The sequence below is a fragment of the Vidua chalybeata genome, chromosome 6 (genome assembly GCF_026979565.1).
Source record: "Vidua chalybeata isolate OUT-0048 chromosome 6, bVidCha1 merged haplotype, whole genome shotgun sequence".
In the NCBI taxonomy this organism is placed as follows: Eukaryota; Metazoa; Chordata; class Aves; order Passeriformes; family Viduidae; genus Vidua; species Vidua chalybeata.
The window spans coordinates 3,772,986-3,915,546 of NC_071535.1; the positions used below are offsets into that span (position 1 = coordinate 3,772,986).

General features: G+C 45.7%; 1 protein-coding gene and 1 long non-coding RNA gene across 4 annotated transcripts; one reads left to right on the forward strand and one right to left on the reverse strand.

Moving 5' to 3' along the window:
* Positions 1–21,240: 21,240 nt before the first annotated feature.
* On the reverse strand, positions 21,241–26,206 carry LOC128789830 (uncharacterized). The gene is made up of 4 exons (XR_008431537.1): positions 26,065–26,206; positions 23,041–23,136; positions 21,952–22,069; positions 21,241–21,435 (listed from the first exon to the last, which is right to left on the reverse strand). It is a non-coding gene; the product is annotated as an uncharacterized LOC128789830 (long non-coding RNA).
* Positions 26,207–26,401: 195 nt separating this feature from the next.
* PELI2 (pellino E3 ubiquitin protein ligase family member 2) lies at positions 26,402–92,215 on the forward strand. 3 transcript variants are annotated; one of them, XM_053945973.1, is made up of 7 exons: positions 26,402–26,668; positions 51,098–51,227; positions 66,492–66,590; positions 82,836–82,937; positions 87,801–87,998; positions 88,298–88,486; positions 91,589–92,215. In XM_053945973.1, the coding sequence occupies exons 1-7, from the start codon at positions 26,592–26,594 to the stop codon at positions 92,168–92,170; spliced, it is 1,377 nt and encodes a 458-aa protein (XP_053801948.1). In that variant the 5' UTR covers positions 26,402–26,591; the 3' UTR covers positions 92,171–92,215. The 3 variants fall into 3 exon arrangements, with proteins under 3 accessions (XP_053801948.1, XP_053801949.1, XP_053801950.1); XM_053945974.1 differs by having other exon boundaries at positions 66,492–66,563; XM_053945975.1 differs by lacking the exon at positions 66,492–66,590 and having other exon boundaries at positions 26,467–26,668.
* Positions 92,216–142,561: the final 50,346 nt, after the last annotated feature.

The following is a 142,561-nucleotide window of genomic DNA, read 5'->3' on the forward strand; positions in this document are numbered from 1 at the left end:
CCCTGAAATTGCAGCAGCTCCCACGCTGCTCCCCTGACTCCAACTGCAGCCACTGGCAGCCCTGTAATTGTCACTGTAATTGCAGGGGACTTGGAAATCCTGAGCCCTGCCAGAAACATAACTTAATCTTTCCTGAGCTGCTGCTTTTGAGGGCTGAGCGTGGGGATTTGCTCTTCTCATGGTGGCAGGGGATCAATCCTGATCCCAGAGCTGGCAGGGAGGGTCTGGGTGCTGCTGCTCCCTCCCAGTGCATAACAAGGAGCCCAGGTAAGCTCGTTACAGGGGCTTATTCAGCAGATGGACGAGCTGTTGCCAGGTAGATCTTATTGCTCATTAATATGCCATTGGCCTCATTTGCGTGCCCTGCTCACCTCTGGCTGTATCCTCGTCTGGTGCAGGGATTGTGTTTCCAGCCCAGCCTGTCCCTGGCATCCTGCTCCCATTGTCACCTTCCCAGATGGCAACGACTGCTGAGGGACCTGGATATGGCCAAACCCAGTCCTGGGGCTTGAGAGATGTCCCGAATGTGGCACTGGGTCACAGTCCCAAGGCTGTGGAGAAATGATGCCCCATTCCTGGAAGTGTTGCAGGCCAGGTTGGACAGGGCTTGGAGCACCCTGGAATAGTGGAAGGTGTCCCTGCCATGGCAGGGGTTTGGAACGAGATGAGCTTTAAGGTCCCTTCCAACCCAAACCATTCTATGAACCTCTGATTTGACTGCAAGAGATACCAAAGGCTTCTGTATCTTCTCCAGCTGTGTCTCCCAGTGTTACAAGAACCCCTGGGGAAGATGTTTGTGAGCATGTTGACATGGGGACAGGTGGGTGACACAAAACAATTTGGAGCTAGGAACCTGCTGCGTTCACCTGTAGCATCTCTCAAAACTCCCCCAAAAAAATCAAAGCCTGGCAAAATCCCTCCTCCTGTGTCATTCTTTCTTAAATGTTTGCCATCAGTACATTTGGTTCTCCATTTTCCCTGGTACTGAAGTGAGAGATTTCATAATGATTCACAATGTTCTGCTGAGCAGCTTCGAGCAGCAACTGGGGAGTCTGTTAAACAGGCATCCAGCCCGGAATATTTTGTACACTATCTAAATGCAGAGCTGTAATTAAAAGGCATGCTTGAAATAAATGACAGAGGGCTTTGGGTTTGTGGTTTTTTCCCTCCTTTTTTTTTTTTTTTTCCCTTCCCCAAGGGAGATAGGAAGGCGGGTGGAAGTTGCACTGAAGTACCAAAAGGCACAACAAGCACAATTGAACAAATAATATCCAGCAACACAGGTCTTTGGAATTGCTTTCAAATGCTGCATGTTCGGTTATCACCCAGGGAACTTTCTGTCTGATTAAAAATAATTATTGCTGGCATTAAATCTGTTCAGAATTACTCAGCGCAATTCATCTCCTACCGCACGCCGCTACCATATGCCTGGTCTGTTGAGTGAAAAATGTCTCTTTTATTCAGATAAATAATGCTTTGTAAATATTTAGAGATGAATGTTCTGGATCAGTGAGCGGCTATTTTTTTTCCTGATGACAAATATGTGCAAATGAGCTTGCTTTTGGCGGCGGCTCCATTTGAGGCAGGCACTATATGGGGCCAGATTAATCCCTAAGTGAGCGTGCAGGGGATGTGCCAGGATGATTTACCATGAGGACAGCAAAAGGGTCACACAAGCATGGAAGAGTTTGGGTTAAAGGCCATCTCCTTCCAAAATTACTGCAGTCAGCAGAGATACCTTCCACTAGACCAGGTTGCTCCAAGCCCTGTCCAGCCTGGCCTGGAACACTTCCAGGGATCCTGGGGCAGCCACAGCTTCTCTGGGCACCCTGTGCCAGGGCCTCACACCCTCACAGCCAGGAATTCCCAATTCCCAATCTCCCATCCATCCCTGCCCTCTGGCAGTGGGAGCCATTCCCTGTGTCCTGTCCCTCCATCCCTTGTCCCCAGTCCCTCTCCAGCTCTCCTGGAGCCCCTTCAGGCCCTGCAAGGGGCTCTGAGCTCTCCCTGGAGGTTTCTCTTCCCCAGGTGAGCACCCCCAGCTCTCCCAGCCTGGCTCCGGAGCAGAGGAGCTCCAGCCCTCGGAGCATCTCCGTGACCTCCTCTGGACAGGCTCCAACAGGTCCAGGTCCTTCTGCTGGGGGTCCCAGAGCTGGATGCAGCACTGCAGGTGGGGTCTCATGAGAATGAAACAGAGGGGAAGGATCCCTTCCCTCACCTGCTGCCTGAGCTGCTTTGGATGCAGCCCAGGACACGTTTGGCTTTCTGGGCTGCCAGTGCACATTGCCAGGTGATGTCCAGCCTTTCATCCACCCCAAATCTTTCATCATCCCAAATCTTTCTTGGCAGAGCTGTTTTCAATCCCTTCAACCCCCAGTTTGTAACACTAAGGGCTGCCCCAATCCCAGTGCAGAACCTTGTTCTTGGTCACTTCTGCTGCTGAGCAAGTGGGGAGAAAACTTTAAAAGATTCTGAAATCTATTAAAATATCTGCAATGCCTTCCAGCCAAACATAGTTGCAGGTACCTGGATGTTGGGTAAATGCCATGGATTTCCCTCGTTCCTGCTGCTGAAGTCCCAGGAGGATCCACGGGACATGGGCAAAGGTACAAGAGCTGGATCCCACATTGTGTCTGGGTCTGACCCTGCTCCCCAGTATGGCTGGAAAGAAGGTTTGTTTAAGAAATGGGACACATGAAGCTCTAGGCATGCCCACACTCCTGCCTGATGCTGACAGAGGCTCGTGGGACTGGATGGGATCGTGGGTTATAGCTCCTGGAGCCGTGTGATGGCAGCGGAGCTGACGCTTTGCATCTTTCCCCTCTACTTACACTTCAAAAGTGCTGCAGGGAAAATGCTCATCTCAGTGCCAAAAAACATATTTGCTGAGCACATATAACCTCCAGGACAGCTGCTCTGGCTGGGTCCTGGTGATTCATGGAAAGGGAACAGGGCTGCTGGAGGGTGCAGGGAATATTTAAAGCAATTCAGTTTTCACATGCTTTGTCCAGAGGTGTTAAACGAGATGAGATCTCTCCCACAGGTGAGATAACAGGCTCTGCGAGAGGTGAGAGCTAGCCAGACACATCCCTCCACTCCCAAAATGCCTCCCAGGGAGTGGAGGTGTTGGAGGGCACATCCAAAAGATGAATTTCTTTCCCTCAGGATATGCACAGGAAGGGGGATGCAAATCCCAGGCCTCCAGGTCTGCCGCCTCTTCACCTCCATCACCTCTTTCTCCCAGGAAAATTCCAATCCTGGCTCGTGCAGCTGGCCTCAGTGAACACCCTCTGGATGTATTTGCTCTGTATTCCATTAAAACATGGAGGCAAACAACGGGCATTAATGAATTCCTTCGTTTATGATGACAATACATTTTTGAGTCCTTCTATTGATTTGCCGAGCAAGCTGATAAAAAGAGCAAACCTTGCAGTATTTACCGCCCCAAGCCTAAGTGTGGTGTCTGAATCAACAGAGCCTGTTTGCTTTTCAAAATTCAAATGAGGACAAAAATAATCTCCTTTTCAGGAGGCCAGCAGGCCCCTGCAGAAGGGGTTTTTGCCAAACTCACTCAAAGAGATGTCGCAGCTTGAGGCCAGCCTGAAGGGCCTGGTTGGTGTAATTGGGATTTCCCTGGGCTCTGGGGTTTGTACTGATGCACACAGGGGCAGACGCTGGGTCAGGCTGTGAAAACTGGAAACCAGAGCAAAAAAGCTTTTGACAGTCAGCTGAGTCATCAGCTCCACGTGGTTCATTAGGCATAGTTCCTAATCAAAGTCATTCTTTACCTTGGAAAGCAGGAGACTGGGCTGCTCCAGCCTTCGCTGAGTGCAGGGCTGGGTTTGATGCGTTTTCTAGGGAGGACAGTGGGAAACAGAGGCACATGGTTCCTTTGAGTGCATGGAGACAGGAAAAAAACCCATGAAATGAAGAAACTGGAGTGACTGGGAGGGTCAGTGTCGCTTCTGATGCTCTGTGCTTTTTCCACACTGTCCCATGTTCAGTGGGAGCTGCAGGATGGAGAGGGATGAGCAATGTGAGCCCAGCTGACCATAGGCTGGATCAAAACCACCCTGCTCAGATTAACTACAAAAGAAAAACAACACAAAAAACCAAACAGGATTCAAGAATTTCCTTTCTCTCTCTGGAATATTTGAGACCACAGGCCATGCTTCTGCCTCCTTGCTCACCCTGAGAGCAGATGGAGCAAACCCATCCTCTGCTTTCCACTCCAAAAATGCAGCAGCATGCTCAAGCCTTGACCAAAGAGGCCATTACAAAGGCAAGTCAAAGCCTTGATTTAAACCAGCTTGTTCAAATATTTTCATGCTCCTTGTGGTTGGATTCCAGACTTTTACTCTCTGATTACTTTAGCCTGGAAAAAAAAGGGAGAAAAGAAAGGCCCGATTCAGCGATGAGGGGATGGCACTGCTGAGCACAGGGTGCTACAGTTTTCCCAGGAATTCTTTTGGGTCTCAGAATGCCCTGCAGTAAATAAAAACAACCAAAGATTGCTAAACATTGAGGTAGATAGTTTTGCCCATCTTAACAAGTTATAGGATGCTTTCTGGGAGAGTGAAGTTCGGGAGATGCTCCATGGACACTATTAGCAGTTGAGGTTATTAATGAATATCCTGGGCTTTTGGCACCATCGAATTGTTTTTGTTCAGGATCCTGAGGGGACTTTGGGTTTCCTGGACACCCCATGGAGAAGAGCCGTGAGGACTCTTCCATGTTTTTTGTTCCTTTGAAGTGGCAGCTGTGGGAGGCTCTGGGGAGGCTCTGGGGCTGTGCTGGCTCCATCATTGACTCCTGTTTCACTCACAAATTATTTATGGTCATTACTGGCTTCTCATTCTTGGTGTCATGGAGATGCTCCACAAGCAAAAACCTTCCAGTGAGCTCATCTTGATGTCCAGATTCCTTTTATTTTTTTTTTCCCTGCAGCCAGGAATGTGCTTGCAGGATCCCCTTCAGAAGCCACGAGTTTTGACATCCAGGGGGGACACTGGAAGGTTTCCCCCATACCCTACATGTGACAGGCACTTTTGTCCTTGTTCCCTTTGTTGGAGAGTTTAGGCCTGGAAATCCCCTCATGGCCACAATCATCTCTCCAAGGCCACAGAGTAGGCACGGGATCACTGGGGTTTTTTTGCAGAAGACAATTTTTAGGAGGAAGGAAGCGGCTGATGGTGGCGTGTGCTCTTCCCAAACAAAGATAAAGAAGGGTGTTCCAAATAACTGTTCTTGCTGGCAAGGGATATTTTTAACCAGCAACACAACACAAAAATAACACAGACGTCTGCAAAAAAAAAAAAAAAAAAAAAGGAACGGCTGCTTTGCTGGGAGAGGAGTTTGCTCTGTTTCATGGGGAAGGCGAGAAACATTTATTTTGCAGCCCTCTCCCAGCTCCCCATCAGCCATGCCATTCCCAGGAGGTGTTACCCATGGTGTTTGCATGGACATGGGGGATGATTTCAAATGGCTGCTATAAAATAATCAAGGTTGAAAGGTCAGGCTTGGGTATAAACAGCCCCCAGGAGCCTGTTTTTACACCCTGGCCATGCCCTGAACCAAGAATTGGTTGACTTTATGGGCTCCTTTCTCCAGAGACACTTTGGACATCTGGGTGTTGTGGTTAACCCTGTCAAAAGGCAGAAAATACAGCTCTGACTCAGGGCCAAACCAAGAAATGACCTTTTTCCAACCCTGCTGCCTGCAGCTTTCCTTCCCCACTGTGCTACAGAGCCAGGGCTCCCCTGGACCGTGCTGGGAGCAGGGCTGAGCCTGCCCATGGCAGGGAGAGAGCTCTGGCACAGCCCTTGGGGTGTCTGGGCTTTTCTAGCTCTGATCAGAGCCCTCATGGCTTTGGGGCAATTTTTGTACATGCTTGACAGCTGGTTTTTTTCCCTTAGTAAAGAGCAGGAAATGGGCCTGGGTTAAGGAGGATGTGCAGCGTGTGGGGGAAGTTTTGGAAAGAGGCTCAGACCCCAGGGCTACGTGAGGCATGCAGAGACTGTCAACATGCTTGTTGATATTCAGGTGGAAAAGTGGGAATATCCCCTTGCAGGTACATGCCTGTGGAGGTTTTGTTTTGGCTTTTTTTTTTTTTTTTTTTTTTTAGTTAAGGTTGGGATTAAATGTGTGAGACGGTATTTTTTGTTGGACTTAGATGTTTATTAGTTTTTATCTGTATTATAGTTTCACAAATTGTGAATTCTACAATATTTTATTTTAACAAATTAAAAATGGAGCTGTTTTTTTTTTCTCTATAAGGTTTTTAAAGGATAAACTGTCTAATTAAGAAATGATACTTATTTTTATTTTTAACTTAATAACTAACTACTTGTGGTCTGTAATGTGGACTTTTTAATTTAATTACACAATATTACTTAAACTCATGAAGAAGAAGATGAAGAAGAAGGACTAGTCTCTGCTCTAAAACTTTAATCTTGTTTTATATATATTACTATATTCTAAGACTTTAAACTTTTAGTTTTTTACCATGTGATATTATACACTTCTATTTAAACTACATACTCATAATTTTAGTTCTATCGTTCAATTTTGGAAGCCTTCTTTATGGCTTCAGGTTAAATGTAGTGTTTTCTTGGGGGTTAGTGTCTGTCAGCACAGAAAGTGTAGAATTCTCGGGAATCAGGGCTCTAACACACACCCACACACACAGAGGGGAAATGAAGGTTCTCTGGTGCTTGTCACAGCATCCTTTGGGGAGAGCAGTCAGGAAAAGGAGCCGCTGTGGAGGAAAATCCCGGCCCGTGCTCATGGAGCAGCCCCAAGGCTCCGGCGTCTCCAGCCCCTCCCTCCGTGGTGCCCGGTGTGAGTCGGGTCCTTCCCTCTGCCTTCCCCCCCGGGATGAGCAATGGAGCTGGGATAACCTTTAACGTGTCCTGGGGACTCTCCCAGCTCCTTCTTTTAGGTGTTTTATTAGCAGGGACCAGGATGGAGCAAAAGTGCGGGGGTGTGAAACGTGGAGGTGTCTGCTGGGGGCTCTGAGGAGACCCCCCAAAAAATGCACCCAGTTCCTACAGCAGCATCCACATTCCGTGGGGAGGGAGCCCCATAACTCAGCTTTCCTCTAACTCCAGCAACCCCCAGTAAATCTTATTTGTGTTTTAAGGCTTGAAAGCTCCAGTGGCTCTGGGAGCCTTTGCTGCAGTGTTGCAGCACCTGGAGGGAGCCTCTGCCCAGATGATCCTTGTGGTGCTGGGGCTGTGCCTGGAATGGGGTGGCTGGCTGCAGCCTGGCCCTGGAGCAACCCAAAGGCAGCAGGAATTCAGAGTGAGGACAAAAAGGCACCTTTCTGGCCCAAAACTGGCCCCTCCCTTTTCTCAGTGCTTCGCAGGACAGGTTGATGGCACAGAACCATAGAATCCTTTAGGCTGGAAAAGACCCTGAAGGTCATCCAGCCAATTGTTCACCCAGCCCTGCCAACCCCACCGCTCATCCATGACCCCAGGTGCCACGTTTCTGGCTCCATTTGTTTGTACAATGGCTTGAAGTGGTGAATCCTGGCCCGTGAGTGAGACATTTTTACCTTCTGGAGTGCAAATAATGACCTCAAGCATGATGGGCTGAGTCTGGTGGGTGCTGAAATTTCCATAAATCCTTTACTGTGGGAGAGGCACTCATACCAAGCTCTCTCCCTTTCAGGATCACAAATAAATTGCATGGTGTGATTTTTAGGGTTGTCCTGTGCCAGGAGCTGTATGTGATGATCCTTGTGGGTCCCTTCCAGCTGAGGATATTTGGGGATTCTGTGATAAAGAATCTCTTCCCCATAACCAGTGTGCCAGAATTGCACTCGGGTTGGTGAATCAGAGGCAAGCAATTTATGTCAAGAGTTCCCCTCTCTTGCAAATTATAATGTACTATATTATCATTATAGGATTATGATTATGTCTAATAAGCAGGAATTTAGGGTGCTGGCAGCTCTTTAAATTTCACTGTAGGGATTTCTTTGCCTGTCCCAAGGCAACGGCAGGCGGCAAAGTCACGCGGACGGAGAGGGCTCTGTGGTGGCCCAAAATGAGGTGGAATTTGGAGGTCAGGATGAAAGGGACCATTGTGGGGGCTTGCCTGCTGCCCAACACGTGAAGGGCCTGGTGTTCAGCAGGGCTCATCATGTGTCAGCTCTGAGCACAACTGCTGACCTTTGATTTTGGGGCCAAGGGGTTTGTTTGATCCCGGGGGTGATGCTCAGACCATCAAGCAGCCCAGGGATGCTTCAGGGTTTGAAGTCATGGGGTTTGGCAGAAAATTGTGATCATTCAAGGCAGCACAAGGCCTTGGTCAGGGAGGTTTAGGTTGGAAATTAGGAAAAGATTCTTCATCTAGAGCGTGGTTGAGAACTGGAACTGGAACTCCCAGGGCTCCCCAGGGCAGAGGTTGTGGCATGAAGCCCGTCAGAGATCTAGAAATGTTTGGACAGTTCTCTCAGACACATGGTGTGACTTTTAGGATTATCCTGTGCAGGGCCAGGAGTTGGACTTGGTGATCCTTGTGGGTCCTTTCCAAATCAGGATGTTCCAATGATGCTATGACTCTGAATGTTAGAGAAACCTTTTGGGCACCTGGGCTATTTCAATTCCTCCACTACCTGCAGAACAGTCCTGCATGGGGTATTTAATTGTATTATTAATTTCTCATAGGTACTGAGCAGTTTCAAAAGATGAAATCTCAAAACACCAATGTCAAATTAAAAAAAAAAAAAAAAAAAAAAAAAAAAAAAAGGTGAATGCTTTCTGTGATTTGCTCATCTTTCCAGTGTCAGTCTTTAAGATTTTGGGGGACTTGGTGTAGACTTTGATAACTGCAGTTGGTAAGACTGGATTTAAAGGGCTTTTATTGATATATTAAATTTCTGGCATTTAGTTATGTGTCATTTGTATGAAAATTGAAGCCACCTTCTCCCTCAGATCTCCTGCTAATAGTGTTGTTTTAATTTAGGCTTGTTAATGGGCCGTGTAATTTAAGGACAAACCCCTGTTTGAAGCACTCCCAATCACTTCAAGTCCCTCATCAGCACTGAGGACTTTCCTGCCTTTGCAGAAGGAGGCAGGTGGGAAACACAGGGGCCTCCAGAGGCAAACTGCAGGTGGATTTCTCCACCTCCAGGAAAGGGTTATGAACATGTACGTGTGAGTGCCCAGGATATTTGGGATCTGTTCTTGCCCCATCCCTGGAAGTGTCCAAGGCCAGGCTGGGCAGGATTGGAGCAACCTGGGATAGTGGAAGGTGTCCCTGCCCATGGCAGGGGGGTGGAATGAAATAAGCTTTAAATTCCCTTCCAAACCAAACCATTCTGTGATTCTGTGAAAACATGGAATGTCTTTGGGAAAGTCTGTCTCCTTGTTGGAACAAACCCCACAGCGCAGGGATAAACTGTTGGGAGAAGGGATCCAGGTAGTCATGCCCAGCTCAGCAGCTGATGCTCCAGCTAGGAATTCTTCTCCAATATTTCATCCCCTGGGCTTTTCCTTCCACTGCCTCCCTCATGGTCTGCTGGGCTCCTTCAGCACTAGGAGGAGGAGGAGATGGAGGAAGGCTGTCACACAGCACTTGCTCTTCTGAGGATTTTACAGCACTCGTGTCTGCTCCTGAGCTTCTCACCACATCCTTCTCCTCTGCAGAAGGGTCTCATGTTCCATGCTGCTGTCTGGTCCCATTTCCCCACCACAGCTCCTGCCTCACTCTTGGAAGGGAGGCTCTGCATCTCCTGTGGCTTTAATTCATCCACCTCTCACCATGCGAGACACAAGAGCACCATTAAGCACATGAACATATCTCTGATAATTTATGGTCCAGCTTGGGAACTCCCTGGCTTCTGGATGCTGCTAAGTGGTTCTGCAAGTGAAATAAATATCATCCCTTCAGGATTCGAGGTGATAGCTTTATTTTAGCTTTATATTCTCAAGGGGAAAACGTAGGATCTACACTTTAATTCTTGGCTGGTACCTGTTCCTCCTGAAAAATGTTGCTGAACTGAGTCAGAAGGAGAAGGAATGCATCTAGGTGCAGACTCAGTTGCCACCACCTGGGATTTATGCCATGGAAAACACCGTTCCATCAGGACGTTGCTGCCGTGGGCACCTCATCAGCATGATGGGAAGTTGCATTTATCCTTTTGTGTGGATGCAGAACGGGCACCTCCACGATAAATCCAGTGCCAATGCCTCACTGGAGAATTTCGTGCCTGTGGTGGTAGGAGGAATCTCATTAACAGGAACTTCAGAGGGATCCAGCCCTGCCAGCCACAAGACAAATGCAGCAGCGCTATCATCATCTATCAAACGGAGAATGACCTTTGCTATCCATTAGGATGAAATGAAAAGCTTTGGGCTTTAACTTGGTTAAAATGCACATGGCTGTCTTTTCAGATCCTGGAGCCGGCACATTGCTGAGATTAATCAAATTGTGCATTTTGCAAGTGCTTAAGCAGTATTGTTATGTAACTCCATCTCTGCGTGGCTTCAAGACAGAAAGCAGAATAATTACACCGAGCCCGAATCATCCTGCTGTGGTCAGCAGCAGAGGAGGCAGGGGGGGTTTGGAGCCAAGTGCCAACCCCATGTTCTTAAATCTTGAATTCAGCTTTCTTCTGGTCAGAACTAAATATGTGGGTCTCTAAGGCTGCGTGTGCGCCCAGCAGGGCTCAGCTGAAGGACATGGGTGCATCTCATTGTGGTCTGTCCTAAATCCCCCCACAGAAAGGGGTGTAGGAGTGGGTTTTTCTGGTATTTCACTTTGAAAAATGCTGATGTGCCAAGGAAATGTAGCCATGCTGAAAAGAGGGAGAAGAGAGCATTGCTCTGCTGGTATTGGCCATCAGAGAGAGGGCCCACAGAGGGAAGCAGGGCCTGGGGGGGGTCTGTGACTCTGGGGTGGCTGGGCAATGGGATGGATGGCAGTGAAGAACGTGCTTGGAAAACCCTCTTTCCACCACCTATTTAAGCAAGACAGCTCTGACCATGGGTCCCTCCTCTTTGATCACACCTTGTCTCTGAGACAAGCACAAATCCAGCCCTTCCCTAAGAGAAGGGATTACCCAGATCATCATGCCTCAGAGTCCCAATGGAGATAATCCAGTGCTGTCCCTCAAGGGATGGTGTTGGGACTGGTAGGAGCTGGATGATCTTTAAAGCTCCCTCCCAGCCCAGACCAGTCCATGACTGTAAATCCTCACAGTCCTCCTGAGCTCCTTGGCCTCCATCATGCGCATCCTGCACCCAACAGCTCCTTGTGTGTGTCTTCCCCTCCCTCTCTCCTCCCAGGCTCTTCCCTGCTTTTCTCCTGGTCACAATGGAGCCCACCTCCATCCTGGTGCTGTGTGGGCTGATAATTTGGGACCATCTGTGGCATGGGCAACTCTTGGTGCTCCCATACCAAAGATGAATCTATTTTTCTGCATAACCTCTCTAGTATTTCTGTTTTCTTGGCAATTCTTGGCATGAGGTGCAGACAATTCTGCCAAGCCATGCAGGCAAGGCAGTCAGATGGTGACTGACACCTTCTTGTCTTCACCTGAGAGCTGCACCCAACTCTGCATCTCTGGATTTTCAACCATTGCTGCTCCATGGGCAGTCGGATCCTGCTGTACAGCCATTCCAGCTGACTTGAGCAAAAGCAGGAAACACTTGGAGCAAACAAAACAAACCCCAAAAGCCTGTGCAGCTGTGTGAATTAGGTTGGATGGAATCAGCCTGAGGTCTCAGCTTACACTCCTTGGTTAGAAAAACTGCTGTGTTTATAGGTTGTAACTCCACCTGCATTTATTTCAGTGTCAGTCTAAGCAGATGCTTTACTTAAGCCTATAAATATCAATTTTTTCCCCCCTGCTTAAAGTATCTGCTTATTTACAAACAGAAATTAAATCCACTTTAGAGGATATGATGTAACAGGGTCTTATACTGAAATAACGACAAACTTTGGGCTCCAGCTGGAGTAGCTCAGCTGGCAGATAAGACCATAATACTACTGCACATAGACAAGCCTGGAAGCAAACATTTTTCTTGTAGCTTCAGTGCAAAAGGCAAGAAAAAGTGATGATGAGGAGAGCTTGTAAATCAACAGAGCACCATTGGCTGATCTGACAGGAGTTGAACAAAGAGGAGCTGATACCTCAGTGGAAATCAATCCCTTAATGGACACTTCCCCTTGTCAGTTCCTGGAGTTGATGCAGGTCTCTGGGAGGATCTAAAATGATTAGCTGTAAATACATCCTTGTTTGAGCAGGGTCTGTGGGAAGTGTCTCTTTAGCTCAAGTTGTGTGAACTTTCAGTCTGATGGTGACATCAGATAAATCACCTCTAAAGCGGGCTCGATCTGTTATACCAAATCTGGAGGAATTTCCTCATGGGAAGGGTTGTTAAGCATTGGAATGGAGTGCCTGGGAAGGTGGTGGAGTCGCCATCCCTGGAGATGTCCAAGGAACTACTGGATGTGGCATTCAGTACTCTGGTCTGGGTGACAAGGTGGTGACAGTCACAGGTTGGACTCGATGATTCCAGAGGTCTTTTCCAACCTAAATGATTCTGTGATCTAGGATGTGCTATTTATGTCTGTGCGCTGGTAATAAACAAGTTTGCATCACTCAGTTACGAATCCATATGTAAAAGCCATTTCCAGTGTGGTCCTGGAGGAGCTGCGTGGCACCGGATCCACGTCCTGCTCGGAGCCTGCTCTCCCCTGGGAATGCCTCTGCTCGGAGAAGCTGAGCTAGGAGCCTTGAATGGGAACCAGCAACTAAATATTAACTCAGAAAAAACAAAGACCCTGTTTAGATGTAAATGGAATTGGGGGTGGGGGGGGGAGAGGGGGAAGCAGGGGGGAGAATAAGGAAGGAAACAGAAATACATAAAATAGGAGTCTACAAGCAGAATTATTTCTTTGCAGTTTTCCAGATTTCCCTCAGCGAGTTATCAGCAACACTCCACGTATTTGTGCAGCCCGATAGCTGCGAGGCACAAGTACATTCTCCAGGAATGGGGCGTGGAACTGGATGATCTTTAAGGTCTCTTCCAACCCAAACCATTCCATAATTCTGTGATTGCAGACCTGAGCATGGACATCAGCACTGGGCTGCTCCTGAGTTACAGTGATGCCTTGTGAAGGCTGCCCTAGAGCAGAGACTGGACAGAGTTAAAGAATAAAGTAGGGATTTATTAGGAAGCCTCAGTGGATCCACCTTGGGCAGCACAAGAGCCCAGCCAGGGCTACACCCAAGATGAACCCAAAATGATGAATAAATGGATGACCAGTCAGGAGGTCTCACACTTTTATAAGTTTTGGTCCATTTGCATATTGGAGTTAATTGTCCAATTAGAGCTTTAGGTTATGAAGCCCCATCCTTCTTGTTTTTCTCTCTCCAGCCCACGTTGTTTGTGCTCTTGGGCCTGAGATTTGGATCATTTGTCCTTGGTGCCCAGCTAGAGCAGGAATTGTTTTGTCTCCCTGCTCTGTGAAGAAAGCTCACCATCCCCTGATGTGAAGCTCAGAACTACACACTAAAGCAGCACAGAATCTGGAAAACAGAAAAGCTAAAAATCTGAGGCATTAAGAGAAACAGGAAGATGTAGCAGGTAAACCCTGCAAATCTAACAGAGTAAATTCCTCTTTGCCAGTAACACAAGCACCTTGCTGGGAGGTGTCAACATTTGCAGAGCAGGGTCTGTCAGACCTCTCTGCACGAACGCTAATTGTTTTTAGTGGTGAGGCTGCTCAGCTCAGTGGACAGACCCAGGTGCCTCTAGACCTGTCTCAGCTCCTCTGTGATCAGCCTGTCCTTGAAAAGCAGGTTGTCCATTGGTGGCACCCATCTGCCCTCCACTGGGTAGGGAGCTGTCACCCCTGGGTCTGAGAGTTCACAGCTCCAGGAAAGGCTGCAGCCAGCTGGAGATCAGATCTGAAAAGGCAGCGCTCATTTGTCTCCCTGACCAGCAGAATGAGTGCTCAGGATGTGCAAAATGAGGTTAAAACAATATAATGTATATTGTTCCAGCTTTTTTCCCCCTCTTTTGTTGGTGTCACTGGCAGTAACTGACCAAGAGAGAGGAGATCTGGGAGAGAAGGAAAACTGTGTGCTCAAGGTCAGTGTCTTTTCTCAGCTCCAGTGGGAAAATTAAAAGGAAAAAGCCAAACCTCTGTCACAAAACCCCGAGCCCACATGGCAAATTAACACCTCTAAAAGGGGTTTCTCTACTGCTGCTCACATCAGTCCAAGTGTTGGCATCACACCTGTGTTTGCCCAGCTGGCTTGGCTGCAGGTGTGAGGAGTTACCTGTGTCCTACCCTTGACAAGCAGAAACATCCTCTTTTTCTATCTTATTTTTTCCACTTGCTGGGAAAATGGGGGCAAATCCGAGAGTCTGTCATCCGGGTGCATGGGCCTCAGCAGCTGCTCCACACTGGGGGCACCAACACAAGAAGAACGTGCTCAAGAGCTCAGCCAGGGGACCCTTCTCTGTCAGGGCTCCCAGCAAACCTTGTTTATTCCCGCCTTGAATTTTTCCTGCCGATGAAGAGCACGTTATCCTCGGAGACACTAGCCAGAGCTGTGCTTGCAAATTGAAATTCTGGGCCCTGCATGCTTCCTGGGAAGCATCAGATCAGTGGTGAACACTCACAGCACGCTGCCCTTCACAGGGGCACGTCTGCGGGGGCTTTGCTGCTTGCAAGGGTCTCCTGCTCTACAGCTTTTCCTCTGTTGGTTTGTGTTTTTTTGTTGGGTTTTTGTTTGGTGAGAGGCTTTACAGGCTGGGATTTGGAAGCATTCCCAGTTTTTGCAAATAAAACCGTGAGTCTGTCTGAGAGCGTTGGAAGAGGAATCTCAGGAACGTGGGAGCGTTCTCCCTGGAGCCGCTCTTGAGTTTCTCCTCGTGTTGCTTCAAAATATTCCTAAGGCGGTGGTTGTTCTGCACATCTCCAGGTGCTGGAAACAAAGGAGACGTGAGACCTTACAGCAAGTTTGTTTGGCAAAAAATACAGGCCAAAATTAAAAAGCAGGATTTGCCCCTGCAGTTACAGAACCAAAAGAAGGAAATATCAAACTCCGATTCTGCACGACAAGTGAGGACAATGATGGAACACGTTCCCCCGCGAAACGGTGAATGCTCCAACCCTGGAAGTGTTCCAGGCCAGATTGGATGGGGCTTGGAGCAACCTGGTCTCGGGGAAGGTGTCCCTGCCCGTGGCAGGGGGTGGAATGAGTTGATCTTTAATGTCCTTCCCAGCCCAAACGAGTCTGTGACTCTGTGACAAAATATCAGCAGTGGTCCCTGCGTCGGTGACTGCAGTTTGTGGAGGACCCTCAGCACATCATTTTGTCCCACTTTTCATGTCCCCACACAATGTCAGGACAGCTAAATGGCTTCCAGACTCAGATGGGACTTGGGGAAGCCAGGAGACATCCCAGGAGCTGAGATAAAAGGCTGCAGTTGTGTCCCAGGCTGTCCGTATTAAAATGAGAGACGTTCCTTGCTTGTTCCTCATCCACATAGAGGATATGATGAGTTCCATAAAATATTATGGAACAAAAGCTCACAGGCATTTTATTCACTTTTTTGTGACTTAGGAGTCACAGACAGTTCAGGAATGTGAAGAACCCTGAGAAGAAGTTTTATCTTCTTTACCAAGGACTGGAGCCACGCGGTAGCACCGGCAGGATAATCTACTTCCTCCAGGCTGCTGCCTTAAAAATGTCAAAAAGTTAAAGGGATTGGAGTAAAAATAGAAAATGACATCCTGGATGATGGGGGAAGGCTTTGTGTCCGATGGGAAGCCAGGGAAGGCAGGAAGTCACCAGGCAAAGCCCAGCACTATCAGGGAACCCGGCTTGCATGGGGACCTGTGGGCTGGGATGGGAGGAGGGAGAACAAACCTTGTGGAAAGTCAAAAATCCCACCTGGCCATTATGCTGGGGGGAGGGAATGGGGTGGTTTCTGCTTGTTCTTGCTACTCTGCCATGTGCATGGGGCCAAAATGAGATGGGTGCCAGGGCTGGGTTGGCTCTTGGGGGGATAAAACAACTTCTGCTTCCCACGGCAGCATCGGTGTGAGCAGAAAACCCTGGGATTTGTTGCTCAAAGGCCATCCCAGCAACCAGGAGCTCTTGGAATTTCCATTAGAGCAGCAATGGATGGGCAATGCCAGTGATCCTGGGATGGAGATGTGGAGTCATGGAGAGCTGAGGGGTGGCCTGTTTCCAGGGCTCGGTGCTGAAATGTTGTCTTGGTATAATTGAGTGAAGAAGACTCAGCCTGTCCTCTAACAGCAGATTAAACACAACTTTGTGGGTTTGGTGGTTTGCTGCCAAGTGCCAATACAGCTCCATATTAATGGCTTATGACAGGATTATTCTCCCTGTTTTTGGCAGGAAGCAGCTCTTTGGCCTTAATCCTGCTTGTGGTCGAGGGAAGAAACCCAGCGTATCCCACGTATTTACCAATGGTGTAACTCCCAAATACTGCTTAAATCTCAAATTTTCAGAGAGGAGCAGAGCAGCATGACCCTGCATCAATCCAAAAATGCTGCCAGGAGGCAGAGAGAGGTGAGGACCCTTCATGAACATCTCAGGGTGAAGCTCAGCCTACCCCATGAAGAGGAATTCTCCTGTGTAACTGTGGGCATCCATCCTCTCAGTATAACATATGAACATCACAATAAATATAAAAAGATATAATGTTTAATATAGGTACAAAAATATGATAGGTAAAAATATATGTGTGAGGTTGTTAAATCAACAACTTCTAAAAAATTTTTAATACCGGTAGGGAGCTCAATATTTAAATGCCTGAAAGGGGGTAAAACCCCCAAACAATAGGGTTGGAAATGGGAAAGCAAAAGGGATTTGAAGCAGCAGGTTTAGGAGCACAAAGTACTCAGCACACAATCAGGTCAAAACCTCTTTGGGGGGCATCTGGATGAAGGCTCCCACACCATTAATCCTTTTTAAAATTCACAGACTCCAGCCAGGGACCTCAGTGGTCACAGAGAATCAATTTAAGTGAAAATCTCCAAATTACACACCCAGCATCCCACCCTTCCCCTGTGCTTGCAGTGATGAGAGACCGGCCAGAGAGGCTTCAAGGGCTTGATTTTGGGAAAAGCTGAGTTGTCAGCACTGGCAGCAGAGCTTCACTGAACTGAACTGGCAGCATCACTGGAAATAAAAGCAGGGAGGTTTTGTTTTTTTGTTTTTTTTTTTTTTCTCCAAGAGAGAATTTTCAAAATTTCTCCCTGATTGCTGAAGTTTTGGCTGGGTCTGCGAGGATTTGCTGGTGTGGGCAGCAGGGCTGGGCTGCACTGGAGGCTGTGGGACTGGTCAGTGCTGGGGGTGGGGGGAGGACAAAGATACGTGTGTGCAAACCACCAAAACCTCCAGGAAAAATGAGGACAGGCTTGAATTTTTATAAGGAGGTCAGCACAGCCGTGGCTTTGTGCTTCCCACGACCTGCGGACAATGTCCCTTCTCACTGTTACACATTTGCAAAGAGGAGGAGGGGAAAGAATAAAAGTCAAACTTTGTCTCCTTCGCCTTGCCCGTGCCAGCCATGCCCTGTGGGCACAGAGGAGGTGACAGAGTGGCTGGGGTGGAGGTGACACCCTGCAGCACCAAGCTGCCATCACTGCATCCATCAGCAAGGCACAGAGACAATGTGAATTTTGGGAGGTAGAAATGTTTATCTTGACTTCACGCTGTAAACTGGGTGGAGTAACCAGGAGTCAAAGCGTGAATAGCTTACTACAGGGAGAGAAGAAAAAAAAAAAATTAAAAAAGAACCCCAAAGCCCTCAGGACTCTTCAGTCTGCTTTAAAGTTCTCATGTGGCATGAAACAGAGACATCTGCACTTTTTCTGTGTTTCCTTATATTCCCAAAAACAGAGGAGCATTTGCCCACATGAACACATTTGTGAGAGGATCCAGGCACAGACACGCTGAAATATTGAAATGTGGCACCATGCTCAGTCAATGACCTTTGCATAATTAGCAGCTCTTTCTCTTTCTGATCATGGAAATGGCCTGTGGCTTCTGCTTTTGTGCTGCCTCCTATAGTCTCCATATGCTCCATTTGCATCCTGGAATTATCGATCGCAAATGTAAAGATTTATAAGCGGCCGCGGCAGGGTTGGGGATCCCAGGTGGCGGGGTGGAGGTCACCGAGGCTTTGGCTGCTGCAGATGGGGCGAGCAGAGGGTTTGGCTGTGGAGTGCCTCGCTAATGAGTTGCAGGTTGGGTCAGTTCTTGGATGAGGAGGCTTCCTATGGCTCTGTTCCCATCTCTTCCCCAAAATCGGGTGAACAAAACATGAAATGAATAAGATAATACATAAAATGATTCTTGTGGAATGAAAACTTTTGGGGCAAGGACAGGTTGGATGGGGCTTGGAGCAACCTGGTCTAGTGGAAGGTGTCCCCGCTCACAGCAGAGGGTTGGAACAAGATGGGTTTTAAGGTCCCTTCCAACTCAAGCCATTCCACAACCCTGTGGTTTTGCCACCACCAGACTGGGATTTATAAGGTTCCTTTTGCTTTCCTGGGTGCTTGGATTTGACTAAAACATCTGACCTGAGGGCTCCTTCACTTCAGAAGCAGATGGTGATTTTTATTAGCAAGTGGTTTCCTGTTCTTTTGATTCCTTCAATAATGTATTTTCTGTTGCTGGGGTTGGATGTACTCTCTGTATATGATTGCTAACCATTAGCAATGAATTCATGTTGATTTTCTTTCAGCTCAAAGGCTTTCCTCATTCATCTTCTCTCTCTTAATGGCAACAGCAGGTATGTCTGTGCTCTTTTTGTACCAAAAAAATGTATCACACACTTTTCACAGATTCTTCTGGTGTTTCCATACAAAATCTTCCCCTCTAACAGAGCTGGTAAATCTCGGCCACGCGAGCGCCTTTTGGAGGCGAGGAGCTCGCAGCCCCTTCCATGATAACTCGGCTCCTTTGTTAAGGAAAGGCATTATCTGATGAGGTACAAGGCATCTCCATCTCCCAACGATTCCAGACGCAATCAGGGGCCCACCAGGATCGTGTTTCTCAGCCATTACCTGATTGCTGTGAAGCACCGTTCCAGCCGTCCATCTCCTAAAGAGCCCATAATAAAGACAACCCCACCGGAATCCCGGCCGCTGCCCGACAATAGCGAGCCTTTCAGCTTGTAAAGATAATGACTCACTAATTACCCACACGGAGGAGAAGTGACCATCTATAACCACCTCAGCAAGCTCCCACAGGCGGCAGGAAGGCAGCGCTCCGGATTTTGGGAGCTGCCGCTGCACGTTGATTTTACAGGATGCTGCAGGATGTCGCTCCTTCTGCCACATCCTCCCCGACATCTGCGCGCCGATGGTGGTCGCTGCTTTTTGGTGGTGTGTTTGTTGTGGGTTTTTTTCCTTCCGATTTTCCCCCCTCTTGCTCAGATTTCAAGGGTTTTGGGGGCTGCAGCAGCCTTTTTTTTTTTTTTTTTTTTCCCTGAGTTTATGCCTGGAAGTTTGCCAGGGGCACCTGGCAATGCACTCAGTAAATTACAGCAGTGAAAAGAATGTCAGATGCTGGGAGGGAGTTATAAGGCTTTACTGGTGTATACATTTTTGAGGCCAAATGCTGCTTTTATTACATATTCAGGTATGACCTGGCATCTCTTTACCCTAACAAGATGTAGAGGAGGAAATGATGAATTGCCAGGTCTTGCTGCCCACGAAGACAGAACTCCCAAGTTGTTGTTAACCACAGAATGGACTCACGGAGTCGTTTGGGCTGGGAGGGACCCTTTAAGGTCATTTTATCACCTTCAGCTAATGCAGGTTGCTCAGAGCCCTGTCCAGCCTCTGCCTTGAATGTTTTCAGTGCTGGTCACCCACCACCTCTTTGGTCAACCTGTTCAGTGCTCCAGCACCCCCATCATAAAACCTTCCTCAAAGAACATGAGATCCCACCAAGATCCCACAGCCCTTTCTGTCCCATCAAGTCCCAGAGTGTTCTCCTTTTCTAAAATCAGTGCTGCAAAGATTGCCAAAGGCAGCAATGAGGAATTTGGGGAGACAAGGGGATGGGCTCCCACGGGCTCAGTGCTTTTGGCTGTGGAGCTGAATCCTGCTGGGGAACAGCCCGGGCTGGATTTCACTGGAGATGTGGAGGAGGTTTCTGTATCCTGCTGATTATCTGCTGGCTGAATGGGAGATGGGGAATGTCTCTCGTTTCTAATATGCAATAATTTCTAAAATGCATTTCATTCTTCATAGCAGAAATGTGGAAGTGATGTTTGATTTTAAAGTGTCTTTGTGGGTGTTCATGCTTTGCTGGTGGGTGAGATATTTTGGCACCTGCAGACTGGGGAAGTTTTGGGTCTGAGGTTCATAGTGCTGGTACTGATGGCTCCCATCATCCTGAAACTCCTTGAGCAACCCCTGAAAAGGGGATTTCTTGGCTGATAAAAATTGGTTGGGTGATACCAGCAGCTAGAGGAGGTTTTCAGGGATCAGTGCAATTGGATGACAAACCCTCACCAAGGGAGCCTTTCACACCAGAGCCAGGCTGAGACCACAGATCTGTGTTGTGCCAGAGTGCAGTGCTTGGAAAGCAGAGCTCCTCTCCTACCCCATATCCTGCAATGAATTGGGTGCTCTCATTACGTCTGACTGGGAGAAGTCTGGTTGATTTATGGGATGGCTGAATTTCTCTTTGTGGACGAGGACCCAGCCATCTGCTCTGGAAGCTGCTCCCCTGGGGGATGGGGACCATCACTGCCCGGCATGGCTCCTGCAGGAGGATGATGTGATCCAAGCCCAGGGATCCATATTCACCAGCTCTGTCTGCTGGGATAAAGGTCAGAGTAGCAGAATTTCCCCTAAATTAGTTACAAGTAAATTATAGGGAAACTGTGTCCATCTTTTGCATTCCACCACTGTGTTCCTGTTAACTTTGCAATGGAGGCAAAATTAAAAAGGAAAAAGGGGTGACATCTTGAAGAGCAAAAGTCCATTCCCAAAATAGCAGCTGGGATAGGATAGAGGGATGTGGTGATTTGAGAGGAGACTTGGCTCTGGGCTGCAAGGTCCTCAGCAGGAATTGGGAGCTGTGGCTGGACCTGAATCCTCCTGGGGAAAGTGCAATAAAGGCAATACCAAGATTTGGGATGCCAGTGTTCTGATTTTGGCAGACACACACAAAATGTGTTTATTTTTACTGCCCCTTAGCTAACACAAGTCCTTCAGGAACTGAGCTGCAAAGTGAGTGCACAGTGCTGGTGCTCCAGGAAAGGAGGGGGCCGTGGGGCACAGGAAAAGGGACGCAGAAAGAACATCCCTCTGGAATAACCCACGTTGCTGTAAAAGACCTACAGAAGCATCTGGGCATGTTTTGTGGTTTAGATCATTCTCTTCCAAGAGAAGGACCTGTAGTGCCTGTCACACCTGGAATGACAATAGCTCAATTAGAGGCAGCCATTAGGCAGATATGGCTAAGGTCATCTTCTATCTACTTTACCTGGACATTTTCTTGCTGGGTCCTTCTAGAACTCCTTACAGTCAGCTTAAAGTTTTTTTTGGCTTGTCAGCAAACTTTCCCATTAGAAGTCACCAGCCTGGCCAAGGCCCCACAATACCACAAAATCCCAGCAATAACCTCTCCCCACTGTGAAAATGAAAACTGATTTCCAGCCTTTGGTTTCTCTTGCCTCAGCTGCTAATCCATGCAGCCCTTTCCTTATCTCATGCAACTTTTATCTCTTTGACAGCTCTTGTGGTGCCAAAGCTTTGCTGAACCCCAGGTATGTGATACACATGCAATCACCTCTTCCAACATATTCATTGACTGCTTTAAGGGGTGTGAATGCTTTATAAACTTCGACTTCTTCCTGCAAAAGCTTCCTATTGCCCTTCCCCTGGTGCATCAGATCTTCCCAGTGCATGTCAGGAATCCATATTTACCTGAACTCCACTGGATTTTCATTTGTGTAGTGCAGGTCAGACTTTGACTTTATAAGTTTTTAAACTTGCTTCTTCAGTGGCAAGTTTGTTATTTCTCATCCTGCAGACAAGTGCAACCCTTCACAGAATTGTACAAATGCAAATATATAAGAATATATTTATACAATGTTTTATGGAATGTAATTATACAATTACTCATATTGTATTTGAATCTCTTTCCAAGTCTTGGGCCAGTGACATCTCCCTCTGGAAATTTGCTCCTTTGCCAATTTACCTTCTTATTCTTGTATTTAAGAAGCTCATCAGAGCTACTGCAGAAAAGGAGGGTTTTCCTGTGGGAGTCTCAAGCCCAGACACATGGGGAGCTCATTCACTCGACCCACCAGTGTTTTATTTCACCCCAAACTTCTCACTTTCACTGCTTGCTGGTCCCAGTGAGTCCCTGGTTGACTTTCTGTCTCTGCTTTTTTTATGAGCATTTTTATGCCTCTGGTAAACTGCTCTGAAATATCTTCTCCCCTTGCCTTGCTGTGGTTTTATATTTGCCAGTGTTTGTGCTATGTTCCATTTCCCTCATTTTTGACAGCTATCTTTTTTGTTCCTAATAGCCTTCCCCACTCTGCTACTTAACTTCTTTGCTTTTAAAAATTCCTTCAGGGTCTTTATTAAGGAGTGTTACATATTTAGCTGGAGCCTGTACCATATCTTTAAGCTGCTGCCAGGGTATTTGAAAGTATTTTATCCTTTTAGCTTTTCCACTTATTTTTTAATGCAATTCTCCTCTCTAAATTTTAGGTTGTACTATGAATCGAGACCATTACGTGCTGTGGTGGAAAATTAAGACAAGAGGAGAGATTCTCAAAAGGGGTAAGGAAAAGGAAATCTGTTTTAGCCTGACCTAAGTTAGGCACTGAACCCCTGAAACATGGACTGAGAGGCTCCCCCAAACATGCTAATCTTGGTATTTCATCAATATGAGCAATCACATCTTATTTTTCCTGTAATTTATTTATCAAATCTACTTTTAAAACACCTGCTGCACTTTCTTCTGCTATTTCTACTTGGTGGCTGCTTGAGACCCTCACTCACCTGCCAGCTGCAGACTTTCCAGCCTGAAAGGTATCACCCACCCAGGTGATACCTGCTTGATCCCAACCATAGAGCTGAGAGAGTTTTTCTCCTTTCCTGGGAGAAAGGAGAGAAATTAAATTTTTATTCACCTCCCTGGAGCACCAAATCCAGGCTGTTGCCACCCCAGATTTTAATTTTCCCAGCCCAAACCATCCCCACTGATGGTTGAACATAAACCTGATCCCAGGCCTGGAAACCTCTCTATGAACCAGGAGTGGGAACGGAAACCTTTATCCCAATTTATGCTCTGATCCCATGTGCCATGAGTTCCACGTGCAGTGGAAAGCTGCAGGTGTGATTCAGGGGCTGTTTAGACTCACAGGATCCCAGAATGGTTTGGGAATCCCATCCCACCCCTGCCATGGGCAGGGACACTTTCCCCCGTCCCAGGGTGCTCCAACCTGGCCTTGGACACCTCCAGGGATCCAGGGGCAGCCACAGCTTCTCTGTGCAACCTGTGCCAGGGCCTCCCCACCCTCACAGCCAAGAATTTCACCCCAATATCCCATCTAAATCTCCCCTCTTTTACTTTAAAAAACCTCTTTCAGTACTTTTGAAGCCCATTCCCTAAGCCCTGATTCATAAAAGCACTGAAATACACTCCGAGTCCAGCACATCTGGAAGTACTTTGCTGAATTAGAGACTTATTAATCTTCCTGCATTTAAAATAACTTTTTATTACATTTTTAAAAATAAATGGGCATGTACTATTTCTTCATGTTTGGGATTTTTTTTTTCAAACATTGATTTTTAATGCTTGCCTGGCTTGGCTGGATATTCCTCCATCCAGCCAAGCAGCTGCTTGTGCTAAACCTGGGAGCAAAATCCCTCTTTCAGTGTTGATGCAGCCCAGAAGGAGCTCCAAGTTATCTGTGACTCCCACTTTTAGTTTTTTGTGGTTGGAAAACAACCCAGCCTCCCTTCAGTGCCCTGAAAAGCCACCCTGAGACACCCCAAATCCAAAAGGGAAGGATGTTTTGAGCTGAAAAGTAGCTGAGTGGAGCTGTGGGCTTATTTCTCAATTATTTCAGTGGGTTTGGGGGAAAAATGCCAGCCAAGTGTTGCTCGTACCAGTTGCAAAAGGAATTTTTTGGAGCTGGGGGAAATAGAGGAGCTGGGATTTGGGGTTGGGATCTGTGTGGCACAGGGAGCTGTGTAACGTGGGCACAGCTGCTGCCTCCTCTTGGCTCTGCTTCATTAGCCAAAACATAGAAATTTTAAATATTAAACAATTCTAAGCAGGTTTCCAGTGCTGGCAGCTATTGGTCTCTGGGAATTGAAATGAGAAAACCTAAAATTTGGCAAGAAAAGACTCAACAGCCCTCAGAACACCTTGTGGGGCTGGGACTGATCTTCCCTCAGCCTAAAACACCCCGTGGGCAGAATGAAGAGATTGGACATGGACAAATGAAGCACATTTCCAAGGGAAAAAAAAAATAATGGATCAGCCCAAGCTCAGGGTTTATGTCACAGAGTCCCACCACAGGTCCATGGCAGGTGAGTGCCCCTCACCCCAGCACAGCTCATCCACCTCCTACAAACACCACAGATGTAAATATTCCCCTGGGAATCCCACTGGGAACTTTTTTTCCCTGCACATTCATTTTTCAGCAATACCAAGAAGAGCATTTTCTGTATTTAATAATTTTTTTCAGCAGTGCAAACCAGTGCATTTTCTGTAGTCATGGAGTGGGAGTCACTTCTGTGTTTAACGACAGCAAATGCGCTGGTTTGTGTGCTTGGGAAAAAAAAAAACCTGCAGGTTTGGGAAAAGGGTGCAGAGCTGCCCAACTTCCCCCTGTTTTCCAAAAAGAGCAGTGTTAGAAAATGAGGAAGTGGAAAAGAGAAGCAAACTCAGACCTCCAAGGTCCTTCCTCATCCCTCCATCCCCAGGTGGGAGCAGTAAAAGATGCTCTAAGTCCAGACCCATCACTGACTTGTGCAAACCCGTCTGAGGTGAGCCACTTGGGAGCATTTTTTGGAAGATTACTGGAGTTTGTTAATGCCATGTGAAAGCCAGGCTGCTGGGAAGGTCTTGCTTTCAGGGGAGAGATGCAGAAATTGAAGAGGATGAAGCCAGGAGCTTTGTTTTCCACGCTGTTTTTGGGAATTTATTTGTTTCCTTTGACAGTGACTTACGGCCTGGCTTTCTTTTCTATTTTGTTAGAGCAATAAAGAAGATAAATCTATAATAATTCAGCTCCCTGTCTTCAATAAAATCTTGTCTCCTTCACACAGCCCCTGGGAAGATCTCCATTTTGCAGCCCTTCGAGATTGGTTGTGTTTTTCCATTTCACCTCTTCACCGGAATGACAGAAAAATAATATTACCAGTAAAATTAATAGCTAAATACAATTTCTGGCAGAGGGAAAGCTTTCAGCAGCAGCAGCTGTGACTGTGCTGGCCCCAAGGATGCTCTTCAGCAAAGCCGGATGCTCCCATTGCTTTTGTCTTTGATAATGGGTTGGAAACCTCAAATACCAGCTAATGAGAGTTTCTATCTTCAGCACGGATTAGCAGCAAGCCAATCTTTGCTGGTTTTGGGCTTTAGTCGGGTGCAGAGGACAAAGGAGGAGAGAAGGGGATGGTGGCGGGGCAGACAGCGAGGCACAAAAATATCCTTGGGAGTCATCGAATGGGTTGGGTTGGGAAGGACCTGAGAGGCCAGTAAAGAACAGAGGGGGCGAGGGCATTTCTGTCCCCTCAGAAACTTCTGTCCCCTCCGAAGGAGGCAGTGGGCAGAAGAGGCGGGAATGTGGCTCCACAACACCTCCAGGGATGGGGGACGGGAGGTGGGACAGGCGAGCACCGCCAGGGCAGGCTCTGACGGCGGCAGCCCATGGACGGTGAAGGGGACGCGCGGCGGCCGCGCCGCTCCCTCAGGGGCCGGAGGGGACCCGGGGGCCCTGCAGGGATCGCGGGGAGCTCCTTCAGAACCCCCAGCCCGGACAGGAGGCGACGCGGCCCCGCAGTCACGCAAACCTGGGGCAGCGGGGTCTAGAGACACGCCGTGGATCCCGGAGCCGCACAGGCGATGTGGAGCCCGGGCCGAGGTGACCCACAGCCCCCGCTCGGGACCCCTCGGTGACCCCGAGCCGCGGCCGCCGCTGCGCGGCCCCTTTAAGAGCGGCCGGGCCCCCTTTACTCTATGTTTACATAACACGGCCGGGCCGTACCACTGCTGCATGTGCGGGGGGGCGCGCGGAGCGCGGGAGGGGGCGGGGCGCACCCGCGCCCAGCCCCGCCCCGTCCGCCGGCCGTTAATGGGCGCGGGGAGGGCGGGGCCACTCGCAGCCCCGCAGGGGGGGGACGGCGCCGGTTCGCTCCTCCCGCCCCCTCGCCGCGGCGGGTTGGTCCGTCCCCCCGGTGGCCCCGCCCCCCGCGCCCCCCGCGGTGTAGTGGCCGTTGCCGGCGGCCGGCGGCGCAGAGCGGAGCGGAGCCCGCTCGGGACGCGCTCCCGTCGCGGCGGCTGGGACGGGGGCGGCCGGTGCTACCGCAGCGACGGCCCCATGTTTTCCCCCGGCCAGGAGGAGCTGTGCGCGCTGAACAAGGAGCCCGTCAAGTACGGGGAGCTGGTGGTGCTGGGGTGAGTGCTGGGCAGGGGCTCCGGGGACGGTGGGGGGGGGGGGGGGGGAGAAGCGCGGCGGTCCCGGGGCGGCGGCAGCGGCGGGGGCTGCCCGTTCCCAGCCGCCGGCTCAGCGCCGGCCGCCTCTCCGCGCTGCGAGGGAGCGCTCGGGGCTGGAGGGGGGCGCGAGGGGGCGCGTGGCGCTTCCCGCCTTCTCCCGGGCCGAGTGCGCGGCGCGGCCGCTGGAGGCGGGGGGGGGGGGGGGGGGGTGTTATCCCGGTGCCCGAGGGCAGCTGGGAAGGATGGATTGAGGGGGGGGGGGTGGTCCCGTTGCCTGAGGGGAGTAGGGAGGGATGGATGAAGGGCGTCGCGGTGCCTGAGAGGAGCGGGGAGGGATGGAGGAGTGAAGGTGGGGGGAGGTCCCGGTGCGTGACGGGGCGCGCGGTGCGGCCGTTGCGGGGTGCCGGTGCCGGAGGGGAGCGGGGAGGGATGGAGCGGCGACTCGGTGCCGGAGGGGAGCGGGGAGGGAGGGACGGATGAGGGATGGTCCCGGTGCCGGAGGGGAGCGGGGAGGGAGGGACGGATGAAGGATGGTCCCGGTGCCGGAGGGGCCCGCGCGGCGCGGCCCTTGCGGGGTCCCGGTGCCGGAGGGACGGACGGGCGGATGGAGCGAGGTCCGGCCGCTCTCGGGCGTCGAGGTCGCGGCGCGGCTTGGGGAAGAAACTTCTTGCGGGGCCTGGGGATGCGGGATATGGCACACAAACCCCCCCGCTCCCCGCTGCGGGCCCCGTCCCTCCGCCGGTGCCGCCGTCCCTCGGCCGCTGGCTCCGGGAGACGGCGTCCTCCTTGCAGATGGCAGGGAGATGACTTTGGGATGGGGAGGGTGAAGCGCTTATATTCAGATTCGTCGTGGAAATGTTTATTTTCTCGGCTTGATATGGATCTTAAAGTAATCCGCTTGGCATTACGCTGTTGCCCTGCTGCTAAAGCTCGCAGCCGCTCTGCTGAGCGCCGCGGAAGCAGATGAGAGAGAAGCGTCTAAGCCGTGCTTGCTGAGAGCCCTCGCCAACCTCAGAAGAGATGCTTAATTTTGGTAGTTCAATACGTGGTTAATGGAGTAATTTTTCAGTGCTGAACACAAGGGAAAGGTTTGGAGGCAGCCGCGAAGCAGCGCGGTCACAGCCTCGCTGCGTTACTCAGCCTCCCCCAGAATCTGGTACAGATTTGCTGCAAGGTCGTAGAAAACCCTGTTCTAGTTTCTCAGGGATTTTTTTGTTCTGTTTCGGTGCTTTCCTAAAGAGCCGTGTTCACCTTTGCAGAAGAACTGTTTGAAAAAGAGCAGTCCAGGCTGGGTACTCGTATCCAGTAGTGCACCTTTTTTCCTTAAGGGAAGCTGAATGTTTCCTGTCACGAGACTGGGTCAAGATGCAGTTACCGTGGAATAAAGCACAGCTGCTGTCACGAACGTGGCGTAGCTGGTACTTGAAATCCTTGAATTTAAGTCCCTTGATTCGTGAGGAATACCCATATCACACTAAATTTAATAAAGAAACGCTCTTACTGTTTCAGTTGTGGCGGTGGAGGATGAGCTCAGCTGTGCAACACTGTCTTTGACAATAAAGTCATAGTATAATGCAGAATCTTTAATTAAATTAGAGTGCATAAATTGATGTTGTGCTGCAGAGGCTCTTTGTGCACAGCTGGAAGCATTTTCCTTTCTGTTGCTTTACTATTTTTAGCAGCAGTTGAAAGTACAGAAGTACGAAATGTTTTGGCTCTGATCTTAACCTGGCAGAGTCTGGTGCGCTTTGCCTTTAATATGGGGACGCATTGATCTCGGCTTATCGGTTCTGCTGGGCTCTTGATCTTAGCTGTGTGCGTTGAAACACGCCAATAAAATCGAAATAAAATGTATATGGCTGGGTTTAGGTCCTGTTTGAGTTTCAGCCGTTCTCTGAAAGTACTGAGGCTGCATCTTGTAGGTGTAAGATGCACTGAAAATGCAAACAGATGCTGTTGTCCTTGCAGTGCAGCCAGGGACAAGAAGTCTGTGCGAGGGAGCAGAGTGTCCCCGTGGCTGCGCTCAAACAATGGGGCACTGGCTGTCACTGCTCACACAATGGCATGTAGGGCTAGGTAGACGTGATGGAAGCCATCCAGGAAATCTCATGACTTCAGTAACTGTGTTTTTAAATTTCAGACCGAAGACTGTTGTTTTAAGAGCCCTTTGCCACTTCAGGAGTTCGTTACTGCCTGTCCTATCAGAGGTGTCTTAAATGTTTGTAGTGCCATAAATAACGCAAACATCCCTCTCTTTGGTGACTCAACATTTGTGACTAGGAACTCTTGGAGCAGCTTAAGTTGTTCAGTATGCTAAAAAACCACTTAATACCTGTTTTGTATTAAAATCTTGTAATCTGGAGTTTCATTTAAATTAGGCAATGTAAATCTGCTCTCCTTCCTGCAGTGAGACTGAGACCTGGGGACCAGCAGAAGCGTACTGTTGCAGCTCCTGTTACAACTGCCTGATTAAAATTGATAGAGCAGCCTCGCAGCTAGGTTAAAAAAAAGAAAAGAAAAAGCTGTTTTGAGACACTGTGTGGGTTGTTTTTTTTTTAAAAAAAAAGCCTTGATTGTGATGTTGATGAATACCTTGTGTCTTGAACTGTGAGACTTTTAAATTAGGTGGTGAAAAGGATGATGAACAAAGGAATTGGCATACCTGGCAAACTGCTGAGCTCCTGTTTTTAAGATGACAAAACTTTCCCTTTATCTTTTGCTCTCACTCTGCCTTAGCTGTATTAAAGTGGGGTTGCTGTACCTTGACCTTTAAATCGAGGGGAAGGTGTTTTTTTTTGGCAGGAGGTGGCTCTCCCAGCAGGGCACGTTCCTTGTTGTCTCAGTAGTTGAGATTGCTCAGTCTGCACCTCAGTGTGAGCCCCAGTAAAGCCCGAGGCGTTTCGTGTCGCAAACACATTTCTGATAACCTTCTCCCAGCTCTGTGCTACGTCTGTGCTGGCAGTGATGTGGCAGCGTATGTTTGGTTAAGGTTTTGCCGAGGTTTACATAATCAATGTTGTAGTGAATAGAAGCAGTTTATGTAAATCGAGCCAGACAGGTCAAGACGGCTGGTAAAGAAGAGATCATCTGCTTTATTGTGAATCTGCTTGTGTACATCTGCTCGTAGCATCATCTGCTCACAAAAGGCTCTGGATTTCTTGGTGAAGCAGAAACATTCATATTCTAATTCTTTTTGAAGAAAAAAAGAAAGCAGCTTTGTTTGAAGTCCTGTCAAAGTAATGGCTCATTATATATTTCTTGGAACGCGGGGCTGGAGGGAGTTAAGGAGATGCTGAATGCAGTACCAAGTACCCGAATAGTGTCAGGGTGTTTGTTACCGCCTTTGTCAGTAGCTTTTGTTTCACTTATCTGGTGCCTTAATGTTTTGGCCTCTTGCTCCTGGTGCCGCTTTGTCCCCTAACTTTGAATTGTGCCCTGAAGCCTTTATTCCAGCAGTGTCACTTCTGCTAAATGCGTGGAGGAGCTGGTCCCTGGCTGCAGGGGGTGACTGTCACTGAAGGCAGGTGTCAGTGGCCTGGTGCCCTTAAATCCTTTGGGACTGCACGATGGGGACGGGCAGCTGCGACCTTTTAAGAAAGTCACTTGATTAAAATGATGTAAATTGAAGGAGGAACAGCAAAGAGACATGAGCTGTAGTCAGTGGTGCAGTTCTGTAGCAGTGAAAGATTTGTACCTGACATTGAATGCTCTTTTGAATGGGGTTTCTGGTAGCTGTGTACATGTAAATGGAATATTTCTTATTAACCAAAGGTGTTCTTGGTGTTTGCTACTCCTCAGCAAGGAGGTGCAGCCTGGTGCATCCTCAGCTGAGGAACACTTTGTTATACAGACTTACTGAATTTTCCAATATCTAATGCATTTTTTTAATTTAATCAGACAAAGCTCTAAGGGCTGTCCATCAGTGTTGTTACAGTAGTACTTTTGAAATTGCTGTCAACATTTTACATGTAAATTTTCCATTGACTGTCATTAAAATAAAGGAATTGGATAATTTGGAGGCTTCAGTGCTGAAATTAGCCACTGTGAGTTATGTGAGCATTGTTTAATGTGGATTCTTGGACATCCTTGAATAAACAGGCTGTAGTTCTGCTTAAATTTAACCTTTTGAGAAAGCAGAATAAAAGGATAGGTCTTGGAGCAGCCTGGTCTGGTGGAAGATGTCCCTACCCATAGTAGGGGGTTGGAACTGAATGGTTTTCAAGGTCTCTTCCAACCCAAACCATTCTGGGATTCTACAAAAATTCTCACTTGTCCTACAGTCATACATTCATACATTTTGTCATACAGTCATACATTTAGTGGTAATTTTTGGGAAGCTCTTCTCTTTGATGTACCACTTTATAGTTGAAGCAACTTTAGATCTGAAACAGCCTTTTTGTGTTAATCCAAAGAGACATGCATTTTTAAATTCGTTTTTTTCATACTGTCTTTTTCTGACTGATCAGAGTTCCCACTACCACTACCTTCTTGCAGTGTAAATAAAGTTTCTGAAGTGTCTTCTGCTTATAAACACATTTCTATTTTTTTTAACTTTTACCTGTCTGGCTTTTCACGTCACTCATGTTCATCTCTTGCTGTGCAGTTCAGGAAGAAGCCAGTGCAGGTTTCCAGTGGTGTTGACAAATGCAGAAGCAGTGTGGGATCTCTGCTTGTCCTTGAGTGCTGTTTGCTGCTGTGCATGGACTGAAGGAGGAGGGAGAGTCATCCTGGCTGTGGAATTAAACTGGGGACTTAGTTAGCACATAGATGGATTTGCTGATACCAGACTGAGGCTTGGTTTAATGACTTGGTGGTTTCCTGCTCTGTCTGCTATAGATATATTGGTGAAACTGCTTAGGTGACTCGAGTTCTGCTGTTAAGCCTTATTTGAAAACGTACTTTAGGTTTCATTTAAAGGAGTGACTGTAGCACATCATGGGAACTACCAGTTAAATGTGTTCAAGGTCATGATTCTCTGAGAGTCATTGGCTCCTGCAGTCATAGCTGGAAGGCTGCTGTTCTGGAGAAACAGATACTTTTTTTTTTTTTTTAATTCTTCTTTTTCATATTGACAATGGCTTCTTGGTGACCTTTATGTCTTGCACTGGGTTTATGGTGGATCTTATATGTGCATATTGCAAATGTGTCATCAGGGTCAGTTCAGAACTTGCAAGGAGATTAATCAAACACCAGAAGAAATGTGTGTGAATAGAACATTAACTGCAGTGTAGGAAAACAGTGGAAAGGATTGTATCTGAGGAAAGGTCTGTGGATTTTTTGGGAAAGCTTGTGTATGGCTGGATAGAGCAAATGTTTTGCTTCATTTAAGAAGGAAAACATACTTGAGTTGTTTTTTTTTTTTTGCAGCTATCCTATTCCTTGGAGTACTTTTGACTTTCTCAGAGTGCGGATTTGTATCCAGCTGTAGGCTTTATTCACAACATCTCAGTACCGATGTAAAATCAGAGAGCAGAAACGTCAGACTCTAAAATCTATGTTTATTGAAGCAAATCAGAGCATCAAACGTCTGCATGTTTAATGTTTGTTATAAAAAGAAAACTGAGTGAATTCTGGAAGTTAAACTAATCCCCTTGGTGTGTACAGGCAGGAGGTCACACATGTGGAAGTGAAAGGCTTAGGGTTTTTTTTCTTAAAATATGGAAAACAGTTTCCTCGGAATAAGCAAGTCTGGGAAATGTAGGACTTTGCCTTTGATGCAGTTGTTGTGTAGAACCAAGTAGCTGTTCCTCTTCAGCCCTGGTAGAATCAGGGATGAATAGTTTTCCATTTTCAGCTGAAATTTGTAAATGGGTAAATACTGTAACAGTCCACTTGGTTCTACTTTAAAATAAGCATATAAACCAAGAAATTACTTTCTAGGCTGTTAAGGTTTGTTTTTTTTTGTTGTTGTTGTTGCTGAAAGCAGTATCTTACTTCAGCTATTTCATGTTCTTTCTTAACTGTTCTTTTACTGTGATTACAAGGTTGCTTGAGAACAGATTTTTCCTAAGAAGTCAGGAATTTATTATCCAGTTCAAACTGAAATTATGGCTGGCTTGTACTTACAGAACAAATGCTGCTCTCTGACTTGCTCAGTAGTGATAGAAGGTATAAATTTGATACTTTAAGATAACAAACTCCTTCTTCTGTACCCTAATGAGAAGGTGTGTGAGTGTAGTGCTGAGCCTGTGCCTTACTCTAGGTGTCTTTGTTGGTTCAGGGTGCCAGCAGAGAAGTTTTACAACTGTTTGCAAAGTCCTACAGAAGTGTCTTGTTTCCTGTTGGTATTGTCTGCACAGCCTTTGGTTCCCAGTTTGTCCTGAGCACTTGTGACTGGTGTGGCTGTGAAACCTTCCAGAGATGACTCCTCTGGTGTGTTATTTGCAGTCTTTGTTTTGTGCTTCTTGTGGTGTCATCTCAGTCTGGTTATTCTGCACTGTCATACTTGTGGCTTACTTGTCCTGTGGTCAGCAAGGCAAGGGAAGTAGAGAAGGATTTGGTCTAAGCTCCCAGCTTGAAGAAGGATCTTGAGCTGGTTTCCAGTGTACTTTGTGCTGTCAAATCCTTTTTTGCCTCTACTGTTTGATACCCTGCATCTCATTTGTGTTGGGGATGCTTTTTCTTTTATCAGCAGAAATCCTTATGTTTATTCTTGCTTTGTCCCAAGGTCACCACTGGAAGCTTGCATGTGACTTGTCACGAGTTTAAACCTTGAGGGACAGGAATGAGGATGGTGGCATAGGGAGTGTGCCTGCTTCCAGAAACTTCTGAGGCAAAGCTGCTCATTCTGTTTGTTTTATAAAGACATCACTAAATGGTGCCCTTGAATCTTCCCTTCACCTGCATAGACCAATATGTTGAGGGGCTCCTGCCTTTTCTTCAGAGGGCTTGTTTGCCTCTTGATAAGATGCAGTTCAGAATTTTATGCCTACCTTATTTTTGCATCATATTTGTTTTGAGGCATCTCCTGCTGTAGCTTTATGTGGGTTGGTCCTGGGTCTTGAATTCAGTGATGTCCCCGTCCTTTAGGGGACCAATTTATGCCTTGTCTAACAAACTGTAAGTAACATCTGGGATTAGACTGCTTTAATCCTATTGCTTGCTAGCCTGGAATAGTCTTGGTACTCATGTTAAGCAAAAAGTACAGTTGGGAGCAGTGGGGGCTCCAAAGCAGAGATCAATGAGCTTTGAGGGCCGAGCAGGAGCAGTGCTGTCCCACCAGCTGTGCCCCCTCTGTGCTGCCTCCTCTGTTTGACCTTGTAATGTCACCTCCTGTGCAAATACTCTCCCTGGGTCTCTGCAGTGTCCATGACTGAGTAATGATGTAAAACCAAACAAAGAGCAGGGGAGGATAGTGGGCAGCAAACTGTTTGTAGGGTTTTCTTAAAGTCTGAGTAGGCATTGTGGTGCTGGGAATTCAGCACTAAGAGTAACCTGTCTTTGGGTTTGCCTAGGAATAAACATCTCTCCTGCCCTTCCCACAAACAGTTGGCTCGAGTTAAAAGATCTTAGGATTCAGGAAGACAGTCCTTGTAGGAAATCCCTGTACAGTGAAACTTCAGCAGATTTAAATATTTGGTATTTGAAGACTTGTCACTGAGGGGCCGTGTGGCAGGAGGACACAGCATTTTAGTGTGATGGGGCTATGAGTGATGTGTAAACAAGGTGACACTGGACTTGCATTGTCTTCACCTAGACAATGCTTCTACAATTACTCATTCTGATTAGCATAACCTCTGTTCCTAAAAATAGCAACTATCAGCTGTTTTGCAATGAAGTTTCTCTCAGTTCTTCATATTCCAGCCTTGGAAGTCCTCGTGTGAGGTCACTGGGAAGCAGGCAAACAGCTGGGCAGGACAGCAGTTATTGGCTCATGGAGAAGAGAGAGTAATTCAGCTAAAAGCTTTCCTCTGTTTCACAACAGAAATGTCATCTGGAGGGAGCACATTAGAAACAGCAGTTGTGAGAATGGATACAGACAACGTCTACGAAGCTGAAGAGTTTGTTGCGTTAGAAGCAAAGTGGTTTGGAGATGAGCTCTGTTTGATGAGGAATGATGTGAAGGTGCTGATAGTTGAAGGACCTGCCTAAGCATCCTGCTTTCAATAACAATTTGTTTCTGCTGGAGAGAGGGAAAGCAAGCAGGCTCTGTTTTGTGCTTCTGGAATTGATTTACTTCAGATAATTTAACAGTATAATTGTTAACATTTCATGCTGACCTCACTGTAGATACAACTCTGTTTCAAGGAGGATGGAGTAGATGTGGGCTGTACCTAATCTGGGTAGCACAAGTTCCTGTTCTAGGGAATTGGTACAAAGGCCACACGTGCCCTCCCTGAGTGTTTGTCAATAAAGACCTGATGTTCTTTTGTCATATTTATTGCTTGTATTAGTTATGATATAGCTACATTGCTGTGTAGCAACTAATTGTGTTTACCAGAGGTGCCAGCAGGCAGCTGCACAGTGAGTCAAGTACTGTGTAAAATGTCCCCAAAGGAGTAGGGAGAGGCAAGAAAAGCTGTGAGACAGCTGGCATATATAGTAGGTTAAAAAGAGAAGGCCAAGAAGCATTGTGGTCATCTCCGTGAGTACTGTAATGTTAACTGACCCCTGTTGTTGCAGAATTATTTTATTTTCTCTTTACATTCAAGAAATTTGAGAACAAAAACTTATCAGTCTTTCTTTTTGAGGAATGCCTTTTAACTTTTTGAAGCACTTACTGAACTGTAATGATGCATTTAGTGGGCTTTCAAATTACTCTTTACCCAGAAATGTGTGCTGTCTTTAATTTAGAATCCAGTTCATAAGCTGTCATGAAAGAGCTTTATTCTTCAAACTGGCTGGCTTTAGCAATGCCTCAACAAACAGCTGGGCTTCAAACTTCTAAGGTGTATTCTCTTAAGGCATGGAAATGTCATGGGTGAGGACAGAGTGGGACTGACTGTGAAGACAGTTAGTCACTGTATGAAAATAAACAAATTAAAGTGAATAAAAGCTTCAATCTCTGCTTGCCTGTTACAAATAAACTGGAGCCCAAATGTGCGAATCCTGGAGCACGTGCCCCTAGGAAGAGTGAAAGGACTGTTTAGTCTGGACACAGAAGTTAATGGGCTGAAACTTTGATATAAGCACAGCTGTATTTCTTCATGTGGAACAGCATGAATTCATTTTGATTGTTGGTGTCTGATTTAATGCTGGTGGAAGCACAGCCTTTGAAACAGGAGTAGAGTTTGTGTGTGTCTTCCTTTCACAGAAGACGCTGTGCTGGTGAAAGATAGCGAGGGCTGCGTGGTTCCTGCTTCCCAGCACATCCTGTGCCAGGGTTCAGCACCTCACAGACTGACTGTGTTTTTTATGGAACATTGACTAATAAACCAAAATGTTGCTGTACTTTCAAGTTGCCTTCCTCCTAGTACATGTTTAACCTCTGAGACAAATAGCTGTGCAGCTCAATACTTGGTTTCAAAATCATTCTGGTGTTGAAGACAAATCTTTCAGACTTGGTAGGATTCATTACCTTGTGTTTGCCCTAACCTTCCTGCTAGCACACATGCAATACTTACTTTGAATTGCATTCTGAATCTTAAAATTTGCTGGAGTAGTTTCTCAGTGCATCAGGGGGTGAGTTTTGATTCATGAGTTTGGTGTGTGCTGGGCAGTGGGCAGAAGTCCCATTCCAGAACCCCGTGTGTGATGGGAGAGGTGGCAGTGCCCTGCTCTGCAGTACAGAGGAATTCTTCTTAAGTGTTTCCTCATCTGACTCTGCCAGAAGATTTAATTAAATGGGCTGCCAGCACCTTGGTGGTTTTGCCAAAAAAAAAACTACTGGCAAATTAAGTAAATGGAATGATTTGGTGTTGATGGCATCTGTGAGGAGGCAGGTGTTGGTTCATGTGAGCAGCTGAGGAACTTCTTCCATCAGAGCAAAAACTGAAGGAGGAAGTTTGTCAACAGCCAAATGGACAAGCCTTGCATTTTTTTTTTTTACTCCACTTTTGTTTTAGGCTGGGCTTCACTGGAAGAATGAAAATGAAAGATGAGAGATGCCTCAAAACAGCACTGGTGCTGCTGCTGCGCTTGGGATGGTGCTGGCAATGTGGGAAGTTGCAGGATCTGCCTCCATGGACAGTGGCCATGGAAGCTGCAGAGCTTTGTTCTTACTGACTGTGCTGGGATTTGTTCCCTAGGTGAGATGCCTTGCTCAAGGTGCCAGGGTAGAGACTGCAAGCTGCTTGTTTGCTTTTAGGGATGTGCACTGCAAATTTTTCCCGTAATTTCCATAAATATTTTCTTAATACCCAAATGCTTTTTTCTGCCCTTTTTGGTAATGAGTCCCTGTGCCCATTTAAAATACTTTGATGGAGCTTTCCCAAAATCTCTGGATATGTTCCTTCTTTTGCCTATGAAAGGTAACTAAGCTGGGTTTTTTCCAGTATTTTCAGTCTGCTTGCTGTCAGAGCAAAAGAGCTTTAACTTTTGACTTGGGTTTGGTGCCTTTTTCCATGTTTGAGCACAAAATGCTGGAGTTCCATTGCTCACTTAGCTGTGCCTTATCTCTGGTTGTGCAATCCCACTTCCAGCTGCAAAACTGAGTGCCATATATCCAGTTTTATTGCAAGTTTAGAGTTTCCAGCATGCAGAGACTGGTGTTATCCAGCAAATAGCTGTCCATGTAAGGATGCAGGAAGACTTCAGAAAGTACAGTTCCCTCTGTAAGCAAAGCCAGGGTTTAAGTGATTAGCAGGGTCTAAGTCAAGCTCTATGTACCCTCCTAGTTTATTATGTGCAGTGTGACTTCAAATTCAACTCGGGAATTGGCCTCTGATCACGTATTGCTGGTTTGCACCTTCAGCTCTTTGGAGGAGACTGGCTTGTGTTATGGCTTTACCTACTGGCAATCTCTTGGTGTAGAGAGAACAATGGTAAAATGATGCTTTGTTAAAGGGTAAGCAGATTGAGGCAAAAGTGATTTGCTCTTTCGCCTCTGGGCACTCTGTAGCCAGGGCAGGCAGGAAGGAAGGACCTGGATTTGGGGTTGGCTGGGGTCCAGTTGCAGACTCTATTCAGACCCAAGCCAGAAGGAGTATGGGCTTATTTGTAAGTTTTGGGCAGAGATGACAGTTGAGAAAAGCCAGCTGTCTCACTTTTGTGAGCTGATGAAATTAGTTATGAATATGTCAGGGGGTACAAGTGGGATGCTTTGTGCTGTGCAGAGATTCAGAAATGCATTAAAGATCAGTTTGTCATGCCTAAGAGAAGAGACCAAAACATTTAGCTGAGTTAAACTAAGAGAGATAAGAATGTATGATACTCTTTAATATCCAGAAAATTTGTAAAAACAACTCATTTATTGTCCCCATGAGTACAAAGGAATGTTCTCCCTCCTCCTGCATGCACCATTCTTACTTGTGCATGAACTAAGTGGAGCTTGTGTAAGTGATTGTGAGCAGCCTTTGGTTTTATTAAATCTAAAGGCTGGTTTGGGTAGGGATAACACCCATTTCATTTTTTTCCCTGCTTCTCTTCCTAGACTTTACTCTGTATTTGGAGAAAGACTGAGTTTATTTGATGTACAGACCTATGCAGTGTGACAGCTGTTGTCAAAATTTAAAACATCTGGTATAGCAAGCAGAGAGTTTGACAGGACCTTTTAGTTTCCTGTTATTTATTGTTTGTTTTGGAAGAACAACAGTCCAGATGATGACTGTTCAGATGGGCAGTTTGTCTTGGCATAAACAAATCCGGTTAAAATCTAGAGAAGTTCTGAACAGGTGCTTGTTTCACTGATGGTCATAACTGCTTCTAGTGATGCCTCAGGTTTAGCTTTTCTGTGTTTGAATCTGCTGCTCTAGTATGCAGGTCTGGGCTTCATATTAGGGGATGTGAGCTCTGCACAGAATAGGGAGACAAAACAATTCCTTCTCTACCTGGAGACCAAGGGCAGCCCATCCAGATCTCAGGCCCAAGAACATAAACAATGCTGGACTGAAGAGAGAAAAACAAGAAGGATAGGGGTTCGTGGGGTAAAGCTATAATTGGACAATTAGCTCTAATATGCAAATGGAGCAGAACTTATAGTAGTGTGAGACCCTGTGACCTTTTGTGACCATTTTGGTTCACCTGGGGTGTAGCCCTGGCTGGGCTCTTGTGCTGCCCAAGGTGGATCCATTGAGGCCTCCTAATAAATCCCTACTTTATTCTGTAACTCTGTCCAGTCTCTGCTCTAGGTCAGCCTTCACAAGGCATCAGTAGCCTCTGAACTGCTGCTGTTTGTGGTGTGGGATAAGCTGTTTAAGGATCTGGTTTTGGGACAGAGCAAGGTATCAGTTTTGGCATGGTGATGCCACATCTGCAGAGAAGCAGTCGCTGCTCCTGGCTGCCCAGGCAGTTTTCTTGCAGGACACTGAATCCTCAGCTCTGCTGCCACCACAGGCTCCCTCTCCCAGTCATTTTCCATCTGCCTCTGGTGAATACGCCGTGATTTACTGAGAGATGTAGTGACAGGTGAGGTTGTAGTCTGTAACTGGAAATGAAGGATGTCACTGAACTGATTTTATTCCACAGCCTCCTGATGCTATTTGAGCTCTGGTGAGGAGAGGCTGTAAAGATGAATGAGATTCCTACCCCCCTCCTTGTTAGACATCAGGGAATCCATGTGACTGATTCTCACCTCTGAGAAAAACCTTCAATTGGAGCTGTCACCTCAGTAGACAAAGAAGGAATCCAACTGCAAGACGTGTACCCAGAGGAAATCATGCTTTGCTGGTTCCCTGGCTTATGAAACTCCTTGTTTTTTCATGGTTCTCCTTGTCACTACTAGTGCTTCACCTCTGCTGCCTGCAGTAGTAATAACAGTGTTGGGTGTCAAGTTTGAGTGAGTGGGAATGGACACAAATGTTCTACTACCCCAGGTAACTGAGGGCTGGGTGTAGAAGAGAATAACTGAGGGTTGCCTTTTCTTGGAAAACCAGCTTTTTGGAGTCATTTTGAACACAACCTGAAACTGCTTTGAGAATTGTCAACAATGTCTCATGGAGTTTAGCAGCCTCATATTTTGCCTCATGGATGAGCTCAGTTCAGAGCTAAGAATAGTATTCTGTGTTACTCAAACATGTAAATTTTCTGGATGTGGAAAGTCTTCTTTTCCTAGTGGTTGTAAAATAGCCTAGTGGAGGATTTTTGTCCTTGGCTGAAACTCTGAAAGGAAGAATTTGGGATTTGTCCAGACATGAATGCCTCTCCAGTAGATTTCAGGCTTGTTCCTTTCTAATGGGCAGTTCCAGGATATTTGCTTCTGAATTTTGCAAAGATACTGAAACAAACTGATGGGGTGTGAGTATTTCTGGATGTCATTCTTATTTTCTGCTCCCCCTTAACGTGGTGCAGCCTGAGAGATTTCTACAAATGCTCTTTTTTGATAGGGCTGTAAGAGAAAAGGAAAAAGTTGTGAAAGACCCTTAGAGATATTCCTATGGGTATGATGCCAAAGAATTGACAGAGTAGCAAGGGCATGTGTGGTTTATGTTCTGAAATGCACATGCAGCACCTTTAGGTGGGCAAGGGAGGACAGCAAAGAATTTGGGATCTGCAAAACCCACATAAAAAGCAGATAATACAGACATAATCTGAGTCTTTCACATCCTCATGCACTGCAGTGGCTGCAAAGCTCTTCAGCATTGTACCACTCCCCTCTTCAGCTGGAAACAGTGCAGCATGGCCAAGGTGCCCTTATGGAGAGTGATGTCAGGTATAAAAACTTGAGGGCATCAGGGAATCTCTGGAGCCAGGCAGCTGTAATCAATTACTTGATTTCTGTGTCTCTGAACTAGCTCCTGCAGTCATGCTTTGCTGGGCAATGCACTTCCAATTTCAGTCTTGGGCTCATGAGCTTTATTTCCACAGCTGAATTTCCATTTGGCTTGCAAAAGCTGCTTCTGAGTCCTCTAATGCTGTTTGATATTATGGCCTGTATTTGGGGAAACATTGCTTTAAACACATCCTCTGTTTTGTTGGTCTGGTTTGCCCCATAGGGTGTCCTTGCCTTTAAACTCAAAGGAGTCTAGAGAAATAGAGAGAAACATATGGGGTGGCTTGTTTTCTTGAAAGTTGGTGAACAAAAATAGTAATAGTATGCTGTCTGTCTTTGTGGGTGTTGGCAGAGAAAAAGGGCTGGATTTCCAAAGGAAATAATTTGAGAGAGAACTGTCTGTGGTTTTAAACTTATTTTCTGTTCTACAAACCATTGTGCCACTTGTGCACATTACTCAATATCTGTTGGAATGAAACTGCAGCTTGCAGAGTGCAACCAGAAGTAAGCAGGCTGGAATAGCCCTGCAAATGAGCTGAGTGAGAGTTTTGCTATAAAAAACATCTCTTCAGTGTGGCTTCAGCGTTTCAGAGCTTGCATCTGTGTATGAACACAGTCTTGTGTGGTTGTCTTGCATAAAAGTCTCTTGCTGCTTCAGTGAGGAGGAGATGCCTTCCCATCTGCAGAGCACAGCAGTGCAAGATCTCCTGTTCAGGCACTGCCACACAAAGCTCTGTAGTGAGATTCTTCAGAGATCAGAATCTCCGAGCATTTGGACGTGAAAAAACATTAGGAATTCATCACTTCTGTTGCTTTGATTCATTCTTAGTAAGTGGTGTTTTCTGAGGCCTGTGAAAGGTCAATGTTAATTTTATGTAGCATTTTGGGAAACCCTCTTAAGGGAAACAAAATCTCAGAATTCTGTCGGTGAAAGTGTGCAACTGAAAGACTTCACTGTCATGAAGGAACATAGATCAGAATTCATTCTGCTGATCAGCAGTAAACACCTAATGGCTTTGCAGAAATATTTTCCTGGCTAGAGATGTCTGATTAACTTTGTTATAGAGTATGATAAAAGCAAACACCCAAGGTTGCTGTGAATTAGTAAGCTGTCAGCGTGTTTTAAGTCTGAAGAAGATATATTGAAGTCTAGCTCTCTGCACTGCTGCACTGCTAATTTCTGGTTTATTAAGACTTTTTTTTTTAAACCCCCACAGTTACAGCAGTGCTGTGATGCCTCTGTACCAGTAGGTTTCAGGTAGTTCTTTCAGACAGGGTATGAAGAATGATTTATCCTGTGTGGATTTTAGGGTACATAACACACTTGCCAACCAAGAACAGGCAGAAAGGTAATTTTTTTTTTCCCTCTTTACTTACCCACTCTAATCATGCTAGGAGCAGGCAGTGCAGTAGATTATCTTCCCTTTGACAGCTTGTGCCATGGAGCAGTTGATATAATGCAGAATCAGTGATATTAAGAAAGCTGCTGTGTTCAGAGGCAGCAATGCTTGCAAGTGCTACAAAGAAGGAAACCCAATTCTTTCTGTTTCTGAGGCAAATATTTGGGATTCTGTTCAGCATTTGGGGTTGAACTGGGAGCTGTGCATTCGTAAGGGTGTCTTTTTCCCTGGAAATCTAAAAGGAATGTTAAAATTGATGGAATTAGACTTGGATGTTGCAGCTCAGGATGCAATAATTGAGTGCCTCACTTTCTATTCAGTGCACTTCTGGTGAGATCACCTATATTCACAAAATGGATACAAATTTTATCTCTTCCTCTATGTTAAATGGTACTGAAACCAACCTGAGAAGATTCTTGCCATGCTTGAGTGTTTGAAAAAGCTGTAACAGACATCCTGGAACTTCTTGTACTGTGTGTGAAATCACAAAAATGACATTGCCACTGCTTGTATTTGGAGGTGAACTTGAAGTTATAAGAAAGCTATCACCTTTTCTTATGAAAATGTGAACTATCAAATAGTCCTTGATAGGGTTTTAGGGAAAGCACTTGATTTCTTAGGAAATGACTGTTGGGACTGTGCTTTTATTTTCAATGGCTCAAATGGTCCTTTGAGTGAAATGTAGTTTCTCCATAACGTTTAATGTAGTGCAGTTTCAGCTGTAACGTGGTGTTATTACTGTTCATTCCTCAGGCTAAAATTTGAGCAGTTTGGTTTTGCACCTTGGAGCATGTGGGGAAGTACAAATAGGTTGGGAGAGTGTTCAGAATGTCAGGGCAGGTGGGTTTTGAGGTCTCTTGTCCCCTTGCATGCTATGAAGTCGAATTTGTCTCAGTTTTGAAACTTGCTGCCTTTTCTGGATGTGATGTTTGAGCAGATTGTAAATAGTTTCCAAACAAAGCTGTGTGGTTCCTAAGCCTCTGGTGGTGTGGATCAACAGGATTCTCCTTCCTTTCTTTCCTCCTGTGCCCCAAAACCCAGCTGTCTGTAGTACTTTGTTTTGAAAGGGATTTTGTGTTTTTCTGACTTGTTTTGAATGCAGTGAGAGTCAGATCTTGCTTTTTGCTGTATCTGTGTTTATTGAACCAAACTCCATATCCAACAATTCTGGTGGCATTTGGTAGATTATGGATCCTTCTCAGATGAGCAGCATTTCCTCTGTGCTATGAGAGGTTTAGGGTTGGAAAGAGGATTCTCTAAACATGGTGCTTTGCCCATCTCTTGTGCTCTTTTAGGTGGAATAAAAAGCATGATTTGAAATGAACCTGATTAGGTTATACCCTGTTTTTTGCTGTGCAGTAACATTGCTGGTTTTATGCAGTGGTGAATGGTTTTAGCTGGCAGCTTTGGAGAAGGGCTTAAAGCACGAAATAAAAAGTGTTAAATGAATGCTGGGGAGAGCAGTAAAATGTTGAAAATAAGGATTGTTAAGGAAATCATTACATGAAAGAAGAGGTTTCCTTACCCTTTGCTTTTTGAAAGGGAAACTTGCATTCTAATGCTCTGCTGGTATATTACTTCTATTGGAATTGTATAATAATATCTTGAGTGTGGAGTTTTTTTTCTGTTAAAGTTGCTGCCTTTCTTTTTTCCTGATCATATCATGGTTATCTGTGTTTTATGTTGTGAGACTCAGGCCATCCCTACCTAGAGAGTTTTTATCTGTTAAGTTGTTGGGAAGTTGTCAGGTTATTTGACTGCTTTAATTGAAGCTTATCCTGATGCTCTAGCAGGCTGCATCAGCATGTTCCTTGGGTTCTTCCAGAGTGTCAGCTTTTAATCAAACTCTTGTGCTACTTACCGAGCTGTCTTTAATTTCACAAAAACAAAAGTAACAAATTATTTTCCAGAAAAATAATCTGGGACAAGTAACAAGCCACTTGCTACAAAAAAATCAAGGAGTGTAGGAAGAAGTTTCTGCAGAAAGTTTCTCCCAGCCCAGGAGAAACACCAGCTCTTCTGTATTCCTGAATGGATCTCCCTGGTTTTCTGTGCCAAGTAGCTGCAGGAATAAAGCCCTGACTCCGGTGTCTTTGAGGACTGGTTGCTTCTGTATTATTTTACTCCAGAATTTCTTCCTCTGCCCCTCAGTGAGGAGAAGAGTATCAAAATAGCCAGAAATTTTGGGAATCTTGGAGGAAGCTGGATGTGTGGTGTAAATAAAGCCATTTAAAAGCAGTTCTTACACAATCCATTTGGTATTTGCAAGCCAAGAGCATCCTTTAACTTTCTGGATAGAGTAAAGTTAATACAGATCAGGTGGGTTTTTCTTGAAGTGCCTGTATTACGTAAGCTAAACATGCATGAGGATTAGTCAGCTGTATTTTCTATAAATATTATCCTGAATCAAACTTGATTTTTTTATTACTCTTATGTTACAGCTGTTATAATAGCAGGGTAGTCCTGCTGGTGCTGGAGGGGGATATGTGGAGTGGAATAATTAAAATAATAATAATAACCTGATCTGTAGGGTACCAGATTCTTTCATCTCTTGGTGGGTGGAGGTGGGGGGAACAGGAGGAGGCCACAGCAGCCAGGAATAGCTTTCTCCCCCTGAACCAGAAGAATGACCAGTTCTGCTCCAGAACACCAGGGAATAATTAAGGTCACCCTGGAGAACCTCAGCTACTGCACATGTGACTTCTTGTGGTGTTTCCAGTAGATAAGGTTCTTCTTAATTTGTATTCCCTGTAAGGAGTAAAGTAGGTTCTGGCTTATCTGATCTGCAGTAGGTGCCTCTGAAAGCTTTTTTTTGTGGTGTACATAAACTTTTACTGTGTGCTCAGCTAATCCACGGGGCTGGCTGGGTGGATGTGAACATAAAAGTTCTGTGAGTGTAATGTGAGGCTTTGGGGCCAGCTCACTGCTGGGTTCCTGATGGTAGGAGCAACTTTTGAAAGGTTGCTAAAAAAAGTAATTAAAAGTAATTCCTAATACTGAGCCAGCGATGCAAATCAGCCTTTTCTCTGAAAAATCTGGGGCCATGGCACAGATTGGGCAAGGCTGCATTTCACTAAATCACTGCAGCCCCTTTGAAGGCTGGAGGACAGTACAGTGAGCAGTAAACAAAGCAAGGAGTACTAAAATTTGGTGCTGGGGAGGAGAAGGCTTGTGGTGAACACAAAGGGCTGATCACTGTGCCAACGAGTGTTCTAAAAGTGCTGGAGAAGGGAATGCTTCCTGAAGTGTTTTATGATAGTAAAATGACTTCACAAATGCAAGTTATAAGAACAAACACTTGTCTCAGAAGGGGAAAAAAAAAAAAAAAACACCCCCAAACTGATTATAGCCACAATTAATAACTCCAACATACCTTTCTTATGGATAATCAAGTTCACAGATGCAAAAACTTTGCTTTTAATTGGGTGAAGAGATGAGATTATTTGGAACTTTGGAACTTGTTGGTTTGGATTTTCTTGCTCTGCGGGAAGACTGGCTTTGTTAAGCTGTACGACTGGTAGTGATTAGGAAGCATTTATGCCTATGGAGATGTCTTAGCCAGCAGAGTCTGAGGTGGGACTGTGTCTTTCACTCAGGATTTCCTCCCAGGTTGCATAAACCAAAGGTCTTGGATCAGTGGCTTTTTGTTGATCAAAGGATGGAAGCCCTTTGGTTATCCATGAGTTGTTTATTGCTGTAGCCTTTCTACTTAATACTACTTTAGTTTTGTAACTACTTAAAGCATTTTCCTTCAGAAAGAAAGCAAAATCTGATGGGAATTAATCTTCTAGCACGTGAGCCTGCTGTGAGAAGGAAGAGAGAACAGGTTGTTTAAGCTCTTTGGTGGATTTGGCCAGAAGTGCAGGAGACTTGCTTGACCTGGATCTCCCTTGCTGTATGCATGGGAAAATTTTAACTCTAAAGGTGTTGAAACACAGTGGGGAGGCCTGGATCTTCCAGACTAACTCAAACAGAGGTGTCATGGATCGACTGGATCAAGCCTTTGGGTTGGAGATGGAGCAGGTGACTCTGCCAGCCCTGTTTTCTGTCACTCTGTGGTCAGAAAGCAGCTGCACATTTTTCCAGAGGTGCAGTGGGGAAAGGGAACCTTCTGGTCAGTCAAGGCTTGTTGAGTGCCTGGGGCTGAGGGCAACAAGGACAAAACAGTATAAATAAAACAGTATCCTCCTTCCAGCCTCCAAGAAACCCCAGCATTAAAGGTGATCCTTGCAATCTGTTGTAGAGATCTGTGAAGCCCTGACTGTTCAAGGAGCAGCCGCGTGTTCACTGCCAGGACTCCCCGACAGGGATGGGGTTAGCAGAGCCCTGGTGGTGGAGCTGCTTCTGGGACAGACACTGGTGCATGCAATCAGCTGGAGACAAGCTGAGACCTAAACTCAATTTGAGTTAATACCTGTGACACTGATAGAGCACCAGAGAACAGAGTTCAGAGGAGGAAATGAACCAGGAGTATCCCATTGGTACGGAAGTACTCCTTAGCTTTGCTTTTGCTATTTGGCAACTCTTCCCCATGAGATGAAATTTGAGAATAACTTCACTGTTCTGTTTCACTGAAATTCTCAGATAACTGGCAGACAGCAACCGCTTGTTTTCTGAAGCTGTGATGCAGAAAAATGTGCTTGAAATAATTCTTACAATTTTAAAAAAAATGTTTAAAAAATTCTTTGCTGAAATATTACTAGACACAAAATGAATTGTTGAGGTTGATACAAGGGAAGAGGGTGTAAAATCTGAAGTACTGGCAGTGATATTATATAAAGGGAGACACAAATACGCTTATTTTGTTGTCAGCTTTGTGTATGTTGAAGCTTTCTGTTTGTGTTTTGCTATAAACTTGTGACTTTTTCCTTTTTAATGTGTGTTCAAGGGAGGGAGTGCTGGATGCTTCAGCAGCAGAGGGTTTTCCTCTTAGTCAGGACTTGAGTGTGGAGCTGTGAAAAGCTCTGGGACTGGGTGTTGCAAAGGTGAATAATGTATCTTTAGCCTTCATATGTGGTGGATGTCATGATAGCTGTAGGATTGCAGTGCTTCCAGGGGAATCTCTCCTGCTCCCTGCTGTTTTCCATGCTGCTCATACAAGTGTTTCTGTGGCTTTGCAGTGGGCTGGAGAGTGAGGAATGTGGTTTTAAAACTGAACTTAAAACATAAATCTAGTTTTGTTTCCCCTTCATGTGAACCAAGGAGAGAAGTAGTGGGAACGAATTAATAAATGAAAGGTGAGACTGCTGCTTTTGGCAGCAGTGTGGGACCACACTGGTTCAGGGAGGTGAAAATACAGTGTAAGCACAAACTGAATTTTGCTATGTGCAAAAGGTATGTACTACAGATTCTACCAAATATGGGATCAGAATGTACTTACAAGGGAACATTTACTCAAGTCTGATTTTGCTTCTGCAGCTTTATTGTTTGGTGAGCAAAGATGTGCTGTTTGACTCACTAAAACTATGGAAACAACTGAACTGCAGCATCTCATCTGTTTATAGCCAAATCTGTCATTTGGGATGGTTTTCATCCAAAAATGACGAGGTGTGCTGTAGATCTGTTAGTGACAGACAAGAAAAGCAAAGTTAAATTAGTCTTTTTTTTTTGCCTGGGGGAAATACTACCAGTGAAAATCAGGAGTGGTTCAGTTTTAGTCTTTTGGGAGGTAGTTTGCATAGATAGGCAGAAGTATGTGAGTTTATGATGGCTTGCATTTTGATAGCATTGCAAAAGAAATCAGCTACATGCAGCACCTTCAATGTCAGCTAGTAGATACCTTAATTCTATGGATGACTTCCTTGAGTGGAAGTCAAACTTACCAAGGTGCAGGTCAAGATTTGGAGCTGTTGTACCAAGTAAAAGAACTGTCATTTACTCTTTACCCCTGTCTAGGCTGGATTAAAAAAAAAACAAAAAAAAACAAACCAACCAAAATAAACATAAAATAAACATAAACCAAAAAAGCTTGTGTAACAAGCCTTCTGACAAATAGTTCAAAGCTTGTTGCTAATCTCTGAAGTAGACAAGTCCTTGTAGTAGTACAAGTAGTACAAGACTTGTAGAAAGTAGGAGCTTGCCACAGTGGACTGTGGGAGAGAGCATGTGTGGTCTTGCTCTCCAGACAGCCCTGAATCCAGGCAGAGGAGAGGCTTTCATTACACATCCCAGCCATGGGAAAAGCTTAATTGGAGTTTGCAGCTCATTGTATACCAAACTCTTCAAGTGTTTGATGTAAATCTGTAGGAAACTGGCTTTGGTAATTATGGTGCCCCTAGCCCATGCCAGCACCACTCCCTTATTTGCAAGGAATAGTGCTATCAACTGAGATAATTATCCCAGGAGGTTTCATGATGCAGCTTGTCCCAGTACTGCTGTCCCTGAGAAGCATTTGGAAAAATACAGGACTGCTCCTTCCACGTGTGTTGGTCTGATGAACATCTAGAGAACTTCCCAAGTGCCCACAGATCTGTGTGTGGGCAGGGTGCTCTCAGAAATGATTGTTCTGTTGCTGTGACATTGATTTTTTTTTTTTCCTAGTTTGTTTATTAGTTGGAAACAACATTTGTTCCAGGCTTTTTGGTGGGTGAATGAGAGTTCCAGTTGCAGGTTCTTTTGGTAATAGTGACCTCCTTGTGAAGCAAAAAGTCGTGTGCTAATGTGCTGGTCCCTAAGCTGATCCTGGAGCTATTGGAAGAGTAGAGAGGAGAAGGGAAATGGCTCCTGCTTGTGGAGTGGCTTTGTGAGAGGAAGTGTTTGGTGATGGGGAATTTGTGTCTTCAATCCTTGTCCCTTCTCCATACATGATTCCATCTCATTCCATCTCTCATTCCACCTTCTTCTTTTTTTTTTCCCTTCTAAAACATGTGTGTGTCCCTAGGAATTGTCCCAGCTCTTTCTACCACTGTTGGATCAAAATCAGACTTGAAGGTCTACAATTGAAGCATAACAAATCATAAAAACTACCACTCAGTTCCTCCTGCCCTTTGTGGAAAGGAAATGTAGAAATGGGCACAAGGAAAACTTTCCTGAGAATTTCTCAGTGCTAATCAGGATGAATGAGTTCAGCGTTCTCTTTGCTTGTATTTCCTTCCTATTTGAAGACTCCAAGAGATCTTTTAACCTTGAGCTTCTTTATTTATGTATTTTAAAATTAATTAAAGCCCACAGAGACGTGAAATGAAACAGAGTGGACTTCCCTAGTTAAAATTGTGTTCTGAAAATGAGGGGAAAAAACCCCACTTGCCTGGTTTTAACTTCCAGTGGAACTACTGTAATTCAGTACTGTTTAGCAGTTACACAAGTAGAAGAAAAATCAAAAATTACAGGATATAAAGCTAGCAATGTTAATATATAGTATTATATATTAACATATTATATTATTATATATAAAAATATATATAATTATATATATTCTATTATATATAATATATATAATTATGTATTATATTCCCTATTTTTGAGGAAATTGTTACTTTTTAAGGTTTCCAGATACTTGTAGAAAGAATGTTGTCTTCAGCAAGTTAAAACTTGCTGGCATATCCCTGATAATAGTGTCTTTGAAAGAAAGCATGTGCATATACCCAGGGAAATTCAAGTGGAGAATCAAATAACTCCTATTTGAAGTGCTGGTATTTAAGCTGCCTGTGGAACATTTTGATGTATCTTTCTAGAGATTGGTCTCTTGTGATGAGGATCCACAGCCTGCATTCTCTGGAGTAGAGTTAATAACAAATTTCCAAGGTGCAAGTAAGGCCTGGCATGAAATAGTAGTGATTTACTCCTGTTGGTTTTGTGCTGCATTAAGGAATCTCCTTTAATATTCCAGAAAGACTCAGTCGTTTTCCCTGTGAAAATGGGAGTGAGAGGACAAGTTCAGCTGGAAGTCTCTCAACTTTCTATGTGGCTTTAGCATCATGTATTAAATGTGCATGTTTTCAGTGTCTGGGTTTTAAATTCTAGAGCAGTGAGATTTGAGATAATTTTTATCTGAAATCTGTTTTTGCTTGTGCTCAGTCATTCAGCAGTCCTGCCTTTGGGATTCCTAGAAGGGTAGGAGGCTCTCCAAGTGCATTCTCCTGTTACACAAATAGTCACATATACAAGATCTAATGATAAAAAAATAATATTCTGGATTACAGCATTGCTGCCTCTTTCCTTTTCATATTATTCTTCTGCCTGCAGTGTTAACCTGTAATCATAAAGACTGCACAGAGATCAGTGTAGAACAGACCTCACCAGTAAGACAGAAGAGATTGATCAGTGGAACAACATCTGTAGTTTCTTGGGTAAAAGTCTGAAATCTCTGAGGATTGGGTATGGAAGATTCAGTGAAGCCCTGAAAGCTCTTCCAGCTGAGAGTTGGCAGGAATGGTGGTGAAAAGCCTCTACCTGACCCAAATCTTGGGGGTGAGGTGATGGTGAATTCCATGCTTGTGCCCTGCAAAGAAATTTCCAGTTGATCCCTTCCCTGGGGAAGGAGCTCTGTCCCCCCTTGAGGCTTCAGACTTCTCTGAATAATTAATCCATTGGGTCTGTGTCCTCAGGGAGAGATGAAAGAACTGTTGAGGGCTCCTGTGTTACACCTGATAAAGAAAGTCATTAGTGAGGCTTCAGATAGTCACATAAATTAAAAACCCTTGCATCCTCTTTGCTCAATAATTAATAAATGAAGCCTGTAGGATTAAAGTTTTGTAAAAAATGGGGGAGACACAACTAGAAAAGCATTCTATGTGAGTAAAATTCCTTTCTCAGAGTTTTACTTGCTCCTAAATTACTTTGACTTTCCATGTTGCCCCTGTTCTTCCTCCAATCCTGCGTGAGATGTGAGCAGATGGGTTGTAGGATAAAAACATTTTAAAACTCCTCACATTCTGAAATTAAAGTGAAGATGTAGAGTTTGTTCTTCTAAATTCCTTTGATTCTAGAGGTGAAGTGTGTCTGTGGCTGAAAAACTATTTCATTTGTAGTTAATTACCTTTTAAATTAGAAAAAAATTTCAACTATTGGTAGGAAAAGAATGTTTGAATGCTCAATTCAGGAAGCAAAACTTAGCCTGTTACTTTTTTTGTTTTGCCCCATGCATTTGATGATACCATAATATTGTGGCCAAATTACCTCTCTCTCCTTTGCTGCTTTCCAAACTGGTGGTGTTTTATGGTAAACTTTTTCCTTTATTTCCAGATACAATGGATCCCTCCCTAATGGTGACAGGGGGCGCAGGAAAAGCAGATTTGCCCTTTATAAGCGATCTAAAGCAAGTGGAGTTAAACCCAGCACTGTCCATGTCATCTCTACTCCTCAGACATCAAAGGTATGTGACAAATCCTGGTTTTTGATGATCCTGGGTGGAGAGCAACTCGGGTATTGCTGCTGATTTACCTTGCTGCCAGTTTATTCTGTGCTTGTAGGATACTTTTGTTTAATGAAGAGGCTGCAGTGGATTTGCTTTCTGGGGTATATAGCTTTAATCCAGTTATCTGTTTAAAATAGTCTGTAAACTCAGGTATGAGATAATCTGACCTTCCTGCCCCTGTTCAGAAATCTGGCTGTCAGTGCTGACTGTTCTATCTGAGCCATAGAGTACATGGGAGAAAATCACAAAAAGTATTTTAGTTTCTTTCTCACTGGAGTGATCTTTCTTTCCTCTTCAAGAAGGTAACTGACATGCTATTAAAAATGTTCTGATCCCTTTAAGTCTTTCATTTTTCTTACTAATAATGATACTGTGCAAATTTTTACCTGAAGTTTAGGGTGGGTAAAGGAGGAAAAGCAGCAAAGTTAATATATTAACATTGTAACATATTAATGTATAGAACTGTCCAGGTCAGAATTCTGGTGGTGGAATGTATTTCAGGCTGCAAAAGCTCTTCCTATCTCTCTTCTCAAAACCTTTTTCTTAAAGCAAGAAATGAGTAGAGTTTATGGCAAACTGAAGGGGGAGTTAAGTGGTGGCACTCACACAAGAGTGAAATGTACTTCACTGAAATATCTCTTGGGACTGAGAGAGAGAGAACCTACACCATGCTCAGAAATGTGTCTGACTTGGACCAAGAGAAGAATGCTGTTTAATACATAGTATGAGATTGTTTTATTTTCTAATACACAGTATATACCTAAACTTATCAAAATACACAATATCAGAGCTTGTTCTCTTTGAACATAGTATAGGGCTTGCCTGCTGCTGATAAATGTGAAGTCTTTTGGATTAAAAGTTACAGGAAATATTTTACAGTGTTCTTGTTATCAAAATGAAAGCTTTTGTGAGTTAAATCTTCCTGATGAAATCAACCTTCAGAATAGAGCTGTAGTATATGTTGGTAATTCCAGTTTGTTGCTTAAAATGTAACAAATGGGGAAAAAAATGTGTTTTGCATAGTGGATGAAAATATACACATGTTCTCACTGGATGATCTTAAGCATTTGGACTGCAGATAGTATTTCAGCATTTGAGTTGCAAAACATTTAAACACCTGGCAGGCACCACAAGGAATCTGGTTAATGTTCATCTCTGGTGTTATTGTAGTGCAGATAAAATATGTGTGCTGTACAAATTAGTGCCCTTATAAAGATAGCAGAGGATCTGGGACATTAAAGCCTTTCCTCTGAGCATTTGGATTCGGGTAGATGTGTCAAGTTGAATGCATTCTGCACTTTCTCTGAACCCTTAGAAAAGAGCTTTTGTGTACTTGTGCTTCTGTCTGGGGCAGGGCTGGTGGATGTGTGCCAGAACAGTGGTGCAGTGGCTCTCGGTGAGTGCTCTTCCATGCACAGAAAGGACACTTACATTTTAAAGATGCTGTCATCAGCTTGTCTCACATGTTAGGCACCAGAGCCTGAAGTGTTTTACTGAGAATTGTTTCTGCATGTAACTTGTGTAAATGCCTGAAGAAACATAGGCTAATAAAGAGTGAGCTGCTTAGTTCTTAGAAAATAATGGGCAACTTGACCTCAAAAATTCAATTTTGCTCTCAGTCTTTCAGTCTTGTATTTAAGAAAGATAAACCAGCAGAAACTTGTGCTGCATAGGATGTTAACGAGTTTCCTCCTGTTACATCCTTCATTTTAACTTTCCAGATACCAATTTTCTGTTTTGCTCTGCTTGTCTGTCACTGTAACCTGAATCTGTGAGTAAAAAGGCAAGTGTAGAGCACTGATGCTTTTTGGGTGGTGGATTTAGCAGAAGAGGGAGAAGCCCTGACTGCCTCCATTGGTTTTGTCTCTGACAAACAGAGGCTTCAATAAGGTGCACGGCTGGTTTTGTGCTGATTGCATTAATGCAGCAGCTCAAGAACTGTAGCTGTCACCAGTTTTAAGTTCGTGTGTTAGCCTGAACACTGCAGTAGATGGAAAAAGGATGCTTGTCATGTTCCATTGTCCCTGCTGTGCAGGTGTCAAGGACAGCTGGAGTAGCGATGGCTTCAGTAGTAAATTTAGCTGAGCTAATTGCATATGAATCACTGCCTTTTGTTTTTTTCCACTGAGCGCTTATTTTTTGCCACTCTGCCTTCTGAGGTGCTGAAGAAAATTCAGAAATATTTGGCCTTCTGAGGGTATATGGGTATATTTAGGGGAAAAGCAGTGCATAGGGTAGTATGTCTCGAATTTTTCGAGTTGTTGTCATTGTTAAAATACAGAGGAATCTCTTCAACGTTATGCACTGGACTTTAAAACCTATTTTATTAACTCTGTGCTTAGGCACCATTCAGTAAATTTTGTAGTGTCTCCTATTTGATTTTTTTTTTCTTCCAGCATTGTCAGAATTGGTTTTACTGTAAGAAAGTGCTTAAAACTCTTCTGCTGTCCTAAGCTTTTCTGTGTGGACATGTCTGGGATAGGGGTTTGGGGAATGGGAGACTGTGAGTCTTCATTAACTGAGTATGGATCTTTCTCAAGAATTAAATAATCCCCTTTGCTGAATTAGAGAGTTTCTTTCAAAATCATCCCATCATAGGAGAGGCCATTCCTTGCCTCTTGACCTGGGTCTCATGATGAAGAGGAAGGTTTATCAGTCACAATAACAGAATTTGTGAAAACCTTCCTCTGACTGCCAAACTCACAGGTGTAAGTTTGCTGTTGGCTCATCATAGGGTTGGTGGGTTTTATTTTCAAGCTATTGGAGCTGTTTAACAAAGTCAGAAGTCAGTTGTAATGTTTATTTCATTTAGTTGAGTTGTGTTAACTGTTGTTTTCATGGACAATATTTAATGCTGTGAAACTCCAGTCAGTGTCTGCTGGTGTCTGCAATGATTACAGGGTTTACTTGGGCAGAAATTTTCCAGTAAGTGTTGAACTTCAGGTGTGAATGGGATAAAAGGTTCTCTTTAGAATAATCACCTGGAAATGATGGGATGCTGAACTGGACTTCTCTGTGTTTTGGGAGGAATAGGAGAGGCTTTCATAAGGGTTTCTTGCATTTTGAGAGTTTGTGACTTTTTTTTTGGTTGGGGATATCAGAGTCTGACCGGGAAAGAGGTGTCTGACTGAAAATGGAACTGGCTTAATACTATAATATTTGGAATAGTATGAAACTGGCTTAACACCATAACATTTGGATTAATATTTGAGGATGATATGTTTTCTTACAGATCTTAAGCAGGTCAGTATTATGCTGTGGAAATAAAACTGTATGATCCCAATTCCTGCAAAGCACGGATGTTCCTGTTCAGTCCACATCCAGTCTCTTGAATCAGTGCTCTCCAGGTTAACACTTTGTCCTGTACAAGCACAGGTGAATCTTCACTCCTCATTGCTCCTCTTCCTGACCATCCCTGGCTTCTTGCTGGATGTTGTTAGTTGGGATTCTTTTTGTGGAACAGTGGGAGAGAGCTGCCCCAGTCTCTTATGAGAGGAGTGCTGGCAGCTGGCATTAACACTGAGCTCACTGGTGTTACTGGAAACTCTGATCTTGGAATCCCCCATGGCTTTGGCCCTGCAAGCATTTGGATTTCTCTGTTGGCTTCTGATGCTTCAGAATTTATTCCATGGGCGTGAAGTTTAGAGAAATGAAGAAGGGGCTTCACATACATTTAAACTACTTGAAGTATGGCATTAGGAGGCAGGAATTGTTGACAGTAGCCCTCCAGGATTTCTCTGGAAATATGACTGAATTTCCTTGTTACAGTGTGGATGGTAATTGAGACTTTGCAAAGTATTGAGTCAGTGGGCAAGAGAATATAAGTGCTGAGCATTGGAAGTACTCCTTTTTAACAGGGACTGTTGGGCTTTCTTAAGTGATTGCATGTGTAATAGTGACTCCAGAAAAGATTCCAAATGCCTTTTGAATTGCTGAAGACTTGAAAAACCCCACATTTAATACCTTTTTATGGCGGTGTGTCTTGGTATTTATTATGTCTGTCTGTCTTAGGATCAAAGTTTTCCTTTGGTAACCTGTGGTAGATAAAGGCAACCTATTTTCTCCCCTATGAAATTACTATTTCAAGCTGACTGATGAAGATCTCTCCTGACTTCCAAGTCCACTTACCTGCCGAGTTGGCTTCTGCTTCGTGCTATCACAACAGCAGCTTGGATAGTCACTGGCTGGGTCCCTGCAGCTCTAATCAAGTTTCCTGCTGCTGCTGGAGAAGAACAAAACACAGCCATACGAATAATTATTAGGTCGGGGAGAGAGCTGCAATTTGTGCTTTGAGTGACGAGAGAAAATGAAAGTATAGGATTCTTGTGATTAGTTATCTGCTGTAGCTGCTGCATCTGCTTTGACGCACTTTGAATTGGGAGTAAAAAGGCCACAAATCCTTTTGGCACTGACAGCTTTTTGGTGTTCATTCTGAATGAGAGCTGTAGAGCTCAGCTGCTGTCAGGAGGATGCTGTGTCTGTCAGTGGCTTCTCTCTTTCCTGTTGGGCTTATTTATGGTCTAATCAGTTCATGGAGCACTAATTTGTTCTGAAGTAACTTAATCGCATAGGTGTCTCAAGAGCCCTGGCTTGTGCAGAAGCAGCTTTTTCTTGGCTCATCAGACTGAGTCTGCTTGAATAATAGTTTCCTTGGTGTAATGTCCTTTTCTTATATTAAATGAGCATCATCTTAAAGTGCTAACTCCCTACCCCAGTGTGCTTGCAAATAGCAGGGAATGGTTAGGCAGGAGAAGATGGTTGCACCAATTTCACTGGTGGGGCTGAATAAATAACAATCCTTACTCAGTTTGAAACCCTCCCTCCTGAGCTTTTGGGTCCTGTGGAGCAGAATGCATGTCAAAGGTTTTGGAAAATCATTTTATAGTGTTTTCTAACAAAACCCAGATGTTTAGTGAAGGAAGGCGAATTAAAAATTGCTGAGGTCTACAGCAATTATTTTTTTATGACTTAACGTTGCTTTTTGTTTTCGTGCTCTCCCTTCAGAGGATAAAAAAAAATCAAAAAATGCTTTCCTTGTAAACTCTCTTTAAACTACATCTGCTCTAAATCAATATTTTAGAGCAGATTCTACTTGAACGTAGTGCCCTTTGAAAGCAGAGGAAGATGCAGTGATCACCAGGGCTGGTGTCAAGAAACTGGGGAACATTTTATTTCTCCATACGCTTCCCCTTGGCTTCCCGCAGGGAGCCAGGCTGTGGAAGCACGGCTGTGCAGGATCTGTCACTTTGCAGTTCCTTGACCATGTCAGAAATAACCTGGGAGGTTTGGGCTTGTGAGAATGCTGAACCAGAGAAAGGAGAAGCTGCATCTCAGCTGAGGTTTAAATGCTGTAGTGTAAGGTCAGACACTGCAAATCCTGCTGCCTATCATGGAATGTCCTGGATTTCTTTGTACCACGGGAAAACAACGAGTAGGATTTGTGCTGGAGACAGCAGAGCCACTTGTTTCACTGGAAGATGAAAATTTCACAGCTTGAGTTTAATGTAGCATGGCTTGTTTAAAACTGTCTTGTTCCAGTTTGACTGGTTCCTGCATGCTTCCCCACTGTTCCCCAGAATTTAGAGTGGAAATTTTGGACCACCTGCTGTAGTGGTAAAGCTCTGTCCTGGTTCATATTTATTCTGTTTGGACTCTCAATTGCCTGGAATGGACCTGGTCTTAGAAGTGCATGTCTCCTGGGAGCTGGGCTGCTTTGAGCTCCCTAAAGGGCAGGAAAACTCCCTAGTCTGGTTTTGGATCAATTGAAGCTGGATGGCCTGAGCATAATATTTCTACCTGTGTGTTGGTACTGCCTTTGGAACTTGTTGGGGATAACTCACCCTGCAAGCTGGCAGTACTGAGAGAGATTCTCTTTAGAGTATTGAAGTGGTGGGGATCTGCTGTGGTGTTCAGGGGTTTGGGTGGGCTGTGCTGGAGCACAGCTGGGAACAGCTTGATGACTGCAGGGCCTTGTATACAACTGTTGGAGCCTGGGACTGTCAGCATCTGTAATACAGGAATTCCTCTTCTCTGTATGGGTTGTTTCATGCTCAAAAGAAAATGCCATGACAAGGGGAACATGGCAGCTGATGATGGATATGCTTTTCTGATATCTCAAACTAAATTGTCTTAAATGGATGGAACATTGTGTTTTGGAAAAGTCAGGTAGTGTGTACTCAGAGTATGGAATTGTTCTCCTGCAACAGGGGAGTTGGAACTTCGTCAAAGAGGAGATGAGACTTCTCTGCTCCAAGGCTTTGTTGAGAGGGGCAATTATTTTGAAAACACAAAAAGCAATTGAAGCATCATGGGCCAACAGTAACTTTCCAAAGAAACAAACAGCTGCTACTCCTGTTTTACAAATTAGAAAATACTTGTTTTCCGAAGTGCTTAGAGATTTTGTTGATGGAAAGAACAAAATCTAAATATTTCTCTTTTTGAGAGTCTCTTATGACTCCATCTGTAAAATGAGTAATGTTATCTGTTTGCCAAGAGAAGAACTAAGAGGGGTGATTCTCTTGTGACATTGAAAGATTCCTCTTTCCACTTTGTAGGTCTCTTGTTTGAGACATGTTTATGCTTTCTTTTGGATGCAGATTTACTTTGTTTTGAGATCCTGCTGGTTTGTTCCTATTCAACACCAAAGACCTCACAAATATTTTAGGAGAAAGCAGGGAGTACTTTATCCTGACAATCTCTTTTGAAGGGATGTATTCCCAGCAAAGTGCTTATGGTGATGCTTCATTGGCTGGATGCTCCAAGCTCTTCAGCTCTGCGTGCAAAAATTCTCTGGCAGTCATAAAGCAATCCAGAATTCCTTAGCACTGTGGCTTTGCTTCTACAAGATCATTATCTTTTTTTTTTATCATCCCTGAGGTGTCCTTCCATGAAAACAAACGAGTCCAGCCACTGGACCTACATCAGAGCTTGTACTTGGGTGACCTCCTTGTTAGACTGAATGTGTTCTGTGCAGACTTGCCTTGAAATTCTGCATGTCTCTTGTCCACAGTGATTCTGCCAGTTCTTCAAGAAGTTCTGGACTCTGCAGATGCCTGCTGTGAGATAATGCTTGTGGTAATCTATACTTTGGGCTTCTAATTTCAGTAGCAGCAGATTCCTATCGCTTTGACTTGAGGAAGTTCATTAACAGCCCAGCACTCTCAGCTTGCTCTGTTGTTCAGTTTTCCCCCAGCTCTGAGGGATCTCCCTTCCACCGAGTTCCCCACAGCCAGGGAATGGTGGATGCTTTCTTCTCTGCTTTTTGGTACCAGGGAGGGGTGTCACTCCCTGGCCACCTGAAAAACTCTGGACTTGGTGCACTGAGCTCAGGATTGCACATTTCCTGGGACTCTCACTCTGGGGACTGTGGCCTGAGAACAAGGCCAGTGTGAACAGTGATCTCTCTCAAACTGGGGTCATCCTGAATTGTTGCACTCTCAGCCTGGGATGTTGACAACAACTACCACTTCTGTGGTCCCAGAGATTCTCCTGGGAACCTTTCCTGTTTTATAAGTTGAAGATACTGAAAGACGCTCTTCCTCCTCTTTTGCCCTAACCCAGGATAAGAAAAGAGGATGCAAGTACAGATTTGATTTCTATGTATTTAGTTTTCTTTCATGAAGCTCATGTGGCCAAAGAAACTCTTGTTCTAGGGTCTGTCACTGCGCAAATCTGTTTCTCCTCCCAGACTTCACAACTGATTGAAGGCTTAGATGACAAAGCACTCCCAGTTTGCAGCTTGGGTAAGTCTTGTGTCTAAAACAATTCTGTTCAGCATTGGTCAGGGCTGTTCTTGAGCCAGGGAATCTGAAAAGAATATGGAACTTCCCTGGTGAGATAAACCACATTTTATACTCATACTACAGCAATGCAAATTTCTGTAGTTTTTGGGTTTTATTGCTAACCTCAAATCCTGGAGAAGTTTAACAGAGGAGATGCTTGGTTTTGTAGTATCAGATGACCTCTGAAAATCAGGGCTTTGTGGGACCAGGGCATACACATTTACACCCTAGATGACCATTTCTGAATTTCTGAACCTGTAGCAGCTTGCTTGTTCTCCAGCTCTTTGGGAAAATCAGTGGAAGCTGTTCTTTGGGTAGTGAGTTAGAGCCTCTGAGGATCAGAGCTTCTGTTCCCTTCCCCAGACAGTGCTCTTCCTAACAGAACTGTGCTCTTGCTGTTTCATTCAGCTTTATTTCAGCTGCATGAGTACAGGATTCCAGAAGAGGTCATTAAAGAGATCATATGGTTCAGAGAAGGTGAGGGAGAGGTGCTTTTTTGTGCTTGAGGTTTTTAGAGCGTTTTTGAGTATTACTAAAGCAGAACAACTTCTGTCATGCATAAATGCAAATAAAATTGTGTGAATGATCAAGGACCCCTTCAGTACTTATGGGCTGATTTCTGTAGTTTGTACCTTTGAGGCAATGGATTTTAAATACAGAAGCCTAACTAGTTTTGAATTTTCTACAAAGGTTTAGAGGGAATGTTGAATAGGACAGTGAGAGCAAATGCACAAAAGTTGGAAGGGGGCCTGAAAGAAATTTTGGGGAGGCTTTGTGGATTGCTTTTGACTTGCAGCCTTCCTATAATGGCATTTACCATGAAAAACTTTGGACAATAGGCTACAGTGTAAAACATGCAGAAGTTTCTCCTCCTCCCTGTTATCTCTACTTTAGCATTTGGTTTTCCACACCTCTGTCTCTTCTTCAGCCCACCAAAGATCTTCCACTGCTGAAGGTCAGGACTGAGGCACTGCCTTGGTGGTCCAGGTGGGAGGCAGGGAAGGGACAAAGCTGACCTTGCTTCAGCATGGGAAGCTGCTCCCAGATTGTTCCCAAAGAAAAGCTGGCCTTGGAAAGCTGGATTGCGAAACTTGTAAAAGCACATAAAATGTTCTCCCTAACTCATCCCCCCTCCTCAAAGCTTTCTCAAATCTTTGTTTGGTGTTCTGTCACAAAAATTGACTCTGTTGCTACTTGAGTATAATAAATAAACTGCAGAAGTCAAAACAAAATGTTTGCAATTTTGTTGGAGAGACAGCCCATGCTGAATGTCTTAAAATATTCCTGTGTTGCGACCTTGCCTGTTACTGGAAACACTCTCTCATTTCCTTGGTTAAAAATACCTTGGTTATTTAATGTTGTCTCTTGATATCTTTGCACTGTAGTAGCAAATACTGCTGGGGTTGAAAGAATCCCTGTGCCATTATGTGATGCATATAAAAAACAAAACTCTTTCTGATGAACCTTTTTTTCATCTCCAGATGAAGATGTACTTGCTAAATTTAGAAGTAGGGCTCTGATTTTTCTCTGACTGCTGAGAAATTCTGTGTAGAAATCCTCTGATTAAAATTGAGCCATAATGCTAAATAAGAATCTATACGTGCATTCCAAATACAGCATGACAAGGGAGAACACCATCACACAGTGTGGCACTGTGAATGAACTGAGGTTTTTCCAGGCTGAAGTAGTAATTGGTTTTTACTTGGTGGCAGTGAGTTACCTCATTTAGCCTTAAAAACACTAAACCACTTTGAAAGAGGAGTGTGGAGGCACCTTCCTCAGTCAAAGGCTTTGATGGCTTCAAACACATCTGTGAAAAGGAGAAGATTTTGGAATTTAACAGCTGATCCTTCTGCCTCAGGTTGGATTGGGGCTATGCAAAGGCTGAGAGGTGAGAGCTGCCTCAACAAGTGGATGTTAGAGTTTCCATGGAGCTGCAACCCATTCTGTTCCAGTGTTTACCAGGTAATGTTTGGCTGCAGCATTGGTGGTGGAGCAATAATGTGAATTGGATGATTTCTGATACCCAAAGAGTCTTGCTCCCAGCTCAAGGAAACAGTCCTGCCTAGTTTTGTTCTGAATAAGGCATTTTGCTTTAGGTAAAAGCCCACAACAATGCTCAAGGTCCAGCAGTGGAGACCATCCTTCCCTGTGGCAGCCCAGTGGAGAAAGCAGTGTCAGGGTCATGGAGGCTGGGGCTGGAGCCTGTGTTGGAACGTTTTGGAGGATGCTGAAGGTTTGGCTGGGCAGGTTTGGGCTCTGCAGGGTCACTGGAGGCTCAGGGGTGGCTCAGCTGAGCAGCACGTGCCGCTTTAGAGCGCATGGATTTGGTCAAGGCTCCAGTGACTCAGCTGTGTCCAGAAGGCCACACCAATTTTGGTATCTTGGTTGCTGATACAAGCGTGGCTGAAGGTCACTCCAGAAGGATCTGTAGCCAGTTTGTGTACATGGGATGTTTGACAGCTTGGGAGCCTCATGTAATCCATTGTCCTTCAGTCATTTTTCTGCCAAAACCTTGAGTGTCTGCAGAGTCATTTTCTGAACTCCTGCCAGGATTTGGGTACTCTTTGTTTTGAAGTCAAGGAAGTTGTCTTCAAGGAAATGTCATCTCCAGAATCATTTGTTAATTGTGCATAAATGATGCATAAGCTGTTTTTTAGCAGTACTTTCCCAGCTTTCACTTGCTTACTTGTGAAATGTGTTGTTAGCACCAGTAGAAATTCATAAATCTCAGATATAATCTGTGTATCTAATCAGCCTGTCCAGTGTTCCAGGATTATCTCAGTCTTGTGTTTCTCAGGCTTGATTAACAGGAAGGAGAGAGCACTTAGGACACTTGTTACAGGTACATGATGTCTCTCCTTTATCACTTATTTTTTCCTGTTGTGTATCAATGTGTATTCGAAGAATAGTGAAGATAAAAAGTAGATTTTCTTTAAAACAGATCCTCCTTATTCAAATATTATGTACTCCAGACTGTACTGTCTTCAGACTGGTGAAAGCTTGTACATTTATTTGCCACGATGGTTTGCTGTTTATACACTTTCTTTATTTTGTTATTCTTTTTTTGTTTGTTTATGCATGGATCTAGATACCATGTTCCTCTTATTACTGAAATAGATGAGCAGTGTTAAAGAAGACTTACAAACTATTGGGAGGGAGAATGTAATTTACAATTACAATTCTTTCTCATGAAACATTCACTACTTGTAAATCTATTTATTTAGTGCCTGTTAACTATAGCCAGGATGATGATGATTGAATGCTTTTTCATTCAGGCTCATGGAGACTTGAAGTGAAATAAGATTCACCTTTGGAATTCACTGAGATAACTTTGTCAACAGCAAGAAATTGCATGCAAAGTGGAAAGGCCAAGAATGTGCTGTATGTTTTGGCATCATCAGTACTGTATTAATCTAATTTCTGATTGTGCCTTGCTGTACTAGTTCTCTATTAATAGTTTCTTATCCCAAGAGAATGTTTTGCTCTACAGTGGGGGAAAACACCTTGCCTTGAAAATAGGGGTTGTGGTTCTAATAAAGTGCTTTTGGCAGAAACCGAGATTAATACCTGTCTGAGGCAGGTTGTGTCTCCCTGTCAAGTGGCAGATGGGATGGTTGTCTGTGTAAACACTGAGACTTGCTCTCTGATGTGGTGTTCTTGCTGCAAAATTGTTGGGCTGAGACTTAATTCCAACTTTACCAGGATTTTAAAGCATCAAAAATTGGGGCTGAAGGGGTTGAATTAAACTCTGATAATTGACAGAATCTGGCTGTGATAGAGTTGTGGAAGGGTGTGTAGTATGAACTTTTTATGAGAGGATGATATTTTATGTGGAAATAAACTGATACAGAACCTTGTGCTTTGTTGTCTTCCCCTTATGCATCACCTCCTGTGCATCTTATAAATGCAGACAAAATACAGAGGGTAAAGAAGAAATGGATTTCATGACTTGGTTTGTAAGCCTGGGTTAAAGTCCTGCTGTTATTTTCCTTCCCATCAAGCCTCCCCTCTCCTGTCTCCTGCCACTGACCTGTCCTGTGCTGTTCCTCTGCTCCTTTGTCCCTGGGAAGTGAGGGACACCAGGAGTTTAGATTTTTAGGGTTTTTTTTAGGTTTTTGCTTTTTCTAGTTGGCCTATCAGTGAGATGCCTTTGAGCTTTTTAGGAAAAAATTGCTGAACATTTTCTTTTTGGAAAGAAAAATGTTAAAACTGTACTCATGGGGTTTTAAAAGAGAATTTTCCTTCTCATTTTGCATTTAATATATAAAACATGTATACACTGTGCTTAACACTCACTACTGGTGTAGAGCCTTGCTCCTGCTGGAATACACATAAAGTAAAAATAGGCTGGTGTGCTCAGGAATTGTGAGATTTGATGTGTCCCAGTTTTCATTTGTAACAACACTTGCACTGTGGTGTTCTGTCACTCCATGTTGGTAATATTTTGATTTTTTTATTTCTTTTCTCTTGAGCTGGCAAAATGAGAACCTTGTTTTTGCCAAGCTACAAATTCATCTCTTCATCATTTGTTTTGCGTGCCTGTGTTCATGAAAGCAGTTCAGAGCCCTGATGGTTCTGGCTTAAACCTTAAAATCTTTACTGAGTCCTGGGATTGAATTCTCATGAATAAACAGGTCTTAACTTTGGAAAGCAGGAAATGATGGGATTTTGTTGCATTGAGGTTTGTTCCCCTTCCCCTGTGAAGGGGAATCCTGGCCTAAGAGACATGATTCTGTAATTAGAATATTAGTTACACTAGATCACCTCTTTCAGCTTTACTGAAAATCAGTGCTTTTCCCGCTTTGCTAAGTGAGATGCACAGAGACAAACACCAAAAATTACACGTTACACTTCAAACTCTTCCTCTGTCTTGGTGTTCTCCTTGGTACTGGGGCCTTTTGCTACTGAAGGGAAAAATGTAGGATACATGCTGTTCTTTCATAGCTCTCATTTCCTCAAAACTATTATTATTTTCCTTGGAAGCCAGTCTGAGCAGGAAGTGTCACTCATGTTTCTGTGTGTCTGGTGGCACAACACTGATGTGTCATCTCTGGTGTCACAAATAAATGAATTTTTCCAGGTCAGGACAGAATTTCAGCTCATTTCTCCCGGAGTGTTTGCACTGGAGAAGCCTCATAGTAACAACTCAGCTCTTTTTTTTTTTTCCTGCAGGAAGAATGTCTGCCTTTTGTTCTTACAACTCATTGTTCTTTTCTGAATGCATTCCCCATAAGTGCTGTGTGGGTTTTTTTTTTTTTTTTTTTTTTGTTTGTGTTTGTTTTTCACTCAAACTAAAAATCTTGAATTAATTTGTGAAATAGTGTTTGAACTTCCTAACAGAAGTTAGTCAGGTTGATGTGCAGTGAGACAAAGCTGCAATTATCTCTATTTTTGTATTCCCGAGGGGCTTCATTACAGCAGCTCCTCTCTCCCCGCTGCTGTGTCCCGGCAAGGTGAGGTTCAGGATTCAAGAGACACAACAAATTATTATTTTCTCTGTGTGTGTAGTATTTCATCCCTGCTGATGGAACATTTAACTGGGGGTTTGTTTTTGGTTTTTTTTTTTCTTGCTGTTGTTGTAGTAACAGGAGAATCTGTGCGGGTTCAGACAGAGCTTGTATTATTGGATACTTGTTTGGTCTTGGTTTGAACAGCCAGGTGTCTGCTAAGGAAGGCAGGAGCCTCCCCTGAAATGGACAATGGAAACCCCCTCCCTCTGAATTATTATCATTTTGAAATTAAGGGGCTCTCAGGCAAAGGTATGGGAATAGGAATAACAGTTCTTTATTAGGGAAGAAAATTTAAATAAAATAAAATTAAAAATGCAGTAATACAAAACACCACCGCCAGAGTCAGAATAGGAGCTGACCCCCTGTGGGTCAGGGAGGTGGCAGCAGTCCCATTCCATGGGGGCTCAGCCCTCCTGCAGTGCCAGCTGTGCTTCTGCTGGAGCAGGATCCTGGACAAGGCTGGAGTTTTCCTCTGAAGCTCCAGGGCTGCTGGAGATGGGCCTGGGCTCCCTCTGGGAATGCAGTGGGGCAGAAAGCTGCTCCTCTGGGAATGCAGTGGGGCAGAAAGCTGCTCCTCTGGGAATGCAGTGGGGCAGAAAGCTGCTCCTCTGGGAATGCAGGGGAGAAGAAAGCTGCTCCTCTGGGAATGCAGTGGGGCAGAAAGCTGCTCCTCTGGGAATGCAGTGGGCAAAGGCTGCTGTGGTGTTCCCAAGGTCAGATTGGATCCAGGTAGGAATGCTTGGCTCCTCCCCTGGGTGGAGCATCTCCCCATGGGATGATGGAATTTTCTCAGCCATGCAGGGACACTCAGTGGCCATGAACAGAAGATAATTAATAATTAATGGCCCATGAACAGAAGAGATCTCCTGGAGGGAGGATTGGTTGTGGAAGAGATAAAGAAAAAACTGCCCAATGAACAGAGGATAACTGCTGCACAGATAGGAATAGAATACACCCCCATTTCCAGCCTAAGACAGCAGTGATGTGGCAAAAGTATCCACAGTTCTGCTGCATCTGCTCCTCCACTGCTATCAGCCAAAGACAGGGACACGTCAGCCCCAGAATGGCTTTAAACTGCTCTATTTCTAATATTGCTGAACGCAATTTGACAGGCACGTAATGCTCTCTTAAAGCCTCTAACAACAGTTTCATGATGGACTAGTGTGGGTTTAAGCAGGCTTTCCTGAAGTTTTAGATTTGCTGATCCAACCCTTAGGGCAAGTATTTAATGCTTCAGACCCTCCAGACTGTTAGTTACACTTCATAGTAACATTTCCTTCTTCAGGTAGTGCTTTGTCTTTTCATAACACTTAAACCTCCTTTAATTTGGCAATTTTAGCTATCAAAGCTAAGACTTGAGTGGCAGCACAAAACTGTAATAAGGATACTTTTGGTTACAGACACAAAACCTGTCTTACATCTATACTTTCCACTGCAGAAAATTCTGTCTCACACCTGTTGTTTCAAGACCCTTTAAATATATTTTTAACAAATAAATGACTTTTTTTTTTTTGCTTATGTATTTTAGTAGGACATAGTTCTTTTTTTATAGTGATATCTTTGCCAGCATTTAGGTATTGAGTGCAAGTCAGGGGAACTGAATAGTTTATTCATGCATTTATAACTCCTTGTTAAGGGAATGTCTATAATATTTTGAAAAGAATGTATTTAAGTAGCTACCTGCAATTCACAGAGCTCTCTGCCTGGAAAGTGAGCTTTAGCTATTGTTCAATATTTATTTTTAGAAATTGTGGTAATCTGGAGAGCTCTATTCAAAATATTTTACTTAAAAGAGAGTATGTCAATATTTGGCAGGATGCAAATCCTGACTTTCTCAGGTGCTCTCAGCAAGGAGAGGGGAAAAAATCTATCAAAACCATTGAGAATTAAATGCTCTGGTGTTATGCATTATTTTTGTTGCATTTCAGTGGAAGACAGATTATATGATGGATGACCCCAACCTTCTGCAGGTGGGATTTGTCACTGGGATTGAAGACAAGGTAGAGTACCCAGGTGAAGAGTCTGTGGTAAGCAGTAAATGGGAGAAACTCACTTAGCAGGCTCTAGTCCCAAAAATTCCTTGCTTGCCTATGTAATAATGTGAGGAATCTGACATTTCTGTGACTTGCTGAGTGTAAATGAGATATATAATAAATATATTTATTATATATCTATTGGTGTCTATTAATATTTTTTGGTATAATAAAATACACTTTGAGAAAGTGTATGAGGACGCAGTAAAGAGGAATTCTAAACTATTTATCCTCATGTTCATGAGGGAGGGATCAGTTCCTCATCCCTTTGGGTTAGATGGGATCCCTTTTCTGTAACGAGGCATTCTCTGAGTTTGCTGGGAGCAGGAGAGAGCCTGGCTGTGCCTTTCCCAAAGCCTGCACAGCACCTCCCTGCTGCCTTTTCATCCCTCTGCAAGCATTTTCTCCCGGTATCTGGGGAAAACAGCAGGTGTCTGTTCACTGTAGGGTTATAAGGTGAGTCCTGGTTTATTGAGGACTTCCTAGAAATACAATTTTCTAAATGAGTGTGTTCCCAAGGATCCTAAGTGGCTAAAGAGAGAGGGAGAGAGCACCTGCTGGCTTGGTAATTGATTGCTGGAGTGAGAACAGTGGGGAATTCCTGAACAGCTTTAATGGTTCTCTAAGAGCTGGAAAGGGATAACGAGGGTCCAGATCCCTGTGCAGGATGGGAATATGGCATCACTGCACACTGGTATGAAAAGTCAAAAAAAGAAATGGAAAGGAGCTTCAGGTGATATTATCTTCACTGTTATCAGCTGGCTATTAATTAATTTAAGTCCTGGTAAATTATTTGTGAAATTGAAATTCCTGAGCTGGTTATTAATGGGATTCTGTAGTAGTAAGCAATTTTCTAGCATTAAATGCATCACATGAACGAAAACCTTTGAAAAACAACAAAGAAAACACAAAATAACAAACCCCATAAATTTCATTTGATAAAACTGGTAGCAGTTCATGTGAAAGAAGGGTAAATAAAATTAAACAGCTTCATGGAGTTGTTTGCCCATTTAAAAATGGGCTTTTAAAGAAAACCACATTAGTTATCATTAACTCTAACTAAAATAATAGCAAAGTGAAATACTTGGAGAATTTCAGTAGGGCCTATAGGTATTGCCACAGAGACTGTGCCTTGGAAATGAGAGTTGTCTCCAATTGGTAAAAATGTAATTCTGTAAAAATGAATTTCTGGACTGGGATGAGCAGGGAGTTGTGGAATTGAACAATCTGTGGTGATGAGGCTGCCTTATCCAGTACAGATCTGCTGTCAAGTGTTCAGAAGGATTCTGAAATGCTGGAGAGGATTCAAACAGGAGTAGCAAAACTGATTTGAAGGAGGGAATGGAGAGACTCTGCCTGGTATAACAGCAAATGAAAACTGGCAGCTGAAATGAGCTGTTGCACAAGTTACTCCCCACAACTGCCCGAGAAACCTGGCACAAAGTGCCTCACCAATTTGATTCTGAACTCCAGCAACTGCCTAGGAATTTCCACATGCTGCTGTATGAAAACCGATTTCTTTGAAGGAATCTGGTTTGCTTTTAATTTAGTGTATTTTACACTTCATTGATGAAATCAAATAAGCATGAAGCAGATTGACATGTTTTAGCCAAATGTGATGCACTAAAACCAATGTGGGGGACAACAGGATGACTTTGGAAAATAGCTGGTATAGGGAAAAATTAACCTGATTAGGTAATTCTGTTTAAAAATCTAAATTATAATTTCTTTGTGCTCTTTTGGAGAAAATATTAAGTGTGCAAAAGTATTTGGTTATTCTGAAGCAGGTGTTCACTCTTGTCTCTAGGATCTGGGTGGAGTGAGTTGTATCCCAGTAACTGCAGGGTTTTGAAAATGATGGAAAATGTTCCTGTGTGTTGTAGTAGGCACTGTGTGCAGCGTGTGGAATGGGAGGGTAATGGCTGTTGTAAAAATAAATTAGGGCTGTTTGTGAGTAAGTGCTAAAATGGACCTTTTTTTTTTTTTTTTTTTTTTTTAGGCGTAGAAAATGATGATGCTTGTAGTGAGAGGAAAGTCTGTGTACATAATGCAGAGAAAAAAAACAAACCTGGGAAGCATTAGTGTGGGAAGATTAAAGGAAGAGCCCATCTTTAGAGCCCATATGGGATTTGTAGCTCCAGCTCTGTCTGCAGAGACATCAGGGAAGGGGGTGAGAGCCCTGAGCCTTGATGGATGCAGGGAAACCCTCGCAGCTCTTGGGGCCTTTTGTTCCTGGTGCTTCATTAGGCAAAGCAGATGTGAGATTTAAGGGATTATTTGCTACTCCTACAGAGGCTCAACAACAAAATCCAATACCAAAAGACCTCAAACTCTGAGTTTCTATTTCGTCTGGGGAATTGTAAATTTGGAATGATACTGTATAAAGTCTAAAGTGTAGTTTATAATCAACCACAAATTTTGATTTATGGCTTCTGTGCCATCATTTAAAATCTCTGTTATCCACACTCCCTGACCTGACTTAACAGTCAGAGGGCAGATTTGCTGAGTGGAAATAATTTTACAGCAGTTGCCACATACAGAAACAAAAAGGTCAAAATGAGATACTGTGATAAAAGCTGTTCTGAATTACCTATTACATGTAATAGCTGTATTAATAATAATAATAGTAGAGGTTGAGAGAGCAGGATGGGTTAGTGTAGCTGAATAAAACACCTTTTAGGTGTGAAATATTTTCTGCATATTATCTTGCTTGTTAACGAATACATGTCATTATTCCAGAGATTTAATAAAACACTGGAAGGTCAATGCAAAAATGAATGTTTTGATAGGATAAGATACACTGGGACAGAGGTAGCTGGAAGTCATGCTGCAGGTGGGGAGTGCATTCAGCTATTGAGACACTCCAACCTTTCCCTCAATGTTTATAGAACCCAAGAGAGGTTCTGCTGCAGTTTTCTGAAAGGAATTCTTTACTTAAAGCCAACTCTTGGTGTACGATTTGTACGTAAAAAGAATTTTTGTGTTGGCACTGCACTCTGTGGTCTGCATTTCTTCAGCATTGCTGTGCTATTAAGTTCTTGTTTTTAAGGATCAGTGAATCTATACCAGCTTGCTGGGTGATTGTTAGAAAAATGGGTAAGTTTTTTCAGTTATAATTACATTAAATATGAATTTAAATATACTCTTCATTTATATTGACTTTGAAGAGATTATCTTTCTGGATTTCCATTTATTATATTTGCTCTAAAAATATGTAAGCTCTTAATTATTTTTTTTAATCTGGCATTTGATCTGGATTGCCATTTTCATCTGTTGTCTTTAATTAGGCATCCTGCTGGGTTTTGTAGCTTTACAGTTCATACCTTGTGAAAGAATCAATTGATTTCAGTGCAGATTCCCACGGTTACTATTCTTAAATTGCTTTCTTAGCTCAGCAGAGTGGTGGCAGAGTTCTTGCAATTGGATCTTCACAGCCACTGCTGTTTATTTAAAAGAAACAGATTACTCATGATTTTTCTACAGCCTGCAGGAGATGATTTGATAATTTATTTGTAGGCAGTGTTTGCTCCAAGGAGTCACCAGAGCTGCTTCTTAATTCACTCACCCACAGTGTCTTGGGGCTTCCTCTGGATACCATCCAGATATTCCAGAAGTGCACAGGAATGTGACTAAAATTGCACCCAAAGCATGTGATTTCAATGGTTTTAATTTTTTATATATATATGTGTGTTCCAAATAATGTAACAACTGTCAGTAAGTATTTAGTCAAGAGAATGTAAAGGGCAGGTAAGTCTGGAGATAGAGGTTGGTGCAGAGGAAAGGCACAGTGGAAATGATTTAAATGATTCTGGGATTTGTGGGGCAGCTCTCTGGAAAGTCAAAATGGGGGTTTTGGCAGGGGGTTGCAAAAGGGAATTTTTTTTTTTCTTATCTCCAGCATAAAAATGATGGGTGAGTAAGCAGTGATCTCTTGAGCTGTGTGTGAAATGTGTAATGGCTGTTCCAAGTCCTGCTCTCAGTAACTCTGTAAAACTGTGGATAGTGATGTGGTTTGAAACATGCCAAATACTGCTCTAAATGCTCTCAGAAACATGTGTGTAAATTCATTATTTTTTCTTAAATTAAGCAATAATATTGAGCACATTTATCATCTTTATTATGGGCAGCCTGATAGCGCTGTGTGCTAAATGCCCTTCACTGGCATGAGATTGGGATTCAAAGCTCTGCCAGGAGAAGATCAACACAGCAAAGGTTTTCCTTCCTCCTTGCTAAAACCGAGCTTAAACAACTGTTTAAGAAATCAAGTAGTTTAAGACACCAAATTAAAATCATGCTTTAAATCAGTTAATACTGGGAAACACAATTAATTTTTATGTCAAGAACTTCTATCCAGGCATGCTGTGGGGAAAAAAAAAAAAGATCCTTGAAGTGCTTTTTGCTGTCTGCAATTTCATAAACCTGTTCTCCACATGAATGTGGGCTGGAAGCTTCCTAGGAAGCAGTGGATATTCTATAAACCTAATTAAAACTGTGCCTTATTAACACTGTGGGCCTGCTAAGTGCATTGTGTCATTATTTAAGACTGTTACTCAGTGCTTGTTTCATTCAATATAAAGCCCCAAATCCCACCTTCCCCTGGGAAAATTGTATTTTTCATAGAAATAGTGACATGACATATCATATAATTTTGCTCATGCAACTTTAGGTTTGTGCTCTACCTCTTTATTTTTAAAATAAAAATAGAAAAATAAAATGTAATTTTAAATATTATAATCTGTCTCTGTGTGTGTGTGTGTTCAGATAATTTGGCTCTTATTACTAAAGGTATATCTGGGGAAAAAAAGTGTTAATATGGGATGGAGTTGTGCCTCACTTCTGTCTGAGCCAGCCTGTTTTGGAGAGGGGCAAAGCAGGTCATATCAGTGGTGAAATCATGTTGTGTGAAGTGCAGAGCTTCTGATGAGCTGTTCTCTTATCTGACATTACATATGAATAGAAAGCAAGTTGCCTGTAAAGCTTGCTTTAAATTTTAATAAACTGTAGAAAAGATAAGTGGTAATTTCCTGATGTGGATGCATCTAGTAGTGCCTGCTAAACCCAAATTCCAGGATCATAAATTTTAAAATGAATCTTAGTGGCTTGAATTTTTAAGCTGGCATGATAGATTTAAATTTTAGGGAAATAAATTTCCCTTCCTCTCCTCTGTCTGTATCAATCTTACTGAAAAACGACAGAAGATTCAAATTTGAGAACACAATGAAAATAACAGGAAGGGAGGGCAATAGAGGCGACTAATCCTCTAATTACTTTCTCTGAACACTGGGAATTGGGCTGCAGAATATCCTTCAGTACAATCTAGAGTAAGCTAAATTTATTCCATTCCAAAGCTGTAAAGGGAAGGATTTTGCTACCAGCTCAGAATAGTAATGGACTGTGGTGGTCTTTATCTGATGGGAGCGAAGCAGATGCGGCTGCTCTGTGAACGCCTGGCTGCAGATTTGAATTTTCCTGCCTCTTAATTGCCCTGTGCTGGCCCTTTCACACCCTGGGGTTTGAAATGGAACTAAACAATTCCATGATTATATAAACCATGGGGCAGAGCCCTCTGCTCTGGGCATGGGGGCTGAGGATGTGGCACATTTACAACAGAATTCCCAGAATGACCAGGTTGGAAGAGACCTTAAAGACCATCGAGTCCAACCCAGCCCCAACACCCCAACTAAACCCTGGCACCCAGTGCCACATCCAGGCTGTGTTAAACACACCCAGGGATGGTGACTCCACCACTTCCCTGGGCAGACAATTCCAGAACTTTATCACCCTTTCTATAAAAAACTTCCTCCTAGTATTCAACCTGTAAACCTGTATTAGGAAGTGACTGTGTTGGACTCTCCTAGAAAGTTCTCTTTGGCTCCACACTGATATCAAAACTGTTTGGTGGCAGACGTGACCTGTATTTTGGCTCCAGTGCTCTCAGCCAGTTCTTTTGTGCTTGCTTTGCTCACTAGTGTGCTGTTGATATTGTTACTTTCCCCAATCCCTTATTCCACACTGAAGCTTAGTAAACACACAAGGATGCTGAAGTTAAGAGTGTGGCTTTTAGCTGAACCTCCCTCTGCTGGTGCTGCTTGTAACCTCTGGCTGGTGTCTTGGATGCTAAAATGCTGGAGTAACACTGAGGGACAAAATATTCTGGGAGAAATGAATCTTAAATCTGGTTGTAAGCACTTTGTTGTAGCTCTGAGAATGGGATTTGCTTTCTCACTGTGTTTCTCAGTTTGCAGGGTGGGGAGGCAGTACTGGTCCCACATCCTCCCAGAGCCCTGACAGGTCCTGGCTGCAGAGATGGTGATTTTTTTTCTCTCTTGGATAATTTAGAAAGGTTTGGGAATCGGGGCCAGCCTTGTTTTCAGTTTTGCATAGATTCAGAGACAGCACCAGAGGGGTTTACAGTCACTTTATGTTTTGGAATGAGCCTGGCAGCTGCACATGTGGAGAGGAAAGCTCCTTGCTTCACACTCGTTAGCAACTTGATTTTTCAGCTCCTGTGCAGCACATAAATCAGGTTTTAATTCTGACTGCTGTTTAATGTATTATCTTGTTGACTTAAATCACTTAAGTAGCTCAGCTAAACACAGTTCAGAGTGTGTGTGTGTGTGTTTTTAAATACACTGAGTTGTGAGTAAGGAATGTGAGTAAGCTCTGAGCTTTGCCCAGGAAGATGCTTGGTAATGTGTATAAATGAGAACTGGAAATGGTACAAATACTGTGTTCACTGTGCAATTGTAGGGCTAAAGAAACCCAGAGTGATTTTTTTCCACATGTAAGATGTGGGCTATTAACTTGTGTTAGTGAAGTGAGAGGTCAGATGATTCCTTTCATCCTGTAGGAGACAGATCCTACAAATTTACCTGGCTTGTGCCTTCTACCCCCAGAAATCCCTTCAGTAAGGATGCTCTGTTTGAAAGGGCTTAACATACTTTAGCCCAGAGCTACTGTCAAGTTTGCCCAACTTGGTTCAAGCCCCAGTTGAACTATTGTACAGGATATTTTTTTATTATTGAAAGTCTCCACAGAGGAAATTGCCACAAAGTCCCATTTGCAATGACTTGTTGCAGTTCCTACAGCAATCCCAGACCAGTAAAAAAGAGCCTGATTGCTTTTGGGTTTGTTCTGTCATAGTGTTTTCTCTGAGGACAGTATTCCATAGTGTGATTTCTAGAAAGCAGCTTCTGTCCCTTGATGGGCTCTGTAAAATCTAACTGCTTTCCAGAAGCACTGAATGGCTTTTTGGCAAGAAGTATTTGCTTTTTTTCCCCCTCCCTCTTGAGAGAATTTTGTGCAGCTGCTTAACAGGTCTGTTAAGGTAACTGTCTGGAGAGTCTTTGGCTGCCTTAATGTAAAACTGACTTGTGTCAGATGCAGTTTATGGATTCTGGGAGCTGTGGAATGATCTGCAGCTTCTCCTGGTGTTATTGTGTGCTCTCCTTTGGCAGGCAGGCACAGCTTGGTGCTCAGGGGTGCTTTGATTCACAGAAGCATTCACTGCTGATGAGCCGAGTGTACAAATCTTTCAGGCTGTGGATTGATAGAAGCCCTTGAGGGGACTTTATCACTATTTTTTTTTTTTTTTGGTCTGGGTTTTAGTTAAGGATTCTAATTTGTGGCTATTTTGTGTGCTTGGCATACCCAAATACATGAGTGTAGCCAGGCATCTGCTGCTTTTGTTCCTGATGTGTATAAATGAATTGTAGACTGTTGGCACCAGAATGTTCAGTTACAAACACTGTTGCATCTTTCTCTAATTACTGATATTTTTGTGGGAGTGTCAAGAGTTTTGGGGATGTAATCCAGCTGCAGTGACAAAATCATGTTCATGCCTTCATGTTTAAATCTATAGTTTTGTAGTCTTCCTGGAGAAATCCTACTCTTAGGAAATTAATGCCAGGAGTTTTGGGGTCAGAAGTTTTGCTTTCCAAAAAGTCACACATGAGGGAAGGTCTTACTGGTGTTCAAAAAATATCTTAATAATTTGAGTGTAATCTGTATTGAGAGGAATATGGAAATCTAACCTGTAAAACAATGGGGAATCCCCATATAGTCTGTAGTGATCAGTTAAGACAATGAAAAGAGAATCCCTGCTGGAGTAAATAAGAAGTATAGTGGGACTTTTTTTTTTTTTTAACTATTGTTGACTGCAAATATTAATGCAAAACTGCCAAAAATCTGCATGTGACAGTCTGATACAGCACCACTGAAGGTCTCCTATCAAACAGATGAAACTCTGCATAGGAAGTGATAAACAGAAATGTCTCCTGAGGCTCCAGAGCAGCTGAAATGTGTCCTCAACACAGGATTCCCAGCAGGCAGCTCCAGAGCAGCTGTGATAGAAAGTGTCACAGCAATGTGCAGCCACTAATGTGTCCAGAGGAGCATTCTGGATTTTGGAAAGGAAGATCTGGGCAGTTTGGTGTGATGCCTCTGAGCTGGCTCTGGTCTGTTTGGGGGAGGAAATTCAGCAAACTGACTAAAGGAGGAAAAACACAGATAATTCCAAAGATGGGTGAAAGATCACTTGTAATATGGGCAGAAGAAAATGGAGAGAAGAAAGATCTTAAGGGCTAGAAAAGTGAGAAGGTGAGACTGGGAGGAAAATGGTTCATAGGTTGGTTCTGTAAAGTGTTGGTTCACAACCACCAAAAGTTGGTGATTTACAAAGCAACTCCTGAGCTACTGTGTCATTAAGTTGGTGTGTGTTGGTATAAACTGGTGTCTACTTTGAGCTGCTTTTACTTATTAGGGGGAGCAACTGGGCTTGCAGAGCTGGTCAGGAGTCCTAGGAATGAGGAGGGACTCTGGTCTGGTCAGTGGCTGCAAAAATGATGGTTTGGACCCCTAACTTCAATCTGTGCAGTTTCACCAACACCCCCTGTGCGTTTTGAAGGTGTTTTGAATACTCCCCTTTTGTTTGAGGAGTAGCCTACTCCACATTCTTCTGAAAAGCAGAGTATAGCCAAGTGTCTTATCAGCCCTGGTGTAGTTTTACAGTAGCTTACCTAGGAAAACTTCTCCCTTTCTGCCTCCTTCCCTGCTGCAGTGCCCAAGCAGAGCATTAGGGAATGGCATGTTTTGGTGCTGCCTCTCTGGGGAGGGTGCTGTGTGTGGTATTGGCTGGTTGTCTAAAACAGCACAGATTCAGCAAATGGAGAAAAGGGTTTAACATCTGCCTGTTGAGTTGATAAATGGTGAAGTGCTCGAGTGGCAACACACAACCCCACATGTGCACTTGGAGCAGATGGCTTTGATGTGTGCTCGAGACAAATGTGCTGTCCCTTCTGTCCCCTCCAGCCTCAGCAGGAAAGGGTGCACAGAACAAACCTGGGAGTGCTTCAAAAGCCATAAAAACGTGAAGTGTAAATAAACCACTCTCTGCTGACTTTGTTTCTCTGTAGTCACTGAGCCTTGAGTTTTGGGGGGTGATCTGCATTCAGTAAATTGAAGGGGGGTGGGTGACCTGCTATTTTCATGCTTCAACTCGTTCATTGTGACAGGGATTGCAGACAGTGCCACACGTAGGTCGTTTCAAAGTGACAAAATTTAATTTCTTTGTGGTGGCACGTTGCCTTCCCTACACTCAGTTACTGGCTCTTGGTCTTTTTTTGGTCATTTCCTAACACTCATTTAGTTGTCAATAGAATATTGACAGCTGAAGGATTAGAGACAGAGGTGTTAACATTGATATTTCAAAAGTTACTGCATAGATGTTGTTGCAGTTGCAATGTTTATAAGGAAGGGGAAAACCCTGGAAGAATGGGCTTGTATGGAGCTGTGCAGGAAGCAGATGCAGAGTTAAAAGAGCTGGGCCAGTGGTGCTGGTTGATTCCGATATTTCAGTCTCTCCTACAGGCACATTAAACCCTTAGGTTTTCCATAATAATGTGTCTTTCTTTGCAGAAGGCTGTAGGAAAATTACAGTATATATATAATAGCTGTATCACCAGGCAGAGGTCAGTGTAAATTTATTGAAGTGCTGTGTTAGAGAAGCAGTAATTCTGGGCAATTGCTCTTAGGTTTGAGACAGAGTAAAATTGCAAACAGTCTTAAGCTAATGTTCTATGAATTGGCATTTGTCTTAATTTGCTGGGAAACTTCCCAAGTGGTGGACATACTTTTCTGATGTGGGTAAAGTATCAGTGGCTCGTGCTCAGGAGCTTTTTTAATGTTTTCTTATGATAACTCAGAGTCTGCTGGCTCTGGCAGTCAGTCTGTCCAAAAATCCAGTGGAAATGGGATGTGTTCTTCACTTTTGAAGGCTTCCTTCCTTGCTGGCTAAAGCTTCCCTTTAAGTTGCAAGATCTTTTGTCTGACATCCCTGAGTGTTTCTTGTGTTCTCTTTTTATAAAAGCAATGGAAGGCTGGCAGCCAAGTCTGAAAGCATTTAACTCATGAAGGCTCTGCTGTCATTAATTTTAAACACGTCACGGTGGTGTCGGTCAGCTCGACTAGCAACAAAGAAAACCAAAGTGTTCCCATAAATCATTTTATTGTCCTAATCCAACCTAATTAACTAAACTAAAAATCCTATTCCGATGAAGCAGCCCTTCCTGTGAGACATCTGCCTCTTTCTTAATGGATTTTAGCTTTTATTTCTGCTATGGTGCACAAGAGTTGGTGACTGTAACAGCATTAAGTCCCTCTTGCCCTCTTTGGGGAGCTCACCTGCCACAAGGGAATTAATTTTAAATTTCCAAATGCAGAGTAGTTTTTTATTTTTTCTCATTCCTTGGAAACATGGTTTGCAAGCCAGGAGGAAGCAATAAAATCTCTATTTCTAGAAGTGGATTAGAGTTGCTCCCTTCAAGCTTTGCAAGCAGCAGCCTAAAGGCTCTGAGAATTTTGGGGTCTGCTTCAGTAGTTCATTGACACACTCCTGACACGGGAGGTTTGACTTAACAGTGTTAAGTTGATATAATCATGCCGAGAGCTCCTGACCTGTTCTTGAACTCTGGGGCTGGAGGTGACTCAGGGGAGCGAGCAGCACTGTCAGTGTGCAGGGCTTTGCTGTGGCACACCAGGACATGCTCCCAGATAGGGAACATCTGGCTGAGCACAGATGTAAATTCAGTGTAGGAGAAAAAGGTGGAAATGCTGACTAAAGAGCCATTTCTGCTCTTGGGGATAATCTGTTGAAGATTTGTTAAGTTCTAGTTTCGTTCTGTCCTTTTTCTGTATCTTGGCTAAAAAAGCAGAGCACTAAGAAACACTGGTTTTAAATATAGCCTTTATATATTTTTATTCCCATTATCTATGAGGTGCCTTTCTGTGGGGTGAGGCAATTTGATTTTCTCACTTGAAATGATGATAAAACTGATAGCATCCACCTTTCCAGGGGAGTGAGTGGAGAGCAAAGAATTGAGATGGACTGAGATATTCCAGGGGCTGGCAGAGTTTGCAGTGTTGCTGCTGGGAAAGCAGACTCTGTTTGATCTCTATTTGATCTTGGCTCCTCTGAGACCTGACAGATTTGTAAGTCATAGCCTTTAGCTGCTGCTTTGATTGCGAGGGCAAAGTGCTGGAACGAGGTTTTGTTCTCAAAACGGAGAGAAAGGAGCAAGAATGAAAAAGTGTGTGTAAGGAGGCAAGGGAAAAACCAAGGCCAAGTGTAATTCCAGCCAGCAGGAAGGCTATAACTGGAAACTTGAGCTACTAGCAAAGTTGAAAAATGAAAAATAAAAAGGAACATTTGCTTGAGCCATGTTGTTGTGAGGTCATGGGCCTTCTCCTTTCAGTCTCTGTTAAAATCAGGCAGTTTTGATCCAAAATCACCAGAACACAAATCTTGAGGTAATGGGGGGAAGCTGTGGGGTTTGCCTGGAGCAATAGGGAGGAATCTTCCTGCTCACCTTAAGAGCTGGCTCAGCATCCAGTGAGGCTTGGAGCCTCCACCTGGGGAGCCCCATGGAGATGGATGGATTGCTGTGCAAACACAAGCCCTGTCTTGGAAAAGTGCTGGCCAAATCTGTCCCTTCATGCCACATAGAATATGGCACTCAGGGTTCCCTTACTGCTTTTGTTTGGCATTTGGACTTCTAGAAATCCCTCAGCCCCACTGTGGACATAGTCACTAGCAGTGCAATTATTCTGGAAAAATCTCTTATTGGTGTTTGTTCCTCCACAGGGATTTTGTCAGTTCACCTTCCCTTTGCTCTGTGTTTCCTCCAAAGGGAGCTCAGCACCTTGAGACAGTTAAATGTAGAAAACCAAGTGTTGTGTAGGCAGCTGAATTCACCCAGCCTGTGTTTCCCCACCAACTCATGTGTCTTATAGTACAACTGGTTACAGTTGAGCTATAAGAACTAGAATTACTAAGATTATTGCAAACATGCTTGTATAATGTTTAGTTACAAGGGAAAAAAACAAGACCACAAGAGAGTTACCTCAGAATGTAAATGCAACATTAAACATATATAGAAATACAGGCTTATAGTGTAAGTGTACCCCACGCTGTGCATCACATACCTCTAATGTGTCTTTACAACTACCAAAAAGTTGGTTTTGATCTGTAGTTAGTATTGAGTTAGTATTAAGTTAGTATTGAGTTGTATTCCAAGTAAAATAGCAAGGGGTTCCTGCAGTTTGGGGCGATTAGCCCTACTAACACCCCACATAACAATGATAGATCAAAAGATAAAAAGTACACAATTACTCCAACACAAATTTACTTCTCACTGTCAGGATTTGAAGACCTTTTGAAGACCTAGCTCTATTATTTCTGCATCTGCTTTGGCACTTAGAGTAGCTGCAGCTCACACTTTAGCCACATTTAACCACATTCCTACTGGACAAGGGGTGGGATGTGCTATGGCCAGCCTGGAGCCACATGGTTTGGATTGGCTTGGTAGGCTCAGGCTGTGGATGTTAGTGAGGTTTTCCCAGCATTTCTATCTGTTGGAAACTAATTCCGGGTGATTTTTTTTCCCCTGTTAAATTGATAATTCTCATTAAACTTTTAAGAGCCTGAAAAATAGAAACAAACCGCTCAAAGTAAGCACAGGGAATGGTGAAGGAGCCCAAAATGCTGGAAGTGCCTGAAGGAAGATTTCCCTTCCATGGCAACCCTGGGATTTATGGTTGGATTTGATGATCTTAAAGGTGTTTTAAAGCTAAAATGATTCTACAATTCCACTCACTCAAAAGCTTAGTGGATTCTAAGAAAAAGCTTTGAAAATTTTTACTCTGGTGGATCTTGGCAGCCTCAGAGTGGAGGTGACAAGGCAGAAGTAGAGTTTGGTGCCAGGTTCTTGTTCTTCCTTGTCCTGTTTTCCTGCCTGGAAGGTGGACACGGTGTTGTCCAGCCTGAAACTCTGAATTTATCAGTTAGAGCTTGTGAAGCTGCTGTAATTCTTGTGGGAGTCAGGGCTTTTCTCACGACTTCAGTTGCTACACCAGGGCAATTATGTGACAGCATCAAGGGGTTTTGAGGAGGGAATCCTGCTGACAGGAAAACAGTCTGAAAATGTGAATGCTAGACGCAGTAAAAAAGCAAAGTCACTATTTTGGTTGCAGAAAAAACAGATTTGTGCAATCAATCTCCAGACTCTTTTGGGACTCGTAGTAGTGTGGTTCCGTATTTCCTCAAGCAGTCAAAATCCTTCATGATTTTGCCTGTGTCTGCATTCCACTTGCAGCACTGTTTTATTAGGAGTCTTAACTTCCACTGTTTAGTGCAGTTCCTGAAATACTGTTACTTGGCTCTTCCATTTTTTTATTTCTTGACTTGGAAGTGGCCAATTGCTTTGAGACCAGCACTTAAAATACCTGTAAAGTGTCTGAATTGGAGTAACTGTTGGTGCTGAGCAGGCTGTGAAAGTACACAAGTTGAAACATTTCTCATAACGTTCTTGGCTTTTTCCATAAATGGTTACACAATTCCAGGAAATTAAATGTAGCGTTTCTTCACTGAAAATAACTGGGTATAAATAATGGAAAACAAAGAGGAGGGGAAGTAGATGGGGAAGAAAAGTTGGGAGGGGAAAGGAGCACACAGAGAAAAGAAGATTATGTCCTGCCCTGGAGTTTCAGAGGACAGGCTGACCCTGGTCAGTATTATTAATATATCTAAGCCCTGAGCTCTGTAGGCGTCGGGCACGACCTGACTCAGTAATTCAGGAAGTCCTTGTGTTTCCTTCTGTGTTTTTTCCATCAGACCTTAAAACTTTCAGCTTGGGTTCTCAGCAAAGCTTCCATGTGCTGCAGAAGCTTGTCTGACACCAGGCTGGGCTTGGGGCACACGTCCCTGCCTGGGTGCTGGTGGCCACTGCTGCACAGAGTGGCTGGAGCTGCAGTCAGCACTGTCACATTTACACTCTGTCCTCTGCTGTATTCCAGCTGCAACAGAGATCTGTGGAAATGAGTGAAATCTTTTATAGGAAACCTGTTGCTTTCTGATCTTTGAAGTGGTGATAGCTGATAATATGAGTATGAACTGATTATTCTATATTAAACTTAAGGTATAAGGGTCTCGTGTTTATTTCTTTATTTCACTTCATTCTTTTTTTTTCTTTATCTCTTTATATCCTGGGAACACCTTTATTTCTTTTCTATCCTAGGAACACCTGAGACCTGCCTAGGGTTTGAGATCCCTTTCTTAGTTGTCAAACAGGCACAGAGGAAAAACTTTTGAGACCACAGCTCAGTGTCCTGGCAGGTCACAGAGTGTTAGTGACTTAATCCAAACTGCATTTTGGTGCCATTTGTTCTTACAACTGCGTGCCACTGTAGTGGTTATTACAAAACACTGTAAATAATCTAGGAAATTCAGAATCTGGCTGTTACTGATTACCAAGTGTGTTTACATGACTTTCCAGCTGTTACAATGCCTAGACTTCATCTTCAAGTTTTGTTAAAAGCTTTATTGCAGAAAAGAAGTACTGGGAAAGTTCGTCTTGCCTAATCAAAGTATGGTTTGGTGGGAAAGGACCTTAAAGATGATGCAGTTCCACCCCTCTGCCATTGGCAAGGACATTTTCCACTAGACCAGGTGCTAGAACTTCCAGCAAGAGGCACTTTGGAAAAGCATTGTCTGGTTGTAAATGCATGAGGTTTGCAAGAAACAATTCTTCCATTACGTGTTTTCAATAATTCTGTGTCAAATACTCTTGCTAACCCTTAGTAGGCTTTTAGTATGCACATAGATGTTTTTAATACCTCCAGCATTCAGAAGGATTTTTAATGATTTGTTCAATAATTGATGGAGCTTTGGCATAATTTAGGCTTTTGTGAGGGAGAGCCAGCAGATGAGTAGAATATATTTAGTTGTTTAGTTTAACCATCCCTATATGTGAATTCTTTAGGTGAAAAGCAGAACAAAGGAAAGGAGCCAAGTGAGAGAAGTTCTTGGAGAAAATTATCCCCTTAACTAAAAACTGGAAAAAGCCTTAATTAACTTATTAATTAATTGCTTAAGTGTCTGCAAAGAGCAGTAAGAGTCATTGCCTTCCAGAATTGTGTGTGGTTATATGGACCTTTATATTTACATCTATTTCCCTGTTAGCCAAGAGATTCAGTTTCTCAGCTCGTTTCCCTCAGTCTTGGTGAGATAAAGCAGAAAACAGGAGCTGTCCTCTTCTTGTCTTCTTTTAAATACAGAAATCCTTTTTAATCTTTGATGTTAAATCCATATCTGTAGACACCAGTCTACTTTGACAGGTAGTAAGAAATACCCTTTAATGAGGAAAACTACACTGAAAGTGTTTGGATTTTGTCAGCAGTTATATAAAACTGCTGGGCTCTTTCTGATATAATCAGAAATTCACTTACCGTGAAGTCCTGGCTTTTAACTGGAAATCAGTTCTGTTGTTCACTTACTTCAAAAACAAACAAGCCAAAGCCCCCTCAACTCCAGGTCTTTGTTAGGGTACAAGTTGCTGCAAGGGTTAGGAATTGAATATAATTTCAGAGAAAAAAGGTGTTTGGAAAAAATACAGTATTTTTTACATACAGAATACCGTATAAAAATGGTATTTTGTATGTAAAAATGTATATAGAAATGTAAAAAAAGTACTGGGTATTTCTGAACTAGAAACAAACAAGTGCAGCTTGGGGGTTTCCATTAAAAACAAACAAAAGAAATCCTGTTGTATGTGCTTACCCAACCTTGTAATAACATGTTATGATACACTGCTTTTCCTGATCACAGCAAAGGTGTTTATGTAGAAAAATGATTTGATTACAATATTTCTGTGTGTAATAGACATCTTTTTTTTTTTTATCCACCAGGCAATCAGCTCAAAAGGCCACCACAGTGTCTGTTACACATTATCCAGAACCCAGACAGTTATAGTGGAATATATTAATGACAGAGATACAGACATGTTTCAGGTAAGGCTCTAAAATACTTGGATTGTTTTTTAAAAGCAACATAAGAAACCCCAGTTCTGCCTTCTCCTCTGGGTGTTCTCTGTGACCTGTGGGATTTCCACAGTCTGACCCAGCTGCATTAATTTGGGAGCACTTTGAAATTTTGCATTATTCTGCTCTTTGCAAACCCACACCAGCATCTGTTAATACTCTTACTGACTTACTCCTTTAATTGTACTCTGCCTTTTCTCCAAAGACAAACAGTACTGGAGAAAAAGTGTGCTCTGTTTGGATTCATGAGTGAGCACAGAATTACACCCACCACCCTCCAGATAACAATGTAGCTGGAGTAGAAAGGAAGTTGAAGGAGTAGGACCTGGGATGGGGAAGGAGGAAGGTAAAAGGAGCTGGGCAGTAGGGGAGACAAACCAGAGATAAATGATATTTATCATTTCAACTCATTATGATGAGTTCCTGAGGGGTGTGCAGATCTCTCAGCACACACAGGTGGTGTGGGCTGAGTTTCTCTAAGCTCCCATCTAATGCCCAACATGTGCTCAATGTCCCCTGTCTGCATTTGTGTTTTTCTGCATCATTTTGGTAACCTGAATGATTTTCTTGTGCCATGGTTATTTTTATGTATAACAAGAAAGAGCAGAAATTCTGTGTGTACTTAGAATTCAAGCTTGGGGAACCCAAGTATGCCAAACAACCTTTTTCATTCTAGACTGGTCAGGTCTGTGCTATCTAGAGCATCTCACCAGGAATTATTATCCCTCCTCATTCAGCCTTTCATATTTTAAAGGGTCAGCAGCTGAGTGCTGTTGACAGAGAGGAAATAACTCTTTGGAGGTGTTGTTGCTTCTCTTGACTTGTGTGTTTTGCTCTATATTAAATTTTCCAGTGTGACTGAAACTATTAGGTCCAAATAGGAATTGATTAAAACCCAGTCTTATTCATTTGCTGCAGAATGAAGGATTGAACAGCCAGGGTGAACTGAAATAGGTTTTTCTGTGTTGACTAGTGAAAGAAAAATGAAACCCATCTATTGGGGTTACTGTGTGATGCTCCTTCAGCTCTTGAATAGCTACAGTTCAATTTTTTCCTGTATATAAATTTTGAAAAAACATTTTTGAAAGCTGGATTTTTCCTCTTCTTGAGTGCAGTACAAAATGAATAAAGAGTTGCAGAACAGCTGCTTTTTCTGGGCATACTGCATAGACATCTATTGCATAATGTCCTAGTGGTGGGTACAGCTTTTCTTGGGCTGTGTGGAGGTCCTGCTGTGACTTGATCTCCGTGTGACCTCGAGTGCTGTGTCCTGGTTCAGGTTTCTGCTCCCTGGCTTTCCTGAGGATTGCATTCCATGCATTGGCCTGCAGGGGCTGATAAAGGAGTGATCTGCTGGACTGTGGCAATAATTCCCCACTGAAGCAGTGCCAGAGCAGCTGAAGAGGTTTCCATTATTCACATGAGCCATTAGATTTGAACTGTTCTCATGAATCTGTTGGAGAAAAGTTACTTGAGGATGTTTAGTGCAGCCCTGTGGTACATGATGACAAAATTCATGTCTGTTGATCCACAGAGTAGAGTTTCACTGTTGGCCAGGCATCACTTGGACAGACAATCCTCGGAGTTTGATGTTTTCTTTTAAAATGTGTGTTCTTGACTTGTGTAGGATGTGGAAGTTGAAAAGGGAAGGATAATTCCTGGACCACAGGCCCCACTTTGATGGCAGTTAACATGTATTATCCTGGGCAAATCACTTGGCTTTTTGCTCTTTTTTTTTTCCCCCACTTCTTGAGCTGTTGTTCTGCTGCGTTGTTTGTAGTTTCGGTTTTTGTTGTTTTTTTTTTTTTTTTTAATGTGACTATATTATGAAATCTGTGTGCAAATGCTGCTATGCACCTTTGTCTTAGTGACATCCAGGTCAGATTTCTTAATTATAAAAGAATGTACAAATGTGTTCCTCTGCCATCTCCCAGACTCTATGTGCTCCAGCATCCATGTGCTGCTATAAATGAAGATTTTCTTCAGAGTTTAACCATTCTGTTGATGATGCATTAGATGAAGTTGAACCTGTTCCTTCATGGTTTGATGGGGTGAAAATGGGTTGATTTTATCTGCTCATGCCAGTACAAAACTCAAAATGTGCAGCTCCTACCATAAATAACCACAAGTTTATACAAGAAGCAGGTACATTCAATACAAAGCATTGATTTTTTTTTTTTCCTGAAAAACGACCCTTCAGAAGATGCAGAATTCAATTCTCACTCTCACCAGAGTGAAATTCTGTTGAAGCCCAAGAACCTGCAGCTGTTAAATTCTGTGCTGGCAGAGTTTGCCTTGTCAGGAGCAGTGTTTTACTGACAGCAACAAAGCCAGGCACTGCCTGCCTCTCACCCACCTTTAACAATCACCTGCAGAGGACACAACTCCTGCTGCCTCTGCAGCACCTGGCACATTTATGGGTTCTTGCTGGAAGTAACTCGGGGAAATCAGATGACACAGTTCACAAGAAGGGTCCCAAAATACAGCCTGAAGTTGCTAGAAAGAAGAAAGTCATCTGTGCTGTACAGGAAAATGGGAGAAAAATGAGTAATGAAGTGTGTAAAGAGCAGCTCTGAATTCTGGACTGGGTCTGTAGTGACTGCAGTCTGGCTGCAGCTGCAGATGAGGTAAAAGTTCTGGAGGGTGGATGTTAATAGCATCAAGTTCTTCATTTATTCCTTAGGCACTTGCTTTTCAGCTGATCTCAAACCCAAATTCACGATGTAGTACAGAGCTTGAGGAAGTTGCCAGATTTTAAAGGCCACTTTTTCAAATAAATTCAAATGCTGAAAAGTAGCACAGTACATGAGACTGATCCTCTAGAAGGCCTTCTCAACTGGAAAAGGGAAGAAAACCAAATATTTAAAATATTTGATTTTGCACTGACATACTTGTGACACAAATGATATAAGTACTGAAGTGTTTATATAAAATGCTACATATCATCCTAGAGATTTTAAAAAAGCAAATAGATGCATTGTTTATAGATCTTAATGGTTATATCTAAAGAAATTGGAATTTCATGGTGAATGATTAGTGTGATGTAAGGCTGGGAGCACACACTTGTGTGCTTTGTCATCCTTTAAGGAAAAATGAGGCAGATTTTTCTCTAATTGCATCTAAAAGCTTTGAGAGAATGATCTATTTCAGAGACTGCAAGAGGCAGAAACTTGTTATGAACAAATTAATTTCATATTTGTTATTGATTATCCTTTAAGAGACTCCATGTACAGATGGAGAATAGTCAAAAGTTATTCATGAGGTTCCTGCTGCTGCTCAGTGCTGACTCTTAGCAGGAATAGCTTTGAATGGGAAATAGAAGCTGGTAGAAATAATACTGTAAAAGGAAGGAGAATATTGCTTTGTAAGATTTAGCTTCAAGTTGTCAAGTTCTATAAATCAGGAATATCCCATATTAAATAGTTTCTAAACTCTCTCTCTTGGGTATTCTAGTAGACACTTTTCTGTGAGAAATTGAAATGTGGACTTTTGATTAGGCCTTGTTGAGTATTTCCTGTGCAGGAAGCTGATCCCATTTTGTGCTTGTGCTGAGCCCTGTGATGTGGAGACAGTAACTGGATGTGTCACTGGAGACAGGAATTCTGACACGTCTTAGACTGCAACCCTGCAAACAGAGCTTGAAGCAGAGAGAAGCACAGGAGAGATCCCTGCACTATTTCTGTCAATCCAGTTGTGACAAAGCTTACATGTGGATAATATTCATTTCCTTGACTCTTGAACAATGTTCCTTTAAAGCAGGTTTAGTTTGCAGAGATGTTTGTTAATGATGGAACCGTACATGGCTCCCCATAGCTGGCTTGAAAGAGCAAGATCTGAGCAGAATGGAACTTCTTGGGGGACAATGAGATCATGTTCAGTGAGGAGGTTATTTAATATCAATGTAGATACCTGATACTGAAGGTAGTTTCATGTGAAGAGTATTCCTAATTCTGTTTGATCACAAGGTGTCTGTAAAATTAATATTCTGTTCCACTTCTTGTTCCTCAGCTCCACTTTCCCAGTTAAGCTCAAAGTTGGTGTAACACTAATTTGCCTGTAGAAATATTGATAAAGCCTCACTGTCTGGCAGTCAGATCCTTCCATCCATGTAGTCCTGAAGTTTTCTGTCCCAGATGTTTCCAGATTTAGAATTAAAATTTTTAGCTGAATACATAGGAAAATTTTCCTGTCTGCTGATAAGTATGTTTCATTTCTGCTCAAATCAAGAAAGATTTAATTCTGTTAGTCATGCCATGTGCATGATTAGGAATGAATTTCAGCATAGGGTGGGTTTTGCCTGACAGCTCTTCTTTCTGGGACTACAAGTCCTAAAAACATGAAGGTGGATAGCTCTTTGTTATGACATACCAAAACAACCAAATTCTGGGTCTAAAAAAAGTCCTTTATTTTCATGGCGAACGTATTTGGAACTGGAAAATGTGAATAAAACTTGTCAATCCAAGCTAGTGCTTTCTTACCTAACAGCAGTGGTAAGTAATTTGCTGTGGTTGGATGAGGAAATGGCACGGTGATAATACTTCTTTGGTGACAATACTCTTATCAAACAGATCAGCTGTTGATCTGTTTCAAGCAAGCATGAATATCATTTGTGGTAAGTGAAAATTTGTCATTCCGTGTCCGTGTTGTATTTCTGCCTAGCACAAATGTGGAAATACAGGTTAGTCTCTGGTTGGATCTTGTCAACCAAAAATTCAGTAGACAGAAGTTTACTGATGTCATCAGTAAAGTATTAACCTGGCAAAACTGTGTCCTCAATGCTTCATATTTCAGTGGGTATTTCTATTTATGCCATTATCTTAATTTTTTTTGCAGGTTGGGAGATCTACAGAGAGCCCGATAGACTTTGTAGTAACAGATACTATTTCAGGAAATCAAAATACGGATGAAACCCAGATTACCCAGAGCACCATCTCCCGATTTGCCTGCAGGATTGTTTGTGACAGGATCCCACCATACACAGCAAGGATCTTTGCAGCTGGCTTTGACTCGTCTAAAAACATATTCCTTGGTGTAAGTACTGCTAATAATGATGTTACGAGCAAGCTCTGGTTTATATTCTGTTACTTTCAAGCCCCCAAATCTCCTTGTGCTGGTTGATAACTTGTACTGTCATTAGACTTTTATTACTCCAGTGCACCAGCTGCAGTGTTAAGTAGAAACTGCAGTTTTATGTGCCTGAGTTGTCACCAGCAGAGACTCGTGGTCATAATTGTCTTTTAACAATGAAGCTGCACTTTAAGAGCTGTTAGAGGATTTCCTTTAGCTTGGTTTGATGTATTTCTGATAGTCACTGTGACTGTCACACGTAGGAAAAAGCAGCCAAATGGAAAAACCCTGATGGCCACATGGATGGATTGACAACCAACGGGGTGCTGGTGATGCACCCCAAGGGAGGCTTCACGGAGGAGTCCAAGCCCGGGGTGTGGCGGGAGATCTCCGTCTGTGGGAACGTGTACACGCTCCGGGAAACCAGGTCTGCTCAGCACAGGGGCAAACTGGTGAGTGGGAAGTTGTTGGTTTTTTTATTTTTTTTTTAATTTTAGTTGAAGTTGGGATTGAAGGTACTTGAGACGATAATTCGCGTTCGGACTCAGGTGTTTATTATTTTTTGTCAATGTTACAGTTTTAACAGCAGTGAGTTCTGTAGTTTTTCATTATCAAGGAACAGAAATGGTTAACTGTCTCTTGTTACAAGGTCTTTTAGGGCTAAACTATCTAATTAAGAAATGACACCTAAATTATTTTCACTTTTAACCCACTAACTAATCTTTCAAAGTTCGCACTGTGGACTTTTCTGTCCAACTACAAAATACCACCCAAACCCATGGAAAAGAAGGAAGAAGAAGGTAAAAGAAGAACAACCTACTTCTGCCCTAAAACTTCTAACTTGCTTCGTATTTTTTACTATATTCTAAAACCCCAAACTCTTAAGTTTTCCACCCTGTGATATTACACACTTCTAACCAACTACACACCCATAATTCCAGTGCTATCAATCAATTTTGGAAGCCTGTTCTACGGCTTCAAGTCAAATGTAGTGTTCTCCAGGAAGTCAGAGTCTGTTTGTACAGAAAGTCTAAAAATTTTCAACATCCAGAACGCCAACAGGAAGCGACTGAAATGAATCAAGGGGTACTGTGGATGTGACAGTCTGGTCAGAGAGAGAGAAAGCTAGATAAGCTTTTCCATGAATCAGTCTGGGAAGTTTTGGGGAGCTGGAGACAAAGGATGATAATCAAATGGAAACAATCCACAGGTGGTGTTTTGTTACAAGCTGTTTTCCCATAAGGTTGTTTACAAATGGATGTCTTCTCAATTAGCCAATGGTGATGGTGTTTTGATTAAAGGACCAGTCAGGTCCACCTGTAGTGAACTAGAGCATAAAAAGGAATGTGTTCCTTATAAAATTATTATTTGCCTTCTGAAAATGCATGGAGTGTGTCACTCTTTATCCATGTCACTTCAACGGTGACAGGGCACTTGTTTTCCTGGCTTTGAATGCAGGCAGGTGGCTGTCCCTGAGTAGTGGCACTGTGAGCGTGTAAATCTGTGTGTTAGAGCAGATTCTGCTCTGCTGTTCTGTTCCTGAGCGTGTGGGGGAACACTCACAACTTTCTGCTAGTGCCACTTTTCCAGCTGAAATAGCACAGAGTGTAAAAGCTAAATAAACTCTGCTCTGGAATGTTTTCCTGGGACATGGGGATGTCTGGAAGTTGCTGCATGGGGAGCTGTCTTTTGCAGTACTGCCAGAAGAGTCCACTTTTGTGCAAAAGCAGTTTGGGTAAGGCAGCTTCTGTTTGATTTACCTGCCACTGGGAAGATAAGAGGAGCCCTGGAAGTATATTCCTGTTTTCTCCTGTGAGGCAGGATGGGCTTTGCTTTCCAGAAGTGAGAGATTTCAGCTGCCAGAGCCCATTTCAGTGGCACATAAAACCAGGAGAGAAGTTCAATGAACTGACTTTGCAACTGTGCCATTGGCTTTGCAGAAAACTGACTGCAGAAAGAGTTAGGGGAATGGAGTTGGGCTGCTCTGCTTTCAGCAGACACCCTTCAGCACACAAATGGCTTTGTCACACGGATGGTGGAAGGCAGATGTTGCCTGGGGACCCGGACAGATGATGTGGCAATTGCAGCCTTTGTACGTGGTTCGCAAAACACCTTTTAGTGCTGCTAAAGAGAGGCACGGCAAAGCAAATGAATCCCCCTCCCTGCATCCAAAACGAGTTGAATTCTCATTTAAATAAAATTGCATGGCACACTGGTATTGATGTGATCAGTATTCGCTGATTGGGTTCATAAAACCAAATGCAGGCTGTATAATGAATTGAACACGTTGCATGTGAGGGAGCTTTTTATTTTGCTGTTTGTGAAGGAATTATCTGAAAAGAGCATCAGATCAAGGCTTCTCTCATCTCTACTTGAACCATTACATTTTTCTGCTGGAATTACTTGGCACTGGTGACCTCTTATCTGTAGTCTGTATTGTACCACTGAGGTGTTTTGTGCAAGGATGATCCACAGTTAATCTGTGAATTTAAACTGGATTAAAATGTAAATGCTGAATTGGTTGTCATTCATAGTATTCTTAGGCAGATGTGATAATTTCATGTGACCTACTTAATGTATTTGTTTGTATTTGGCTGTTTGTTCTGCATTAGTGGTATTTTCTGCATACTTTCTGTGCATAGTAGGTCTGTTTTTCTCTTCAATTTTATAAAGAGTCTTTTTAATATATATTCATCATTAATGAACCGATAGCAAAAGCATGGATTGCTTATATGTTTGTGACATTAAAATACAGAATATTTCAGTCAAGTACAATGTGTGTTTGGCATAATCCCTTGAAAGTGTTGTAAGTACCTGCTTTTAATCAGAGAGAAGCCTTTAGGCAGTGCATGCTGGGGCTGCGTTTGCTTGGAATACCTCATTAAATAAGAGGGCTAATGAGTGGGGTGGGTAATTGTTCATAAGCTGAGCCTGTGTGACTTCAAATTTGTCACCTGAGAAATTCAACTGAATTTCTCTAATTCTGTCTGCTGCAGTGCTAAGCCATGCAGGTACCTGTGCTGCTGAGGCACACTCTGGGAGCTCATGCTTCTGCAAAGTGCTTGACCCTTACCACAACCCCAGAACAAATGGTATCTGAGAGGCAGGACAGCTGGCCTGTCCTGGGTAGCAGGTTTTAGTCCAAAAAGGACTGGTTTTTTTTTAATATGTGAGCAGCTTCTGTCAGCGTTATGTGGGCAAAGAATTCCAGGAGAGAATCTGCTAATGCAGCCCTCAGGGAATGGCACGTCTTTTCTTCAGTCTATCAGGACTTACTGAAATATGACAAAGGCACAGAGAATCAATATTGGAGAAAAAAATGCGTGCTCAGGGGCCCAAAGACTGTATAATAATTTATATTGCAAATGCAAATCCCCTGTACAAGCACAGAATAAGAGATCAGTGCTCGTTACAATCCTAGATATAGGTTAGGAGGTGAGGTGGATTCAGGACAACAGTAAGGCAAAATAAAGCAGTTTAATGCTGAGAAAGGTGATGTGGTGTCTGTAACAGCTCCCAGGCTAAACAAGCCTCCCCTTGTGTCCTGCCCCCAGGTAGAAAACGAGACCAACATCCTGCAGGACGGCTCGCTGATCGACCTGTGCGGGGCCACCCTCCTGTGGAGAACGGCGGACGGGCTCCTGCACACGCCGACGCAGAAACACATCGAGGCGCTGCGGCAGGAGATCAACGCCGCCAGGCCCCAGTGCCCCGTGGGCTTCAACACCTTGGCCTTCCCCAGCATCGACCGCAAGGACGTGGTGAAGAAGAAGGACGTGGAGGAGAAGCAGCCTTGGGCCTACCTCAGCTGCGGCCACGTGCACGGCTACCACAACTGGGGCCACCGCAGCGACACGGAAGCCAACGAGCGCGAGTGCCCCATGTGCAGAACCGTTGGCCCCTACGTGCCTCTGTGGCTGGGCTGCGAGGCCGGCTTCTATGTGGACGCCGGGCCCCCCACCCACGCTTTCACCCCCTGTGGACACGTGTGCTCCGAGAAAACTGCCAAATACTGGTCCCAGATCCCGCTGCCCCACGGGACTCACGCCTTCCACGCCGCCTGCCCCTTCTGCGCCACGCAGCTCTCCGGCGAGAACAACTGCGTCAAGCTCATCTTTCAGGGCCCCATCGACTGAGAAACCGCATGGCGATGACCACAATAAAAGTTTTCTTTAACGGTTTACTGTGAAGATTTTTGCCACTAACTCTAGATTTTACCTTTTTTTATAATGTTGTTAATAGGGGCGGTAGGGTGGGGATGGGGGAAGCGATGAGGAGATGGAGGGACTTGTGGTGGAATTGGGATACATTGATACCTGGAACTTGACAGATATCAGTGGTGTTGCATGCTCGAAAGCAGCATATTCATGGAGTCTTCTTGGTCAAATTGTAGTATATTTGTAATCTTTTTATTAGTACCCTGGATCAGAAAAAGGTGTCTTAAATGATTTTTTTAAGCTAAGATTTTTTAATGGAAAGGTTTTTTCTTCTAAACTTTGACAAGCCTTTAAAACCTATTTTTCAAATCTAGAAGGAACATACAGAATGTAACTGTCTTTAATTTGCAATATAATTTAACTTGAATAGTTTCTCAAGGAGCAAATACAGAATGTGTGGACAACCCATAGGAGAATGTTCACTAGAGATAATTGGGATATGTAAGGTAAAAAATAGCTGCCTAAAGTGTAGAGGATAAAAGCTATTAAAATATCTATTATGGTATAACACAGCTGGCCAAAAAGGCATCAAAGATTACTTGAAACTGAGGAAATCCTGTTTGCATTGATTTCCTTTCAGTGTAGTAGATATCCACTGGCTATTAGGTATGGGAGATGGCTGATTATTTTCTGTTGGTTTGGTTTTTTTTTCCACTTAACCTGCATCTGGTGAAACCACTTTGCTCTTTTCCATACTTAGCTCCTGGGTTTAAGCTGATGTTCTGTGTATGTGTAGCCTGGCCTTTTTATTTCTGCTTTGCTTGCCCTCAGTGCTCCTTACCCAGGGCCTTTGGGTGAGTGGAGGCCACAGATTCCCAAAATGGTTTGGGTTGGAAGGGACCTTAAAGCTCATCAGTTCCACTCCCCTGCCGTGGCAGGGACACCTTCCACTGTCCCAGGTTGCTCCAGCCTGGCCTTGGACACTTCCAGGGATCCAGGGGCAGCCACAGCTTCTCTGGATACCCCAGTGGAGCCAGAGGCGTGTGATGAAGGGGTGGTTTAGGTACAGCTGGTACAGAATTTATTTACATCAACCTGAATTCAGGAAAGCACTTAGTCTGTCTTTAAATCTGAGCCCACGGCTGGGACTGTTTAGATTCTCAAGAGCTTCAGTGCATTGCAGTTATTTGCTGTTATGTTTTGAAATAATTAAAAAAAAAAAAGGCAATTTAAAATAAGTTATTTTTTAAGCTCACTTTAAAGCATTTTCACTAGAAGGGAGAGCATAATTTCCAGTTCAGCTGAGCATTTTTGTTCACTTTTCAACTTGCTGCCATCTGTCACCTTTCCTTTTGCAGATTGAGTTGTGTTTGTATCTCTTTTTTTTCCCCAAATGTTTGCAAATCAAACAACATTCAAATGTAATCAAATATATGCACCAGGGTGGTACATCTGAAGTGGATCACTTGAAATTCGTGACTTTTTTAAGAGAGCTGATAAATGTTTACTATGGAAATAATTAAATCAGAATTTCATATGAGGTGTACCCTGCCCACTGTTAGGCTCATTTCATGCAGAATGATAACTCTCTGATTTGTGGTTTTTTTTTTTTTCCTTTATGCTTTCTGTACTCTTGGTATCTGAGGTATCAATCTATCCAGGTTAAAAAAAAAAAAAAAATTGGGAGAAATCTATAACATCTCTAGATGAAATTGATCATTCAAGCTCAGTTCTGTTTAATCAACGATAGCTTTTTGCTATATTTGTGCCCTTTGTATAAATATATAATTTATATGATTTTAATATATTCTGTATATATATATACTTGAATTGGCCTGTTCATATTTTGGTTGTAAAATTGTTTTATAGTTAACCTTATAAACATTTTACATGTCCCTTGCCAATGGTGATGGGATTTTGTCTGCTGCTGTTTTTAGTATAATTTTGCTGTATACATGTTCAGCATTTTAATAATTTGAAAATAGCTTTACTTTTCATGCTTTTGCTGTTAAAAAAAAAATAACTCTGCAGCATTTTTTTTCCTAAAAGCCCCAAACTGTACAGTTTTTTTCCCCCTCAGTGATTGGAAACAGGATAAACCTTGTTAACCTATATGCTTCTTCCTAGTGCCTTTTCAAAGAGATCCTCTTGTGATTCCATAGTCCAAGTCCTTACTCCCAGCCTCGCGGCTCATCTCCACGGAGAGCAGCAGCCCCAGCCAGGTGGGGAAGAAATGCGGACACGGAGGTGCCTCTTCCTCAGCCCCAAGCCCCTGCAGGTTCCTCAGGTCCCACAGGCACTCCTGCTTAGCAGATACCTCATCTGGGAGAGGCGGCCTCGCTCCTCCCTCCCTGCTGGACTCACTCCCTGCAGCTCCCCCCCCGTGTGGCCCCGAGGCTGAGCTGAGCAGGGTCTGCACGTGGGGTCCTCTCCTCTGAGCCCCCAGGGATTGGAAACACCCAGGCACCACCTCCCTCCCCCAGCTGCTTTAGTCCTTCACTTGCAGTTGAATTGCTGCTTCAGGGCTTCATATCCCTGCTGCTCCCTGTGGAAGGTGAATGTACGGTGTTGGAAGAATCCTCACTGGAAACACAGCACCCCATCAGCCTTGGTGTGTTTGGCTTGTGTGAAGCAGAATACTGGATGATGGTTTGTATCCAAGGGGTGTGTCTGTTTGAAACTGTTTAAACAAGATTTTTTTTTCCCCTTTTGCTGTTGGCAGTTCTGTGTAACACAAGGAATACTGCAGGAAGGAAAACTCTCAGAATCCCAGAATGGGCAAGGCTGGAAGCGACCACGGGGACTCACCTGGTTCCACCTCCCTGCTCAAGAAGGGCCATCCTGGAGCACAGGGCTCAGGATAGTGTCCCGATGGCTCTGGAATATCTCCAGTGAGGACAGTCCACACCCTCTCTGGTGTCTGTTCAGGGCTTGGTCACTGCACAGGGCAGTTCTTCCTCATGTTCAGGTGGAACTTGTGGGCATCAGTTCCTGCTCGTTCCTCTTGTCCCACAGAGCAGAGCCTGGTCCATCCTCTTGGCAGCCCCTTTAGATATTTATACACATTGATGGGGTCTCTTCTCAGGGCTGAACATTCCCAGCTCCTTCAGCCTTTCCTGCTGAGAGAGGCTCCACTCCATCCTCGTGGGAGGATTTGCCCTCTGCTGTTCCTGCTCCAGCATCTCCGTGTCCCTCCCGTCCTGAGGAGCCCAGACCTGGGCACAGCACTCTGGCTGTGCCTCAGCAGGGCTGAGCAGAGGGGCAGGATTCTTTTCTGGGAAGCAATTTCCCAAGGTTTGTGTGGAATTCAGGGACTTTGCTGTTCAAATCCAGGGTCAGTCCTGCAGAGCTGGATTTGCTGGGGAGGCAGAAGAGTTTGTAAACATGATTTTCCTCAAACCCTGCTCTGGTGAAATGATGGAGCATTCATTCAGCTCTTAGCCCTCACCTTCCCCCAGCTCCTTAAACACCTCCTCTGCTCTGGTATCTCGACAGGAAAAATGAGTTTGTGGATGAATAAAATTAGAGTCAGTAAACTTGAGAACCACGCTCAGGTTTATTCATTATTTCAGTGTTACCATGTTCCTTGCATCCCATTTCCAATGTTGGCAGTGCATTCCATAAGGATTTTTTTATCACCTGTTACTGTTGATTCTATTTGGATGCCTCAAAAGCAGCTTTGACTGTGTAACTTAGAACTAAAAGTATTTTTCTAGTCTGATTTTTTTTTTTAAAGACGATATCTGTCAAATCCATGGAGCTGGAACACTTCCCTTTTTCCTGGCAGCTTTTTGGGAGAGTGCTGAAGTCTAAATAAAATGAGTGATGAACACTGTTCTTACTGGGAATTGTTGTCCAGATGTACAGGACAGTTCACACAAGACTGTGTTTTATTAATTTAATTTTTTTCAAATGTGGTCATTTTGTGCATCAAGCTACAGTCATTGTATTGTACAGGCCGAGTAATTAAAGAAGAATCTTTTTTTTCCATTGTGAGGGTGGGAATGGGGATCAGAAGAGAAGAAAGCCATGGTTGAGCTGGTTCCAGTAGGGACAGATCCACCTTGAAGCAAAGGAACTGCTTGGAAATGTAACTGGAACTGTTCCTGCTTTCAGACCTCATCCATGCCCTGCAAAGGATTCTCCTGCGTTTGTTAGGAAGTTCTGGGATGCTCTGGAAAGCCCGTGACCTTCCCAGTGAGACACTCCTTGGTGTTTCAGTGGCAGTTCCTGGAATCTGAGGGTTTGGCTTCAGAGCCTGAGCGAGGAGCCAGAGATGCTGAGTGTGTCATACTGAGAAACTGCAATGGAACTGTGAACAGAACTTAATTATGTTTTAGTGCTTAATTATATTTTAGGGCTGTGGTCATTCTCTCTTTAGTGCTCTTGCCATAGCTGGTGACTTCCTCACCATTTTTTCATTCTTCTGGAAGTGGAAAAAAACTTCTCATGTTTCTGCTCCTCCCTCCCACAGTCTTGACACTTTCCTGTGGTTGGAGAACCATTGGTGGGGATGTGGCTGTGCTGAAGACAGGCATTTAAATCTACTTTTAGCCTGGTAGGAAAACTCACCTGACTCTTCCTCCTCATTTCCTCAGTTTTTTTCACCTTCCTGTGAGAGTCCTTGGCTCCTCATTTTTTATTTATCCACGCAGTTGCAGGTACACGAATAAATACAGCTTGGAAGGAAAACAAGGGAAACACAACCCAGGGTTGCAGTGTCTTCTGAGAGATTTTTCTCATTATTCTGGGTTTTCTAAGCACTGGTCACAAGTCTGCACACTCTGTGTTGTGAGGTAAAAGGAAAATGTAGAAGGTAAGGCTGGTTTTGGGGGGTGGGGGGTGGAGAGGGGGTAATGTCTAGGATGGAGTCAGTGGCTCTGCAAACTGTGTCCCACTGAGTGGAAGAGCAAGTGCAGTGACCCTGGGCAGGCAGTAAAGTCGGGTCTTTACTGTCTGTGCTGCTCAGTTTTCATTTATTGGCAGCAGAGCAAAAATAGGAGCTGCTTGGACACCCAAACACCAAAAAAAAAAACCACCAATGTCTGCCCAGATGCCCTCCTTGGGGGCATATTTATGTTTTCCTGGTGGGCAAGCTGGTCTCCAAGTCACCTGAAGTCCCTCCTGTCTGTCCTGGGGATTAAGGATGGGAATGGCTCTGCCCTTGGATTAGATCCACGATGGAGAGCCCTTGGAAGGCAGCACAGCTGTAGGAAAAGCCTCTCCCACAGCGAGCCCTGTGTGATGGAGGGGTGATGTTTACCTTAAAAACAGTGTGAGCAGCTGTTCAACTTCTGGGTATATTTGTAAAATTGGTCTTTTTATACGCCGTGTGAAATGGACTGGAATAATTTCTTTTGCTGTTGTACCTGTGGAAGTACAAGCCATTTTACAGGAAAAAAAAATTATGAAACAAATTAAAATATTATCTCTGTATTGTCATTGACTCCTTCAGTTTCTTTTCCCTGCTGGTTGGTTGTCAGAGCTTGACTTTGATTTGCAAAAAACCATATAAACAACTTCAGAAATAAACGGTTTCTTTTACTCTTTTATCCCCTTTCTACTCAGCAAACAAAACCCGAAGCCTTTGATTGAGGATTCTTAAGTATTGGAGGTAGTGGAGCGTATTCAGGTGTGAGTGCCCTGGAATTTTAGTTAATTCCCTTCCCTGATTTTTAAATTGAACTGTTTGTTTTCAGTGCCAGCTGCCTTCTTGCAGTGTTAAGGTAATTGCTAAATAAAAGCAATTTCCAGGAATAATATGCTTTGTGACTCTTAAAATTAATTTCCATAATGGGAATTCAGTGGTTTGTTTTCCATCTGTGTATTCTGTATCCCTTTTTTGCAGGTGGCCCCCGTGAGTACAGGAGCTTCATTTTTTAAAAGGAGCTAAAAGGAATTGTCAGCCTTTTTTGGGACTTGGAAAAATAAATGTTGGTGTGAGCACAGGGAAGGGAAATGAGGGTATCTGCAGTATTTTCTAGATGTGGTCCTGCCAGCTGGCTCTTGTGTTTCCATGGAGCTCAAGAGTGCTAAATCCTTTCCAGGGAAGTGCTCCTGGGTGAGTGGGAAGCTTTGGGATGTCTGGGTGGAACTGTGCCCACCTGCCAGCAGAGCAGTGAACCCTTTTTCCTGTGGCATTGCTCTGTCCAGCTTCACTCCAGGACGCTGTAAATGCAGTCCTGATGGCAGGGATGTGGTCCTGGTGGATTCCTGGGCAGGAATTCTGTGCTTGGAGAGAGGCAGTGCACAGGGGAGCAGAGACAGGCTCTGCTGGTTTAAAATGGTTGAAGGTTGGGGGTTGGAGTGAGATGATCACTGAGGTCCTTTCCAACCCAAACCATCCCAGGATTCCAAGGCAGCCTTGGAGCAGTTCTGCTGGGAACCTGGGTGAGGGGGAAGTTTCTGCTGCTCCTCAGAGGAGGGGAACAGGAGCCAAGGCTGAGAGGGAGCAACAAGGAGAGTTCAAAGCTGAGCTGCTGCTGCTGTAGCCCCAGCCTGGGGAGAGGGCTTAGGCAATCACTCATCCCATTCCACCTCCTGCCATGGCAGGGACACTTTCCACTGTCCCAGGTTGCTCCAAGCCCTGTCCAGCCTGGCCTTGGGCACTTCCAGGGATCCAGGGGCAGCCACAGCTTCTCTGGGTACCCTCTGCCAGGGCCTCACCTCCCTCACAGGGAAGCATTTCTTCCCAATATCCCTTCTGGCAGTTTGCAGCCATTCCCTGTGTCCTGTCCCTCCATCCCTTGTCCCCAGTCCCTCTCCAGCTCTCCTGGAGCTCCTTTAGGCCCTGAAAGGGGCTCTGAGCTCTCCCTGGAGCCTTCTCCTCTTCCAGGTGAACATTCCCAGCTCTCCCAGCCTGGCTCCAGAGCAGCAGAAGTGCCCCAGCTCATATCCTAAAGCAGTGCCTCCATACCCCTCAGGGTCAGGACTGACCCTCTGTGAACTTGTGCAAATTGTGTGGATTTTGCATCAATTCTGTCACAGGTTTGTTTTTTAATTGAAACCTTCAGCTTTCAGCCTATTCTCCACTCAATTTATGCAAGACAACAGGACCACACATCATCCTAATGATCCCATTCCCTTGCTGCTTTTCTCCTCATCCCTCCAGCTCCCTGATTAAAGATGTCGAGGTCTCTTTTTTCACTGCCCTCTGAAGGGAGCATCGATTCCTATCTGTGTTACCTGGCTGTAAAATTTCACTACTTTACTTACTCACTGCAGCTTGTGCTGCTGGGAAATCATCTTTGTGAGAGGTTTCCAGGGCGTCTGTGGCTCCTGCTTTTCTTTGCCTTTCAAAGCATGGCTGTGTGGATGCATATTTTTAGGAGGAACTTAAGAAATCTCTTTCATGTAAAACTAAGGCAGACAGAAGTTTGACAGAGGAGTCTGAGCCTGATAGTTCTTTTCTTTTCCACTCGCTGAAAACTCCTGTCTGAAGACAGGCTTGAGATGAGAAAGGATTTCACAGCAGAAAGGAATTCTGTAGAACCCCAGTTACATCAAGGCTTAAAATCCTAGATGTGCTTGTAAATAATTAAACAATTATGTATGCAAAGAAATGCTCTTTGGGGAGTATTGCCCTTAAATGCTGTATTTTTAAAGGAGCCTGGCCTTTGAACTGAGCCCAAATCTGCTAATTTTGGTAGGAACTGTCCTCTGCAAGGACAGAAGGGGAACAGAAGGGGAGGCAGGGACCAGAAATGGGATGTGCTGTGTGGGTTTCTGGGTTTCCTCAGGGATGGTGTCTGTGCCCCTGCCAGGCTGCTGGGAGCCAGCTGTGGCTCTGCACAGCCAGCTGTGTGCCAGCTGTGCCAGCAGGCACAGGGGGCACGGCCTGGCCTCGGCCCCAAGGGGGGCAGGATTTGGGCCGAGGTGCCTGTCAGAAATCCAGCTCAGCTGGGCAGGGAGAGCAGGGAGCAACATCTGGCACATCTGGGGTCTGTGGAGCATCCCCTCCCCTCTTTATTTCTCCTTGATTAAATGGAATTGAGGAGCCAGGGAAGGGCTGGAGGAAGGGAGAACTCAGCAATTCCCCTGATGAGAGGGTCCAGATGAGGATTAAGCTGAGCTTTGTCCAAACTGTGTCTGCACACAGGGAATCTGCTCTGGCTTGAGATGTGGTTTAGCAAACCTTACCCGTGAGTGGGCCCGGAGGAATCATGGAATGGTTTGGGTTGGAAGGGACCTCAAGGATCACCTCATTCCACCCCTGCCATGGCAGGGACGCCTTCCAGTGTCCCAGCTTGCTCCAAGCCCTGTCCAGCCTGGCCCTGGACACTTTCATGGATCCAGGGGCAGCTACAGCTGCTCTGGGCACCCTGTGCCAGGATTTCCCTCCCAGCCAGGAATTCCTTCCCAATATCCCACCTATCCCTGCCCTCTCTGTTTACATTCAGTCCCCCATGTCCTGTCCCTCCATCCCTCATCCAAAGTCCCTTTCCAGCTCTCAGTGGCAGAAAGGCACCAAGGGGTGCTGCCACAGCCATCCCTTGTCATGGGAGCTGCACGGGCACCTAAAGCCAAAAAAGTTCACCTTTCCAGGGGAAGGCACGAGCTAACAGGAGGGAAGGTTTGACTTGTGGCTTTTCCCTGCTCAGCCCTTGGGTTGGCTGGTTTTCATTTCCCCTTTCCTGTCCAGAGAATAGGAACTACAGGGCTCCTGGCACTGCCTATTTGAGGTTTTTCAAAAAAAAAAAAAAAATCTGGCTTTTCACTCAGTGTTTTTATTCCCTCCCTGCAAGCAGATAATAAATGTGTCCTTTTTTTTTTCAGTGGGAATGTTCTCTGCAGAATCCAGTGTCTTCCTTCAGGTGTTTGTTCTTCCTTCACCCTCTGGGTGCTCCCAGGAGTGTTGTCCCTTTGGCAGGATCTGTTTTCTCTCTTCCCTCCCTTCCCATCAGGATACAGCACCCTGTATCTTGATTATGGATTGGATTATGCCCTTTTCTGTCCCAGAGATGGGGCAACTGAGAGGCATTTTAAAAACTTTTATTCCATTTTCAGTCTCTCGTGAAGGGTGAGACAATACAGATGTTCTAATTCACTCCATCACAATCAGTAGCCAACTGTTTCCTAATTACAATATATTTATAAGTGTTTCTTGGCCTATCAGCCTTTGCCACACCATGCTGTAAATGCCTTAAAGTCAATAATCTAAAATTACCCCTGGTGGGTCCCACCACAATGCATCTTTCATAGTTCTATTTCTCCAAAGTATCCAGTCTTATTTGCAAGGCCATCCTTTCACACTTGTTTCCAGTTCCATTTTCTACAATTTTCTACAATTTCCCACCCCAGCCCAGCCCTGGAGTCCTCTGGCTGTGGAATCCTGCCTCTCCCCTGGCTGGGAGAGCTGTGCTGGCAGGGAGCGACGGCCCCTCCTGGGGAGCAGAGCCAGGGTCACTCCCAGCCAGATCAGGAGCGTTTGGGGGTTTCAGTGCCTGTAACTGAGCGTGTCTAGACAGCCAGGAGCCTCCAGTGCAGGCAGCAGTGAGTTTTCCAGGCAGTCCCTGGAGCACCAGGGGCGATTTTTCCTCGCCAGCACATGTGGGACAGATGTTGGTGCTCAGCGTGGAGGATCCCGACAGTGAGAGGTGACAGTGACCTCCTTCCCACTGTGACATTCCTCATTCCTCAGGACATTCCTGTGTCCAGTGAGTGCAGAAAGGACTTGGACATGTGTGGAGCAGCAAGAACCTGAACTGGAGAGACTCCAGGTGTGACGTGTCCGTGCAGGATCCAGCTCAGCTGCTCTGAGTCCCACCTAAAGATTCATTGCAAGCCTGAGATTTCCAGCACATGGAAGCACACAAATATCCAACCCCCTTTTTTCTTCACTTTTCAGGCAGAGGAAAAGGAGGTTCCTATTTAAATATAAATAATTCAAAGCCCCCAGTCAAGAGGCAGGATCTGCAGCCTCAGTGTCAGGGTGTTGTATTCAAAGGAGCAACTTGTTTTCTACATCCTAAAAGTTATCCCATCCAGCTCCCATTGAAGGTAATTTTTGCTGGTTTTTGCTCAAAAATGCAAAGCTCCACTCCTGCAGATTGCTTTAAATAGAAAAACTTTGGGTCTGGATAAAGTTTTCCCAACTCAGAGAACTGCCACCAGTTGGGTGTAAGTAAATGTAAGTAAAATCCCTCCTCCATCAGGTTCCAAACACAAGTGTTGGGAGTGGTTTGTCCTGCAGCAACTCACAGTATTTTTACCTTTATCTCAAGGAACAAAATCAATTTAAATACCCAAAGCATCCTTAAGGTGACATTTACAGAAAAAAATCAGGGGTTCAATGACTCCCCAGTGGTTCTGGTTACTGAAGACACCACAGGGGCCAGCAAACACACCAGAGATTCCCTCTAAAGCCCAAAATCTTTTCAAGTGACTCAGGGTGCCAGCCTGGCTGGGAGCAGAATCCAGACCCTGCTTGCAGATATGGAGGATTTGGCATCTTTTGTATTCAAGGTCTGCAGTTAATGAACAGAGCCTGGGAGGAGAGGGAGCCCCGGCCCCAGCTCAGCACACTGAGCCCTGCCCTGCTGCAGGGCTGGGTGGAGCTGCTCCCCCTCACTGCTCTGGGCCTGCCCTTTTTGAAGGGAAGATTTTGGAACTTTTGGGGCTTTGGTGGTTCTGTGAAGCACGGCTGTGGGGAAAAGCACCACCAACATCTCCATGAGCAAGGATCAGAGCAGCCAGGTGTGGCATTCACATTCTCTGGACACAGAGACATAATTCTGTCCCTCAGGAGAAGCACAGAGAGAAGAAGAGAAAACAATCTTTATCTCTGCTCCTTTCTTTTCCCCATGTGGAATGTGGTGTGGAGATTGTTTACCTGCAGTGATTGCTGGGCTGGATTCTGGTGAAGGTTGTCTGGGGTCAGTGACCAATGGGATCCAGCTGTGGCTCGGGCTCTCAGCAGAGTCACGAGTTTTAGGTAATCTTCTTAATCAAGTTTTACCTTTAGATAGGTAAGTCAGAAGTGAGTATGTAGAATAGGACAGTCTCTCTTTAAATAGTATATTAATGTAATATAGTATAGGTTTAATAAAGCAGATCCCTCAGCCTTCTGATCTGGAGCCAGACATCATTTCTTCCCGTCCGGGGTTGCCACATTTTTGCTATAGCCAGGTCCTGCCCTTCTGAACTTGTGACACTCTCACACTGAAGGATTTCTCTGAAAAAAAAACCCCAAATATCTTGGGTTTGAAGCAGATAAATCCACAAAGGGAGAGCAAAGCATCTGATGGATGCTGCAGCCCGGGGTTCGCTTTGGAGCCCTGCCCTGAGCACAGGTTTCCTCTGGGACCCTGCAGAGCATCCAGCAGCACCCAACAGCTCCCAGCCCTGGGGCTTGGCTGAACTCTTCTTTCAGGAGGGGTGGGATGAGGGTTGAGCTCTCACACCTTCACTCCTCCTGAAGCTATGACAGGGGCAGCTCGTGTCTCCCAGAAGCTGAGGTGTCAGTATGGGGTTTTTTTCCCACTGTAATCAGCAGTTTCTGCTGTGTTTTTGTTCCTGTTGACAGAGAATCACTCTAGGATTATGCACAGGTTTGAGTTGTCTCCTGCTTCTCACTGCTGACTGTGTTGCTACCGTGTCTTACTAACTACCCTGGGTGGATGAGTGTGCTGATTGGTGCTGGGAGGTGAAGGAAAATGAGGAGGGATCAGAAGTTCAAAGAACAGTTTGGGTTGGAATGGACTTTAAAGCCCATCTCATTCCAACCCCCTGCCATGGACAGGGACTCATTCCACTGTCCCAGGCTGCTCCAGCCTGGCCTTGGACACTTCCAGGAATCCAGGGGCAGCCACAGCTGCTCTGGGCTGAGCCCGTGTCTCCCCACGAACACAGCCCAGCCACTGTCAATCTTCTTTCCCTTAAGCAGGATGAGATCCTTATGGTCCTTCCCACTCAGCTTTTTCTCTGCCTTTAAGACCATTTCTGTGCTTTTTCCGTGCCTTTTCAGGTTCCCTTGCTGGATCTGGGCATGTGGCTCTGCTGCTGAGCTGCTCAGTGGGACACTGTGGTGTCAGGTCACATCCCAGCCTTGCAATCCCCCTGTTCCCACCCACGAGGCACCTGGGAAGTGCTGGGAGTTGCTGCTTTTGCTGAGCTGAGCTGAACCTGGTGGGATTGAGGCTCCCCTGGCTGCAATCCCCACCCCATGGGGCTGGAATCCTCCCCACCTGCCAAATTGCCCCTCCTGCCATCAGCCCCATTTCCTCATGGAATCACTAATGTTGGAAAACACCTTTAGGACCACTGAGTGTAAGGATTTTGCAGCTCTGCTTTCCAGTGTCAGGGCTTTTCAGTTCAAAATCCTCCTGGAATTCCTCTCTGGAATTCCCTGCTGTTGGTAGAGCTGAGCTTTAGCTCATGAGGAAGAAGAACACTTGTGTTTGGTGCTTATTCCTGCACATCCTCCCAGTGGAACCAGTTGTTTTTGCATTTCTTTATCCTTTGAGCTGAGTCCTGCACAAATCCCTGTGCTTTTCCACCTGGGACTGACACCTGGTGGGAAAAAAAAACCCTGTGTGATTCCTTTTGCCTTATTCAATCCTGGATCCACACTAAACCACCTTTCTACTTTTCCAGAACTTGCCTGCTATCCACAATTAATTAGATGTCATTAACAGCACTGTGTTGGCTCCGGGAGGTTTCTCACTCTGCACGCAGCATTTGCTTTTCACTTCTCTCTTTTTCTCTTCTCTCTCTTCTTCTTTATTTCTCTCTCTCTCTTTTTTTTTTTTTTTTTTTTTTTTTTTCTCTTGCAGTATTTACAAGGTGAAGCCTCTCCTTGGAGAATCCACCAGCATCCATCAAAGTCCCGGAGGTTTTTATTCTCCGGTGATGAGCCGGGTGCTCCCGTGCCGTGCCAGGCGACTCATCCATCCTATTTAATCGGATTATGCAAAGTGTTTTGCAGGGAGGATGAGGCAGACACCTGGCACGGCGCTGGATGAGCTCAGATTTGGGGATGGAGACGCGGGAGGGGGGCACTGCTGCGTTCCCCGGGATGCCTGGGGATCTCCTTTAATTCCCTCAGCAAAGGGAGCAGGAACCAGAACAGGAACCAGAACAGGAACCAGAGCAGGAACCAGAGCAGGAACCAGAGCAGGAATCAGAACAGGAATCAGAGCAGGAACCAGAACAGGAACCAGAGCAGGAATCAGAGCAGGAACCAGAACAGGAATCAGAGGAGGAATCAGAGCAGGAACCAGAACAGGAACCAGAGCAGGAACCAGAGCAGGAATCAGAGCAGGAACCAGAGCAGGAATCAGAGCAGGAATCAGAGCAGGAATCAGAACAGGAACCAGAGCAGGAATCAGAGCAGGAGCCAGAGCAGGAATCAGAGCGGGAACCAGAGCGGGAACCAGAGCAGGAATCAGAGCAGGAATCAGAGCAGGAACCAGAGCAGGAACCAGAGCAGGAATCAGAGCAGGAGCCAGAGCAGGAACCAGAGCAGGAATCAGAGCAGGAATCAGAGCAGGAGCCAGAGCAGGAATCAGAGCAGGAACCAGAGCAGGAACCAGAGCAGGAATCAGAGCAGGAATCAGAGCAGGAACCAGAGCAGGAATCACAGCAGGAACCAGAGCAGGAATCAGAGCAGGAGCCAGAGCAGGAGCCAGAGCAGGAATCAGAGCAGGAATCAGAGCAGGAGCCAGAGCAGGAGCCAGAGCAGGAATCAGAGCAGGAATCAGAGCAGGAACCAGAGCAGGAATCAGAGCAGATTTTCTCATCGTGGCTGGAGGATGCTGCTGGGGGAAATGGGCGTTCTCCCTGCCCCTGTTATCCACTTCCTGGGATACTCATTCATTCCTGGCTCACTTCACACACACATCCCTGTCACCCCAAAGAAGCTTTTTCCTAGGATTTTACCTGCAGGTTTATGGCCAGCTCCTGATTTTCTAGCAGATCTGTCAGAACAAAAAGGAACCTGGCACACGCCCCACCTTGGTCCCTGTCCCTGCTCTTAGCACAGGAATGGGCCCCCAGAGCACCCTGAATTCCAGGCAGGATGTTGGATGTGGGGGCTGATTCCTGGAGCTCCCCACCAGCTATTACGGCAGGATCCTGATTTTTTTTTTCTCTCTCCTGCCTGCTTTGTTTTAAGGATTAACATCTAGAGCTGTGTGAATGTATCAGAATTGCAGCTATCTTTTATTTTCCATTTTTTGAAGCCCACTTGGTTGCAGGGGGAAACATAACCCCAAAGAGAACACACATCAAAAGAAAGCCAGATATAGAACATTAAAAAAAAAAATTAAGACAATTTTGAATAATAGCAATGTATGAGTGAGATTTTTTTAAAAAAATCTGCCGACTTTGAAGGCAGTCTCATGACTTATGAATATTTAGAGCTGACAGTCCTGGATACAGGCTTTTCCTTGAGCTTATTTGGGAAAGTGGTGCTAAACTCCAGTGAGTGATGGGCTCAAAGCAACTCAGGGTGTCAGAGTTGTGTGAACTCAGCTCCTTTGGTTTTGGGGGTCTTAAAGGGAGGAATGGAATGGAATTGATGGAATCATGGAATGCTTTGGGTTGGAAGGGACCTTAAAGATCATCCAGTTCCACTATCCCAGGTTGCTCCAAGCCCCATCCAACCTGGCCTTGGACACTTCCAAGGATGAGACATCCACAGCCTCTCTGGGCATCCTGTGCTTCCCCACCCAGAGGCACTGAGGTTTTGGGAAGCAGCCCACTCCAGAAAACCTGCTCCTCTGAGCATTTTGGGTTATGCTCCTGAGCTTGGACAGGGGACTGGGAGCTGGTTTAGTCTCCTGCATCCTTAGGAGACCCAGCTGCTCTTCCTAAAATGCTGTGAGATGTGAGGAGGTAGCAAGTTGGGGTTCATTTCCCCTCCAGAGCATGGGGGAATCAGAATCCCAGAATGGTTTGGGTTGGAAGGGACCTCAAAGCTCATCTCCTTCCAAACCCTCTGCCGTGGGCAGGGACACTTTCCGTTGTCCCAGGCTGCTCAAACCCCCCCTCCCAAAAATAATCTGGAAGGTTTTGCCTGGTGACTTTGGCAGGGGAAAAAGTGGAGCTGAGCAAATAATGAGCCAAAGGTGCAGCTTGAGGCCTTGCTGTTGGTTTTGTGATAAAGGTCCTGGGGTGCTCTATTCCCAAGGAAATACCACTGCAATAAAGTGATTATAGGTTTTTCCAGATGTATTTAGGGTTAGGAGGCTAAGAGGAAATTCCTAGCTGAATTCCTGCCTGTGGGATAATGCTCTTTCCATGATCCTCCCTGCCAAGAATCACTTAATTATGAGTAATTAAAAAAAATAACCCAGCCTATAGCAGGGCTTTGGTTTGGCTCAAAAATGCTGAGGGATCTGGGGACAGGAAAATGGAATAAGGGAATAAACAACAAAAAAATATGAACTGAGTGACCTTCAGTGCAGATGGGACTCTGCAAAGAGGGGAGTGCTGGGGGGGGAAGGGATGTGGGGGAGAGAGGGGATCTTCTTATCAGGGCAGGGATTTTGGCTGCAGGCAGTGTCCCATGCCCATGCTGGAGCCAGGGATGCTGTTTGGTTCCCTAAAAAACCACAGCTCCTTCTCGCCAGAAGAGCTGCTCATTCTGTCATTTCCCTCTTTATCCTCCCTGCCAGACAAAACCAAAATCAAAACCAAAACAAAAAAAACAAAAATAAACAACCCCCCCCCAAAAAAAAACCCAAAACAAAACAAAAAACCCCAACCAAAACCAAAAACAAAACAAAAAATAATGTATTTCTGCAGGGATTTGGGATTGCTGTGATGGACCCAGGGCTGTTGGCTCACTGGTGTGTGCAAAGATGCAGCTTTCCCAGGAAAACCTGATGGGTTTGGACAGGGGCTGGCTCTCAGATGAGGTGAAAAATCTGAGCCCTGGAGCATTTGTGGTCAAAATCTGAGGGGATTCAATTTAATTTTTCCCCTTCCCTGCCAGGGATTTGATCATGGGCCCTCCAAAATGCAACACTTAAAGCAGCAAAATGATTCCAGCATGAAACTTTATCCCTGAGAAATCAAAAGTTTTGCTCAAGCCTCATCTTAGAGAAAACAGCAGAGGGAAGTTTTGAGATTTACACCCCTCAGCTGTGCCCCACCAAGGAAAGATTGGCTGGTTTGAAAATTGGGGTTGAAAATGCCCTTTGCTAATTGTTTGCCCTGGAAATGGGCATCAAATGGTTTGGGTTTTTCTTTTTTTTTTGAAAGTGCTTCAAAACCACACAAAGATCTGGAGCTGCTGCACACCTGTGCTGTGTTTTGGGGATGGATTCTCTCATCCCTAAGTGAAGCATAAACCAAAGTGGGATCTTCCTGTGGTCCATCCATGTTATCCTGTGACTCAGAGCTCCAAGGGGACAGGGAGGGTTGGCACAGGGACATTTAACCCTGCCAGGGCTGTGGGTTTAAGCTCCTGGCAAGAATTTCTTCAGTTTTCTGATAGGATGGGTGCCCAGAGCCCTGGGCAGGGTGGATTTGTACCCGGAGGGGTTGGATGTGTTTCAAGGAGATGCACGTGGATATTGTGCACATCAAACCATTGGGGGCAAACTCCTGGGCTGAGGGACTTGGAAACATTCCTGGCTTTGTGGCAGAAGGGGAGGGAGCTGGAAGTGATGGAGGGAAAATATGATGGTGAGGGAAGAGGGTGGGGGAGGATGGAAAAGGAGGGACGTTGAGGTTACGATAACCACGGGGGCAATAAAACAAGTGTGAGGCTGGGAGGGAGCCTGGGGCTGTGATCTCCTTCCCCAGGTGTTGCTGCATCCATCTGCCTCTGTGGCCTGGATTCTGTCCAGCCAAGGGGAAAGGTGGGGAGTGGGCAATAAAAAAAAATATGCTGGTACCAACTGCATCTCTCCAAACTCAGAGTTTGGGTTTGGGTTGGAAGGGACCTTGAAGTTCATCAAATTCCACCCCCTGCCATGGCAGGGACACCTTCCACTACCCCAGATTGCTCCAAGCCCTGCCTAACCTGGCCTTGGACACTTCCAGGCATCCAGGGGCAGCCACAGCTTCTCTCCCCACTCTCACAGGGAGCAATTTTTGTGATCCATGCAAGGTACTTCCTGTTCCCATCCGATTTAGATCTGGGCAGAGGTGGGATTGCAAGCAGCCAGGCTGGGATGGACTGGGATTCCTGGCTGGGGCAGATGTGCCCTTGTGCCTGGCACTGAGGGGACAGGACCCCCGTGCACCCACCAAAAATGTTTGGTCAAAGGTTGAACTTGATGATCTCGGAGGACTTTTCCAGCCTCAGTGGGCCTGTGGTTCTGTGAAATGTGGGTGGGAGCAGGAGGTCATTGCTCCCCTGTACCTGGCACTGCTGAGGCCACACCTCCAGTGCTGTGTCCAGTGCTGGGCCCTCAGTTTGGGAAGGAAGTTGAGATGCTGGAATGTTTCCAGAGGAGGCAGCAAGGCTGGAGAGGAGCTGGGAACACAAACCCCGTGAGGAATGGCTGAGGGAGCTGGGGGTGCTCAGCCTGGAGAAAAGGAGACTCAGGGCTGACCTCAGCACTCTGTACAGCTCCTGAAAGGTGGCTGTGCTCAGCTGGGGTTGGGCTCTCTCTCCAGGCAGCACTGACAGAACCAGAGGACACAGTCTGAAGCTGTGCCAAGGGAAATACAGGTTGGATATCAGGAAAAAGTTTTTTACAGAAAGGGTGATAAAGTTCTGGAATGGCTGCCCAGGGAAGTGGTGGAGTCACCATCCCTGGGTGTGTTTAACAAAGCCTGGATGTGGCACTGGGTGCCAGGGTTTAGTTGAATGTTGGGGTTGGGTTGGACTCGATGATCTCGAAAGTCTCTTCCAACCTGGTCATTCTGAGAATTCTGTGGATGCCCAGATCCAGGGGCAGGACACAGCCAAATGCCTCCTCTTTGATCAAACCAGGTGCCAAGGCAGAGGAATGTGGGGAAAGCCAAGTGTTTGGTGGCCTGAAGGGACCCACTGGTTGCAGTTTGTCCCAACAGCCAGGAGCATCCTCCTGGAGGATTCATCCGTCCTGATTCATCTCTTGGGGACAACTGGGAACAGCAAATTGTATCCTCACTCCCTTTAAAAACCCTTTTAAACCTTCCTGCAAAAAGCCTGTGGGTTTTGACAACACGCTCCTGGTGAAAAAAAGCCACATGGACCTCGTGGAGCAGCCCTGGCTGCGATCCTGAGCTGCCTGGGAGAGAGCCAGGGGCACACGGATGCCGGAGGAATAATAAGGACACAGCGGCTGCAGAGGGCAGGAAAATTTATTTTTGCAGGGCAGTAAAACCTGCTCAGTGCCAGGCTCTGGAGCTGAGGCTCTGGTTTTCTCCTTCCTCATCTCCAGGTAGAGTTTTCCATGGATTCAGCCCTGTGCTTGGCACAGTGTGGTATTCACATTCTCTGAACAGAGAGAGACGTGATTCTCTCTCCCAGGATTTTTCCTGGGAAGTTGTGAGACGCAGTGAGAAGGCTCAGAGAAAGAAGAAAACAATTCTTGTCTCTATCGGCTGCTCCTGTTGTTTGGCACACGTGGAATGTGTTATGGAGATTGTTTACCAAGGAGTGAGTTGTTAATTGGACACCCGTGAAGGTTGTTTGGATTGATTGGCCAGTTGGAAAAAGCTGTGTCGTGACAGTCTGGAGACCATCACGGGTTTTTCTTGAGTATCTTTTGAGTATGACACAGTCCTAGTACAGCATAGCATTAATGTAATATAATTTAGCTTAATAAAAGCAATTTATTCAGCCTTCTGCAACACGGAGTCAGAGCGCAGGGGGGTCCCACTGCTTCGATGGCACAGCACATTCCTGCCATCCCCTCCTCCAGGTGCTGCTGAGCAGGGGCTCTCCAGGAGCTGGCAGGTTTTGGGGAGCTGTGGGAAAGAGGACCCCACCCCCACAGGGAGCTCAATTTGTGTTTAACCCCTAAATTTGTCTTTAGTTTAAATTCGTGTTTAACCTCCACCGCAGTCAGGGAGGAAGGGTTTGTGTGTGGCTGTTGCAGAGAGGGATGAGGGAATTTATCCTGCTCTGACTGCTGCCAGTGAGAATCCAGGCAGGGCTCTGAGCAGTGAAGGATTTCTGGATTTATGGGAGAGGGAGGACAAATGCAAGGCAGGAACCAGCTGGGAATATGCCCAGATCAAGCAGTTTAACCTGCAGGACTGAAGGCTTTTAGGGCTGGAGCAGGGGCGCAGGGAATGCCATGAGGGATGGCTGGGAGGGCACATCCAGGGGAAAAGCAAAATTTTCTGATGCCAAACAGCTGCCTTGGGGAGGAGGGGAGAGATGAACAGGGCTTTGGGGTGGGATTTGATGCCCAGCACCCCAGGAGCTGCACCCCAACGCTGAGCAAGGCTGGCTGGAGGTGCAGGATGGGAGCAGAGGGTGCCTGCATCTCCCTCTGGCCATCCCAGCTGTGTCCCAGCACTGGCACTGCTCTGGGTGCTCTGCTCCATCCCCTTAAGCCCATGTTTGAGCCCAGCTGGGTTTTTGCAAGTGGGGAGAGGTTGAGCTTACCTTGAGCTCAGTAAAAGCTGTTCTCTCCTGGGATTCAACTTTTCCCTGAGCACACTGAAATCTTGGTGCACTGCCCTGCACCTTGTCCCCAAACTCTGCCCACGAGTCCTGCAAGCAGGTCCTGCCATCCAGGCTGATTTTCATCCAGGCTGATTTTCATTTTAATCTCCTGTACTCTCAGTATCTTTGAGTCTTTACTGGCTTGGAAATGTCTTTTTTTTTTTAATTCTCTCTCTCTCTCACCCTTCACGCTGCCATCAGCTTTCTGACACGAGGGTTTTATTGGAATAAAAGCAGATTTTTATCTCCCAAGCCTGTTTATTAAACCCTCTCCCTTCTTCCACAGTGAGCTACCACCCACCCTCCCGGACGTTTGTCGATTCAAATCGGGTTTAATCAACTCACAATATTGGACACAGTAAAATTGGATTTTTGAAAGCCCAATAAAGTTGTGCCACTGCTCTGGAGCAGCTCAGATTTCATCACATCGTGTCAGCAGCCACAAGGAACAGCCCATGAGAAACTCATCTGCCGGGAGCAGCAAGCTGCTAAAAAAGGATGGAGCCTCTCCCGAAGAAATATTGACTATTAGTATTCTTATTAACATTCTGCTGTCAGAAATGACCAGTGGTAATAAATACAGCTGTATCTTTTCATCCCCCTGCTCATTCATCACTGTCTGCCTGAGCTTCCCTCGGTGCCCAACTGCTCCCCACTGTGCACATGACCCCATCCCTCTGCCCAAAAGGAGCTGTTTGCCCTCATGTTGTGGCCTTTATTATTATTATTATTATTATTATTATTATTATTATTATTATTATTATTATTATTATTATTGTTGTTGTTGTTGTTGTTGTTGTTGTTGTTGTTACTATTATTATTAATTTTATATTGTTTGGGTTGAAAGGGACCTTAAAGCCCATCCCATTCCACCCCCTGCCATGGCAGGGACACCTTCCACTATCCCAGGTTGCTCCAAGCCCTGTCCAGCCTGGCCTTGGGCACTTCCAGGAATCCAGGGGCAGCCACAGCTGCTCTGGGCACCCTCTGCCAGGGCTTTGCCACCCTCCCAGCCAGAAATTCCTTCCCAAACTCCCATCCATCCCTGCCCTCTGGCAGTGGAAGCCATTCCCTGTGTCCTGTCCCTCCATCCCTTGTCCAAAATCCCTCTCCAGCTCTCTCGGAGCCCCTGGGAACGGAGGCTGCAGATCCTCATATTCACCTGTGGATGCCAAAATCTCCACAAGAGATTTTGTGGTTTGCTTTTGTGGTTTGCTTTTGTGATTTTGTGAGTGATTTTGGTTCCGTGGAGCCCAGCCTTTGGGGGTTTGGGGCTGGGGATTCAGCATCACTTGTGCATTTAGCTGTGGGGTGATCCCTATCCCAACATCCCGATGTGGCCAACAGGACCAGCTTGGAAGGGACTTTGCTGCTCTGAAGGAATTAAATATTCACTGAGCAGCGTGCAGTGTCTCTGCTGCTGCAAAGCAGCATTTCAGTGGCTGGGAACCACTGGTGACTGGCCACTTTGGGGTAAAAAATGCCACAAAGGCAAACCAGGCTGTTTTGGTGGGCCTTTTGGGATGGGATGGGCTTTGCTGGGCAGAGCACAGCAGCGCTTGGCCCTCCTGTGGTCCCCACCCAGCAGGAACAGTTTAATTTTTAATTATGAAGAAGCACTAAAGCCCATTTTTAAAACAGGTTTTGAATGGCTGCATCATAAATTAAGGTCAAAATACAATTTTAAAATATGTTTTGAATGGCTGCATCATTAATTCAGGTCAAAATGCAATTTCTAAATTCCCAAGCTGTGATGCAGAATTTGCTTTATTGATTTTCTGTGTGATTTGTAGCAGCTCCCATCATTGTTTTGACAGTTTTATCCTGGAGTAGTAGACTCCCTTTTGGATAATTACAGTTCCTACATTAAATTTCAATCTTCTGTCGGACTCAGATAATCACACTTAGATCGTGTTTCTTTCTTTAGTTGTACATACTCAGTAAACTTCCTATTACAGCACTAATTGTTTTAGCACTGGAATTTCAAGGCTTACAGAGGCAAGTTCAAGGGTCAATCATGCAAACAAACCCTTTAATCTTCGGTGGCAATGCTCATTTTTAAAGCAGTGCACACCTAATTTAGGGAAAGAGACAGCCAAGCAGGTGATGTTGATCCATCACAGAAGATATTTAAAGCTGATGAATTGCACGGGTCCACTTGCAATGTGTCTCATCCTAGATCACAGAGGGTCCCCAGGGGGTGCCAGTGGAAGTGCCACCGCTTCCCTCTCCCAGCCCAGCACCGTGGGTGTTTGAGGCTGTTCATTAGCCTTTACCAGAGTAGAGAAAACAGATTCTCCCTCTAGAGCAAGCAGAGGAAGGTGTTTTACAGCTGATGCTGCAGCCACCACCGTGCCAGGGATATCTCTGCATCTCCAGCCTGCAGTGATCTCTCCCTCCGGTGCCCGGCCATTAAAAGGAAATTAATTTCAGCAGGCACTGACGTAAGTAAACTCTCTGACTCCTGCTCTGTTATGACTGTTAACCAGCTAGATCTCTCTTTAATAGCTTATTTAAAGCACTGGGCTCCTGACAGGCCAGGTGATGGATGGAGCTGTCAGCGCCCGCTCCGTTTGGAGAGGAGAGGAACATCTCTTCAACCACGAGCTCCATAAATCAAAAGGATGAAAAGCAGCCAGTGCATTTTCCTGGACAGGAGCGTCCTTCTCCCTGCAGAGTGCAACAGGCACGAAATTGAGGCTGGGTTTATCGGGTCTGGAACCCCTTTGGACAGGTGCTGGAATGGGAGGGAACGGGCAGGGAGCAGCGAAGCCACACCTTGGGGACCTCACCAGCAGCCCTTTCATGGCAATTCCAGTGTCACTGCTCATGGAAACAGGGAATTGATGCTCTTCCCTGTGCACAGTGCTCCCAAAGCTCCCTGTACTCCGGGGGTCCATCCTGCCTGTGATCCCTGGAGGTTTGGCAGCACTGGAATCACCACTCTCGTGGCACTGGGGAAAGCTTCGTGTGGGGAGCTGGTTCTGCCCCTCGTTCAGCCCATGGAGCTCAAGCAGAAAATGAACTCTTGGGTTTTTCCTGCCACAAAAGCACCATCATATGGCACCAGGTTGAGCAAAATTGAATCCCCATCCCTGGAGGGATTTTAAAGCCACGTGGATGTGGCACCTGGGGACAGTGCTGGGGGAATGGTTGGACTCGATCTCAGAGGTCTTTTCCAACCTTAATGATTCTAATACACCAAATATTCACAGGGCAGAGCATTACCCCTCCAGGTTCTGCCAGGTTTGAGACCCTGCTAGCACTACAACCTTTTCTCCATATTTTTTCCAGGCTGCCTTTCCCAGAGAGCTGATGGATGGGAGCAGGAGCCACCCCCACCCCCCTGCAGATGAGTTATTCGCAGCGCCTGAGTTTTGTTTAATACTGAAAGACGTACAAAGCGTGGCTCTGACCTAGATTGGAGCTCTTGGGGGGAAGGCTGGCGGCGGGCTGGGGAGCAGCCAGAGGAGGCAGGGCCTGTGCCTTGCCATGGAATGCTGCTGCTGCTGCTGCTGCCGTGATAAAATAATCATTATGGGGTGGGAATTAACCCACTTAATCAGCACCACTCTGGGCTTGCTCCCCAGTGAGTGCTCAGAGGTGACTCGGGGTGCACAGACCCTGCTGGGCCCCAGTGGTTCCTGTGGCTGCTCCCACCCTTGCCTTACTTCCAGGGTTGCAAAATGTTTGAGCCTTCCTTTTTTCTCCTTTTTATTTTCTTTTCCTCCTTCCCCTTCTCCTTTTCTCCCCTTTTCCTTTTCATCTTTTCTCCTTCTCCCTTCCTCCTTCTCCTTCTCCCTTCTCCTTCTCCTTCTCCTTCTCCTTCTCCTTCTCCTTCTCCTTCTCCTTCTCCTTCTCCTTCTCCTTCTCCTTCTCCTTCTCCTTCTCCTTCTCCTTCTCCTTCTCCTTCTCCTTCTCCTTCTCCTTCTCCTTCTCCTTCTCCTTCTCCTTCTCCTTCTCTTCTCCTTCTCCTTCTCCTTCTCCTTCTCCTTCTCCTTCTCCTTCCTTCTCCTTCTCCTTCTCCTTCTCTTCTCCTTCTCCCTTCTCCTCCTTACTTTCCCCTTTTCCTTTTCTCATTTTTTTCTCTCCCATTTTTCCCTGTCTGTTGCTTTGCTGGGGCTCCCCTCTAGCAGCCCCTGGCTCCTTTGGGATCACCTGCCCTGCCATGCCAGGAAAGCAGAGAGGTTCTTCAGATTCCAAGGATGGACATTTTTTAGAAAGCACACCCAAGGAGCTCTTTTTAGGTCAGAATATGCATTTTTAAACACTTCCCATCACATCCAGTCATCACAGAGATGTTTGTGTTTGACATAGAAACCCTGGAATGCTCCCACATCTCCTCCAGGCTCGTCCTAAATCCCTTTTTGGGAGGAGGAGGCATTTTACGTCACAGCAGTGGCAGATTGTGGCTCCCTGTTTGTCAAGTCCAAGGGTTTCACAGCAGAGCCGTCGAAGGAGAAGGGAAAACTGGTGAACCACATAATTAGTTTTTGATTCAGTGATTAATATCACTTGCAAACAGGTAATCACAGCCCGAGCAGGCTCTTCCACGATGTTCCCCCTAATGAACCAGCGTGGCTGGCTGGTCCTTTGCCTTTCAGTGGGAGCACGAACACCGGGAGCTGCCGCTGGAATAAACAGAGGGTGCAACAGCCCAAAGCAAAGCTCTTCCTTCGGGATCAGCGACTCCCTGACAACCCCCAGCAGCTCCCGGCCTCTGCCCCATCTGACACCACCCCCTCGCCGGTCCCCAGCCCCTCCTGTCGCCATCTGGCAGTGGCAGTGGCCCTGCCAGCCTTTTCTGCCCACTGAGAACTCCCGGGTGCTTTTCCCTGGCAGCAGCCAGCCCATGGAATCATGGCTGCTGCTGGGACCAGGGGCTGCAGTTCAGAGCATTTGTGCCTAAGCCCCGGGCTGGTGGCGGCGTGTGGGATCCATAATCTTGTCCTGCAATAATCCCGGAGCTGCAGAGCCCCGAGCTGGGGCCTGCCCTCATTTAAATGTGATTTAGCCAGGCTGGAGGAGCTCTGACTGCTCTGGGTTTTTGCAGGCAGGCGGTGTGGCCGCAACAAGAATTTGGGGAGATGTTGTTTTGGGGCTGAGCGGAGGAGCTCAGTGTCAGGATGAGCCCAGGGTCAGCTCCAGAGTATTCCCAGCTGGGATGGATGCCTGAATCCCCATCCCAGCAGATGGAGCTTCCATTTTGTTCCTTCCTCTCTTTTTCCTTCCAGCCGAGTTCTCCAGGGGCATGAAGAGCCCCTTCCCAAGGATCCCTTTGCTGCCTCTCCCCACGGATGTTTTGGGTGCTGGGGTTCCACGGGCAGGCCGTGCCTCTCTTTCTGGGGTGCGGGGATTGCAGATGACCCCATTGCTGCGATATCCAGGCACTTCTCGGGCATTTAAAAATAGCAGCGCCAATAACGATCTGTCTCTCCGTCGAGCCCGCAGGGGAAGGAGCTTGATTAGCTTTATGGATCTCCTCGTTTGCCTGAGAGTGACCGCCGTGCCCAGGGAAAGGGATGGAGGAGGTGGGGATGTGCGGGGGGAAATCGGGGAGCAGCCAGGAGTGGAGACGCCCCGGACACAGCCATGGGGTGTGGGGTGCCCGGTGACTCCGTGTTTTTGTCCCCAAAACGCCCTCGGAGGGTGGTTTTTTGGCTGGTTTTGGAGCTGATGGATGAGCGGGAGCCGCGCTGGGCGGCGTCACCATGATCGATGGCGGCGAGACGGGGACACGGGGACACGGGGAGAAGGATGACAAGCGCAGGAATTCGGGAGCTGTGGCTGCTCAGTGCCAGCCTGCCACGTGTGCTGAGTGCTGTGGACCCCCTGTGTCCCACCCCTGTGTCCCCGCACCCAGCCCCAAGGTCCCCAGGGACACCCTGCGGGGTAAGGCTGGGGCTGCTCCCTCCAAGGAAAAGCTGCTTTGTCTTCCTTCCCAAAATCCACGTTGATACCGCGGAGCACGTGGAATCCTCTGAATCTTTTCCCCTCAGGCAAATCCCCACGGCATCGCTTTGGAAAGACTTAGCATAGAGTTTTCCCCCCTAGCTAGGCGGGCAGAAAGGACTTCCCATGGAGTCTTGCACAATTCCTTTCCCCGTATGTCCCAAATTCGACAGGAGCAGGTTATTTTGCAGCCTGCTCTCGCTGCCCTCTCTGGTCCGAATAAACCCCCCAAGGGATGTGGGTGGGGAAGGAAGAGGGGGTCCCATTCAGCCGCTGTGGAGGTGTCACCCTTGCTCCAAGAATGACACAAGAACAGGCGAGAGACCAAACTGCAAGAGGAAAAAAGAAGCTTTAATACAAAGGATTCTTCAGCTTATATAGACCCATACGATACATTCTACTTGATTGGCTAGTTAATAAAAACATCTTTCTCACACACCGTCCTTGAGAAGATCAGAAAAACAAGGTGGAAAAAACACCGCCTGCAGATTGTTTATACTGACAACTTATCACATTCCCACAACTCCCTAAAAATTCTCACAAACCACTGGGAGAAAGGATTGCCGTTTCTCTCTCCCTGACCAGGCTGGCATCCACACGGAGGGCTCAGGCATTCCCTGGCTGTGCATGGAATAGATGGATTAAGGTGGCTCTGTGTCGGAGTCCAGGACACCCCTCTGGCTGCCCTGCCTGGCTCGAGACCCTGGCAGGGGGCTCAGAGACCCTGGCACGAAGTCAAAAACATCTGTGGCTTCCATTTTAGCCCATGGAAAACTGTCAATTTTGTATGAGGAATTACAAGCCACAAGGGTTTTAGTAGTGTGATATTTGAAGTAACACAGGGTGGAAAAGTAGAATTTTGGGATTTTTAGACTGGGGTTCAAGGGGGTACAAGATGGAGGGATTTGGGCGTGTCCTGGCCTTCTCCTTCGTCTTGTCCTCCATGTCTTGATGGTGGCACTTTTCTATTGGTTTAAGGTAGAGATTCACAGTCTAACACAGGTGATGGGAATTGGTGAAGAAATTGTAAACATACACACGTAGTTTTGAGTATATAAGGTGCGAGCCACCACGGGCTCGAGGGCAGATGGCCATGGCCTCCTTGCTAGCCAGAGCTCGGCAGGTCAGAGAAAGAATGTTTAGGTAAGAAGAAATAAACAACCTTGAAAGCACAATCAGAAGCATTCCAGGCTCCTTCTTTGGCTGCGTTCGGGCTAGGGAAGCAAAGACTCTTTATGATCTCTCTTGGGGTCGCCCTGACCTAGGAACCCCGAGAGAGAAATCCACAGCTCCGTGCACTGGGCTGGCTGGAATCAGCCCCGCGGCCACCGGGAGCGGGGCAGGGCAGCGGCACTGCCGGGAAGCTCATGGGATTCAGCGAATGCTGTCTCCTGATGGCCCGGGAGGGCCTGGCCACGCTTTAAAAAACTGATTTATGCTCTAATCGCTCTTGAAGCTCCATTATTCCCAGCATTAGCGTGTCTGAGCCACTGGCCTTATTTGTTAATGTACTGAAAGCAGCGGCAGATGCGCTGCTTTTCATCTGTGACCCCATCAGCTCGCTGATTCATCTACTTCCATTTTCATTTCCCTGTCACTGATTTATTAATGATGTCTTACTTATCTGGGGCTCCTCTGGAGGGCTCCTACGGCCCAGCCCCCAGAGAGATGCTGGAGGAGCTCTCTCCCCCTGCCCAAATATCCTGTTTTACAAACCATTTTCACCATCACCATTCCAGAGATCAGATGTTTTAATCATTTAGTAACTGTGGCTTGGACACTTTTTGGGTGATTTGCCTGCTGAGACAACAGCATCCCTTTTTTCCGTGGCAGACAGAGTACCCCATCCTCCAGGGATGCATTTGGGAATGAGAGTCCATCCAGGACTCCATCCAGGAGATCCACAGGAGGCAGAGGACAGATGTCCAGGCTGAGAAAATGGAATGATTTTCTTGCCTTTCTCTGCTCCCTGGGCTGGTCCAGCCTGGAATAATCCCAGGGGAAGATTTTGTGCAATTCCCTCCATACTTTGCAAATCTGGTGAGGAGCTGGATCAAACTACGGGGAGATTCTGTGGATTTCCTTGACCAGGCACCTCCTTTCTACACTGCCTATTTGACATGGACCATGATGAAAAATATTTATTTTCTGAATTAATTCAGAATTTTCAGAATTAATTTAATAAATTATTTATTTTCTGCATCCTATTATGAAAAAATACCTTTATTCCCACACCTGTCTTAAGAGTGAGCCTTGAGCAGGTTATTGGTTTGCCTTTGCCTTGCAAGGGGATTTTCCTCCTCCTCTGGTCCAGTGATGGATCTTCTGGACAAACCACAAAGGAGAGGGAGTTGCAGGGACCTGGGAAAAAGCTCTGGCAGGCTCTGTCCCATGGGATGTCTGTCCCAGGTTTTTGGCAGCTCTCAAATTTTTAGCTCCTGATCCTTTTTTTTTTTTTTTTTTCCCTCTTGGCATCCCACTTTGAGCTGCCCAGAGCAAACCCTGCTGCTTCTCACTGAAAAGCATCTTTTCACTGAGCAGCTCTGACCTAACGCCTTCAGGGCTCTCCAGAAACCAAACTCTGCCACGAAACACACACACAAACCCACGGGATCTAGGGAAGGGCACTCCAAGTTTACTCACAGACCCCCTGTGCTTTTCTTCTCCAGCCCTAAAGCATCACCCCCATGTCCCTACGATTTGCTCCTTGCTCCCACCTTTCCTGCTGGGAAATTCTGCCTGTTTCCAGCTGCTCCCCTGGATCCCTGGGGGAACTTTCTTTGCTTCTGGGGATATTTGAGGGATTTATGGTGTTGGTGTTGATCCCTGAGCCTCAGATGTGCCAGACCCTGCAGCTCCCTCTGATCCCCACTTTGATATCCCCGGCCTGGTTAACTCCTTGGCTCTTTGCAGGGTGGCTGGCTCATGACACAATATCTCAGTTTTTCTGGAAAAAAAAAAAAAAAAAAAAAAAACCAGAAAACTTTATTTTTCTTGCTTATTTTTTTTTCAAAAAAAAGTTTTCTGGGTTTTTTTCCCCTTTGCATCCTTCCCTCCTGATGAATTCCAGGTGCTGATAAGGGACTTGCCAGCCTGGAGCCATCAGGTGTGTGTTACATTATTGGCACTGCAGACAACATTTATAAATGTAAATACCTCTCCTAATCAATAAATCAACATTCATGCTGGTTTAAATTGCCACAACGAGGCGAAGGAATTTTTCTGGGCAATTCTTTTTCTTTCTGGTTAATTTACTTTGTCCGTGTAAAATTCAGATTTGGTGGGGGAGAGATCCTCACCTCAGTGTCCTGGATTTTCACCAGTGCCATTTCCAAACATTTGCTTGGATGCAGACTCATAGAATCTTGGAATGGTTTGGGTTGGAAGGGACCTAAAGGAAAATCCAGTTCCAACCCCCCTTCAATATCCTCCGTGTCCAGATTGGGTTGGGAAATGCAAGAAGGGAAAAACAAATGAATTTGAACTTCTGTTCTCTTTCAGAAAGGAAAATATGCAGTGCCATGGTTATTAGGAATTCTGGAAATGGGCAAATCAGCCTCTTTCCACAAGGAAGGGACCTGGGGGAGACCAAAACCCCAAAGGGCTGCATGGGCAACCCCCGTGCTGCTCTGAGGGAGCCCAGACCTGCTCCTGTGAGCACAAAAAACACATTTATGGCCTGGGTGGGAAACTTTCCCAGCTTCTCTTTTCGCTGTAACATCCTGAAAACAAAGCACCCGAGCACTGGGGCTCACCTCGCTCCATCCCACCTTCCCCCTGCTGGCCCCGTAGGATTGGGGTATGCATTAACCTCACACCTTCTACAATTTTCCTGCCCGAAGGCAGTTTGCAATTTTACAGCATCAGCCTCTCCATCCCTCCAAAACTGGAGTCCCCTTTTGATTTCCCCTCTGTATTTTTTCTCCCAATATTTTGACTGCCTTTTTTCCCCCCTCTTTTTTTCCCCACTTTTTTTTCCCCCCCCTTTTTTTTAAAAATACTTTTCCCCCCTTTTTCCTTTTTTTTAAAAATTTTTCTTTGCTTTTTTTCTTTTTATTATTTATGATTTCTTATTTATTATTTAGTATTTAGTATTTGTTATTTAGTATTTAACATTTATTAATTTATTATTTAGTATTTATTATTTAGTATTTATAATTTGTTTTTATTTTTAATTTTTAATTAATTTTTTTGTTTATTTGTTTTTTTTTGTTTTGTTTTGTTTTTTTTTTAAATCTGCTTGCTCCCAGCATCCTAACACAGCCTAGGGAGAAGCCAGGCAGTGATGTGATGTGGTGGCTTGGGCTGCCCTCTCTTGGCACTGCTGAATGATTCACAGAGCAAAATCCTCAGCAGGAAAAAAAAAATTTAAAAAAAAAAAAAATCCACGTTTCTTGACAGCATCTTCCTCTCTGCAGCTCCCTCCCTGCTGGAGAAGGGCAGGTTTGGAGCTCTTCCACCCCCTCCTTTCATTCCACGGTGCTCCGGCTCCCTGTTTTAAGGTCAGGGACCATATTGTGACTCCGTGATTCGGGCACATCTGTCTGCCAGCTTCCTTAATGAACCTTTCCAATCTCGCTTTTGGCCCGGCAGCAGCTCTGAAACGGCCCTTGGGGGAGTAATTAAGCATTTTTTTTTTTTTTTTTCTTTTTTTCCACCCAACACATTTGTGCTGCCGGTGGAGGTGGCTGCGCTTGTGATAAATCCCGAAACCCCCGCAGGCCGGGAGGGCTCGGGGCTGGCCGGAGCCTGGCACGTCCCGCCCACCCCTCCTTGCCAGCTCGGCTGCACAATCTCATCAGCCAGACCGAGGAAGGGCACAGCCCAAGGTTACAAGCAAGCTCTTCTCTCCCTGTCTCTCTCACTTTTTTTATTATTATTTTTTTTTTAAATATAAATTTGGTTAGTATTGATCTGACTTCTCTCAGCCTGCTGGCTTTTCCCTCTGCAGGCTGCAGCGTTGGCTGCGTTTTTTGGGACATTCACATTCCACACCCTGGCCTGGGACAGGGCTGCTTGCCAGCTTTTCAGGCTGGGCCAGCTTTCTCTGCCATGTCTCCAGTTTGCTGTGGGTTTGTTTTTTTTTTTTATTATTATGAGGAGTTTGCATTTGCAGTAGAAGGGGTTTGGAAAGTGTCTCTGCCCTTGGCAGGGGGGTTGGGACCAGATTTAAGGTCCCTTCCAGCCCAAACCACTCTGGGATTCTCTGCTGCTAATACAGCAGACACTGAGGATCAGCATCTTTCCTTAGGCTCTTGGAGCAAAACAAAAAAAAAAAAACAAAACAAAACAAACCCCCCACAAAACAAAACAAAAAAGTGATTTTTCTTTTGCTGAAACAAAGACTTTCTAGATTCACTTCACGGCCAAGCACCCTCTGGCACTCAGGGCTTGAACCTGCTGCTCCCTGCAGGAGTTTGGGTGAGGCTGGGTGTTTGCAGAGGTGGGACCAGGAAAAATAAAACTGAAAGTCACGTCATGTCTCTGACCTCTTTGGGAAAAGGACCGGCCATGTGGTTTCCAGGCACCCCTATCTCCGAGGGGCCAAAGGACACGCTGCTCCCTGTCCCTGTGTTTGTCACACAGACCTGATAAAACGGCCTGTGATTGCTAATTTCTCTGCTGGGTTTTTCTCTGGGGCCCTTATCAGGATGGCAGATAAGATAATGTGAGGCTGAGAGAGTGGCTATGTCAGATAAAAAAATATAAATATTGTGCTCTGCAAGTCCCCTCCCACATCCATGACTCTGCTGCAGGAACAGCCCAGACACCTTTTTCCCTTCTCCAATTTTTTTTTACAAAGTAATGATTTGTTCCTGATGGGCACAAAACCAGAGAGCTGGGGGTGAAAACGTGGTTATTTGTGAAAATAGCCATGGTTATTTGTGAAAACATGGTTATTTGTGAAAACATGGTTATTTGTGAAAACATCCATCCAGGTGCTGCTCTCTGGCTCCTGCCACAAAGCAGAGAGAGCTGCAGGGACCTGGGAAAAAGCTCTGGCAGTCTCTGTCCCATGGGATGTCTGTCCCAGGCAGCTCTCAACTTTTTAGCTCCTGAGCCTTTTTTTTTTTTTTCTTTTTTCTTTTTTTTTTTTTTTTTTTTTTTTTCCCTCTTGGCATCCCACTCTGAGCTGCCCAGAGCAAACCCTGCTTCTTCTCACTGAAAAGCATCTTTTCACTGAGCAGCTCTGACCTAACGCCTTCAGGGCTCTCCAGAAACCAAACTCTGCCACGAAACACACACACAAACCCACGGGATGGGTTTGAGGGCACTCCTTGCCTGGGACTGCAGCTCCAAGCCAGCTCCCAGCACTGGGATCACGCGCTGGGATCCTCATGGAGCAGTGGCTGCACGTCCTGCTGCCACCCTGAGCTGGAGGTCACGTCACCTCTGCCACAGCTGCACCTGGGGAAAGGACCCCCAGCATCTCCTGAAGGTGAGAAGCCGAGGGGATTTCTCAGCTCAGGCCTGAGCCTTCTCAGCACATTCCTTTTTTGGCTGGCTGCTCGTGGGAATGACTGTTTTACTCCACCATTGTCCTGGACACCCTGTGCCAGCTCTTGGCCACCTTTTCCACGAAGACATTTTCCCTCATATCCAACTTAAACCTGTCCTGGTGCAACTGGAGGCCGTTCCCTCTCCTCCTGTCCCTGTTCCCCCTGTCCCCGGCTGTCCCCTCCTGTCAGGAGCTGTGCAGAGCCACAAGGTCCCCCCTGAGCCTCCTTTTCTCCAGGCTGAGCCCCTTCCCAGCTCCCTCAGCCTCTCCTGGGGCTCCAGCCCCTTCCCCAGCTCCGTTCCCTTCTCTGGACATGCCCCAAAACTGTGAGGTCCCAAAACTGCCCCCAGGGCTGGAGGTGTCCCAGCGGTGCCAGCACAGGGGACGATCCCTGCCCTGCTCCCTCTGGCCACGCTGTTCCTGGCACCAGAGATTCTCTGGAGGCCACAGTCAGTGACACCTCCACATCCAGGATAACTCTGCCAACCCACAGCTCTTCCCAAAACACTTCCCTCTCCTTTCCCAAAGTGCTGCCTGTGCTGCAGGGCCAGAGCAAAGCCCTCTGCTCTGCAGCCATGACCCAAAGCCATTCCCAGCCCTCTGTGCTGACCCAAAGCCATTCCCAGCTCTTGGTGCTGACCCAAAGCCATTCCCAGCCCTCCATGGTGACCCAAAGCCATTCCTGGTCCTTTGTGCTGACCCAAAGCCATTCCCAGCCTTCATTCGTGGCCCAAAGCCATTCCCAGCCCTCGGTGCTGACCCAAAGCATTCCCAGCTCTTGGTGCTGACCCAAAACCATTCCCAGCCCTCGGTGCTGACCCAAAGCATTCCCAGCTCTCGGTGCTGACCCAAAGCCATTCCCAGCCCTCGGAGGCGCAGGGAAGGGGCTGCCGCTGCCCGGCTCCTCCATCCCTGAGCGCTGCTGCCATCTAATGCCCACGGCCGGCACCCCGCAGGAACATTCCGGGAGCTGAGACAGGCCAGAACGACCCTCCGTGGTGAAGAGGTGCTGTTTGTGCGGGTAAATGATGCTCCTTTCCCAAGCACCAGCCTCATGGATAACTGCGAGTGGTGGATGCCCAGGGTACCCTGGGGTGCTTTTAGTTGGTTCTTTTGGCTGAGGACAGCTAAAAATTGCAGGGAAAACACCCTCCAGCTCAGCACGGCCGGGATTTCATCCTGCTGGGGCAGCTCCCCCCCTGCCCTTTTTCTGCCACGGAGGGAGAGATGGTTTCTTGGATAAAATCATGTCACAAAATCCTAGGATGATTTGGGTGGGAAGGGATCTTATGGAACACGTCGTTCCAACCCCCTGCCATGGGCTGGTGGCTGGGATGATGGGCTGGATGGGAGATCTGTGTATGGAGAAAGGTGGTGATCAGTCTTTTTCTTTTTCTTTTTCTTTTTCTTTTTCTTTTTCTTTTTCTTTTTCTTTTTCTTTTTCTTTTTCTTCTTTTTCTTTTCTTTTTCTTTTTCTTTTTTTCTTTTTCTTTTTCTTTAATGAAGTCAGTTTTTCTTTAATGAAGTCAGATCTTCTGACTGTTTCTGAGCAGTGTTGATACCTGTAATTACTTTTTATTTATTTGCTACTCATTGAAGCGCTCGGGGCAAGTTGCTTCCATTGTGTCACTTAATTTTTTTGCCATTTTTTTTTAAATATTCACAGTCACCACTCCCCAGAATGAACATAGGTGGATACAAAATGGATTAAAAACCTGCTCTTGTCCTTCCCAAAGAGACTCTCAGAGTGGGGTCCACTCTCCTGAGGACCTTCCAAAGGATTTTGGTGATTTCACATTTCCATGAAGGATGCAGAGGGCATGGGGCCTGCGTGGCTGGTAAATAAAACACAGAATTTTTCACAAATAAGCACAATTTTTTTCGCAAACTCTGTGTTTATTTTCACAAATAAACACAGAATTTGGAGGTCACAGCATCTGGCATGGCCTCTGTCTTTTGGAAAGGTGCTGCTCACCTGGGGGGTGAGGAGGGCAGGGATGAAGGCTGCTGGTACCTCTGGGGCTGATGGGCCACGGGCTCATGGGACCCACCCAAGGCACTTCCTCATGACCATGCCCAAAATCAAGGCTCCTTTAGTGCCCTTAAAGAATTTTACCTGTCTGCAGGTCATGGTGCTGCTGGTGGGAGCTCCTGGGCATTGTGCCAGCCAGCTGACCCCAAAATGACACAAAAAAAAATCATGGAATTGGGCATTGAAACGGCTTGTGGCCTCCAGGCTTACCCCCAGGTAGGAGAAAAGCCTTTTTCCTTTATTTTTTCCTTCACCACTCTAAAACCCTCACCTGCACACACACCTTTGGTGGTCACAGGACTGTTTCTGAAACTGTTTCTGAAACTTTCCTCGTACCTCCTGCCAGGAAACCATTTTTTAAAAATCTTTGCCCATTGCTTTGAATGAGCCCAACACAGAAAGAGGTTTTCTCCACAACTTGATGAGCAGATATTTATATTTTTTTGGATGAAGCTCGCTGTGAAGGAATGGTGACCTCGCCCTCTGTGAGGACAGGGCCACACCATGGTTCTGCAGCCAAGGGGACCTTTGAGGGGGTGTTTGGATGGGGCTGTGGGGATCAAGGGGTGACACTCTGTGCCCTGCTGCTCCCCAGGGCCTGGCCAAGGCTTGCTGGTGCCCTGTCCCCTCCCAGCAGGTGCTGGCTGTGTGTGCAGAGGGATTAGGTAACACCAGCTCTGTGTTTGGGGTCTGAGTGCTTCTTTCAATTTAGCTTAACTCAGTGAGGAATTGACTTAAACTAGATTGATATAAGCCACTCTTAAAAGATTTAAGCCCCACCGTAAGAGGATGTGCTCATGGGTTTACACTGTATTAACCCAGGCTTTTAAATAACAGCTCCAGGCTAGGTCTATACTTGGTTTCTATACCAAATTATTGCAGCTCAGGCCTGCCTGGTGCTTTAATTGAATCAGTGAGAAAAATGTTCATGTGGATTCACTTACACTGGTGGGATTTGTCGTACAGTGGGAGAGCTCTGGGAGTCACCCAGCTCTCCCAAAAGTGGGAATGAGGAGGGCTGCATGCTCGGAGGGAAGAGGGTCTGTCAACCCAGGCAGTGCTTAAAGTATTCTAATCAGCAGAGAGAAGAAAGGAACCCAAATTTCAATTGAAAAAAAAAAAAAAATTAACCTCCTTCACTTTTTTCCTGTGGTCAGCAGCCTCTGAAAAGGAGGGAGGACAGAGATATCCCCATTTATGGGGCAGACAGGACACTTGGCTGGGATGGAGCAGCAATTCCTGCTGGGGGGTGTTTTCCCCGCGGTTTCCAATGCTAAACTCAGCGATTTTGGCCAACACCCGGTTTTTAACACCGTGCCCATGGCTGTGCCAGCAGCTCACCCTGCTCTCAGCTCTGCCTGAGGGCGATGCTGGTCCCACACCGGGGCAAAGCCGCGCTCAGCTGCAAAACCAGCAAGTTTTGGCTAATCCCTCTCCTAGCACAGTATATCCCTTGCACGAACACGCCGCCGCTCTCTAATAGTATTAATAATTCTCCCTTTATTTCTCACTCAAACACTCTCGGAAGGATCATCCAATTTAAATCACAGCTTCTCTGGTTAGCGCGTGTCACCACGAGAGGGCAATAAATCATCTAATTACAGTGATGGAGCCGCTGTCCTTTCACAAAGCCACCCATGATGAACTTAAATGGATTTTAAACATTAATATAATAGGCATTTAGTAAAGAATGGGAAGGAAAAAGAACATTTTAAACAAGCCAGCAGGTTCCCCTGAATGTATTTGGGATGCGGGGCTCGGATTGGCCGCCAAAACCATCCTGATGCGCGGAGCGACGCTGGAATTAAAAGCGGGGAAGGGAGTCCTGCCTCTTTGAGATGCTAATTCAGGTAAAAGCTCATTTTGAGGAGTGCAGACGTACTGACCCTAATGATTCGGAGCTATTTGGAGAGCTAATGGAGGGTTACTAATTTCAAAGCATATCAGTCTCATAAAAAGTGAAAGGAGATGGGGTCCTTACCCGGCTGTCCTGGGGGATGTCTGGGGGCTCCCCGGCCCCTTCCTGAGCCCTCCGCTGGCTCCACATGCCAAAATGCTCTGCTACACCCACTGCTAAGGCTTGGCCCTATGGAAACCAAGGAAAAGCCACTTCATCCCCCAGGCTGATGCTGTCAGGAACGGGTACTCTAATCCTGGTACTCTGACCCCAGCCAGGGGAGCATTTTTGCTGCCAAATGGTCCCACTCTCTGCTTTATCCCCCAGGGTGAGGTGGCAGGGTCTTGGTGGATGTTTTGTGGCCCCAGATGTGGCCAGTGGTGGTGGCTGGAGCAGATGGCTCCCGCCTCTTTTGGGACGTGTTTTTGTGGTGACCTTGGCTGGTTTCTGGCTGGGAGCTGCTTGAGAGGCAAGGGTGGGAGATGTCATTGAAACAGCCAAATCTTGGCATTCATCAGTCTCCTCATGATCCCAGTCTTCCCAGTTTCCACGCGCCAAGAGGGCATTGCCCATGAGGGAGGAGCAGAAATCCATCAGAAACAGCCACTCCAGAGGCGTGGGAGAGTTAAGGGCTGCAATACAAGATGTTGCTGGCATTTTTGGGTTATTTAATCCCTTTTATTTGACTTCCCACGCTTGGACGGATGAGACACCGAGCAGGTGCACCTGTGACTCTTGGAGATGGGGAGAGACCAGAGCTTTTCTGCAGGAATCCAAAATAGATCTGGATGAACCAAGGTCAGAAATGAGCAGTTGCAAGTTCTCAAAAGCCCAGGGCTTCTGGGTACATTTAGGAGAGCAAAATTAGGCACACAAATTTGAAATAGAGAAGAGATGGGAAAGCAGCAGCATTGGGGGCAGAACAAATCACAGCCTAAGGCTGATGGGACAGCGAAGAAAAACTTATTTGGGGTGTTTATTATAAAGAGAGTCACATGTGGGACCTGGCAGGGACTGGTCCTGCCTTGTGTGCTCCTACCAGGCATGAGGGAAGCCTTGTGTCCAGCTCAGGGCTTCAAAACCTTGTGAGCAACTTGTAGGGAGTCCAGAGGGAAGGAACAGAAGTGCTGCTGGGCCATAGCTGGTGAGGGAAGATGGGCTACGAGCCTCCTGGAGTAGTGTGAGAAATGGATTTGTAAGGGACTCTCAAAACCTGACTGCAAGCTCACACAGCCCTGTACATGTGTATGCAAACTCTGAGATAAGGTGTGCTGGCTTAGGAAGGCCATGGAATAGAGATGACATTGCTGAGAGAGAGATTGAACTAGAAGCAAGTTTAAACAAGTTTCAAAATATGGCCTTGCAAAAAGACCAGGTATTTTGGAGAATTAGAACTGTGAAAGATGCATTGTAGCAGGACAACATGGGGTAAATATATAGGTGTTAGAAGTATTAGCAGCATTGTGTGGTAAAAGGTAATAGGCTGAAAAGCATTTATAAGGTATTGTGATGAGGAAATAGGCTGGCTTCTGATAGAACAGGGTTGAGTTTTACATCTCTTACATCTCACTCTTCATCCAGACTGATAATGGAACAAAATCTTTTAAAACGCCTCTCTGTTGCTCCACCTCTGAAAAGCTGGGAACAATCCAACAGAGTAGGATTTGGCTCTCCTGTTCCTTGGGGAAAGGTCAAAGCTGCACTCAAGGGAAAACTGGTTTGAGTTGGAAGAGCAGTGACATTATGAGGGGACCACGTGCAGCCTCCGCCCTGGAGCCTTCCAGAACAGGGAGCTCCTGGGGAGGGACTGGGTCATTCAGATCTTCTCCACTTTGTGGCCACCAGGAGCAAAGCAAGACTGCTGGGAATGCTATCAGCTCCACCCTGGGGCCAGAGCTGGGGAGGGTTGGGAAATGCTCCTTGTGATCCCCTCTGGAGCTCTCGTGCAGCTCTGCATGTGCCTGAGCCCCGTGGCTCTGCACAAGGCTGGTGGTTGGCCTGGAACCATGAGGAACAGCAGAGAAGCCAAGGTTAGTCTGGTAAAGAAGACCCACAGCACAGCCAGTGCCTCAGTGCTGCAGGAGAAGGGAGAAGCTGCCAGCAGGAGAAGGCTTTGGGAGAGGATATTCCTGCTCTGAGGAGTTACCAGGGAACACAGGAAGCCCATGCTAAAGGTTTTCTTGAAAAATAAGGGGATGACAAGAACTGAGGGTCACCACTTCCCACAGCAAGTCCTGATGTAAAGGTTTAAGGAGCTGAAGGTTATGGGTTCATGCACAGATTTATCCTCAGTGCTGATATCCATCCACCATGGGAGTCATGGTCACCATGGGGGTCACCCGGCTCCTCCTGGCAGCATTTTTCAGCCTTTTCCACTGGAATGAGCAATGGGATGGAGGAGAACAAGGCAGTTCAGGCGTGGTGTGGGTAAGGGACACCCTGGTAGGTAGTTTGCAGCAGTCCTGGGTGGATATTTCCCTGGATTTCCCCTGGACCAGCACTGGCGTGTTCAGTCCTGAACAGAGCGTGAAACAGCGGAGGAGAACATGGAGACACAGAGCCCAGCCAAGTTCTGCACTGATTTTCATAACTAATAAAGATCCGGTATGAATATGAGATTGAAAGGCCTCAAAGCTGATTAAATCTGTTTGATATTTGTGGGTTTCCTCCCCCTCCCTCCCCTTTGTTAAAGGACAGTCTCCTCCTTCAAAGTGAGTGATGGTCTAAAGTCGTAATGCCGATTATTGCTGAGATTCTCACACAAATGCGGTGGGGAGAAGGGGGGAAGAATAAAAATCCCTGTAGGGTAGTTTAAAGTCGGCGTGAGTAGTGTGTAATCTACCCAACAGGATTGATCCAGGTCAGGCATTAAAGGCTAAAATGGATTAAACAAAAGACATTCCCCTTGTAACAAGAAGGAAAAACTTCAAAGGTGGGATTTGTTCTTGTTATGACAAAGGAAGTGGATTTACCAAGTGCCTGGGGGCACACACCCCTCCGCGGCTTTCAATTTGCTCGAGTTGCTCTGAAGAAACAGGACAAAATGCGTGGGGGTTTTCGCCGTGCGCCTCGACGCTGCCGGGGCCCTCCCCGGGGTAGGAACGCTGGGTTAAGAGGATCGGCTTGGCATCGCTTTTTCTTGTTTTGTTTTGTTCCCTCTTTAGGGGGGAAAAAAAAATAGGAAGGGAAAAAAAAAAAAGAAAAGAGAAAGGGCGGGGCGGGAATAACAAAAGGAGGGAGAAAGGGAGGGTTGGTGGGGTGTCAGAGAGATGTGGCGAGTGAGGCTGGTGGGGACAGGTGGGACAAGTGTAGGCAGGGTGAGATGGGATGGGAAATGGGAGTTTCAAAGCAAAGAAAGACCCAGGATGTCCCAGACAGGGGTGAAGGGCTGGAAAAGGGGCTGGTCCTGTTTTGGATACCAACCACCCTCTGCTCAAAGATGCCTTTTCCCTCCTGCTCCTCACTGGTCACACCACGGCCGAGGTCGGTGCTGACTGTCCCTGGCTAGTGGAAATCCAGCTCTGCATGGACCACGAGGGAAGGGAACGGGACTTTCAGGCCAACAAATCTCACCTGGTCTCCAGGTGAGCGTTACAGCCACTTCTTTTTACAAGATTTGCACCCTGCCGGGGTGGGGGGAGGATTATTCTTTTCTTTCTTGTTCTTGAACCCACTCCAGGGTGAAGCTAATTCTCCTCCCTGGCTGGGAAAAGGCACCGTGGCAGTAGCCATGGTGACAGCAGGGCATGGTGGCAACCAGTCATGGCTGCAGTGCCTGCAGTAACGTTCCCTCCATCTTCCCCAGGTCCTGCCACCGCTGCAGGGGACACGCTGTGACGCCAAACACCTGCAGGACTCAGCCAGGAGACCCATAACACTCCAAACCTTTCCTAGTGTGGTGCTTCCACAAAGCCCGAAATGCTCCTTGATGCACCCAAATCTGGAGCATCTCAAGCTGGGCTGGACAGGGCTGTTGGGTGATGCTGCAAAGGTGCTGGATGGTGGGAACCTGGTGGCTTCCATGTTGTCTGCTACCTCTGATTGCTTGAATTCAAACTACAGCTTCTTTGGAACCAAACCTGTGTGATTTTGAGCTATTTCTTGAAGGGAACAAGCCCCACGCTCTGATCTGTGTGATCACAGCTGGGTTAAGTTGAATGTGTCCATGTGCCCAAGTTTTCCATACTGAAGCCAGGTTAATTCTGTTAGGAAGTGGATCCTCGCTCCGGTGCAGCACAGGGTTGTTGTATTTCTATCTAATTACCCAGGTAATGCAATTAGAAAATCGGGTCTAAGCTGACATCAAGAGGAGAGGTCCCCAGGTTTGCACAGCAACAGGACTACGGCGATTAAATGTGCCACACTCAATTACTGACACGTGAAAGCGTCTTTGGGAAACTCCATCTCCACCCACATTCTCTTTGATAACCAACAGATCTGAGCTGCAGCTCGCTGCTTTGTGGACAGAGAAGGATTTTATGAGGGCCTGGGGAGACAGGACAAGGGGGAATGGATTCAGACTGGCAGAGGGAAGGGTTAGATGGGATACTGGGAAGGAATTGTTCCCTGTGAGGGTGCTGAGGCCCTGGCACAGGGTGCCCAGAGAATCTGTGGATGCGCCATCCCTGGAATTGCCCAAGGATAGGGCTTGGAGCAACCTGGTCTGGTGGAAGGTGACCCTGCCCGTGGCAGGGAACGAGGTGAGCTTTAAGGCCCAACCCAAACTATTCAGGATTTCTGTGAACATGAGCTCCTTCTCCCAGAGTTTCTGGCAGTGGGCTGACTAACCTCGTCAGAGTGTGAGGGATAGGGATCACCTCTGGCTGGGAAGGACACTGGAGGACAGGTGGGGATAAACAGCAAGTAAAGGTGCTCACAGTTAGCACAGAGCCCCTTTCCCTTTCCTGCAGCACAGTTATTTCCACAGGGCATGACCAAGCCCCTTTAAACACAAGAGGAAATGGTTCCTGCTGAGGTGAGGATGAATGCTGGAGCCCAGGCAGGTCCAAAGGACCACCCCTGGCTGGAAGCAGTGGCCCGGCAGAGCCACGGAGGTGAAGAAAAGGTGTGAGTTCACCACTCCATGCTTAGCTTCTTCTGACCTCCAGCAGCAGCTGGAGAGGTTGGCTGGTCCTGTCTTTCTCTGACACTGCCCTCAGGGCAGCTTTGGCTTAATGCACTTGTATTTAACCATGTCTGTGCCAACCTTTAATGACAGAATAATTGATTTCTATTTGAAGGAGCTGGGGACAGATTCCTGCTGTGGTTTGTCCAGCTCTCATCCCTTTTTAGCAGGTTCTGAAAGTACTTCATGGTGTCCTTATATCTCCTGAGCTTTGCTGGGGGTATCAGCTCCCTTTGGTGGCTGGATGGGTAGACAGGGACATGGAGTGGTCTCTCTGCCTGGCCTGTGACTGCAAGATACCCCACACAAAGCCTGATTGTCCAGAGAGCTGAGCTGGTCCAGGTTACCCCATGCCTCAGTTTCCCCCCTCTAGACCAGGGGTGCTGCCACACAGTCCTCCCCTCCTGCCTTCTCCAAGCAGAGGAGCAGACACCCTATGGCCCATTAACACCCTCCCACACCATCTCTCTGCAATGCTTTATACTTCGGGGTCTTCTTAGGGGTCTCAATTTTATATTGAGATCCTGGAAGTCTTTTCACGCCAAATCAGAGAACCACTTATGTCAGAAAAGGCCTCCAATACCATCAAGTCCAACCTTTGACTGATCACCACCTTGTCAACCAGACCAGAGCACTGAGTGCCATGTCCAGTCTTTTCTGCAACAATTCCAGGGATGGTGACTCCTGGCCAGCCCATTCCAACGCCTGACAAACCCTTTCCATGAAGAAATCCCTCCTGATGACCAACCTGATCCTTCCCTGGTGCAGCTTGGGGCCGTTTGCTCTCATTCTGCCACTGGTTCCCTGGGAGCAAAGCCTGACCCCCACCAGGCTGCACCCTCCTGTCAGGGAGTTGTGGAGAACAAAAAGGTCCCCCTGAGCCTCCTTTTCTCCAGGCTGAGCCCCCCCAGCTCCTTCAGCCGCTCCTCACAGTCCTTCCTCTCTCCAGTCATGCATCTCATGGCAGGGCAGTGGGCATGTGGTCAACCCCATCAGCCCCAGACATGTTCCAGGTGGTCTCTCCTCACTCCCAGCTCACTCCAGGCTTTGAAAATCCCTTCTACCTAAGCCACACCATTGCACAACCTCTTTCTTTGCATTATCTCAGCACCTACCAATGCACTGGGGCCAACCACACGGCATCCCAGCGGGAGCCCCCTGCGGGCTGGAAACTCCTCCATCCTCTGCAGCTCTCCCACCTCCCTCTCCTTTACAGGATTCTTGGAAATCCCGCTGGGTTTTGTTTGGGTTTTTTTTGCAAACACCCTCTTGCCTGGGTTTTCTCGCTCGCCTCCCCGTTTTCCGCTCCCTCGGAAGGGGCTCGCGCGCCCCGCGAGCTTGGCACGCTCTGAAAAAGACAAGCGCGAGTTTTCCGTCTCCACAGGCGAGCTTTCTGCGCTGGGATCAGCAAGGAGCCCTCACACATGGGGAAAACATTCGCCTGATTGAGCTCTGCCGCCGCCAAAGCTCTTGTTGGCACCGGGTACTCAGTGCAGGCAGCTTGAAAAAGGGGGGAAAAACACAAAAACCCGGCAAAGCGAAGGAGGCGCGGAGTTCGCGGGACAGTGGGGGAAGACAAGAGGTGGTGCTAAAAGAGCAGCAAGACAGGGCACCACGGGGCAGAGGATGAGGGGAATAATTCCCCATGGCAGGAATATGCCATCTGTAAAAGCCCATTTGGGCTGTTTTTATAGGAAGCGAGGTGGTAAAACTACATTCGCTAGCAAATAATTTAAATATTGCCAGTCACGTCACATTGTGGTTGTTTGGAAATAATTATATCCATATCACAGACAGTAAATAATAGATGTGCTTTCACTAACATTTTATTCATGTTCTGTTTTAATATGGCAAACTTAGAAGTAATTTAATCTCCCAGTAAATTGAACTGGTAGGGGGTTCTTCACACAGAAGATTGCAAGTTATTAATTCCAGGCAGTCTTCATCTTGTACAATTAGTCACTGTTTGCAGCTGGAAATGTTTTATTAATTTTCCATAGCAGTTGATTTTCCACAGTTTTCTCAGTTTAAATTAAGCAGTAAGAGCCGCTGTTTCTTCTTAAATAAATTTCCTTTCCACAAAAATACATGCCTCTGGCTATGTCAATTTTCCCGTTTGATTAAAGTGCCAGCAGGCAATTAATAACTTAATGCATTTTAAAGTACTTTTGGAAAAGTAATTTGAATAGCCAAACTTGTATATTTGAATTGATTGTTGCAGAAGATTTAACACACATTCTTAAATCACAGAACCTTGTAAAGGACAAATGATGAGTTGCAGAAGAAGCAGCCACCATCCAACACTGTCTCCTGAGAACACAGGGATCTTCTAAGTCTCCTTCTCTTCTGGGAATGTCACCCAAATTTTGGTCCTGGGAGAGGGGTTGGGGCCTGGTTCATTGGAGGCTTGCAGGGGAAGGGATTTGCTGCCTTGGCTGAGCTCATTGGAGATGAGGTCCTTGGGAAGCCCTGAGGAAAGGACCTGCTCTGGTAAATAATTGTCCCTTCTCCACTGCATGGGCTGGGACATTCCCAGCCCCAATAGAGGCTCCCACTGGCAGCAGGAATCTGCTCTCAGGTGGGTCCCAGAGCATCCTTATGGTGATTCAGACCTGATTTCCTTGCACATCCATCGCAGAATCACAGAATTGTTTCAGCTGGAAGGGACCTAAATATCACCTGATTCCAACCATGTGGAGGGACACCTTCCACTAGATGAGGTTGCTCCAAGCCCCATCCAACCTGGCCTGGAATTCACTTTGAGGGATGGAGCAGCCACAGCTTCTCTGGGCAACCTGTGCCAGGGCCTCACCACCCCCACAGGGAAAAATTTCTTCCCACTATCCCATCTAAACCTACTCCCTTTTAGTTTGAAGCCATTCCCCCTTGTCTTGTCACTTCATGCTCCTGAAAAAGTCCCTCTCTATCTCTCTTGAAGGCTCTCTTCAGGCACTGGAAAGCTGCAATTAGGTCACACCAAAGCCTTCTCCTTTCCATGCTGAGAATTCCCAATTCTACCAGACTTTAGCCATCAAGAATTTCATCACAACCAACCTAAACCTGCCTTCTGCCAATTCAAAACCATTCCCCCTTGTCCTCTCCCTATCTGCTCGTGTAAAAAGTCAATCTCCATGTTCATCTCCACGCTCATGGTTAAATCCATGCCCTTTCCCATGTCTGTCCAGGGTCAGGCTCACCAGGAGCAGCTCAGCACGAGCCCCTCCTGTGATTCCAGCCCTTCCCTCGCTCTCAGGTGGGATCAGCGACTTCCAGACTGGAGAGACTCTTGTCACCGGCTCATGAGGCCCCACCACATCCCCTGGGCACCCAGCCAGGCTTTGCTGCCCTTCCAAGGACTCTGTCCTGGCTGGACCTCCCGCTGGATGCGTTTTCCCGGGAAGCCGTGCTCAGCTGAGGCCGGCTGTGCCGAGGTCACGGCGGGCAGGCGAGCGGGGCGTTTCTCCTCTCACACCTGACACCCTGATCCAGCAAAGCCCTTAAGAGCTCTCATAAATATAACCAGATAAACACCCCCTTTGAGTCGGTGGCATTATTCCTCTGCTTGCCTTAAAGCAGGCGCTTAAGGACTTTGTTGGATTGGATTTGAAATGCTTTAGCCCTCGTCTTTATCTACCTTAAAATCAGTCTTGGAATAAGAGCTGCCTTGTATTTGTTATTCCTTTCAAGACATCAGCAGTCCCATAAATGTTTCCTCCTTTTTGCAGAAGTTGAGGAATGCTGTGGCTTTGCCCAGCTGCCAGGAGCTGAGGGCACCACGAGAGACAACTGTGAATTCCACCTGGTGCATCCACCCACTGGAAAGAGATTATTTTTCTCGATGCCGAGCTGACTTTTCTGACCATCTCGATGTAGACCTGGAGCCAAGTGTGGGGTGGCAGGAGGGGAAGGGGTGGGTGATTCATGTTGTGGCTATCAGTGTTTCACACATCTGAGAGCACGGCATGCCCCAGCTGAGAATTTCAATCCACTTAGTGCCAGATAAAATGGCAGCTGTGTTGGATTGATAAAAAATAATTATCGTGATGAAATAATAAGATTAATGCCAGCTAGTGCTGTTTAACCAAAAGGTCATTTTGACAGGGGTAACGTTTATCAGGAAGCATCAAAATATCAGATTCATTTTTGCTTTTTTTGAGGAGAGGGCACTAAGAAGACAAAGTGGGGATGTTGAACGTGCTATGACTTTTCTGGGCTGTGACATTTGGCTGGAAGAAGCTCCCAGTCTGCAAAGAGCAGGTTCTCAGCTCCAGGGACATCATGGCCAAAGCTCAGCCATCATCAGCACCAGGCTCTGTGTTCCAGCTGAGAAACTCACCCTCAAACCACATTCCTTTGGGTGAACTCTCAAGGCTTTTATTTTTCTCTAATTTCCTGCGACTGTGGGGTAGTTTCTGATTTCTCCACTAAAAAAACACCTTCCTGCTTGTCTTGAAAACCCAATTCAGCATCACTCCAGTTCCCACCTGCCCCTGGTGGCCTGTCTGGTCCCCGTGGGCAGCCTTGGCTCTCCAGGGACTGCTCAGGTTATGCCGGCACTGACAGCTCTGCCTTTCCTCCCTGAACTTGCTTAGTGCCCATCCCAAGGATGATGGGGCTAAAATACATACAAATGAAAAAAGAAAAAAAGGTTTTAAAGCTCTGCTCCTTGCCTGGTGCTGTGGCAGAAGGAGAAAAGTTGATTGGGAGGAATAATTCTTTAATTGTGTGTCTGCCTTCTGCTGGTGGCTTTGCTGGATCTCCACCTCTCTGCTTTCCTACCAAACCTGTCCTACAATCCTGGATTTGCCCAGGGTTGAGCCTCTTGTCCCTCCTGGAGGAGGAACCCTGCTGCCAGAGGACTCTGGGTTCTGAATCTGTCCTTGCTGACCATGGTCTGTGCCTTTCCCCTTTTCTGAAGGCCAGGGTGGTGTCCTTGAACCTCCCGTGCAGCTCACTGCCATGGGCACTGTGCCCAGGGATGTCACCACGAGCAACTTGGTGAGCTGGAGGTGTCCCTGCCCCTGGCAGGAGGGCTGGACTGGATGATCTTTGAAGGTCCTTTCCCACCTAAGCCATTCTGTGATTCTATGATTCCACTACAGCTTGTCTAGCCTTGCTCTGTCAGCCGCAGCCCCACATTTTTGGAATCTCCTTGGCAATCCAGGACCAGAGCTGGGGGGCTGTGTCCTCCTTTCCTACTCCACCTGCCACCTCCCTGCTGCTCAGGGTGCTTTGTGTCTTTCTGGGTGTGCACCCTCCAGCAGAGCCCAGTTAAAACCAGTGTTCCCCAGCTCAGCGAGCGAGGGGTGGAATTGCTTTATTTCTACCTTTGGAAGCAAGAGGTGGTTTCCAGGAAAAGCCAAAAATGGGTTTTCTCCTGGATTTGGCTGCTGAAGTGTGGGACTGTGCTGTTTCCATCCCAGGAGCTGCTCTCCCACTGCTCCCATACCAAATGCAAACAGGAGCTGTGGGAGGCCAGCCCATCTCTAACTGCGTGACTCCATCTGAAGGGAAGAGACAAAATCCCCAAATCTCGAAATAATGAAAACAAAGATATCCAAGTAATAAAATCTGTGAGAAGCACAAAGACAACATAACTCAGATCTCAGCTGGCTCAAAGAAAGTGTCCATTAACAAGGGATTAGCGGGAGGGAAGTACACAACCAGTCAATAGGAAGTGAAAACACACCACACAGTCACCTAATATCACAGCCCAGTGCAGGGTTAGGATGAAGGATGTGCTGGTAAAGTCAGAATAACAGCTACTCCAAAAATCTATCAAATTAAAAAAAAAAAAAAAAAAACTGCTGCCAAACCTGCCTTTGCTGTGGAGCCTGTTTCTTAAGAAGCCTTGACAAAAAGAGATTTGTTTGTCTTGGGGCTATCTCCTCACAGATTTGGACCTTTGGGGTGCCTTCTTCACACAAACAGGAATCAAAAATCAGTGAGATCGATTATGTTCTCCCCAGTGCTGTTTTTCAGCTAGTCTGTAAGGGTCCCAAACTCTTCCTTCCCTAAATTGCATTGTAATCACTTGTTTGAAAGGCACTGGTGGCTTGTGGAGTTTTTCTTCAAAAGCAGGGCAGGAGCAAGCGCTGTGTAATTAGATATGCAGAGAGCGTAGCGTGTGTGGGTGATACATTCATTTGGAGTAATTCACACACTTGCACTTCCATCGTTATTTAGAGATTAAACCAGTTCAGCTCCTTAGTACTCACATCTGCCCAACACCCCCGTGGACTGCAGGCACTGGGGTACCTCCTGAAGCCACAGAATATTAAAGCCCATCCCAAAATGCTGCTCTGACACGAGTGCTCACAAGCAAGGCCTTATTTTAGTAACTCCGAGTTTTAGCTGCTCTGTGTCAGGAGGGTGGGGGGAGAGGCTGGGTGGTACCCAACACCCCTCCCCAGTGAATCACAGCCCCCTGGGGGGGGGTCAGCTCAGCTGCATGGGAAACAGGGCCAGGTTCTAAATAGGGGCTTAATCTGAGTTAAAATTAAATGGGCTTAATCTGGTCTTAATCTGAAATAATACCTCCGGTGTTCTGGATGTATCGGCAGAGGGCTGGTGGGACCAGCCACCGTCCTTCGGGAGCCCTGGGCAGTGCTGCCAGCCAGGCTGGCTGGGCCAGCAGCACCCTGCTGCCTCCCAAAATGACCTCTGGGTCTCTGTGGCCACCAGCAGTCGTGGTGATCACACCCTCATCCTGACCACCCTCTGCAGACCGGAGACTCCTGAGTGCAAGACAGAAATCCGTTGGATTTGTAGGTCTGTGAACGCCCTCACAGGCCTGCCCTGGAGTCAGTGGAACTCCCAAAGCAGTGCAGGTGCTGTTGTAGGTGGCACAGAGCTGTGGGTCCAGCAGCTGGCTCTGGCACGTGCTGCCAGGGTCCCCTCGAGGCCGTGGTCACACGGAAATGGTGCCCTGAGATAAAGGCTGTGGGTGAGCTGCCCATCCTGCTGGATGCAGGTGAAACCATCCACCTTGTGGCAGGCACATTCTTCTCTCTCTCAGGATTTTTTCATAGAGGAGCACAGAGAGAAGAAAGGGAAAACAATTTCTATTTCTGCTCCTTGTTTTTTCCCATGTGGAATGTGTTTGGAGAATTGTTTGCCTGGGGTGATTGCTTGGTTGGATTCTGGTGAGGCCAATCCAATCCAATCCACCTGTGTCTGGACTCTGAGAGAGGAGAGTCAGGAGTTGTGAGTGAGTTAGATATGGTAGTTAGAAAAGTAGGTTTGTAGTTTTAGTATCTCCTTTAAATAGTATATTAATGTATTATAGCATAGTTATAATAAAGAAATCATTCAGCCTTCTGAACTGGAGTCAGACATCAGCATTTCTTCCCACCAAGTTCACCTGCATTTACAATACCCCCTGAGCCTGGGAGCAAAGGAAACTGCAATGGGCACAACAGGGAGGACGGGAAGGAAGTGTGACAGGCCTCAGGGACAGGGTCACACTGGCAGCCCAAGCACAGCAGGACCTTGGTGGGGCTCAGCCCAGCACTGGATCAGACACTTGCACTGCCAACATGAGCAGAAGGAGCAGAAGGTTGTTTCAGGAGCAGATGAGAGGCTCTGCCACCACCAAAGTCTATACATTCATAGGAGATCCTGAGCTGGAAGGGGACCACAAGGATCATTTGGCCCAGCTCCTGGCCCTGCACAGACACCCCAACAATCCCACCCTGTGCCTGGGAGCATTGTCCAAACTCTCCTGGAGCTCTGGCAGCCTCGGGGCTGTGCCCATTCCCTGGGGAGCCTGGGCAGTGCCCAGCACCCTCTGGGGGAAGAACCTTTCCCTGATATCCAACCTAATCCTCCCCTGACTCAGCTTGTGCCATTCCCAAGGCCAAAACCCAGTGAAAGCGACAGGGGAGCTTTTAACTTCCTTATTGGAGCCAGTGTACAGCTGAGCCCTTATCCACCCCAAAGCCATCTCAGCACCCATCAGAGGCACCAGCAGCTCCTGCTAAAAACCTTTCCCAGCTCTTCCCCCAGCGAGGGTAGGGTGTGCACCCTTGCATGCCTTGCCACAGGATCTGGGCACCTCCAGCTCAGAGGTTTCTGCTCCCTGGGTTTGCAAACTTAAAGGAAAAGTGTTTTTCAGGACATGTGCCCTGAATCCTGCTCCAGCCTGATGGATTTAGGTGAACATTGGTCTGAGTGGCATCATCTGGCACCTCTGGCAACAACTCCTGGGCTGGGGGAGAAGTTTCACAGCTTTGCTTTGCTTTTTGCCTGGCAACTGACATGCAAACGCCCGCTCCCCAGAAAATAATGCACATTGTCCCGAGGATTTATGTGTTGCCAGCTGCAATTTATGAGATTCTGCAATCTCTGCTGGTAGCTTTGTATACTGGAGGTTTCATTTGAGAGTCATCAGCCACAGATTATGACTGCAAGGGGTGCCTGTCTTTAATCTCATTTTTGAAGGAATAAATGTTATTAGTTTTGATGAATTAATGGTATTTAGGTGTGCAAGGTTAGCATGAATTAATGTCCACCTATTTCTGTTGTGTGGCTGACTATTGTAAAAGGACTCTGGTAAGCAATCTTTACACAGTCTCTTTTTTTCTTCCCCTTCATTCTTTTCTAATGCTCTTTTAGGAGCTTAAAAATAATGTTTGAGAATTCTTTTTTTCATCTTTTTAAGTAAAAAGAAATATTGAAGGTTTTCCCCTGGGTAGAGCTGACATTAACTTAGCCACTGCTGAGTCACGGAAGGCTAACAAGCATTTGGGAGCCCAACCAAAAGGCTCTGATTTATGGATGCTGCAAGTGGAGGAATAATTCATGGCATAGCTCAGCTTTCTGGGGAGGTCTGGCATTGCTGAGGATTGTGGATTTGCTGGCTGATGGAAGAGCACCAAGAGAGGAGTTGCAGGGAACCTGCCACCTCCAAAGTGGGTCACAGGAGTGCAGGGCACTGGGATCTGCTGCCACATGGAGCCAGCACGCCTTTATGAGCTGTTCACCTTCTGCTTAAACCATTTTGTTTTAATTTTACCTTCTAATCATTGAGCCACAGGATGGTGTGGGTTGGAAGGATCCCTAGAGACCATTCAATTCCAAACCCCTGCATGGCAGGGACAGCTCTCACTATCCCAGGTTGCTCCAAGCCCTGTCCAACCTGGCCTTGGACACTTCCAGGGATGGGGTACCCAGAGCTTCTGTGGGCACCCTGTGCCAGGGCCTCAGCACCTTCACCCTCAGGCAAGAATTTTTTCTGTGTATCTAATCTAAATTTTCCCCTTTTCAGTTTAAACCCATTCCATTCTTCTTAAACTTCCATGTTTTC

What these genes read in the sequence shown, in the direction of transcription:
- PELI2 (XM_053945973.1), top strand. Translation starts at nt 26,592, where the DNA reads ATGTTTTCCCCCGGCCAGGAGGAGCTGTGCGCGCTGAACAAGGAGCCC. An exon ending in CTAAAAACATATTCCTTGGT is followed by an intron (nt 87,999 to 88,297) that starts GTAAGTACTGCT and finishes TGTCACACGTAG; the next exon opens with GAAAAAGCAGCCAAATGGAA. An exon ending in CTCAGCACAGGGGCAAACTG is followed by an intron (nt 88,487 to 91,588) that starts GTGAGTGGGAAG and finishes TCCTGCCCCCAG; the next exon opens with GTAGAAAACGAGACCAACAT.